The sequence below is a fragment of the Cryptomeria japonica genome, chromosome 7, assembly GCF_030272615.1.
Source record: "Cryptomeria japonica chromosome 7, Sugi_1.0, whole genome shotgun sequence".
Taxonomy (NCBI): Eukaryota; Viridiplantae; Streptophyta; class Pinopsida; order Cupressales; family Cupressaceae; genus Cryptomeria; species Cryptomeria japonica.
In genome coordinates, this window is record NC_081411.1 from 738045716 (window position 1) to 738189894 (window position 144179).

At 35.7% G+C, this 144179-nt stretch overlaps 4 protein-coding genes across 6 annotated transcripts in view; all 4 read right to left on the reverse strand.

Moving 5' to 3' along the window:
* Window positions 1-58748: 58748 nt before the first annotated feature.
* Window positions 58749-81494, reverse strand: LOC131071916 (uncharacterized protein C2F7.02c-like). Its single transcript, XM_059208950.1, has 2 exons — window positions 80834-81494; window positions 58749-58939 (listed from the first exon to the last, which is right to left on the reverse strand). The coding sequence occupies exons 1-2, from the start codon at window positions 81492-81494 to the stop codon at window positions 58749-58751; spliced, it is 852 nt and encodes a 283-aa protein (XP_059064933.1).
* A 21880-nt stretch (window positions 81495-103374) lies between these two features.
* Window positions 103375-103878, reverse strand: LOC131071915 (uncharacterized mitochondrial protein AtMg00310-like). The gene has a single exon (XM_058007885.1). The coding sequence runs from the start codon at window positions 103876-103878 to the stop codon at window positions 103375-103377; it is 504 nt and encodes a 167-aa protein (XP_057863868.1).
* Window positions 103879-105126: 1248 nt separating this feature from the next.
* LOC131071914 (uncharacterized) lies at window positions 105127-106377 on the reverse strand. The gene has a single exon (XM_058007884.2). The coding sequence runs from the start codon at window positions 106375-106377 to the stop codon at window positions 105127-105129; it is 1251 nt and encodes a 416-aa protein (XP_057863867.2).
* A 35966-nt stretch (window positions 106378-142343) lies between these two features.
* Window positions 142344-144179, reverse strand: part of LOC131071936 (uncharacterized) — a 2106-nt gene continuing 270 nt past the window's right edge. The window contains exons 1-5 of one of the 3 annotated variants that reach the window (XM_058007914.2): window positions 144034-144179; window positions 143890-143932; window positions 143623-143805; window positions 143416-143535; window positions 142344-143309 (exon numbers count right to left, since the gene is read on the reverse strand). The exon at window positions 144034-144179 is cut by the window's right edge and continues 270 nt beyond it. In XM_058007914.2, coding sequence (XP_057863897.1) covers window positions 142363-143309; window positions 143416-143535; window positions 143623-143805; window positions 143890-143932; window positions 144034-144039 — 1299 coding nt within the window. In that variant the 5' untranslated portion in view covers window positions 144040-144179 and the 3' untranslated portion in view covers window positions 142344-142362. Of the gene's footprint in view, window positions 143325-143415; window positions 143536-143622; window positions 143806-143889; window positions 143933-144033 lie in introns of all 3 variants that reach the window. The other 2 variants (XM_058007915.1, XM_058007912.1) reach the window with 2 other exon arrangements.

Sequence of the window (144179 nt, forward strand, 5' to 3'; positions counted from 1 at the left end):
TGGGGATTCTCACATGTGACCCCGTTCTTGAGTCTTGTACTTCATCTCCTCATATTGATATCACATCACCTATTGTACCTGATGATACAGATAGTGCGACAGTTTTGCCTACATGTGATTCAGTGCAGCAGGATATACATTGTCTTCCAGCTTCAGATTCATGGGATGATTACATGACAGATATTGCAGGTTTGTTTGTGGAATCCTACATTGCAGATTTGGGAGACATCATTGATGACATACATCTTCTCTTTGATGAAGATGATCCTTCTTCGATTGTTGCGAGGGCACACTCTGACCCTCTTGTTCATTCTCTACATGATCATTCTTTCGAGGTTGACATGATTGTGGATACTTATGTACAGCAGTTGGAGGAGGTCTCTTTATTCTTTGAGGAGACACATGAGTCTTTGGATATTGTTCTACATCCATCTCCACTAGATGTTGGAGTTCCTTTTTCAGCAGTATGGCACAGTTTACCATCTTTGGAAGGGGTATCTTTCAGCATTGACATGGGGACACTTGAGCAGTTTTCAGAGATTCCTTTCATCATGAGTTTTCTTCATACATCTTCCCTTCATGATTGGGGAGACTTCATGGATACACCTTTGGTTTTGTTTCTTCCTAAGGGGAGGAATGTTGTTCGACGTTCGTGGAGCAGTTTCTTCATACATCGAGCTTCTATCATTGGTGCAGATTCTTCATTGAGGGATGATCACAGTTTGACTTCTCTTCTTCTCTCATATGGGGGGGAATATTTCCTCACATGGGGTTTTGTTCCTCACATACTTCTTTGAGAGTTTCTTGTATAGCTTTCATCTCTCTTTTTGGGGGAGGGTTTTTTCCCATTGGGTTTTTCTCTCTTTCCCCACTTTGTGAGAGATTTCATTGCATTGGTTTGCATGCATTTGCATTTGTGCATGGGTACCTAACATGGCCTCGTAGCCGAGACCCATCTTGCATTGCTTAGTTGCATTGTAGACTTAAGTGCATTCCCCTAAGTTGCACTTAAGGGGGGGTGTTGGTGTAAATAATTATTCATCATGGATATTATTACACTTACTTAAGTTTACTTAGGATAATGCATTTCATAGTAGTTTGGATATGAGACACTTGGGTGTTTGTGCCACATTGGGATAGTGTGTGTAGGAGAAATTTCACCTCTTATGGTGTTGATCTTGTTATTACACTATCATATCCACTTATTGTGGAGTGATAATTCCACCTTCGGTGGGTGATCCACCTCATGTGGAATATTATATTATTTCTTCTACCTACCCACACCTATTTCCTACCTACCCTTGTTTCTTATTGAGCCACATGTCAAGTTTGTGTGCTCATACATATCCCTAGCCTTGCCTATATAAGCAGGCTCATCTACATTGTATGTAACTATTAAACAATTATTGATCATTTTCTATTGATGAGAATACAGTTTATTCTTATCCCATATTATGTCTCTTTCATGTACATTTCAATGACTTCTTGATCTTGGCAAAATCCAACATTTAGAATTGCTTCATGATGTGCATAACTCAGTCGGTCTGTCATATTTTGTTGAATCCCAGTTAACCTTATGATTTCATCATTCTTATCAGATATTAAGACTTCAAGTTGTTATTTCTCTCTTTGTAGATCTCTTGCTTTATCCTCTATTGTCCTCAGTGCATCTAGGTTTTCAGTCATCTGTGTACTGAAATGTTCATTTTCTCTTTTCATTGCTTTTAGTTGATCAACCAATGCTTTGTTCTTTTCTTTCAACACTCCAATCATTTCTTTAGTTTCTTCAGATATACTGTTCTCAGATGTTGTCTCAATTTGTTCCACTAACTCTTGAGAATCCTGCAAGTCATCAAATAATCTTCATCTTACTTTCAGAGATTTTTGCATTTGCCTTTGCATGTCTGCAATCACTTGATTTGCATGATCTAGCTCTTCTTGCAGATACACAATCCTCTGAGATTGTTTATATCCTTCCATTGATAAGATCTTTCTCTTTAGGTAGTTAAACTCTTTTCCAAGATAGAAGCTCTGATACCAATTGTTAGGCCCAATATGGAAAGCTAATGTACTGAGAGGGGAGGGGTGAATCAATACTTCAAAACCTTTCTTTAATAATAACCTTACTGTTATGCATAAACAAAATAGTGTAGTAACATAAAATAGAGTTAAAACAAACAGATAACAATCATACATGGTTCACTCCATAACACATATATTTTGGTCACGCAGAAACTCTTGGTTAGAGAGAAAAACTGTGGTGGGGATGGCACCCGCAACTTCACTACTGCAATAATAAAGAATGCTCGGTTAGAGCTACATTTAGCTATTTCTGATAGCTTACCCTGTTAGGAGTAACAAGATCTGTTAGATCTACCTTGCTAAAGTATTTTACAACATTTATTCTGAATGTTGCACCTGGTTAGAGGCTTTACAATTTATAGACTTGGTTAGAGTCTTTTACCCTGTTAGAGGTTTCTCTTTCAACTTCACAATATTACAATAAAATCATTACAAACATCTGCAACTTTACATCTGAAATGTTATAGCAGATTCTATGTGCTTAGAATAAGATTACCTTTCTTATAGCATTCCTCGGTAACTCATATAGTAACTCGGGAAACCCTTCTATTTACTCTATTCTTCGACTGTTCTCTGAAAATCTTCTTGGTGACCTCTGTGTCTCTGTAACAGTCTTCCTTCATACATATATTCACACACCTTGCTCTTAATTCATGATGTATAAATAGATCTCTTAAAATGGTGATCTAATTCATTGCTTCGATCTTACAAACAAGATTCCTCAAATGAATAACTAAACAAAATATTTCATTGGTTGGATTGACCTTGCAATCATACACAATCTTCTAGTGCAATTTCCAATGTAATAACGGTTAGATGTGCCTCGATCTTGTAACTTGTTTTCATATGCATGTCCAGGTTCAATGTATCTGGTAACACGTTTCACTCGGTGAATATCAACTCGGTGTGTTAACTTTACTGCTCGGTAGCCATAAGAAGATACTCGGTAGACAGCTCGGTGAATATTGCATTCTATGACTGCTTTCTTCTGTAACCAACTAGACTGTGCATACCGACATCTCTATTTATACTGACTGCATGATTCGGTAGTGCTAACCGACTAGAATATAAAGTATGACTTTGAATACAAAAACTAATGGCAACTTGATAAGTAGTAACACCCTGGTCCCTGTCTGGGATTACCAGTGGCGACATGGGATCAGGCGATTGAATGTAGGAATAGATAAAATAAATATTTTGATTAGATGATGATGATGATGATCGATTACTGATGATAGAATGTTTCACTTTTGCAGACACTACCGTACATCCATGAGCATACTGTCGGGCTCACCTTCTGAAGCCTTTAGGAGTAGATCCCAAGGTTGACACCGAGGGAGAGGGAGTTGCTACATATGGTGGGCTTCTAGTGTGTGATGACTATGTCAGCCATCAAATTCCATTCTACGATGCTTATGGCATTAATGGAGAGGTCGAATGCAGACATATCAACATTCCTGTTGCCCGTGGGGGGATGACAGTCACCCTCAATGATGTATACTACATCTTGCGCCTTCCCATCAGGGGGGAGACTATGAGATATCAATTCGATTGCACTAAGGAGGATTATAGGAGAGAGCAAGTATATGTTGTGGGGAGAGTGATGCTTAGTGAGATGAGGAACCGTATCATGGTCAATTGGCTCCTAAACTTGATCGACAAGGTTCCATTACTAAGGTGACTCATGATAGCTACCATCGCATTGTCCGTGTGCCCTAATGGGTGCGACACACACATGCACGGAGGCCTCATGTACACTATCCGAATGATGGAGAGACGTAGGGGAGTATACTCTTGGGATTGAAGCATGCTTGCACATCTCTATCACAACCTTAGGGAGTATGTATTTGGACAAGGATGCAGCCAGATGACATGCACACTACTACAGGTGTGGATTTTTTAGTACATTAGATGTACTAGGCCCGTTGGAGTCCCTATAGACTTAGTCCCAGAGCAGCCAAGGGTATTTGCTTATCCACTTATCCGTGATTGGCGATTTGGCGATCTTCTGCATTGGAGATTGAGCTTAGACAGATTGACAGTAGGCAAAGTCATATGGAGACCCTACCTTAGGATGTACATGTGGGCAAGGATACACATGTAGTTGTCCTGCATGCAGAGGAACCATCTACTACAGGGATGATACAACCACATAGTCATCCCCTTCTACTTTGACCAAGTTCAGCAGTAGTTTGGGTTTGAGCAATGTGTTCCTACTGATGTACCTATTTACATCCATCATTTTCACATGATGTCAAGGTCCAGAGCCATTCCTAGGCCCACTAGTGATGAGATCAACATCACGGATTCAAACGGATCAAATCAAGATGTTACGATAGACTACAGAGATGATGTGGGCTCACACCGATGGTTCATGGTGGGGGAGGACATATCCTGGAGCCATATTCTCATCAAACTTCTCTAGAGGGAACCTCAGACTCAATACATCCGAGGAGGACAGAGTTGATCGGGCTGATGATGCAGGACAATAGGAGGTAGGTGGAGATGGAGATGATCCTGATACTAGACAAGGAGATCAAGATGGAGATGATGAGAAGGAGGACGAGGATGAGGAGGAGGAGGATGAGGAGGAGGATGAATCAGATGCAATTCCTCATCACTCTAGGGATGACACCATAGCACTAGATCCACCGAGCATCCCATCGTAGGCAGAGAAGGACCCTATAAGGGGTTCTGATTCTATTCCCCATTGACCCATGCCCATTATATAGAGATAGTACAAGAGCAACGAGCCTAGTAGGTCCCAGTCTCAAGCGGTCTCTGTCCACATTCCCTACTGGCGAGAGGGGGATCTAGGTAAGGCTTTTAATTTATGTATCTTATTAGTTTAGATTTGATTATATAAAATGTTATTGATGAAAATCACTCCCCTTTTCCTATAGCTACTGTCTAGGAGTGGTGCTCTCTCATTCAGAACGCAGTGACAAACCTCATCATGACCGCACACATTCCCAGTTCCTCGCAGATAGCGCATAGATCACAGAGGAGTGTAGGATGCCATGAGGATCTATTCACCCCTCTTTGGATAGCGATGGAGGTCTTGCAAGAGAGATTTTAGCGGACATAGTGTGGTCTAGCAGCGTCGACAAAGGCAACCACATATCGCAGGAGCTCCTCGCAGACTCACTCGTGATTCGTATCGTGATATACACCCATGGGCCCACCTCCACGACCAAATCAGGAGGGGACATCTAGCCACCATCCTCCAACTACTAGTCCCAGGGATAGGAGATGATCTTACTATGTCATGAGATAATTTTTTGTTGATGTATATGTTATGACACTCGTGGATATATATTTATTTATTCCCATGTTATATCTCAAACATTTTATTTTAATACTTAAATAATGTATGCCTTTCTTTAGATCAAAAGTAGCACATTTGGTGATGAACATGTATGTCTAATTTAATTTCCATGTGATTGATTTTTCAATGTTTCATGATTAAATAGATACATGTGTGATTTAATTAAATAACTAAGTATTTAATTAAATGCTACTTTGATGATGTAGAAGAGAAATGTTTTAAACTTAAGAACTATATAACTAATGTGATTTAATTAACTCCAATTAAACACAACATGATATAATCCTACTTAACACATAAGAAATTGTATAACATGCTAGCACATATAAAATATAAATCTATTACAATTTACATAGAGGAAATGCAATATCATTTAATACCACATACTTTAATGAAGATATGCTAACACATTACCCAATTTAGAAGAAAGAAAAGGTACAAAGAGAGAGAAGATAAACTAGAAAGAGATAAAGAAGGAGAGAAAGAATGAAAAAGAGGCTAGGCATAGTATCAACGAAGGTCCATAGCATTTATAGGTTCCTTGAGAGGTGTACCTTCCACATCTGCTATTCTATAGGCACCTGATCCATAGACCTCGAAAATGATGTATGGTCCAAGCCAATTAGGACTAGATTTTCCTTTCTCCTCGAGTAAAGCATTCATGTTACACTGATTCTCATAAAGCACTAGATCACTTACCGAGAAGGAACGTTGAATAAATTTATCATTGTAGCTCCTTTGCAAAATTTTATGATATGCTTGAATATGCTTGAGAGCGTTTATACGTTGTTCATCAAGAATTTCAAGTTGTTGAAGTCTTTGTTCTCTATAAGAATCATCATCCATTATACCCCTAAGAGAAACTCTCAAAGAAGAAATTTCTAACTCCAAAGGCATAATGACATCAACACCTTAAACAAGATTATAAGGAGTAAAACCCGTTGCAACACGTAAACTTGTTCGATAGGCCCAAAGAGCGTAGGTTAATATAGTATGCCAATCCTTACCATTCTTGTTCACAGTCTTTCAAAGAATTTGTTCAATTATCCTATTCGAAGACTCAACTTGACCATTTGATTGAGGGTAATAAGGTGTAGAAAATTTATGTTGAATATGATATTTATCGAGAAACTTCTTCACATCCTTATTTTTTAATGACGTTCCATTATCCAAAACTAAGGAGGAAGATATTCCAAATCGGGAAATAATGTTTTAAAAAATGAAGTGACAAATTACTTCAACGGTAGTGGATCGAAGAGGAACAACTTTCACCCACTTTGTAAAGTAATTGGTTGTAGTTATGATGAAGTTATGTCCTTGAGACGAAGGAGGAGATATTTTACCAACAAGATCCAAACCCCATGTAGAAAAGGGCCAAGATGATACTTGAGATCAAAGTTCTTGGGCAGGGGTATGGATCAAATTGCTATGTTGCTGACACTGATGACATTTATTAACAAATGCAAAGGAATAATTTTCCATGGTCTGCCAATAATATCCCATTCAAAGCAACCTTTGAACTAAGGATCTACCCCCTACAAGAACTTGAATGTGCTTCCTCAAGGGCAATAGGGATTTCGGCTTTGTTGAGACAACGGAGGAGAAGACCATTATAACCCCTCTTATAAAGAACATTAGAAAGGATAATGTATCTAGCGGACAACTTGCGAACCCTAGCCCTATTATTCTTGTTTGAAGAGTCGGGAAATTTATTATACTCAAATATCTCATGATATGCGAGTACCACTCGTCATAATCTATAATGCAACAATATTCCACATCACTAGGATTTTCAGCAATAGTCATGGTAGTGAGGTTGTGAATAGTGAATTTAAGATCTACCAGGGGATCCTCTAAAGATATAAGAGAGGTTACACATTCCATTTCATCAGCATGTCGATTATTTTTCTAAGGAACGGGCTCCATGGTATAAGAATCAATTTTTTGTAACAAGGATATAGCTAAATCTCTATATTATGATAACTTGTCTTTCTTAGCTTGATAAACTCCTGTCACTTGTCTTATGATTAGTTGATGATATCTATAGATATGTAAATGTTTTATATTTAATGCTAAGGTTGTTTTAATTCCAGCTATAAGAGCCTCATATTCAACAATATTGTTGGTACACAAGAAACTGAGATGATATGATAAAGGGATAGGCTTCTTTTTAGGAGAAATTAAAACCACCCCTACCCCCAATCCTGTACGACATCTAGAGCCATAAAAGTACAATTCCCAAGTCTCATCAATCTCAATAGAGAAAATGTATTCATCAAGAAAGAACTTCCTATTAGGTAGGGAGAAGGGTGAAGGAGCCTCAACTAAGTGGCCAGTCAACGCTTGACGCTTTATTGCCTTTTGTGAGACAAAATTAAGGTCAAACTTGGTCAAAATCATAACCCACTTAGCTAAGCATCCAGAGAGGTCAGTTTTTGAGAAAAGATTCTTGAGGGGATCAAATTTAATAATAACATGGACTTCAGCATTCAAAAAGTAATGCCTTAACTTTTGGGTTGCAAAGACCAAGGCAAGGCACTGCCTTTCTATCACAGAATATCGGACTTCATAATCGAGTAGAGTGTGACTTATATAATAAACCAGAAATTCTCTACCATCCTTATCACGCTGTGCCAACAAGGCTACAAGAGCATGTAGGGAAGAAACTGTGTATAACAAGAAAGGCTTAGCAGGATCAGCAGGTTGAAGAATGGGAGGATTGGCCAAATAGGCTTTTAGGTCTTCAAATGCTTGATGACAATCCTCATTCCATTGGAAAATGGTATTCTTTTTAATCAATTGAGTAAAAGGAAAGGTACAATCTGCAAATTGAGAAACAACCCTACGAATAGCTTGGATCTTTCCTTGCAAACTTTTTAGTTGGGAGACATTCTTAGGAGGTGGCATGTTAACAATAGCATCTATTTTCTTCGTATCCACCTCAATGCCATGATGTGAAACTATGAACCCTAACAGTTTCCCACTATCCACACCAAACACACACTTTTGGGGATTCAAGTGCATGTTATAATTACAAATTCTCTCAAATATTTGATGGAGGATGGTAACATGATCTACACGAATAATGGATTTAGCTAAGATATCATCAACGTAATATTTTAAAGTCTTATGCATATAGTCATGGAAGATGAGAGTCATAGCACGTTGATAGGTTTCGCCTGCATTTTTTAATCCAAAAGGCATCATAAACCAACAAAACATGCCCCAAGGGATGGTAAAAGCAGTTTTGTATTGACCTTGAGGATTAATGAAGATTTGATTATATCTTGAGAAAACATCCATGAAGGATAAGAGGGCATGACCTGCTACAAAATCCACTATCATATCGATATTCAGGAGAGGAAAATCATCTTTTAAAGAGGCCTTGTTTGGATCACAGAAGTACGTACACATCCTAATCTTATTTTCAGACTTAGCCACAACCACAATGTTTGAAATCCATGGAGAATAATTGATAGGATGGATGAACCCAACATCCAATAATTTTTCAATCTCATCTTTAACAAGTAATGCCACTTTAGGGTGAATCTTTTGAATCTTTTGCTTCACAGGTTTAGCATAAGGAATTAGGAAAATGTTATGAGTGACAATATTATTATCTATGCCATGCATATCAGATTATATCCAAGCAAAGATTTTAGGAAATTCAAGAAATAACTCAGAATATCATTTTTTCTCTTTTTCGTCAAGGCATTTCCATGTCTTAATGATTTTATCTTCAACATAAGGATCTATCCTGATATCAATAGTGTAACTTATTAGGATATTTCTTTATTGAGGAGTGTCTTTTAACTGAGAAAACTCTTTAACTATCTCATCATTATTTCTTTATTTCCCAAAGTAAGCTTTCATATTTAGACAATAGGGAAAGCCACGATTATGGTAATAACAAGGAAGGTTGTTATAAGCTTCTAAGAATCTGGCTAAGGAATCATAGTTAGGAAAAACATCAAAAGATAGGACACTAGAAGAGTCAAAGTCAATATACTCTAGATATTTTAGTGAAAGAGAAGCATAAATCACATTAACACTAATAAATGATCTCTTAGAGGTTTTAGTACAATTAAAAGGATCATAACCAAGCCCAAATGTCATATCGCGGAAGTTGTTTTCCAAAGGAACCTTGATCCCCTATTCTTGAGCACCACATGCATTACCATTATATCCACATCTAGCTAGGATGTGAAAACCAACACTATAAAGATTAGCCATTTATGTGGAAGAAGGAGGATTTTCATAAAGTGAAGGGTCAAAGTCCTCCGGGTCAAAAATGGGAGATGAAGTCTGGGAAGCCGCCACAATGTTATTACTCAATGGCCCAGACAAAGAAAATTGCACCTTAGGCTCACTAGGGGGAATTTTGTATTCCCCTATGAAAGTAGGATTGAAATCGAGGGATCCCCAATCATCTTTTGCAAGAACCTTCTTAGGAGAAAAGGTGTTCTTAGTAGTAGAATCAGGCTGAGAAGATTCTCTCTCAAGAATCTTAGGTTCACTTGAGGAAGTATTGGGAATCGATTCATATGTAGGAGATACGTTTGATGAAGTGGTCACATTAGTAGGAGCAGAAGCTTTAGAGGAATTATCTAAGACAATTGGGGAAGATCCAATTGAAGAGGATTTAGAACTTGATGTTTGTAGACAAGCCTGAAGACTTGTGTCACCTAGCAAGGTATATGTTTTATTATTGTAAATGAATATAATTTGCCTATGCAATGTAGAGGGGACAACTTGCATGCTATGAATCCCAGGTCGCCCTACCAACAAGTTATACGTCAACTCTCCAGGCATGACATGGATAGGTGTGGGTAAAGTAACAAGACCTATCTTAATAGGCAAGGTAATGATACCTAATAAATATTTAGCAACATTGTCAAAGCCTCAGATAGTAAGAGAATTGGGCTTAATAAGAGATGTATCAACATTGATCCTATGCAAGAAGCTAATGATACAAACATTAAGGCCAGAACCATTGTCCACCAGTGTTCACTTTATTGCACTATCATTTATGATAACCACAATAATCAAAGGATCATATTGTTGTTGAATTTCACTAGAGGGTAGCTCATCTTGTGTAAATACAATCTGATCCTTAGTTGTTGTGATAGATTTAATCAAGCAAGTCATATTATTAGATGTCACTGCAGGTGGGACATTCAATTTCTTTCAATGCATTTTGTAGCATTCCATGATGAGTTGAATAAGTCTGAATAAAATCCCAGAGGGATATCTTGGCAGGAGTAGCTTTAAGTTGTTCAACTAGGTCATAATCCTTACCAAGAGTTTGTGAAATGCGAGGCACTTGAGGAAGAATGGGTTGAGGATCATGAAGAGAAGTAGGAATAACTAGAGGAGAATTAGGTTGCCTATTGTTTCTAATATTATAGGTATGTGCAACCGCATTATAACTCTCCTTAGTTAGTATTTTAGCATATCTATAAGGACTCTTAGTGGGGTTCCTTCCTTGAACCGTAATGATGGGTTTGTTTGGAGTACTAAAGGAATCATGACTATATCCACCTTGAACCATGAAAAGAGATTGATTAGGAAGAGGTGAAGTTGGAGAAGAACAAGCACCTTGGACTACAAAAAGAGGTTTTCTATGTTCACTCACATTGATCATATTGATTAACCTTTTAGATGCATTATTCTTGTTTTAAGGTTTAGGCAAAATCATAAAGTCATCAAGGGCATCCTCCAATAAAACATGGTCATAGTGATTGAAAGGCTTATCTTTGGACTCAAAAGGAGACATAACATCATAAAGGGAATTGTGAAGGTCAACCATGTCATTAGATTTAGTGAAAGAGTTGATAGGAATGTACCCATGAGAGGAATCATTCAACTTATTTTTCTCATCACCACGAAATGGCATAATAACAAGGTTGATTAGTTTATGGAAAATTGAGGGTTTAGAAGGCTTAGGGTTCAAAACCTTGTCGAGAGCTTCATCCAATTCATCCTTACTAAATTCATAATCAACAAAATTGCATACATCATCAAAAGCATGAGCATCTTGCAAATAAAAATCTGACATTTTGAAATGAGAATTGAAATGAAATCTAAACACACAATGCAAGAAAATAAAGGGAAATCACTTTTTTTGTTTTTTTTCACTTTTTTTTTGGAATTTTATGTTTATAAAACAAAATGAAAAGATACCAAATCTAGATATAACAATGCAATGTAATGAAAATGCAATTGGATTCACGTCGGGTTCACCAAATATGTGTAGGGTAAAAAGTGAGACTGAGTATGGAAACCCCAATCCCACTCTCATACACACTCACAAAATATAAAAGAGCCTAGGGAGGTGACACACTTTGGGCTACTTCTTGTGTGGAAGAGAGAGTCGATGATCACCTCTTAGGTTTTCTATTCCTTTGTTGTAAATGAGAGAGATGCATGATTCAAAAATGCAATCTAACCTAAAATGCAAGTAAGCAAACAAACCCTAATTTGGAAATGTAGATCAAAGGACAAATGATATACTGTTGAAAAGTGTAGATTAGGAGGAAAAATTAGAGGTGCACCTGTGTCTAAGCATAAATGTCCGGGACCAGGGTGTCATGCCACTGTCCTGATTCTGCAATTCTGGAGCTGGAACTGAAAAATAGGTTCCGGAGCCTGCAAGACACTGCTTTGCCAAATCTCATTGACAAAGGGTAGGACCAAGGTGTCATGCCCCTATCATAGGTAGGACTAGGGCACCACGCTCTTGTCCTTGGGGTTTCTAATGAAATTTTCTCTCAAAAACTATCTCTGTGCGCTCCTTCGGTCTTGAAACTTCTGGCGACACTCGGATCCGAACTTGCATCCGAAGCTGCAAAATAGGGTTTTGGGTGGCTATATGAGGTTTTGCCTTAGTCAAACCCCTATGTTGGTTATTTCCACCTCCATGGATAGCCAATAATGCACTAAAAATATGTGTGCAAGAACCTTGTGTGTGTGCAAGATCCTAAAATGAAAGCAAACAACCTAGAGCAACCCTAAAGAGTAAACCCTAATTGCTTACAATTGACAAAGTAAATTCTCTAAATCCATGATGAAGCATGAATATGAATTAAAATTAATCTCATATAAAGACATGAAAACAACATGAAAACAACATGAAACCATACCCAACCCCAAGAGAGAGGTACAAGTCAATCTTCAGTCGATGATCTCCTATTGTTCTCCTACATCTTCAAAAGCCCCCAATTGATGAAATGATAATTGATGAATGTTTTATGGATGAATGTTGAATGATGTTGAAGACTTCAAAGATCCACTCTTTCACTACAAAGAAGGCTCTTTCTGCTCCAAAAAATTGCTCTTAGATCCTTAGAAGAAGACCCCTTCAAATGAAGAAAGAGAGATCTTAAATATGAAACCCTATATCTTAATTTCATGTTTAGGCCAACCTAGAATTTGAATTTCCTACCAATATTTTGGGGTTAAGTATTATTATATCATAGGATTATGCTCCCAAAATTTCAGAAAAAAGTCGAGGACCATGTGCATTCCTGCCACGATCTGACCAACTTTTCACTAAATTTTTAGGGTTGTTATATATGATGATATTAGAGTGCATCCCAAAGTTACAACTGATTTCAAGATGTTTTGATATGCGAAATTGGTCCTTAAAGGTTGAAATAAGACATAATTAGGGTTTATGATTAAATCATTTATTGAAAGAATAAGATGAAAAGGGGTACTCTTAGGGTAAAGGGCCCAACTTTATAACACGTAACGTGATGAAACATGACTTTAAATTTAATTTAATTAATTAATTAAATGATTAAAGGGAAATTAGAGATGCAAGATGCAAGAAACACTAAGGCGGGTGCTAATCTAAGTGTGAAATTGTACCACCCAAGCAAAGGTGTACAATTTATGACACTACAGGAACCTACCCAAAATGAGATAATACTCTGCAGTTGTATGTGTATATATAATGACCCAAAAGGCTACAACCCTTAGGGAAGGTTCACTACCTTACAATAACATTCAGACTACATTCTCGTCAAGATGAACTGAAAGAATAGCATCTCCTAATGTCTGATGACAGTTCTGGTTAAGCTCATTTATCTATCCTACAATAATCTATGCTCAATACACCATATCAAAAGAAGAATTTACTTATTCGCCCATACACCACTCTCTGATAATGCAGACACAACCACGACACCAAAATTACATGAATATGACACCTATTTATACAAATCATCAACCTTGACTACAAGGTCGACCAAACCCTCAACATCTACTTACAAAATTACATCACTGTTACTACTTATCAAATTGCCATTAGTTTCATATCCAAAGTCATACTATATATTCTAGTCGGTTAGTATTACCGAATCATGCAGCCGGTACACACAGAGAAGTCGGTATGAACAGTCTAGTCGGTTACAGAAGAAAGCAGTCACAGAACGCAATATTCACCGAGTTGTTTACTGAGTAATGTTTCATGGCTATTGAGCAGTAAAGTTAACTCACCAAGTTGATATTCACTGAGTGAAACATTTTACTAGATACATTGAACCTGGTCATGCACATGAAAACGTGTTACAAGATCGAGGCACATCTAACCGTTTTACATTGGAAATTACACTAGGAGATTGTGTATGATTACAAGGTCAATCTGACCAATGAAATATTTTGTTTAGTTATTAATTCGAAGAATCTTTTTTTAAGATCGAAGCAATGAATTAGATCACTGCTGTAAGAGATCTATTTATACAACATGATTTTAGGGTTAAAAAAAGAGACAGATGTGAGATATGTGTGTGTATGCATGAAGGAAGACTGTTACAGAGACACAGAGAGGTCATTGAGAAGGTTATCAGTGAACAGTCGAAGAACAGAGTAAACAAAAGGGTTTACCGAGTTACAATATGGGTTACTGAGGTATGCTACTGTAGCGTCATAAATTGTACGCACTTGCTAGGGTGGTACAATTTCACACCTAGTTTAGCACCCACCTTGGCGCATTTTTCATTTTGCATTGCATTTCCCCTTTAGTACTTAATTAATCAAATTAATTAAGTCTAAGGTTCTATTTCATCATCATCTACATCATAAAGTTGGGCACTTTCACTAAAGTGTGCCCCTTTCATTTTATTCTTCCAATACATCATTTAATCTAAAACCCTAATTAGGTCCTATTTTGAACTTGGGGGCTTGATTTCGAGGGTCAAAACATCTCGAAATCACTTGTAACTTCGGGATTCTCTCTAAAATCATCATATCTGATGGCCCTTAAAATTTGGTGAAAAGTTGTCGAGACCATGGCGCCTAGAGTGCACATGGTCCCGGACATTTTTCCCAAAATTTTAGGAGCGCGATCCAATCATAAAATAAAGCTTAACCCCAAGAAATTGGCAGGAGATTCAATCTCTAGATCGGCCAAAAGTTGAAATTAAGACCTAGGGTTTCATATATAAGAGCTCTCTTTCTTCATTTGAAAGGATCAGAATTTTGGTTTAAGGGACCTTCTATGCAGCGAAAGGGCAGATCTTTGAAGACTTCAACAACATTCAACATCCATCCATCAAGCATTCATCAATTTCATTCATCCAATTAGGGCTTTGAAGGCATTGAAGAGCAATAAGGGATCACCGACTGAAGATTGGCTTGTACCCCTCCCTTGGGGTTGGGTATGATTTCATGTGGTTTTCATGTCTTTGCATAAGCTTCATTATATTATTTGTATTCATGCTTTAGATCACTTTGCATCTTGATTTAGAGCATTTACATTATCATTTGCAAGCAATTAGGGTTTACTTTCTAGGTTGCTCTAGTTTGCTTACTTGCATTTTAGGATCTTGCACACACACTACTTCTACAATACAACTTGGCTATTCGTGGAGGTGGAAATCACCAAAGCGGGGGTTTGACTAAGGCAAAACCCTATATAGCCGCCCACCATACCTTTTCAGATATAAGTGCAGGTTTCGGGATTCGGACGACGTCGCAAGTTGCAGATCCGACGGAAGCAGACGGAGACTGAACTTCACACCAAATTCCAGCCCAGAAAGCTAGGACAGGGGTGTGGGGTGCCCTGGTCCCTGGGACAGGGGCGCTGGGAGCCCTGGTCCCTGGGACAGGGGCGCTGGGCGCCCTGGTCCTTCTGTCAGACAACAAGTTTCAGCATTTCCGACAGCTTTTCAGGTTGCAAAACAGCAGTTTCAGGAGCAGTTTCAGGAGCAGAATTAGGACAGTGGCACCCGCGCCCCCATCCTGAACATTTTCACTCAGATTTTAACCCTGGGTACACATCTGCATTCTTATCTTGTCCTTGTGTTTACAGCTTTCCATTGTTTAACTTCAATTCTGCAATTGTGTTATTAGTTCATACTTGCACTATGAGGTTAGGAATTGAACTTGCATCATTTTATCTTTCAATTACAACAAAGGAATAGAAACCCTAATAGGTAGCCCATGGCTCTCTCTTTCACAAAAAGAAGTAGCCAATTGTGTGATACCTCTAGGCTCTTTCATATTCCACAATGTGTGTCAAAAGGTAGGATTAGGACATGTTAGCCTAGTCTCGCTTTTTCCCCTACACAGCTACAAGCTAGGTAATCTTATTCTGAGCACATAGAATCTACTATAGCATTTCAAATGTAAAGTTGCAGATATTTGTAATGATTTTATTGTAAAATTGTGAAGTTGTAAGAGAAACCTTTAACAGGGTAAAAGACTCTAACCAAGTCTATAAATTGTAAATCCTCTAACCAGGTGCAACATTTATATAGTGTTGTAAAATCCTTTAGTAAGGTGGATCTAACAGATCTTGATACTCCTAACAGGGTAAGCTATCAGAAATAGCTAGATGTAGCTCTAACCGAGCAATCTTTATTATTGCAGTAGTGAAGTTGTGGGTGCCATCCCCACCGCAGTTTTTCTCTCTAACCAAGAGTTTCTGCATAACCAGAATATATGTGTTATGGAGTGAATCATGTATGATTGTTATCTGTTTGTTTTAACTTTGTTTTATGTTACTGCACTATTCTGTTTATGCATAACAGTAAGGTTATTATTGAAGAAAAGTTTTGGAGTACTGATTCACCCCTCCCCTCTCAGTACATTAGCTTTCCATATTGGGCCTAACAATCACAAGTTACACAAATCAAACACCAGACCAATACAATGCCACATACAACATAGCATGGACCCAAATCAAATCCTTGAACACGCAACACCAACATAAATCCCACCAAGATCAACCACAACATGCTAAACCACCAAAAATACCGTATAAAATGAATAACATCACCGAACCCAAAAGATCTTCAATACCATGAACAAAGATGAATGCGGACCACCAAAACAAATGGGACATGATTAGGAAACACCAACAAGCACATTAGAACCATCTGCAATAGCTGCACCAACACCACTTAATCAAATCTCCATCGATCAACACACTAATACTCAAGAACACTTAACAGAAGAAACTTGGAGAAGAAAAATAAATTGTAGAGTACCAAATAACGAACCATCTAAATTGAAGATATACACGAACATCCCAAAAACTCTCCCAAATTTGCAACCAAAGATATGATCATATCGGAGCACAACGGATCAAATACAAAACTTCTGGATCACTAAAACCAATAAAGAATAAAGTATCTCTAGTTGATTCAAAATCCCAAATAGATAAACCAATCAGATCAACTTTATGTAATCACTAGAGCACCAAAGCACAAGAATATGTTGACATCAATAACAACAACATATCCTAGCAAAAACAATATCCAACAATTTCCCATATTGATACTTTCCTCTCTATCTCTCTTATCTCTCACCTCTCTCCCTCCCTCTGTATCTTGCCCTTCCTTATTACCCTCACACATATCTCCCTCCCCTACTCCCTCTTATACTCTCTCTTTCTCTATCCCCTCTCTCCATTGTCTATATCATCACCTCTCCCTCCTACCCTCTCTCTCCCTCTCTCCCCTTTCTAGGTTTCTCCCTCCTTCGCTATCCACCTCTATACCTCTCCATCCATATATCATTTGGAACCTCTCTCTCTCTCTCTCTCTCTCTCTCTCTCTCTCTCTCTCTCTTTTTTCCATATAGGTATCTAACCTCTCTCTCACCCTGTGGATATATCACCTCTCAATCTATCCCCTCTTTAGTTCTCTCCCTCCCTCTCCACCTCTCCCTCTATCCATCACATCTTACCCTTCTCCCTTTATGAATTTTCTCCTTCACTTATCTCTCCCCTCACCTCTTATCTCTTATAAACTCTAGACCTATTACTCTCCCTCCCTTCTCTCTCTCCCCTCTCCATGTCTCTCCTATACTCTCTCTGTCTCTCTCACCTTCCCTCTTTATCTCCATATCTATCCTTCCCTCCCTCTATCTTTGTTCTCCTCTTACTGTTTCTCTGCACTCTCTATCCATTCTCGTGATCACTACCTATCCCTCGCAACCTCTCTCTCTCTCTCTCTCTCTCTCTCTCTCTCTCTCTCTCTCTCTCTCTCTCTCTCTCTCTCTCTCTCTCCATCTTTACCTCTCTACCTCTCCCTCTTTTTCTCATTACCCACCTCTCTATCCCCTTCTATCTCCCTCACTTCCATCTCTCCACCCTAGGCCTCTCAACTCTCTCTTTCTTGGCTCTAGATCTCTCACCTCTATATATCTCTCCTCTCTACTTCCTTACCCCTATTTCTCTCTTTGTGAACTTATCTCTCTTATTTTCATCTCTCCCTCACCTCTCTACCTCTTCGCTCTCCAGGTCTCTTGGTCACTCCCTACCCATCGCTCCCTCTCTCCTTAGCTCTATATTTCTCTTTATTCTTCCCTCTCTCCTCTTCTCTCTCCCTCCCCTTTCTAGTTCATCACATGTGTTTGAATTATACATGTAATCAATTATGTTTTTTTTGGTACTTCTTTATAATATTATTACAGTCAAAGGATCCCACTCTAAAGGAGAAACATTTTTTTATGATGTGATGTAGAGAAAATAACTTTAATTAGATTTCAAATGTACACATTTCATATACTGGTCCAACAATGACCACAACAGGTTCATCCTAATACACCCTAGACACTAGTGAGCACACGTGCTTCAAGTTGAATACAACACACCCAAAAATAGACTATTATAACTCCATCTCAATATATTTTAATGGTTTACAAACATCCACTTCACAAAACAACACAATAACACCTTTCCCACTTGGATGCTCCTTCATTTCCTAAGCCAGGCATGTCCTTTCAGGCCTAATATAAGTGCAGACCAACAAATTGATTCAACCTTTAAAACAATAGGCTAGTAAGGCCTTCTACAACATTCCAATAACCAATCACAACAATACTATTATTAATTTAACCAAAACCACCAATATTTGCGTTCAAACCATCATGTAACTAGGTTCTTGACTATGATATCAACAATTTTAGACCTTTTGTGAAGGATAAATTTTACAAATCAGAGAATTAGGAACTCCCCCTTTGAGGGGTTTACGATGACATGAAAAAAAACCTTTCCTGAAATTTTTAGCAGTTTTTCACTGTACTAATCAAGGGAAATGAATTTTTATATCAAACTGGAAACCTTAGCTTCTGAACAAGGCTGCTAGGAAGATTGGCTAATTAGACCAATCAAACAACCTTTTCTTTATGACTAGTAAGAAAAAAAAACATCTGAATTAAAGTCATCTTTCCACCCATAAAAGTTTCAAACCCATATTGTACTGTACAAGACCATACTAGTTGAATTATAGACTATTTTACACAGAAAATGCAAGTTAGAACATGTAAAAATGAGTCTTCTTTCATTCTATCTTTTTCCAACCCCTGTGCTTGAGGTTACATCAAATATTTATCATATTAAAACCATCCTATAACTTCCCAACCAACCGAAACCTCTTATTTTAACACTAATGATACTTTGACAAGTTGTTTGCATTTTGACAATTTTGCAATTGTGCAACTTTTGCAATTATTGTAATTTCTAACTGTAGTCACCTAAACACTTTAAGAATGGTCCTAAATGACCCCAAATGTCTTAAATGACCTTATTGACCCAAAACAAACCAAAAAAAGACACAAATCAATGTTTTGCAATATGACTCAAAATGACTCTCAGGATGCCCCTGCACCATGATGACTTGTAAAGGCTAGTTGTCTTGCTCGATTCTTTAAATATTGAGTCTATTAAATATACTTTAATCTATGAAAATTATCTCAGTCGAGAATAGATCTATGAAGTCAAGAAGGTAGAATATCCAAGTTTAACTTAAAGGGGAAACCGTTAACTTGCATACCTATGTCACTTAACTATCATATGTGTTTAGTAACAATCTAATTAAATAATTTTCTTAATTAAGAAAATGTAAACTTATTATGATGAAAATGGATAACAACAATATTGAATGACTAAATGAATTCAACCACAAAACCCTAGCCTAACAACAACAAAGATCCACCATAACATATGAAGATTACCTAAGATAATGCAAATCAAATGAAATCACAAAGATTATACCATCGCATGTCCAATAGGGTTTGGATCTCCATTCTTCCTATCTCCATTGACCTTGCTTGATATATTTGCTCTCAGATTTTATGTGTGCACACGAGCTCAACAAAGAACGAAAATGTGGTTGCAAGTAGGCTTGATCGCATATGAAAGTTCGAATACTAGGATGCTTGATTAGGATTAATAATGAAGGAAGCATCTCCTTATATAGAAGACACTATAAGAAATGGAGGGATAAGATTGAGAGGTGTAAAAGATAAATGGTCAACTATGATTAGAGGGTAGGTAAAAGAAATAATAAAATAATAATAGGGCAGGTAGTGTAGGAATTAAGAGATGAATGACATGTGTCATAGGTAGACAAAGGCTAATGAATTAATTAAATAAATAATTTATTTAATTAATAGAAGAAGTGGGATCAATTAAATAAATAAAAGTATTTATTTAATTTAGAAAAAGATAATTTAAATAAACAAATGTATTTATTTAAATGAGGAATAAGGCTAGAAGAGGATAAATGAATTAATTAAATAAATAAAGATTTATTTAATTAATAGAAAAATTAGGCTAAAGATAATTAAATAAATAGAGATATTTATTTAATTAGACTGGACAATTTTAGGTGTCTACATTTTACCCCTCTTTGAGACAATGCAGCTTGTCGCGTTGTTTCAAAGAAGATAAGATGAATTGATTCAAAGTTGCCCCAAGATGGGAATGATATGCCCCCTCGAGAGATTGGATGAAAATGTTTGAAAAGATCACATACAATCTCTCGATAAGAAATAAAGGGTAGAATGGACTGACTGGATAGGATAGAGTGACAAAGTCATGGGATAATGAAGATTGACATGGGAGACTAGGGCTAGGGCTAGGGCTAGGGCTAGGGCTAGGTCTAGGGCTAGGGCTAGGGCTAGGGAAGTCTATAGGATAGACCAAGAGGGGAAAACATCCTCATTGCCATCCACACATCCAAGAGATGAGAGTGTAGAGAGAGAATAGAGAAGCAACAGTCAGCAACGATGGCAGTGGTGCATAGATTCGATTGCGTTCACTGATTTCAGAGGCCAACAGATGCAGGAGAGTCGATAAGTACCGAAAAACCTCCTTGTACTTTGTTGCATTAATGTTGTCATTAATGCATGTTAGGTAACGCATTTAATGATTTTTAGAATCTGTCAAGAGGGGTAAAAAAATGCTAAGGTGCATCTGTGCTGATGCCAGGCGCGTCTAGGTAGGCTAGGCGCGTCTATGAATGCAATAACATCTATGTCAAATGCGAGCACGTCTGTGCAAAGCAGAGGCACGTCTATGTATGTCAGGCATGTCTATGCAGAGTAGAAGTGTATGTGCAATATGTAAGCGCGTTTATGTCATAAAGGTGTGTTTATGTCTTCTAGGCCAAATCGACAGTTCTGTGATGAACATACGTTGTCGATTGGACAAGTTGCTGAGAGGATACACTCAAGCATGTCCTCTAAGGAAGACTAGGATAGCAGATAGGACTAGGATTGACAATTTTGTGATAGAACATACGTTGCCAATTAGGAAACTACTCAAGAGGATACACTCAAGTAGAGGCCCTAAGATAAGATAGATCGAGACACTTTGTGATGAACAGGGAATGCCGAAACATAGTACTTTGTGATGAATAGGGAATACTAAAAAGAGCAGCACTTTGTGATAAACAGGGAGTGCAAAAAAATGAGCAGCACTTTGTGATGAACATGGAGTGCAAACACGTAGTACTTTTTGATGAACAAAGAGTACCACTAGGATAAAAAGCAACACTTTGTGATGAACATGGAGTGCAAACACGTAGTACTTTGTGATGAACAGGGAGTACCACTAGGATAAAAAGCAACACTTTGTGATGAACATGGAGTGCCACTAGGATAAAAAGCAACACTTTGTGATGAACATGGAGTGTTACTAGGATAGAATGCCATAAGCACTAAGATAAAAAGGAACATTTTGTGATGAACAAGGAATGCCACTATGATTGACACAATTGATTTGTTGGACTACAGGAGGATCTACCTATGACGGAGTCATGGGAGAGATTCTCATCGACTCAGAGTTTGCGAGCAAAGTTGACAGTTGAGGAGAGAGTAGTGGTTCAAGCTATGGGCCTGCGACATATTCTATATGTGCCTGAGTTTCAGGCAAACATGGGGTTGCTGACTGCATTGGCTGAGAGATGGCATTCAAAGACTTGCAATTTTCATTTGCTGATGGGTGAGATGATAATCACCTTAAAGGATGTTTACATGATTCTGAGGATACCGATCTATGGGGAGTTAGTACCCTACAATCGAGATGGAGACAGGGATGCACTGAGATGAGTGTTCAAGGATCCGGGATTGGAGATGAGGGCTGGACACGTGGCTTGGGATACCATGACATGGACATGATTAGCACTACCAACAGTACCGGCATGAGTGATCAGTGGGTTCCTCTATCCAGATAGGGCGACATGAGGATTGGTTGTGGGTTGGGGGAGTACACTGGAGACATTGGTGACAGAGCACACCTGATTTACATGGGGACCATGTCTACTGGCACATTTGTACTATGAGCTACATCAGTTTGTATACCATGGATTGGTAGGATTGGGTTGTGGAGTTACACTATTGCAAGTATGGGCATATGAGCATCTGCCAATGTCATAGCCAATTCATTTAAGAGGTAGGGCCATGGGCGCAGTTTTGTACATCTGTATGACATGATTACATTTTAGTCGTGGATTGGGAGATTAGAGTACTGGCGCAGGGTCATTGATGAGATTGACACTGTAGTATGGAGGTCCTATCGAGAGTGTGAGGAGTGGGAGGATGACGTAGTGGAGCTGCTATATACATTTCAGAGCAGGTATATGTTTGGGCGGACACCATATGTTCTTGAGAGATAGTTGGTGGATAGGGTGGGCAAGCAGTTCGACAGGATACAACGGATGCCATGGGGTTCCAAGATGTATGCTTGGACAGTGAGAGATCAGGTGCACTTCAGGCCATTGTTGTATGATTAGGTAGTGACGCAGCTGGTAGAGATGATTCCCTTGCCTTGGTATATGTGGCTAGAAATAGAGGATGCAGGGATGGATGCAGTATATACTGCGTATTGGGCAGAACATCCATTTCCATGGCTGACAGATCTAGGAGAGCCGATAGATGGAGATGGCAGAGGTGATGGGGATGATGATGGAGATGGCGCACGTAGAGGCTAACAGATGAGGTAGGGTATAGTAGGAGAGAGGAGAGTGGCTCCGAGGAGGGAGGGTGGAGAGGAGAGGCAGGCTTGACAGGTTCACATGGTGAGGGGAAGAGGCAGATTGCCTTTACAGGTGTCAGCAACACAAGGTCCCAGATAGGTACAGGGTCAGGGATAGGGATAGGGACAGGGACAAGGACAGGGATAAGGGCAGCCACAAGAGCAGCCACACGTACATGGACAGGGTGAGGGGGGAGAGGAGGAGGATGAGTTGCTAGAGTTGAGGGAGATCTGCAAGGGACAGGCAGATGAGATCCAAGATCTCGAGTGGGAGAGGGATAGGCTCAGGAGACAACTGAGGGATACTAATCGAGAGAGGGATTGGTCTATCTAGCGTTATACAAAGGTTGAGACAACACCGAGGGCAGGGAGATAGGCAACAAAGGACCCAGGAGCTGGATATGCCTATGTTCTATGGGCTGGGGAGGTGATAGGTTACTATAGAGACCTATAATATGGAGCAGTGCCACCAGAGCAGCGGGCTAGGAGCTTCCATAGACCATTACAGATAGCGACGACCACTGGAGGGAGGGACAGGAGATAGGCATCAAGCGGTGGGGTCATGGGTCCTCCACCACCACTAGATAGAGGGGACAGGAGAGATGATCCTGGGGCGGGTCCTTCCAAGGCTCAGACTCTGTCGAGCCCAGGCGGCTCCAAGGGAGGGAGTTCATCATAGCATTAGAGGGCTCCCTATATATCAGTTTTGTACCATTTTGTATGATGACACCTTTGGGTGATTGTAGCCATATGATTTTGACATCATTGTATCATGACATTTATGATTATATATATATATATATGAGATGACAGATGAATATGATAATACAAATAACTATTTACATGATAAAAATGTAAGATTGCTAACATGTGCAAGATGTGATGCAATTGTGATATCTATATGTATGTATGAAATGCTTATATGTGGTAATGCAGGTGCAACTACATGAAATGCAAATATTTTTGGCGTATCATTATACTTAATCGTGTGATAACAAACTACACGGACTCAAGAAGGATGATGGAGGTCAATCATGAAAGGGGGATGAAAGATAGAAGATATGAAAGTGAAAGAGCTTCTTGCGCGTTATCATCATTGAGATTTATTATGGCAAGTAGGTTATGACAATCGAGGTATATGTTCGACCCAGCAATTCATTGTACCTGTTTGCATGGAGATCAGATAGTCACAAACAAGGAATGCCCCAATTCACACTAGAATCATAGTGTCCTCATATCCTTGGACAAGTCATAGCATTACTAAGAGACAATCTACAGACAACAAAGAAAATAGGTGACGATACCCCATCCTTGCCTTTCTAGTCAAAGACATCCTGGAGATAAAATCTCTAGTCAGAGACATCCCAGAAAAGCTAAAAGACATGTCACCAAAAGATAAAATCAAAAGAAAACCAAGACTCGACACCAACATCCACTATAGTCCTCAAGTTTAGTGTCTCTTGTCACTTGTATAAGTCTATTTGATTGTGGTCACAATGTTTACTTTCACAAAAGGATAGATAGCACTAAACCATAATGTTGTCTGAGTCTGTTGAAAGATTTGATTTGTTGAAGCCCATTGTTGCTTGTGTTTCATCTAAAACTGACTGAATCCATGCAACTGATACTTTATTGCAGAGAAGATGAAACTTTATTGTGGACTGGTGATGCAGATGCTTCTTTATTGCGGATTGTGCGCAGATAGACTGAAGAAAACTAGAAGAAATTGTACTCCTCAGAACATGTTATGCTCTCAGTTCCACACCCATCACTAGACGTAGGATTTTCCTTAGCCACAGATAGGAGTTGATTTATTGTGGATGGAAAGGGGTCAAAAGGAATGTTTATTATGAATGGCGAACCAATCTTAGGTAGATCAATAACCAACCATGATGGGGATGGGTATGTTCATTATGAATGGCGAACCAATCTTAGGTAGATCAATAACCAATCATGATGGGGATGGGTATGTTTATTATGGATGAAGTGGTTGTGAGTGTGTGCAAAGTGAACGATGAAATGGAATCTTGGAGGGAGGAGCAATGTCTCTACGCACGAAGTCGGTGACCTGGTTTTCACCATGGTACTTGCCCAGGGCACCACCGAAGTGGTTTTCACTATTGGACGAAATATTTTTCTTTACTTTTTTTTTTATTTTTCAATTTTTTTGTTTCATAAGGCGCCTATTTGCCAGGTTTTCACCAAGTAACAATTTTTTATTTTTTATGGTTTTTTTGTATTTTGATTTATTTTTTTTGAACTAGGATACTCTAAAGAGCTATGTGTAAAACTTGCGAAGGTGCATGCTGTTGATAGGATCTTCCAAAGGTTCACCATCTGGAGTTGAAACTTGATATGCACCAGATTCATAGGCTGTTGTAATGATGTAAGGACCAAGCCAATTTGGTTCGAATTTGCCCTTCTTCTCCCTGTCTTGCTGATTTTTAGGATTTTCTTTGAGAACTAAGTCACCTTCCTCAAATGTGCGAGGCTTGATTTTATGATTGTAACTATGACTCATTCGTTGTTGATAAGCCTTGAGATGATTAAAAGCAATTTGTCTTCGTTCATCCAATAGTTCAAGTTCCTATAAGCGAGAGACCCTATAGTCTTCATCACTAATAATGTTTTGCAAAGAGACTCGTAAAGAGGGTAAATCGACCTCAATAGGAAAGATAGCTTCATTGTCGTAGACAAGTGAATAAGGTGTAGCCCCTATAGGTGTGCGGACGCTTGTGCGGTAAGCCCAAAGTGCGGGATTAAGTTGGATATGCCAATTGCGGCGAGTGTCATCGATTGTAATTTTTAGGATTTTAAGAATTGTTTTATTAGATGCCTCAGCTTGACTGTTGCCTTGGGGGTAATAAGGTGTGGAGAAACAATGGGTAATATGGTAATATGGAAGTGATCATAAAGTTCACAAATATCCTAATTTTAGAAGGGACGCCCGTTATCGATGATGATGGAGACAGGAATACTGTATCAACAAATGATGTAATTGAGAATGAATGTAGCAATCTGTTTTCCAATGACTTGTGTAAGAGGCACGACTTCGATCCATTTTGTGAAATACTCTATGGCAGTGATGATGAGTTTGTGGCTATTGCAGGAAGGAGGGTGAATCTTTCCTATGAGATCGAGACCCCATTGACAAAAGGGCCAAGGAGTCGCAATTGGTTGAAGTTCTTGTGTTGGCGCATGAATGAGGTCTCTATGAAGTTGACACTTCTTACATTTCTTGACAAATTGATATGAGTCTTTTTCCATATTGGGCCAGTAATATCCAGTCCTGATGAGCTTCTTAGCTAAGGTAGGTCCACTAGAATGTGGACCACATATCCCTTCATGAACTTCGCGTAACGCAATCTGAGCTTCATCCCTTTCTAAACATCTAAGAAGAGTGCCATCTAGACCTCGACGGTATAGGATGTCGGCTAAAATGACGTATCAAGAAGATTGGCGAATGAAAGTGCGACGTTGGTTGTTGGATAAGTCAGGAGGAAGGGTATTATTGCGAAGGTATGTGAAAATGGAACCATATAACTGGGAATCAGGACCAACAACACATATCATCTCAGTAGTAGTGATCTCATATGAGGGAACCAGAAGGTTATCCACCAAGAACTCATAGTGGGTTTCATTCTGTGGTAGATTGATTAGTGAAGCAATAGTAGCCATAGCATACGCGACTTGATTCTTCTCTCTTGGTATCTGCTCAAAGTCTAACTTCGTGAAATTTTGTTTCGGGTCATCCACCATTCTTTTGTAAGGCATTAATTTTTCATCCTTAGTATGGTAGTCATTAGTTGCTTGGCAAATTACAAGTTGAGAATCCCCAAAAACGTGAAGTTCCTGGATCTTCCACTGAACTGCAATCCGTAATCCAGTTGTTAATGCCTCGTATTCTGCTATGTTATTAGTGCAAGGAAATGATAATCGATATGATTTTGGTATGGAATCCCCTTGAGGTGTGATGAAGAGGATGCTAGCTCCTGCACCATGCTGTGTGTATGAGTCGTCAAAGTATAGCTGCCAAGGCTTTGCTTGTGATACTATCAAGATGGATTCATCTGGAAATTAAGAAGTTAGAGGAGGATCATCTATCATGGGAGCATCTGCTAATTGGTCTACGATAGCTTGTCCTTTAATGCTTTTATGTCCACATATTCAATGTCGAATTCACTCAAGAGCATCACCCATTTGGCTAGTTGACCAGTAAGCATTGCTTTATTGAGAAGGTATTTCAATGGATCGATCCTTGTGACCAACTTAGTTTGATGAGTTAGCATGTAGTGTCATAATTTCTGTGAAGCAAAGACTACAGTGAGACATGCACACTCAATTGGTATGTAGTTTAGCTCATATCCCACCAAAGTGTGACTGATGTAGTAGATTGCCTTTCCTTTGCCCTCAGCATCTTGTTGTGCTAAGAGTGCCCCCAGTGTTGTTGAAGTAGTGGATATGTATAGTAATAGGGGTTGATCCGGAACCGTTGGCATCAAGACTGGTAGATTCAGAAGATAATCTTTAAGTATCTGGAAAGCCCGTTGACAGTTATCATCCCATTTGAATTTGATGTTTTTGTGTAGCAAATGCTAAAAAGGATGACATTTATCTACAAGTTGTGCTATGAATCTTCGTATGGACTGGAGTCTCCCTTGCAAAGATCAAATTTGACTGATATTTCTTGGTGGTTGCATCTCTAGGATGGCTTTGACTTTTGCTGGATCGGCTTCAATTCCTCTTTTTGAGACAATGAATCCTAGGAGCTTCCTAGAGGTTAGTCCAAAGACACATTTCTTGGGGTTTAATCTTACTTTATATTTTTCCAACCGATCAAAAATGACTGAAAGTATGTCCAAATGTGTATTTTTGTCTATTGATTTTCTCAAGAGGTCATCAACATAATCTTCCATAGTAACATGGATGAGATCATGAAAGATAGTAGTCATGGCTCTTTGATATGTAGTGTCTACATTCTTGAGCCTGAAGGGCATGACATTCTAGCAGAAAGTTCCCCAATAACAAGTAAATGTTGTTTTGTGTTGATCCTCAGATGCAATTTTTATTTGATTATAGCCAGAGAATCCATCCATCAAAGATAACATCGCATGACCTACTGTGAGATCTATGATCAGGTCAATATTTGGCAATGGAAAATCATCCTTAGGACAAGCTTTGTTGATGTCTCTGAAATCTATGCATATTCTGATGCTACGATCTGGTTTGCTGATAGGCACTAAGTTGGAGATCCATTCAGGATAGTCAATTGGACGTATGAATCCGACATCCAATAATTTTTCAAGCTCCGCTTTGACTAATAATGCCACTTGTGGATGCATCTTTCTTAATTTTTGTTTCACTGGTTTTGCCCCTGGTTTGACTGTCAAATGATGCATTACTAAATCCGAATCTAGTCTAGGCATATCAACGTATGACCATGCAAAGTTGATTTGTCGCTCTGTGAAGAAACTTATGAACTTTGATCTTTTTGTCTCTGTCAGAGAATGTGCTAGGAATATGTTATGTGGAATTTCTTTTGTACCAATGTTTGTTTTGATGGTCTCCTCTACCAACATAGATGATTTTTCTTCATATGATGCTGAGAGAATGTCGAGCCTTCCATCTTCGGGTGTCTCAAAGAGGTTTTCGCCCTCAGATACATCCTTTCCTTTTACTTTTTTGGGGTCAAATAGTGTCAAAACGTGGTTTTCACCATAAGACCCTTGATTTGTTTTTATTTTTATGTTTTTGCAACTGGAAGGCGTTAGGTCCCGGAGACAACTGAGAGGGGGGTGGGGGGTGGGGGGTGAATCAATTGTCCAACAATTTCATGCCTAAAACAACTTAACCAACTTAAATGCTTAATACCAGTAAACCAGTCTTTTATGCCGGTAGACAGTTTTATCAGTTAATTGCAGTACTGGTAAAGATTAATGCATGAAATAGAAAGACAATAACATCCACAACACATAACACCAATATTTGTACGGGAAACCCTGTAAGGGGAAAAACCACGGTGGGAAACTTTACCCACAATCAGATGATACTACTGTAGATAGTATGTGTATACAAATGGGGCCTGCACATGCAGAAAGGCCAAGTGCCTAGAGCTTACTGCTCAAACACAAATAGGAGTCACACTAACTACAATTGGATGGTTAAATCCAATAAGGATGTACTGCTTAAATTAGCATCTTTCTATGCTGGATTCAGTACCGGTGTAGTTTTGATTGTCTTCACAAAAACCCTCCTTCAACCTTCAAATGATGTCTGCGTGTATAGCTCTTCTTATTCTCGCATATACCTTCACGCAATTCTTTTTCGCATTCCACATCCGATCTTACAAATAAAATCTTACATATATACCATAACCTAAGACCAATTTTAGTAGGTCGGCTCTAAAAGATATTACAATAAAATCAATTTACAAATAAAACAATGTCTGATGCAATAATTGATTCAACATGTCGGCTTGATACATTTACAACAATAATAAGACATCTCCATAGCGTGTCGTGCTCATCTGGAAAAGATAAACCTGCCGGTGTATAACCTGGACCTATTTGCCGGTAACAACAGATATGCAAATACGAATATGCCAATGAACAAATCTCCAAGACAAAGTGTCCAAACGATGTCTTCGACATAACCAGGTGCTTTCCATGCCATTCCAAGTGCTGGTGAACATTATATCCTGTCAGTGTACCAGATACCGGTGACGGTGCATAAGTCACTTGCTTGCCGGTGAATGTTGCTGATTCTCCAAAGTTCCAGAGTTGATAAGTGTTAGTAGGTGTTGACATCAATGACAAAACCATACCAAGATACCAACAATCTCCCCCTTTGGCATTGATGGCAACACAAGATTGAAAAGCCATCAAAGTGCCAAAACAGAAATGCCAAATACCAAAAACCAACAATCTCCCAAAAGAGATCATAACCAGAAATCAAAATTCAGATATAAACAATCTCTTCCCAAAGTAACAATCTCTCCCCCTCAGAGTGATATGTGTTTTCCTTATGTTTTTCCATACTAATCTCTCCCCCTTTGACATCAAATGCCAAATCAATATAAAGACCATTTTTTAGATACAAAATACCAACCAATTCACTATACCAACTACTCCCCCTGAGAAGTGGCTTTCTCATCAAAGCCAGAGTAAAATATTTTTCTGTTGATTATGTCGATTGATGATTATCATCAATTGTCTAAGTCTCTACTGGTGGGGGTATGACCCCAAGCTGGTCTCTGAGATATTCAAAATTTTCTTTAGGTAGAGGTTTAGTGAAAATATCTACAATCTGCTCTTTAGTATTTACATAAACTAGTTTAATTTCTTTTGCTTCAACATTTTCCCTTAGAAAATTCAGTTTGATAGAAACATGTTTGGTTTTAGAATGTAATATCGGATTCTTAGATATATCAATTGTTGCAGTGTTATCACAATAGATAGTAATAGGTTCCTTGCATTTTACCTTTATATCCTTCAACATTTGCTTAAACCATAGTACCTATGTACAGTTGGTTGCTGGTGCAACATATTCTGATTCTGGTGTTGATAAAGATGTACAACTTTGTTTCTTACTCTACCAGGAAATTAGTCTGCTTCCAAGAAAAAATGCTCCACCGGTGGTGCTTTTTCTATGATCCACATCTCTTGCCCAATTTGCATCTATGTATGCACATAATTCAAAGTTTTCATCTCTAGGATACCATAATCCAAGATTTGTAATGCCTTGTAAGTACCGGAAAATCCTTTTTACTGCTGAATCATGATTTTCTCTAGGATTACTCTAAAATCTTGAAACAATACATACTGCATTTATGATACCAAGTCTTGGTTGTGTCAAATATAGTAAACCTCCTATCATAGATTTGTACCTATTTGGATTAACAGGTGTAGATTCATCCCTTAGTGATAATTTATCATTTGTAGTCATAGGTGTGCTTACCAGTTTAGAGTTTTCCATCCCAAATTTCTTTAATAACTCCTTCAAGTACTTGGATTGACTCAAGAATATACCTTTATTAGTCTATGAAATCTGCAATCCTAAAAAGAATTTTATTTCTCCAATCATAGATATTTCAAATTCTTGTTGCATTTCAATAGAAAAGTCTTTACATAATCCATCTTCTCCTCCAAAGATTATATCAGCAACAAAAACTTCTATAACCAAGATGTCATCATTAGTCACTTTGTAATATAAGTTGTTGTCAGCATTACCTTTAGAAAATCCAATCTTCAAAAGATACTTATCCAATCTTGCATACCAAGCTCTTGGAGCTTGTTTCAACCCATACAAAGCTTTCCTTAACCTGCAAACCATATCTTCATTATTTGTCAAAGAAAATCCATCAGGTTGTTCAATGTAAACTTCTTCTTCAAGATCTCCATTCAGAAATGCACATTTAATATCCATTTGATATACTTTGTAGTTCTTGTGTGCTGCAAAAGCCAAGAATAATCTGACTACCTCAATTCTAGCTACTGGTGCAAAGGTTTCATTATAATCAATTCCTTCTTTCTGAGAATATCCCTTACACACTAGTCTTGCTTTATTTCTAATTACTTTACCATCTTCATTAAGTTTGTTTCTAAATACCCATTTTGTTCCAATCACATTTTTGTCTTTAGGCCGGGGAACTAATATCCAAGTGTTGTTTTTCTCAATTTGTTCTAGTTCTTCTTCCATGGCTTTAATCCAGTGTTTATCTTCACATGCCTCATTAATTGATTATGGTTCAATTTGAGAAATAAGACACACCTCTTCATTTGTCAGTCTTCCTCTTGTCATAACTCCTTTATACTTGTTTCCAATTATCTGATCTTCAGAGTGATTCAGTCTTACATATCGAGGTGTCTTTGTTTGCTGCTGATCCTCAGTTACAGTGGAATTTTCAGATGCTACCAATGTAACTGGATCTTCATTCTGTACTGGTGGATTCGATGTAGATTAATTTGTCATAATTTATGTTGCCAGTTCAGAATCTATATACCTTGAAGTTCCTCTGAATTATTCATCAATCTTTACATTTGTACTCTCAATAATTTTTTGCAATCTTTTGTTAAAACATCTATATGCCTTGCTCTAAGATGAATAACCATGAAATATTCATTCATCACTTCTAAGATCAAATTTTCCAGTATACTCATCTCTTCTAATATAGCATTTGCTTCCAAATATTCTGAAATATTTAAGAGTAGGAGCAATACCAAACCATAGTTCATGAGGGGTCTTACCGGTTTCTCCTTTGATGTGAACTTTGTTGAATGTATAGACCATTGTGCTTACTGTCTCTCTCCAATACACATGTGGTAGATTTGCTTCTGATAACATACTTCTAGCTGCATCCAAAATAGTTGTGTTTTTCCTCTCTACAACTCCATTCTGCTGTGGTGTTCAGGGTGCTAATAGTTGTCTTTTGATTCCATTCACTTCACATAATGCATTACATTCCTTAGATGTAAATTCTCCTCCTTGATCTGATCTCAGACATTTGATTTTCTTACCGATTTAATTCTCTACCATTGCTTTGAACAGTTTGAACTTCCCAATTGCTTCTGATTTTTCTCTGAGAAAATTAACCCAACACATTCTAGAGTAGTCATCAATTATTAGCATGAAGTATCTATCACCTTGTAAACTTTAAGTTCTAACTGGACCATATAAATCGGTATGAATTAAGTCAAGAGCATTATTTAATTTTTCTGGAATACTTTTAAAAGTAGCTCTAACTTGTTTTCCAAATTGACATTCCTTACATACTGTATTGTGAGGTTTCACAATCTTAGGTAAATCTCTAACTGCCTTTGTAGCACTGATTTTTACTATGCAATCAAAATTTACATGACATAGTCTCTTATGCCATAGCCAACTTTCATCTATGTGTGCAATCAAGCATCATGTCTTTTCACTATTATTCAAATGAAAGATATTACCTCTAGTTTGATTACCGGTTGCAATTTCCAAACCAGTTCTATTCATGATTTTGCATTTTCCATTCTTGAATTGTATCTGAAATCCTTTCTCAACTAATTGACCAACACTCAAAAGATTATTCTTTAAACCTTCAACATAGTAAATATTGTCAGTATTATGCTTGCCATCAAGAGATATTGTACCTTTGCCTTTGATCAAACAAGCTTTATCATCTCCAAATCTCACTAAGTCTTCATTATATTCCCGAAAGTTCAATAATTTACTTTTATCACCAGTCATATGATGTGAGCATCCTGAATCAATGATCCATTCATCCTTAACTTCAATTTTAGCTGCCAAGGCCTGTTCTACCGGTTGAATAGTAGGTGCCGGTTGATCTTCTGTTATAGCAACAAAAACCCATCCATTGTCTGCCAGATCTTCATCCGAATCATCAGTCACTCCTTCATCAGGAAGATAACAAGATTTATCTTTATTCTTCTTAAATTTGTATCTCTGATATTCAGGGTTAGACTTGTATGTCCTCCTAGCTTCTTCTCTTAGTCTAGCATGTCTATCAGGGCATCTAGAAGCCATATGACCAATCTTATTATAGTTGAAACATTTAAAGGGTGCTTTGCCTTCATACTTACTTCTAACTGGACCTTTAGGCATTTTCCTTGCAAATAGTGCTTCAAGTCCTTCATTTTCTCTCCTGTGTTCCTCAAGTTCTCTTCCATAAAAGGCTTTCCAATCAGACTTGTCAAATGATGGTGTAGATGATGTTGATGCTTTAAAAGTTAAATATGTCTTTATAGTAGCAACAAGACCAAATTCCTCAGTTTCAAAAGCTGAAAGTTTTCCAATCAATGTATCCCTAGTTACTGATGTATTAGGCATTGTTCTTAACTCATTTATAGCAGTAACTTTCATTTTGTATGCCAGTGGCAATCCTCTTAAAACTTTTGAAACAATTTCATCTTCACTTAAGGTTCCTCCACAACATTTAATACCCAAAATAATTTCATTAACTCTTTCCATAAAAGCAGAAATCCTTTCATCTTCTTCCATTTTCATTTTTTCATACCTGACCCGGAAGCTTTCAAGTTTTGCAATTTTGACTGTGGAATCTCCTTGATTCAGTGTTTCCAAATGATCCCAAATAGATTTAGCAGTTGATCTATCTGATAATCCCATGATTTTTTGATCTGATAATGCGCTCAAAAGTGCTTCTCTTGCTTTGCAATCATTTTCCTCATCTTTAGCCAAGTTAGGTGGATTAGGTTGATTCTGAGTAGAAGCAGTATAGCCATTCTTTGTAACATCCCAGATGTCCTTTCCAATGCAATTCAGATGTGTCTCCATTCTAATCTTCCATATGCCATAGTTGGTTCCATCAAGTTTAGGACTATCCTTCATGAAATAGTTAGTAGACATTGGATCTCCTCAAGCTGTTAAACTTCTGCAAAAAGAGGACTAAGCACTTATACCAATTGTTAGGTCCCAGAGACAACTGAGAGGGGGGGTGGTGAATCAGTTGTCCAACAATTTCATACCTAAAACAACTTAACCAACTTAAATGCTTAATACCGGTAAACCAGTCTTTTATGCCGGTAGACAGTTTTATCAATTAATTGCAGTACCGGTAAAGATTAATGCATGAAATAGAAAGACAATAACATCCACAACACATAACACCAATATTTGTACGTGGAAACCCTGTTAGGGGAAAAACCACGGTGGGAAACCTTACCCACAATCAGATGATACTACTGTAGATAGTATGTGTATACAAATGGGGTATGCACATGCAGAAAGGCCAAGTGCCTAGAGCTCACTGCTCAAACACAAATAGGAGTCACACTGACTACAATTGGATGGTTAAATCCAATAAGGATGTACTTCTCAAATTAGCATATTTCTATGTTGGATTCAGTACCGGTGTAGTTCTAATTGTCTTCACAAAAGCCCTCCTCCGACCTTCAAATGATGTCTGCATGTATAGCTCTACTTATTCTTGCATATACCTTCACACAATTCTTTTTCGCATTCCACATCTGATCTTACAAATAAGATCTCACATTTATATCATAACCTAAGACCAATTTTAGTAGGTCGGCTCTAAAAGATATTACAATAAAATTAATTTAGAAATAAAACAATGTCCAATGCAATAACCGATTCAACATGTCGTCTTGATGCATTTACAACAATAATAAGACATCTCCATAGCGTGTCGTGCTCATCTGGAAAAGATAAACCTACCGGTGTATAACCTGGACCTATTTGTCGGTAACAACAAATATGAATATGCCAATGAACAAATCTCCAAGACAAAGTGTCCAAACGATGTCTTCGACATAAACAGGTGTTTTCCATGCGATTCCAAGTGCCGGTGAACATTATATCCTACCGGTGTACCAGATACTAGTGACGATGCATAAGTCACCTGCTTGCCAGTGAATGTTGCTAATTCTCCAAAGTGCCAAAGTTGATAAGTGTTAGTAGGTGTTGACAGCAATGACAAAACCATACCAAAATACCAACAGAAGGCCCAACACCCTCACCAAAATATGCCACGCTGTTGAGTTCTATAGTGTATCATGCCTTATGGTCCCTAGGGGGAAGCTCATCTCGTATGCCAAGATAGTCAATAAAGGCTTCATCATTTTGGAATGTGTCGAACTGTACAGGTCCTTCATGGTCCCAGTCAATAAGTTCATGGTGGACAAGGGGAAGACCTTCAATATTTTCAAAGTCAACAGGACTAAGGGTGAAGATGCAGTTATATTCAGGTATGTCAAGTTAGTTGTCGAGGTCATCGTTGGCACTCTCCTCATTTGTCTCGATCGTGAACAAATCCAAATTGTCATCACTAGTAGCGCATTCTGGGATGGGTGTCCTCATTCTTTGTGATTTCGACCTAGAACCTAGAGGAAAGGACTGTGTGGGATCCTCAATGGTTGTTTCTTGACCAATTTTGAATTTTTTATAAAATTCCTCTTCTTTTGTGGGTTCACCCGGTTCTCTGAATGTCTCGGTGAGTTTATAGTCACTAAAATATTTGTCCGAACCCCATTCCAATTCATTGGATTCAGTGGAGTAATGGTTCTCTTATTGATTTTTGGAAGCTTTGATTTGTAATGCTTCTTTTGTCTTTTGTGTATTTACCTTGGAAGACATGAAACCAAGTCCTTTCGCTCGCTCCTTTTTAAATGTCAATTCTGGTTGCAAAGGTTGAATGATACCTTCCTTTCTTAAGACAAGAGGACTTTTACCATCATACCCAAATTTTTGTAGGATCTTGAATCCTTTGCCATATTTTCCACATGGTATGCTAATGTGATCTTGCGTACCATTTTCAGGGTCTTTGTAAAGCATTTTGTATAAGTCTTCTTCTTCCATTTCACCCCATCTTTGGAAGATATTAGGATCCCATTTGAGTGTAATGATAGATACCCGTTTAGAAGGATGTGGTCATCCATATTCTTTTGGTGAACTCATAACTTGTTGTAAGCACATGGTTTGATTCAAAGTGTATTCACCCATGCCTTTGTCCTAATATTTCCCTTTAAGCTTACCCTGTTTTGATGTTGAAGGTTTTAATGATTCAGGATCAATCTATGCAAAAGAGGGGACAACTTCTCTATTACTTAGAATGATCATCTCAGTTTTTGGTCTCAAGTTATTGCAATATATAAATGGATTAGGATCACCATTAACTGTTATTTCAACTCTATTGTGAGGAAACTTAATGCATTGGTGGTATGTAGATTGGACTGCCGTCATCTCATGAATCCAAGGACGTCCTAGCAATATATTGTATGTGAGATCTAGGTCAAGAACTTGACAAACCACATCCTTTTTAACTGGTCCAACTCTGAGAGGCAAGGTGACTGTGCCTTTGGATGAACGCTCTTCATCATCATATGCCTTGATGGTAATTTTGTTTGTAGAATTCACAACTTTATCCGAATATCCCAATTGTTTAATAGTGCTCAATGTACAAATGTTTAGACCTGCTCCTCCATCTACCAGGACTCATTTTATTCAATTTTTGTGTAGGAAGGCTTCAATGTGTAATGGCGCACTATGTGGTTGACTCATAGAGGTGTCGTCAGCTTCTGTAAATGTAAGGGAGTGTGGAACGGAAAGGTATCCCACCATGGCTTGAAACTGGTCCATGTTCAGATCAGTAGGAATAGAAGTGTCTCTCAAGATTTTATCAAGAATGGCTTTATGTGCGGGGGATACGCGTAAGAGCTCGAGGATGGAGGTAAGCGCGGGTGTCTTCCCTAACTATTCTACAAGGTTATACTCAGGCTTAGTTGACGAGGAAGCGGTGTTTTTAACTAGAGCACCTTGCAAAGTGAATTTACCTCGATGAGTTGTAACATTACATTCAGAGGTAGGTTCGGAAGAAGATCCAATACCTTTTAGGACAATCTTGGGTCTTTGGGTATAATTCTCAAGCGTTTTGTTCTTGATGATAATGGTAGAGACATAATTGTCCATCGAAATGTGATTGATAGTTGAATCATAGTTATAGGATGCTCTGGTATAGTTGGTTTGGTCATCTGTGGCTTTAGCTTTTCCCTTGTCATGTTTTGGGAATGGGTCTTTAAACATTTCATGTTCTTGATTGGATGAGTGTCCCTCGATCTCAATGTCACCTCTATCAATGAGATCTTGTATGATGTTCTTCAGTCGATGATAATTTCCTGTCTTATGACCTTTTCTCTTATGAAATTCACAATATTCATCATCATTCCACCAATTTGGTTTAACCTTTGGCTCATATGGAGGTAAATCTAGAATTGTTATTATTTTGTTTGCCACTAGCTTCTTGAAAACTGATTCTAGTGGTTCTCCCAATGGGGTGTACTTCCTTCGTGACTTTGAAGTTGTTTGAGTATTCACTTGATTGTTTGTAGAGCTTGATCCAGAAAAAATGATTTTAGGTCGTACTGTATTGGCATCAACAACACCATCATTGACTGTGTTCTTGTTTTTATTCCAAAATCCTGGCTTATCTTTTCCTTTAAAGTCCTCTTTGTTTTCCTTGAATATTTTGGCGATGCCTTTCTCAATTAGGACCTTCTCTGTTGCTAAGTCTTTTTCAATGATGTCCTTGAAGGTGGACAAACAAGATTTTCTTAGGTCATAACCAATGTCTTTGTTGACATTCTAGGTGAACATCTCTACCATTTGTTTTTGTGGAATTTCACAAGAGCATCTGCTGGCTAGATTTCTCCATCTTTGTAAAAATGATGAAAAAGATTCTGCATCTTTTGCTTGGTGTTGCACAAAGTAGTGATTGATATGTTTGTCTCTATGTTGTATGAGAAATGTTGGATAAATGCCTCTACTAAGTCACCCCATGACTTAATTCCTGGTGGGAGTTGGGAGAACCATTCCATAGCTTGATCACCTAAGCTTCGTGGGAATAATCTCATCAAATATGTCTCTTTTGCTGCTACCTCAATGCAAGCTATGAAAAATTGTCGTATATGTGCCTTAGGATCCCCTTTTCCTCTGTACTTATCGAACTTAGGTGTCACGAAATGTGTAGGAAAATGAGGCATTGGAATGCTTTTGTCAAATGGATAGGGACATATGTCTCTCATTGTGTAAGTTGGCTTCAGTGCATTTATATCCTCCATTTTCTTTTGTAAGTCCTTGAGTTGTTGTTCCAAATTGTTCTTAGGTGGAGACCGACTTCTTGGACCATACCCCATGCTTGAGGCGCCAGGTGGAGGAGGAGAATGTTGCATATATGGATGATATTGATCATACACATGTTCATATGGAGGAGGTCTATAATGATGTTGCGTATATGGACCACTTGGTATAGAGTCATGGTGAGGAATGGAATATCTGCTTTGTCCATGTATACCATACTCTACAGGCATGTCATGAGTTTGTTCTAATGTGTTGCCCCCAAATTTGACGTGGGGTTTCCTTGTGTCCAAATTTTGATCATGCCTTTGGATATCCAATTGCTGTGGTGGTAGGCCCTTATCATTGGCATGTGATTGAGTATATTTTTCTACATAAGACCTCCATAATGGTTTGCGAAGGTGAGTATCATATGCTTGACCATGTGTATGTGGGACCTCAGGTTTTTGAAATAAAGATGATGGTGATTCAGGCACCATATGTGGTCCTCTATTGCCTCCACTACTAGGCCTCCTTTGATCCATGTTGGGGTGAGGTTGTTGTAATGGTTGATTTTCCATTATTTGAGACATGTCAAAATCATGAGGGATCTTGGCTCCACTTTGTGCCATCACTTGTAAGAAATATTATCTATCTCTCCTCATTATTTCCTCAACCAATCAATTAAAACGGGGATCCATAATGGAGTCTTCCACTTCTATTGAATGAACTGAAATATTGTCCATATTGTCATTGTGTGTATCATTGTTGTTTGTGTTGTCCATGTTCTCAACATTTGGAATGTTTCTATAGGCATCAATGTTAGGTAATGTAGTATTCTTCGAATTGAAAAAGATATCATTGTCATACTCATAGGAACTCATGTTTGTAGACTCTTGAGCATCTTTAGCTTCTCTCCTAGATTTTTGGGAATGGGTTTCAACCATGAACTAGGTATTGACCAAGATGTGTGAGACTAGATGAAGATGGAAAGAGTATGGAAGACCAAGAGTTAGATGGAATGTAAATGAATCTGAGGCGTACATGCAATGTCCAAAGTGTAAGACCAAGTATGTATGTAGTAGAGTATGTATGACTTCCAAAGAGATGATAGTTTCTCTTGATGAGGTAAGTTGACCTTGACTCTAAGTAAGACCAAATGAGACCCAAAGGTGATAGACCTTGATGAGGGACCACTTAGCAAAATGTTGTTGTATGTAGTGTGTTGACAAAGTATGAAGAGGACAAGCAAGTGACATTTTGACTCAAGTTTAGACAAATGTGAATGTAATGAGAGATGTAAAGCAATGATGGACTTTGTGAGACCCAAAGACAGGTTGAATGATAGATGAAAATCTAGAGAGATAGCTTAGAAATCTCAATAATTCTGAAACTAATTTTGCTTGTTTGTTGGACTGTAAAAGTTTTTCAATTCTGAACACAGACGTGCCTATATACTTCGCATACGCGATTTAATGATAGAGACGTGGTTCTGTCAAACACAGATGTGTTTATGAGATTTTGTAAATGAATGTTGCTCAAGAGAACACAGACATGTTTCTGCCCTTCACATACGTGTTTATATGACACAGGCATGATTTTGACAAACACAGTGCATTTCTACAAGTTTTCCATTTCGTAAAGTTGTTTTGTTGTGACCCAATCTGAATTTTTTACTATTTTTCATGACAATAAGACACAATTTTGATGAAGAATACATGTTTGCAAGTGTTTAGACTCAAAATGACTCAAAGAAAAGTATGTTGTTTGATGTAAAAAAAATGTTTTGATGTTTGGTCTTAAATGTTTGATTTGTTCAAAATAAGACAAGCACAATTCTAATGGTTGGCCAGGATAATAGTTGTTGATCCCACATGAGGCTACGCTATTCAGAGCGGATACTTAGATTCTTGACCCCACTAGCTCCACCCTCGGCACTTAATTCTCCGGGGCATCCAAGCATCAGTCCCCATGAAAACTCTGCATGGCGAATTTTGTATCTCTACTAAGAATCGTATGTGTGTGGGCCGCTCTAGAGGTCCAACCTTCTGCCCCAGCAACTAGAAGGATTTTGGCTTCTAAAACATAAAGGTGCTAGTAAGGGTATCCGCTCATGTGGCCATACATGCAGCACTTTTAGCTCTGTAAATACAGAAGGCTCCCAGTCGGTAGGGGTTATGCCCTACAAATGATCAAATAAATTTGATCAAACGGGTTTATGGGGAGACATAGTGTCAGTATGAACTAATCAGCACACATTATCCATAGTTTTCACCATGAATACAGTTGTTTATAGTGGTTCAGAAGAGGATGGCTTTTCCTCACTACCACTTGGGTCATTCTCTCCTCACTAGTAGTCCTAATGAGCACACGGGGAGATAGGCCCTCTAGAGATTAAACAAAAAGAGCCTACTGCTCAAGTCACAAAAAAAACACTAGTTCAATTTTAGTGCACCAATTGAAGTGTTTGCTAGTCTATGAAAACAAGGCACACAATAAAAATCCAAAGAAAATCCTTGCCAAGGTCCTGCAACAAAGATTTGTTAGTAATCTGGATTGTTTAAAATGATCACCCCTTCCTGCAAATGCATAAGTTAGGTAAATTTTAGATCCAAAAGACTTTGTGAAATAGGGGCCTTCGACAAAATGATTTTTCTTTTAAGACAAGATGCACCAATTTCGTTAGCTAGATCAGAATATGTAGCTCAATATAAACCAGATCTGAAATCTGAGTGACGAAAAGCGGAATCAAAAGAAATCGAAATAAAAAAGCCGAAACACAAACACGGTTAACACTAACACAAACACTACAGAAATACGCAAACGCGCCTAGATTTGACACAGACGCATCTTCTGGACACAAACGCGACTAGGGAACACAAACGTGTCTTAATGCTTCACAAACGCAATTAGGGAACATAGACATGACACTGTAATCTGCAAAAAAAAAAGTAAAAATAATGTCGAAGATGCAGACGCGATCCCAAATATTACAGACGTGGCAGAAAATAAAAAACGTGATCCCAAAATGCGCAAACACAAAAATGTTGAAATGTTGTCAGAAATGTCAAATTTGCAACTTTAAAAACACAAAATTTGCAACAAAAGATGTTAAATGCAAAAGGGACAAGAGTCCCACCGGGCGTGCCAAATTTTTTATGATGAAAATGGATAACAACAATATTGAAAGACTAAATGAATTCAACCACAAAACCCTAGCCTGACAACAATAAAGATCCACCATAACATATGAAGATTACCTAAGACAATGCAAATCAAATGAAATCACAAAGATTATACCATCACATGTCCAATAGGGTTTGGATCTCCGTTCTTCCTATCTCCATTGATCTTGCTTGATATATTTGCTCTCAGATTTTATGTGTGCACAAGAGCTCAACAAAGGACGGAAATGCGGTTGCAAGTAGGCTTGATCGCATATGAAAGTTCGAATGCTAGGATGCTTGATTAGGATTAATAATGAAGGAAGCATCTCCTTATATAGAAGACACTATAAGAAATGGAGGGATAAGATTGAGAGGTGTAAAAGATAAATGCTCGGCTATGATTAGAGGGTAGGTAAAATAAATAATAAAATAATAATAGGGTAGGTAGTGTAGGAATTAAGAGATGAATGACATGTGTCATAGGTAGGAAAAGGATAATCTAGATAAATAAATGTATTTATTTAAATGAGGAATAAGGCTAGAAGAGGATAAATGAACTAATTAAATAAATAAAGATTTATTTAATTAATAGAAGAATTAGGCTAAAGATAATTAAATAAATAAAGATATTTATTTAATTAGATTGGACAATTTTAGGTGTCTACATAAACAATTATTTTAATAGAAAAATTTTAAGTTATTTGTTCTTTTACTTAGATCGCTAAAAGTGTCTTATTTAAACTACATTCCAAATCTATATAGAACTCAAGTAGGAAATGGTCACACAAAAAAGGAAAAGTGATTTTATGGTACTTGAGTTTAATATGTAAATATGTAGAACTAAAATATGTGCCAATTGCTAAGACATTAAAATTTATTACAAGTTAAAATCTAAATGTATAATATTGATAAGGAATAAAAGTAAATACAAAAATAAAACCCCAAAAAAAATGTTGGAACTTGGAGCAATGAATTATAACAAGCAACTAAAGAGCTCCTTTCATGAAAATTGACATGATTTTGACTATTAGAACACAAGAAAACCCTTAAGGATGTTAGTGCAATTACACTCAAGTCTTTTATAATAAAGAAATTACAACAATAGAGAAGGATCGATTGATTTGTAGATGGAGCAAAAGAGATTCGCATACTTAAGATTATATAAGTCAAATTTTAAAACATCCAAAAGATTTTCCCAAAGATGAAAATAAAAATGTATATTTTTTCTTGAGAGCTAGTGGTAGAAAAAGAGAGATGGGGGAAGAATAGTGTGTGTGTGAGCAAGGGAGAAGAGAGCCCAAAGTGACAAATATTTTAACCTTTTTAAAATGGCTCAAAGAGGGCATTTTATGAATAGAATATTAGGTATTAATAAAAGAAGTTGTGAAGTAGATATTTGGGCATTTGAAATGGGAATAACACATGTTTAAGACTTTTTGTTAGTTTAAGGATGCTAGCATGAGCATAATGATGTTACTATAATCACTCCTGCATCCAAAATGCAAATAAGGAAATAATAGATCATAAAAATGAATTTGAAGTTAGGCTAATGTTGATTCTTGTCAATTTGGTGAGGGAAGGGGCTTAAGCAATTGCTTAAATGCGATTTAAGTTATGTTATATAAGTGAAAACTAAAACAAGCACAAATTATAACATACAAATTTAGGGTATTCAATTTATGGCTTTACACTTCGTTTCTATGTTATTGTCTCATTTGTAATCCCCTTAGGGGCATCTTACTTTACTTGTATTGCGGGGGCATCATTTTATTTGGCATATCTATCCCCTTTTCATAATCACTTTAACTCTTCTTATTATTCCTACTATAGCTCTACATATGATTATTGAGAATTCTCGTATGCATTATGCACTTGCTCATTTCTTGAGGAAACACCTCTTATGACTAGGGGCATCTCCATATATATTTTCCCATATTCTATCTACTCTACTACCTATTTAGATACACAAAATTTTCTTTTCTCCATTATGTTTCTTTACCTTCAATTGATTAGCTTCTCTCCTTGTTGCTAATTAATTTAAGGGGAGAATGCTATATACATTATAAATAATTACTACATTTGTATTATTTAGCTTAGATTAGTCTCTTTTTACCGTTCAGGTAGCTACCACATACAACTAAGCATATTACTTACATTGACACGTTTTATTTAAAGCTACCATCGTCTCATTAGATGATGACTTTATAACCATTACTATTTACCATTTTTACATTTTGACCTAACCTTGATTATTTTTTATATTTTGACCTAACCTTGATTATTTATTCTATAAAAATGACATCATCTCTCCCTCCCTCCATTACAAAGTTCGGAATCATATTAAATTGTTTTTCTAAATATGATTGTACATTTAAAAAAGTGAAGAGAACTATAGAGAACCAATATTTTTTATTTTTGAAATGATTTATTTGTACTTCCCATTTATATGAAACAGAAATTCAAGATTCTAAATTTATTTAAAATTAGAATTTCACCAACTAGCTACATTCTTATTATTATTTGTGGGAAAACGAGTTATACTTATCCAACTTGTGGATTACACCTAACCGTATAAGTGCAACCCTTGGACAAGGTCTTGACATTACGTGCGTATATATTTTATAATCAAAATCAGAAACGTCGCTGTTACAAGTGGTTGTCAAATTCACTAATTATATGGGTCTTAACGTAGACTTAAATATAATAGCTTGGAATGAATGGAAAATGCTAATCCATTTCTTTCTAGATGCTCAACGTTCCTTTTTTATCCATTCTCCTGAGGTGCCTCTTCCCTCAATTCCAACCATATAAGTCAAGCTCCTTCCTTCCTGGTTCTTTCCTTTTTTCTTCTAAGAACGTTCCTTCTGCCTCCAACATTTCTCGGTAGTTTCCTTCTCTGTATTTGGGTGATCCCTATAAATCAAGAGGAATTTTTAAAAGTATGCAGACAACTCTTTTTAGCTATTCTGCTTAAACTGCTACCCAATATAGAGAAATATGAACGAAGATGGGGCAATTCTGAGGCAAAGTAGCAGTAGTAGACGTGCGCGTGATGAACATCTTGTAACAATGAGGCTAAGCAGCGTTAGATCTCATTCCAGTGAAACTGAAATAGGTGAGCTGGAAGGAAATTATACTCAATTTTGCAGCGAAGTTAATGATTTCCTAATTTAGATAATATTTAGTTGATTTTTTACATGTTCCTATATTTGTAGATCATTTGCATTCAGCTACATTCTCTGTTCAGACTCCGGAGGCAAATGATCATTACGTCCAATACATCCGGGGATTCACTGATTTGGCTGCCGCATTTAATTGGGGTGTCGTAGTGCTTACCCTTGGAAGTTATGGATTGGTGCTGTCTGACCCTGTATTTTGGGTGTGCTGGAGTATCCTTGTCACAGAGGCTGTCATTTTTTACTCCGTACGACCTTACTGGAACTGGATTGAAAATTCCACACGAACAACAGATGAATCGCAGGATACTAAAAAGCCCCATCGACCCTCTGATTATGGAAAAGCGGGAGCAGTCTTTCTCAAGGTAGGCATGAGCATTGCCCTCATTACATTGGTTTTATATAGCCAGGATATTGCACAAAGGCAAACCAAAATAATCTTGGTTGTTTCACTCTCAATTATTTTATTCGAAGGGTTTATGCCCATTTTAATAGCAAAAGAGGAGATGAGGAGTTTGATGAGGAACCCATCGGCCAAGCGTAAGGAGATGATGCGCAGTATTACAGAGGGTCATAATTGGAGAGCTTCAAATTTCTTAACTCCGTCTGTTGTAAATGCAATGATTTGTGTGACAGCAGCAACTGTCCTGGGAGGAAACTTGGGCAGTCTAATGCCCGAGAAAGCCTACTGGATTTTCACTTCTATATTTGTTGTAGATCTCATGGCAGAGGCTATTCATAGATTTGATTGTGGAAGACGCTCTCTGTTTGATATCCCAGAAGATTTTTCAAATATACACTATGTGGCTATCATATTGCGACTGGTTGTTGAAGGGTGTTTGTGTTACTGGATGACGAAAGAGATCTGTCAAGACTCAAGATTCATATTTTCCTTCAAATGTGGACATTAATGCCTGTGACGGGCAGTGCCAAGAGAGAAGCAAGCAACTGCTGATCACGATGGTAGCTCTGGGAGGCCTCCAAGCGGCAGGGACTTTCACCATTCCTTTATGTTCTTGCGTTCTCGGTCCTCATTTTCTTCCCTCCATTCTTTTGTCTGCTATTGTCTTCATTGGTTATCTGTTCATGTGCGGATTGAAGTGGTTATGTTACAAGATTTTAGGTTAGACATTTTTGAAGCAACGAAACTGAACCATATGTTGGGTAAAATAGGAGGTAATAATTAAGAAAGAGGTTAGAATCATGTTTGTATTGGCATAGTGTATTGATTCAAATCTGTTATTATTATTGTTGGTCCATCAATATTCAAATTCCATTTGAGTATTTGTATTGTGGCGATGGGTGTTGAGAGTCTAAGCCTCAATATTCAAACTTCATTAGAGTACTTGTATTGTGGGGATGGGTTTTGACACTCTAAGCCCCACTTTTTAATGATATAATAATTATTTATAAGGATAAAAAAAACTATTTTTTTAAATTTTATTTATAATATGGAAACGTGGGTATATGTTAAGTTAATTATGGATCCAATGAAAGTTTGGGTAATTATTTTCTATCTTTTCAAATTTAAATGAATGAAAATAGAAATTTATATTTCTATTATAAAACTACTTTTATAAAAATATTGATATGACATGTACATAACTAATTTACATTTCATTTATCATGGACATGATAGTTGACCAACTAGCATATACATTTCACCATATTACAAATTAAATTGTTCCATTTTTCATCCCTAGTTGACCAAGTTCCCATTCCACCATTCCCACCTACTCCCTCTTCTAAATTTATTGTGCAATATTTAAAAAATCGTACTCAAGCTCACCATAAATAATTGTTTTACAATATAACACCAATAAAACCTTTAAATACCTTGCTAGAACAACATGCAATATTTAGCAACAATGTATCTATGCAATACCCTTAGTATTGAATACCTGTATCTAACACGGGTTCTAGCTAGGAACTTGCATGTAGAAATCCTATGGCTTCTCAGATAACAACCATGGATAACCAATTGGCTAGGAAAGGTTCATCAAGAAACAACACATCAACAAATCTTGTGCTGCCATTTGGATTCTCTTTTCCAGTTTGGTTTGAATGATAAGAATGTTAGATTGTAAGGGGTGATTTTTTTTTAGGGAGTCATCTATAATTCTTATGTTGATACAACATGATAGATTGCATGTCGATTTTATTTTTGTCAATGTTTTGAAGACGATTTGTTTATATAGAAAGAACCAAGTTTGCATGTAGAATATTTTTATGTTATGTAAACAACTGAAATGATGTTTACACTATTAATATATTCATCTTTGTCGTTTCCCTATCATGGAGTGCACCTAAATTTTTTTTAGGGCTGATGTTGTAGTGTAAATATTACTTGAGCAAAAAATTTAACACAATTGACCTTGAATCCCCACAATTGATCCTCTATCTACAAAATCACTCTAGAAAATTCCAACTTCATGTTCCTATAATCAAATATTTGCATGGATGCCTAGACCTTAAAATTAGAAGACTAGTTGTGTTTACAAACACCTTTGAGGAGCATGGAAAGAGATGATCATGTTCTTCTTTTTCTAACCCTTATAAAGATCAATTAAATGATTTATGAACAATGATTGCAAACAACTCGGAACCACACAATATGCATATATGTATCACTAAGCACATATAGATGTTGAAGTGTTATTGAATGCTCAATTAAGCTCCTTAACCAAAGATAGAAATAAAAAATGAGAGCTCTTCATTCTAACTCTTGATCCTAGATGCTTAAAATGAATTTGGTGTTAATATTTTATGCACCATCTTAAAATAAGGTTTAATATTGCATACTTTAGTTTGGTTGATAAATACTATTTGGAAGGGGGTAACATAGGCCCAGTTTGATTTTTAAATTTTAAAAAAGAGGCACTAATTTTGTGTTACATTGATTCTACATCATGAAAATGATTCAGGTAGGTAAATAGATAAAATGATGATTATAAATAGTTTATGGGGATGTGTGGATGGTAGAATCAAGTGGTATTCTATATAGGAATAGATATTAAGTACACATGATCATTTATATTTTGGTTCTTAAATGGATGATTCACTATTATGTATGTGGTAGTTGTTGGTCTAGTTGTAGGATGACGTGAGGTTTTCAAGTAACAATTTTGAGATGTGGAAGTTGAAGATGGAGGATTTATTTTTTATTAGGATAAAATAGGTTTTGAAGGGGGGCCAAAACCTTTACAATCAGAGAGTTTCCATCGAAAAATGGACCAGTCTACCTAGGAGTAAACAACAAGTTTTAGAAAGGACCTGAAACCTTCTGGACTTACGAGCATCCAGAACCCAAAACAAAATGATTGCACAAAGAAAAAACAGAACACTAGAGCAGTCACAGCCAACCAAACACTAGCCAAACATCAAGAGGAAAAAATTACAAAACAGGATGGCACAAGCAAAGGGTCTAAGTTAGAAACCAATAGACCACAATAACACACAACGCAGGTTTATCAGGTACCCTCAGCCAACATGAAAGGTTTTCCCAGGCTCCTATAAGCTATAACAAAGTCTTCAAACCCAAAACAACCATAAATCCGAAGCCTAACCAAAACCAACCACTGGACAAATTGGGCCCTTGAAAATTGCTAGCATACAGCCTGTCCCCAAGAGAAACAGAAAAAGAAGGCTTTTTCCAGACTCCCTCAACCTTAAGGGTGGGTTTTACAAGGTTCCCTCAACCTGCAGCAATGGGTTTTTGAAAGGCTCCCATAACCATGGTCTTAAGAGTGAACAGAGCAGAGCACGAAATTCCCTCCAAAATCACCACCTCAATAGATGATAAAGGAGAAAAACCAAATAAAAGACCACCATGTGTTCCTATACAACCCAGAAACAGGGCACCATCAATCACCCACCAACACCTCACAGCCTCCACCACAACACCCAACTCCACCTCAATAAGAGAAAGGTTATATCCAACACCAACCATATCCACCTCAAAAGAAGATAGAGCCACCTCTATAAGGAAAACTAAAGAAAACCACAACTACACAGAAAGGGCCAACCAAAAGATAATGCTTGAATAAACACAGTTGGACCAGAGATGGCAACCCTTCAACAAATCTTCAGAAAAGTCCAAAGGGCAAAAAAGGCTCTATCTAAGACCACAAATAGCCTTCAAAAGAAAGGACCTGATATTACCATCAACAGAGCCTCCATAAGAATTAAACACCTCCTCATGGCACCCCATGATATTAGTAATAAAGCTCTGACCTAGCGGGAGGAAAATAGAAACATTTGCATTTGTCAAAATAGAGTGACAAATAGAGTAAAATGATGAAGGTGAGGGGAATTGGAAGCAACCAGTCCACACCCACCATCAGGACCTTAATAAAGGACCCCAAATAAACCACCAATGCACCATAGAAGTACAGATCAACAACAAACAAAGAATCACCAACACCATCTTCAGTGAAGTCGGTCTCATTATCCCCATACCAAACGCCAAGACCCAGAATGACACCCGCACAAAAAACCCGCACAACCTCTCCCATCAAACACGAGAGCACAAGAAGATAGGACACGCGAAGAGGATGACCACAACCTAGATCTAGGGAAAGGACCACAAAGGGGAACTGAAAAGTCTCCAACAAAGTCCCTGTCTGTAAAATCCCAAGCAACACTACAACCTACACTCCCTCCACGCTCTGTTTTGTCCACAAAGGTTTGAAAGAAAAGAAAACCCCAAGCCATCGCTCCCCTCAACCAAATGCACCATTCACCCATACCCTGACAGGAGAAACCGAGCCCATTCTCATGACCGTCATTAGCTTCTTCTTCCCTGCCTTTGGTCTCCCCTCAAACCCTTGCCTTCATTCCCGCCTTCCTCATTTTAGGTTTTAAGATGGAGGAATTGTTAATAGATCAAGATCTATGAGATTTCTTGATGAAATTTTTTGAAGGACCACAAATGCTCCTTTTGATTCTCAATATGATTTTATAGGCTAGAAATCCAAGGGTCTAGTCAAATTGCTCATGATAGACTCTATTTTAATTCATGTCTATATGGCTCCATTGGTATCAACTAGTGTCAAAATAGATATAGAGGCTCATAAATGCAAGATTTTTCTTTGTTCTTTTCTCGATTCATGGGATTCTATTATTATGGCTATTTGGAGTAGTTCTATTAACTTAAAGATTGAATATTTTGTGTATTATTTTCTTTAATAAGAGATGAGAAGGAAGGTATCCATAACTATCAAGGAGGACCTAAATGCTTATGGAATACCTAAGGAAGAAATAAATAAGAATGAGAAGCAAGATAGATCCAAGTCCAAGGGGATATCTAAATCCCTTAGAAAGTCCAAAGTTACTTCCCAAAACTATAGTAATCTTGACACTTCCATAACAAGTCCAAAGAAGAAAGGAAGAAGAAAAAGCTGAAATTTAAATTTTATTTATATTTTGATACTTGGAAGATATGATGTGCACATTGCATATTTAGCTTCTTGTGTGTGTAACGATGCATGGTTAATTGAATTAATTGCATATTTTCATATGGCCTAGATAATAGAGATTGGGTTTTTTAATATGAAGAATTTGATGGATGTAAGGTGTGTGTGGGTGATAATTATCATTGAAATATTGTTGACCAGTATTTAGTTATACTAAGGTTTCTTGATGGTAAAATATAAGTAATTTAATACAGTCAAGATTGGGGATATGCCCAATCAAGTAGCTACTCAATAAAAACGTTATTATTAAAACACCAACCACTAAAACAATTCAATAGATTACTCAAACACTTGCAAATTTACCTATTGATCATAAACTATTATGATTTACAAGAAATGGATTCAAATCTACATATACATAAGTGAATTTCTTTCTCTATTGTCTTCAAATATCTCTCTTCTATATAAAACTAATCTCTCAAATTCTCTATTATTTCCCTATTCACTAAAGCTACCATATAATTAGCGTACTTTGCCACACACTCCTATTCCATTGCATTCTTGACTTGCAAACCCAATTCTTTCAACTTCTTCTATTTTGATTTGCATCTCTATTTTGTTTGGCACACTCAAATTAGGCACACAATCTTCCTCTTTAGTTCACTCCTTACTCGTATTTACCAATTCTTAGTGCCTCTTCTCTACTCTTTCCAATCCTAATCTGCTATTACATTCACCTTTCTACTCTGGACACACTCACTAAAATATTCCATCTTTTCATGTGCCTCACTTTCTTCTCCTCTAATCAATCAACATGGTCTTATATACTCCCTAATCTCTACACTATATTTTTTTTTACTTCTCTTATAGACACATCTTCTCTTCTCTACACATTTATTCTCTCTTGCAACGCTTTCTTACCTTAACTTTCTTGTCAAACTATGTCTTTCCCTCTATTATCATAAATTCATCATTTGATTACCTTTAACATTATTTCATATTCAAATTGAAAGAAAATATTTCACTCCCTATGCATATTTCTCTTCTCATACACTTATCTTCATTCCTCACACTATCATCTTTCCAACTCCACCCCTAGCTTGGTGACACCTCCCTTTTTCAACTTAAGTTTGTAGAAAGTTTTAAATCTACTATAGGCTTCTATTCACCCCAAGCTATACTTCCTCTAAAATATGTCACTAACCATTCTTAAGGCTTCAAAATTTCTCATCATTTTCTACAACCTCCTCAACATTATTTTGTTCTCATATTTTTCAATTTTTGGACTTTTTGTTGTTGTTGATTCTCTATTACACATCCTTCAATCTATCTCTTGACAATGTAGCACTTGGTATTCACAAACCCATGATCTCCTTCTAACTCAGTACCCTTTTGTTTGGTCTCATTCACTTGCCTTAAATCTAATCGCATTTCCTTATCTATTACCAAAATTGTCGTGCATTAGCTTCCTCTCATTGTGTCCACAATCTCTCCTCATCCTCTATCATTGTGTGCACATTCCTGTATTTATTAGTGTAGCATTATAAATTGTACACCTTTATTAGTGTATCCAATTTTACACTCTCCTAGAACTCATTTTAGTGCTTCCCATTCCTCTATGCATTATAGGACCTTTATTGTGTTAATTAATATTTAATTCAATATTATGAGTCTTATTCCACTTTATTACATCATCACACTATTATTTGATCCCTTAAATCTAGTTGTGCCCTTTATCTTTTATTATCTTGATTTATCCTTATCTTACCCCAATTTTATGACATTTATCTTTTATTATCTTTTATTATGATTATCCTACCCCATTTTTGAGTTCCAAAACATATTTTGCATATCTATACAGTATGTTTTGATCAACCGAGCTGAAATAAGCATTATAACCCCCAATATCTTGCATTCCTAAAAAAATTGGAAAATGTTATCGGGACTAGGTCACCCCACACCTTCTGGTCCTGTGCTTTTTGCTTTGAATTTGGGCAGGATAATTGGGCAGTCCTACCCTATTTAAATATAGATTTGTTTGAAAATACATTAAATCTAAGTTACCCTAAAGGTGATTTTAATTATCAAATTCTTATATAAGGCATCCTCCTCAATTTATTTTCAACATCTCATCTTATGCTAACATTATTATCCAATTTAAGAGTTATTATTTCTCAAGAATATATCTGATTCTAGGGTAGCAAGTTCCATCAAGGCATTTTCAATTATATTTTGGTTATATTTCATGATGGATTTTATGTAAATCCATTATATTAAGTAAATGCAATGAATTTAAAAATATACAATAATTTCCTTTAAATGAAAGATATTTGAAATCCAAAATAACTAAACAAGAAACAAAGAACTGTATACATGCAATTTAGAACAAGAAAGAAAGAATTTTGAGCACCTAGTAGATGGTCTAGCTAAAGTGGCAAGCGGTGTAGTGTGTGCACGATCTTCCTCTCTCAAAAATCACCTCTTGGGTTCGTTCTAACCCTATCCTCTTCACTGTGGCTATAGATGAAAATTACAATTTATTTATCATTTTGAGCTTATATTGTTTTTAAAAACTAGATAGTTAAAGGGGGTTTTCTCAAATAGGGTGTTCGAGAGATCCCCTTAAAATATCAAAAAATGTGGCAGTTAAAGGGCATTTGCTGAAAGATCTTGTCGAAGGAACCTTCATTTGAATAGGAAGGTTCGAGCAAAGGCTCCCTATTCTGTATGAAGGGTATAATGTTTTTTCATTCAAACACCTTTTTCGAACAAAGATGGTTGTAATTTTATTTTTTTGCAACTTGATTTTTGTTTGTGGGTGAAGTTGCAACCCACTATTGTGGGATCACCCCACACTATTGGAAGTACCCCATCATTTGGAATATCCTCAGATGTGATGGTCGTACCCCATTTTTTTTAACCCATCAGTAGATAAGACTATTATTTAATAAACTTGCTAGTTCTTGGAAGAACAATAATGTATGTGTTTAGAATCTTTTTCAAGGTTACAAAGGAACTTATTACTTTGGCTATGGGGCTAAGTGTGGAAGGGATAAATCTACATAATAATATTAAAAATTGGGATCATCAACACATGAATACAAGTGAGAACCAAAGGTATTGAGATTTCAAAATGGCTTCAAATGTGAGGACCTATAAAATCATAACAATAGATGACCGAAGTGTTGATCAAATACTTAACCCTTGAAAGTAGGTATAAAATCACATACTCTTATAATTTCCCTATATTGAATCACATAAGACATAACAAGAAAATCAGTTTCCCTTTCTTTTTGTTTGATTCACTAGAGGATTCTATTTTAAATAGGTTTTTAGGTCATTCTCAACTACTTCTACACTAGGGCCTCATATTATACTCCTATCAATACAAATAAGAAAAATTCCCTGCCCCTTTGTTCATCCATAAGGTTGTCAACGCTAGTTCAATCTAAAGAGAAGAAGAAATTTGGCTCGCTATCTTCCCTTATTCCTAAGGATGATGTTGTGGCATCTTACCCATGTTGAAGACACCACAAGACTGGGAAGGGTTGTGAATTACTCCAAACCTTAATAACACTTAAATAATGATCTTAAAACTTTAAACCACAAGCACATTATCTTAGTAGAAAAAATCATGAAATCAACAACAAACACATGAACACTAGATTGACTTGGAAAACCCAATCAATGAGAAATTGCACTGAGAATATAACTCACAATATAAATATGATACATGACAATATTGCCTCTATAACCCTCTTCTCCAAAGAGGACTTGCAAAACTTAGGCACACAACCTTTGGGCAAGATACAAATGACTTGCAAGACAGAAACACACTACTTCAAGGAAATATACAAAAAGCCAAAAAGAGACCACACTGAGAATATCACCATTAAAGTTCTTCACTATGATTTTCTTTTAAACAAAACTATGATTTGAAAAATTATGCAACCTAGATAAAAAAATTTAGAATTATCAATTAGGGCTTTTGTGAAATTTAATTTAACTTTTTTAAAATTAATTGGAAAGTGAACTTGTAAATGAAAATTTGAATATGAAATTTGAAAAAAAAAAAAGATCTAAAATAATTAACCCAGATTTTAGCAACACACAAGCTCAATTTTAAATTTTAAATTTAATTGGAAATTGAACTTGTAAATGAAATTTGAAAACACCCAGATATAATATAATTAATTCAAATTTTAGCAACCTACAAGCTCAATTTTAAATTTTAAATTTAATTGGAAGTTGAACTTGTAAATGAAAAATTTGAATTTGAAACTTGAAAACACCCAGATCTAAAATAATTAATTCAAATTTTAGCAACCTAAAAGCTCAATTTTAAATTTTAAAAAAATGGTTTTTTGTGAAATTAACCTCTAAATTTAATTACAAATTAAACTTGTAAATAAAAATTTGAATTTGAGCTTCCCTCCATTCTTTCCTACCGATGCCCACGTTGAATGGAGTTGTAATTGTCACTTTTAATTAATAAAATTTCCCTGGCTTCGGCCTTTTACCGATCAAAAAAAAAATTGAATTTGAAATTTGAAAACACTGAGATCTAAAATAATTAATCCAATTTTTAGCAACCCACAAGCTCAATTTTAAATTTAAAAATTAGGGTATTTTGTGAAATTAACCTCTAAATTTTTTTAATTTAATTGAAAATTGAACTTGCAAATGAAATTTTAATTTTGAAATTTGAAAACACTTAGATCTGAAATAATTAATCCAAATTTTAGCAACCCATAAGCTCAATTTTAAATTTTAAAATTAAGGTTTTTTTTTGTGAGATTAACCTCTAAATTTTTAAATTTAATTGGAAATTGAACTTGTAAATGGAAATTTGAATTTGTAACACCTAAAGAATTCAGATCCGAGAACATAAATAAGAAATTATGGTGTAAGATGTCAGGGTCACCAAAATGTAAAGTTGTTATTTGGAACTAGAGTGTCACCAAGTATGATAAGGCCACCAATTAACCAATACATTAAAAGGAGGATGAACCCTTAATAGATCCAACCTCAATTCTATTAAGAAGAAGGTTGAATGTTGATTGAGGTCTTATTTCCCCTTTTGTTTGAGTTGAATTGTGTTTGAATTAGGTTTTGAATTGCAAGTAATAAATCTATAACAACAATGAGAAATCAAAATGAAATGATGAAAATAGAGTGCTGCAAAATTCAAATAGAGTTGTAAGCTAAGATCTAAGCAAGAGAAGAGGATCAGATCCCGTACCCAAAAGTTCAGGAAAAATTGTTGGGACTAGGGCGATGGGCACCTTGGTCCTCCCCCAGCGCGTTGGTCCTGAGGTGTCTCCAAAACTTCTGCAAAAGGAAGTTCACTTTGTCTCAATCTCCTCTGCCCTTTCCCACCTGCATGACTCTCGAATCTGTCACCTACACACAAAAAGAAGGGAAATTGTGTTGTGGATAGGGGTTTGCCTTAGGTCAAACCTCGGGTTTGGAATCAACCCTAATTGAAATTGAAATTAAAATTGAATTGAAAGGTATGGAGAATCTTGCTTTTTGAGGGCAAGAGATTGAAATGCTTGAATGTAGATGATTATACCTTCAATAGGTGATGCAATGCTCTTAGGATAAGGCCTTCATGTGTTGATGCAATAACATGATAAATCACGCAAAATTTATCATGAAATTATAATTAAAATATAAGTTGAAGATGCCTTGATGTAGTTTGTTTCTCCTTGAATCGGATTTGCTCTCAAATTGATGATAACGCTTGCATATGATATGATTGCTATATGTGTGTTGAAAAATTAATTGAGATAGATGCCTTGTATAGGGATTTCATGAATAAAATCACCATAAGGCCAACTTGGAATTGATATGTTTTCACACAATATTGGACTTAAACATTATAATGCCACCAAAACATGATCCTGAAATTTGGGGACAAAAACTTGGAAGCAAAGTGTCGCGCTCTAGTCTGGTCAACTTTTTTCTATTTTTTTAGGGATGCAAGGTATCATGATTATAGAGTCAATCCTAGTTCACAGCAACAATTCAAGGTATTTAGATATGCAAAATCAGGCCTTGAAGGTCTAAATAGGACCCTATCAGGACTTAATTAATTAATTCATTAAAAGGATAAAATAAAAAGGCACCAAAATAAGGGTTAAGGGCCCAATTTTATGATATGTGAAGTGATAAGAGAGAAATTTAGATTTCATTAAATTAATAATTAAATTCTTAAAGGAATTTTTAGAATACAAAATGCAAGACACTAAGGTGGGTGCTAACCTAAATGTGAAATTGGAAAATCCTAATTAAGTGTGTACAATTTATGACGCTACAGTATCAACAATATGAGAAAGGACACACAACAAATCCACACCTATCTTATCATTTTTCACCATTCTTCTCAATCCCTCAATCAAGGGTATTGCCTCACTGTCTAAGTATTATTGACCCATCCATTGTTGAAGATTCTCAAGATCATTATTAATCTTTTGTAATTGGTCAATGGTAACCCTAGTTAATGATTCATCCACATCATGATAAGTATGAGGGGAATGGGAATAAGTGATGTCATTTGTTTGATTAGAGGAAGCACCAACATCCACATGGAACAAGTTCCAACTAAGGCTCCATATCCTTAGTGTTTAAACCTTGGGAAGTCTTAAGTCTACAACTTCTTCTGACTGGAATATTGTATGTGGGACTAAGGGTAACAAAACTCATGCACAAAGGAAGGAAAATTGGATGCAAAGATTGAAAATGTATGATTAAACAATGCAATTCTTTGTTAAAATGATTGATTAACCAATCAATTAAACAATATAAATTATGACATCGGATATTAGATGCATCTCAATCTAAACATAACATGTCATAATAATTAGATCTGAAAAACAAAAACAAAAAATTATGCAACCCACAAGTCAATTTTAGAATAATAAATTAGGGTTTTTGTGAAATTAACCACTAAATTTATGCAATTAAATTATAAATGTGATTTATGAGTGCAAAAATTAATGTTAAAATGCAAAAAAATAGATCTGAGACAATAAATCAAAAGCAAGCATGAAAGAAATCGGGTTCACCAAAATGTAATGATGGGAAAATTAGGGTTTCACAAGTTATTCTTTGTATTAGGAAATAACCTAACTTTCACCTCCAAAATATTAAAATAGGGATAAATACAATAGATCAAACCTCAATTCTATTAGGAAGAGGGTTGAATGTGTTAGAGTAATTGGGTCTTTACATGATTAATTAAACAATATTTGTTTAATTCTTTAAGTTCCCTATTATCTCTTTTTACACTTAAGCTAACATTAGGTGCATAATAATTAATTCTTTTATTAATTATTATGTGCAAGCCTAGGGTTATCCCTTTTAGGGTTTCTTGACCTTTATAAGGTTAATTTTATTTTCTTTGTATTATTATCTCATTACACTTTTGGTGAATATAGAGCTCTCCTCTTTTGAGCTATTTTCCTGTGTTTTTGTTCTTCAAATTATTTTGCTTCATTGCTTCTCCTTGTAACAGATTGTTTTAGCTTGCAGAAGATCTTTAGGCTCTTGTGTTGTTGTGTTTCTCAACTCTCACATGGTATCAGAGCTTCATATCGGCAGCTATATGTTCTTATTTTTGAGAATTTTGCTTTGGAAGCAAATCTGGGGTTTCAGGAAGTTTTGTTTTGTACTTAGGGATAGGCCTAATTTTCTGAGCACTTTGGGCATAAATAGACCTCACCATCGTGCTCAGAAGGCCTAAAAACCCCTATAGTCACATAAAACTTGCCTAGTTTTGACTCCTGAGAATCTGGGGGTGATTTTTTCTCCAACACCAGGTCGTACGGCTCTGGCATGCAAATCAAGAAAAAAATTGAAAAAAAAAATTTGCCTTTTTACGGCATGTAGGCCGGATTTTTTATTTTTTAAAAAAATCTTCAAAAAAAATTAAAAAACATCAAAAAAGGCATCGAAAAAGCAAAGCTTTTTTAAAAAAGAAAATTGGGTTTTGGGATTGCGCAGGGTATCAGCACTGACAGTCCAGCCGTCATACAACAACCAGCCCTGCCTGTCCGGCCCACTTACAGGCTCCCGCCGGTCCTCTGGTCACCGTCGCCGGCGTAGCCTGCCACCGCCGCCGCTTGGAAATCACCACCTCCGCCCAGAACACTCCGCCACCGCCTGGCCCAGCCACCGCCGCCATCCTGCCACCTCCTCTTGGCTCCACCACCGGACCACCACCCTCTAGCCCTTTTGAGGGGGGCTTCGTTTGTTGGTCATATCTTGGGCATCCGGAGTCATTTTTTGGAAAATGTATAGGCGTCGGAAAGTTGATTCTGAGCCAAACCTCATGGTGTTGAAATGTTTTTCTGAATCTACTGTTTGACTATACTTTTTTCCAGTCAAAGTTGGGGCTCTTTTCTGAACCTCCGAGGCTGTAGAATATGCAAACGGACTCTGTTTTTCAAAAACGAATAGGCTTTGGAAATCTCTCAGCATGCTCTATTTAGATTTGTGATCTTTTTTCTTAGAATTTTCATCAAGTACATGAGATATCAGTTTGAATTTTTTTTGCTTATGCACTACTTCCTTCTCATCAGTATGTACTAGGGTTTGGGTTTATCTATTGTGGGGGTGTGTTTTTTTCTCGCTTTCTATCATTTATATCAAAAATCAAGAACACTAAAACTCTCAAAACAAACAAACCCTTCTGCATCTTCTGTCTATTCTGAAAGATCACATAATAAATAAAAAAAACAAGCAGGTGCAGGTGCAGAGTTTTGTTCTCATGGCAGATCCTTCAGTTGAGTTGTTGACTTCACACAACTATCACACCTAGAATTCCCACATCATGAGGCTTCTCCCGGCATGAGGGTTGTGGTCTTGTTTGGATTAGGTTCAGCCTGTATTGCAACGTCCTTATGAGCTTCTTCAGCACATGAACAAGATGGATGAGGCCATGGGTTTGCTCTCTTTGCATGTCTCTAACAGTCTTCTATTTCACCTAGATGAGTTGCTCACTCCTCGGGATATGTGGTTAAAGTTTGATTCTCTCTTCGAGAGAGTTAATGAGATTTAGACATTATAGATTGAGGCAGAGTTGGTTTCTTTGTCACTTGATTCCTTTCCCACCATTGAGGATTTTTTGAACAAGTTCAAGACTACAAGATCTATTTTTCAGAGATGTGGCAAGATCAAGACAGACCGAGAGTGCATTCACTTGATTCTTTCAAAGCTTCGGGGTCACTTTCAGTTTTTTGCCTCTGCTTTCTACTCCACCATGGATGGCTTGGGTGCTCATTTCAACATGCCTACCTTTGATGTCTTTTGTGAGCGTTTGTCTCATGAGCAGTCTCATCTTTCTCAGCTGGATAAGCTCCCAGGCTCCAAGAACAAAGAATTGGTTGCTCAGTCCTCTAAGGAGAAGGAGAAGCAAAAGCAGAAACCGAAGCCCAAGAATAATTATGTCGGCAGTGAGTCTTCCTCCAAGCCACCTCCTAAGTCTGATTCTAAACCTCCATTTCCTCCTAAACAAGGGAAATCTTTGGAGTCTGGTAAGTCTTCCTCCAAGACTAAGAAGAAATCAGGAGACACCTGCAGTTTTTGTGGCAAGGAAGGACATCTCATTTCCAGGTGTTGGAAACGTTTAGAGGCTTTAGAGGAAGCCATGCAGCAGCAGCATATCTCCTCACCTTAGGCATCTTCTCCTTCCACAAGGAAAGGTCATTCTCTCACTGCTCGAGCTTCAACCTATGGGTCCACACGATACTAGATTCTGGCGCTTCTCACCATATGACACACATTCAACAGTTGGTTACTTCTCTTGCCTCTTGTGGTATTTCACAGATTGCAGTGCGTGACTCATTTCAGCTTTCACTCTTGGGTTCAGGTTCTGTCTCTTTGGATGGGGGTACTCTGCAGGATGTTATGGTTGTCCCTGACATCTCGATGAACCTCTCGCTAAGTACCGCGCTGATGTGCTCGCCAGTCAGGAGATCTTATGGCTACGATAGTTGATGACTGAGTTTGGTTTTCCTCCTAATAGTCCCACTGTTCTTTGGTGTGACAATCAGAGTGCTATTCATATTTCTCGCAACCTGGTAGAGCATTAGCAGACAAAGCACATTGAGCTTCACATGCATTTCATCTGCCAGTTGATTCAGGATGGTTTTCTCATTCTGGAGTACATTCCCACTTCCGAGCAAGTTGCAGACATCTTCACGAAACCTTTTGCATCGTCGTGCTATCTTCAGTTGCACTCTATGCTTGGGGTGAAGGAAGTTGTCCTTGGGGGGTCTTTATGAGGCCTTCCTTCTTCTTCTTCTTCTTTCAGTGTGTTCTTTTATCTCTTTTTGGAGAGGAGTTTTTTCCCACTGGGTTTTCTCCTTTGTCTCCGTTTCATACAGATTTCATTGTAGTTGGGTACCTAATCAGGCCTTGTTGTCGAGACCCATCTTTCCTGCTTTCAGTAGTTGTTCTAGGTTTTAGCTTCTCCCTAAGTCTAGCTTAAAGGGGGTGTTAGAGTAATTGGGTCTTTACTTGATTAATTAAATAATATTTGTTTAATTCTTTAAGTTCCCTATTATCTCTTTTTACAATTAAGCTAACATTAGGCGCATAATAATTAATTATTTTATTAATTATTATGTGCAAGCCTAGGGTTTTCCCTTTTAGGGTTTCTTGACCTATTAAAGGTTAATTTTCTTTTCTTTGTATGATTATCTCATTACACTTTTGATGAATATAGAGCTCTCCTCTTTTGAGCATATTTTCCTGTGTTTTTGTTCTTCAGATTATTTTGCTTCATTGCTTCTCCTTGTAATAGATTGTTTTAGCTTGTAGAAGATCTTTGGGCTCCTGTGGTGTTGTGTTTCTCAACTCTCACAGAATGTTGATTGCAATCCTTATTCTCCTTTTGTTTGAGTTGAAAATGTAATTGGAATTGTAAAGTTTGTATTTAGGGAAAGTATTTAAGAATTTGAAGTAAATTGACAAAAATAGACTGCTACAGATATCCAACTGAGTCACAAATAGTGATTTGGAAAAAAGAATGGATTTAGAATCTATACTCAAAAGTTTGGCCTGGTTTTTTAGGACTAGGTAGTAGAGATTCGCCTTAGTCCTCAAATTTTGCTTCATCGAAAGCTAAGCCTATTTATCATCTTCAACTCTGTCAAAATCTCTGAGTGTACAGCTCTTGAGGTGATTCCTTGGACACAGAAAAAGAGGAGAAAGTGTTGTGGATAGGGGTTTGTCAGGGGTCAAACCCCGATTTATGAATAAACCCTAAAATTAAAATAGTAATTGAAATGTAAATTGTAGCAAGATGCTTTCCTTTTGAGGGAAAGGTCAAATCTAAAATAAAATGCTTGTAATTGAAATGTATACCTTGATGAAGCTTGTTTTGATCCTCATGCAAGGGTTTTAAGATGTCTTGTATAATATCTTCATAAAAGGTTGATCATGGATGCCATCTTGAATGCTTAATCTTGACTTCACTTTTTCTCCAATGCTTGATGAATGCCTGATTACTTTCTCACTTGAATTGAATTTTCTAGAGTGTAATTGAGATCATAGAGTTCATTAGATTAGGTTTTGAAATGAGAGGGGTGGACCTCCTTTTATACTTTATCGCTTGAAAATTAATTGAATTTTTGGAGTAGGCTGACATGGGATCAAATTTACCGTTCTCATGAGGTGACAATTCTGAGGACCAAATTTGGGTCTTGATTAGGAGGACAAGGCACTAGGCACCTTGGTCCTAAGCTAGGACCAGGGCACCCAATTCCTTAATCCTAAGAATCGAGACTCGAGTTTGGGGATAAGGCAGGGAAGGTGATGAATCTGCAAGTTTTTAGGTGGTGTGAATGGAATCAAAATATTTATCGGGCATCAAAAGACGAAGCAATAAGGTGAGGACGAAATTGTATGAGGATACAATTTAGGATGCTACAAATACAAATACTATTGTTGTCACATCTTTAGATTTTGAGCATGGATATCTTTAATTTCTCATCCAAGATTAATTTTTATTAATTTTTTAAATGTGATTGCTTTTTACCCTCATTTTACACCCCATTCCATGCACATACACATCCTTTATACATAAAAATCATTAAATAAATACCAAGATCTTTCTTTTTCCTCCAAACTCCATCCCACAGCCACCTAACCAATTCAATCCTACCCAAAAATCTTCTCATCCAATACTAACCAAAAATCTATTGAATCAAAACCATATATATACCACTTTGTAATGCATTTTGGGGATCCTAAAATTCAATGAAATGTTGTTATGATTAGCAACCAAATTCCAATATTCTTCAATAATAAATCTTTTGGTCATAGATTCCTTTCAAATATTAGGTATCTTGTTTAGGTAAATGTATCTTTTATTAATTATTTGTTTGATAAAGTAGGAGAGGGCCCAAACCCTTAACAGAATAGGGGGAATTCACAAGTAGTGAGACCACCAACACCAAAAAAGAGGAACCTCTTTTTTAAAATTGACTAGAACACCCAAGCAGAGGACCAAAAAAGAGAAGAACCTTTTTTTGAAAGAGAGGCATTTGACCAAAGCCTCAATCCGATGGGAACAAGAGTCCCAACCCTATAAAGCTTCACATAATCAAAACATAGGAGTTATGGAAGCAAGCCCACACCATAAACCAGATAAAAACCCTTACGTTAAAAACAAACCATACGAGGAGACAAAAAACAAACAATGGGTTTTGAAAGGCTTCCCATAACATTTCTCTTGAAGGACCACCTTGGACAAAGACATTCTCATCCAAGGAAGGAGACTACAAAGATCTTAAAAATCAACTGGTTTTAGAAGGCACAAAAGCCTTGTGAGGAAAATAACCAACTAACATCAATAGTTGAAACAAACCAAAAGGAAATTAACCAATTATCATCACTAGATGAACTAAAACTAAGGGAAAATAACCAATTAACAATAGTAGCAAAAACAACATGATCCACCTCCATAGGACTTGTAGGACCATAATCTACTTGGGAAACCACTTCAATAGGATCACAAGAAAGATTCATACCACCTAAAAATGCAATAGCAACCACCACAATAGGATCAACAACATAAAGGGGCATAACATAACCCACCAAATGATCCACGTCAATAAGACCAAAGGAGAGAGAAGCAACAAAGGCCAAGGGGGCATGCACAGAGCCCCATGAAAACAAGACCCTCAAAGGGAAACTAGAAGTCACTATAGAAGTAGGAACAAAGGTCGCATAGCCCTTTCTGTTTAATTGTCCATAGGGTAATCAACCCGCAACATGCAACCCAAGCCAACCTAACAATGCCAGTGAAAAACTAACTTCAAAAGGAAAGTGGTCCATTGCAAGAAAATGAACATCCTCAAAGCCCCACAAACACCCTCCACCCCCAGAAAGTACATGGGTCAAAAACCTAGGCCCTAGAAGGGAAGGGCAAGAAACCACAAGGTCCAAAAGATGGGTAAAGTAATGGCTATTATTGGCCCTTGCAACACATGTAGACCATAAGGGAAGCCAAAAAAGGGCCTTCCACCCATCTGAGCACCTTAGAGAGCTTGAACAAAAATAATGGATCACAAACCACCACACACCATTCAATAGAAATTTGCCTTTTTCGAACAAAATAGCCAAGGGGAACAAGACCCAGATCCTAGGTTCCCACCAAAATACAGCCAAAATAGTATACACCCACTCCAAACACAATAAGGGTCTAGAAAATCCATGAGATAGGAGGACCCCAAAAAAGACAAATCTGCAATTCACGATGAGCCCAACAAAAAATACCCCACAATGGCAACTGTTCTATACATAGTTGAAGCATCGAGCCAGAGAAGCCCCTACACCTGCAGAAGGAACCACCATGTTAACCCAAACATCCAAAATAGGGAATTTGTTGATAAACATGAACTTCCATTGTGGAAGGAAGCCAAAAAAGAATGTCCCCACAAGCATAGGCAACCCAAAGGAAAAATGGGTCAAATAAATAAGGAGGGACACTCAAGTAACATCGACCAAGAATAAACTACCAAAATATTCTTAAAAAGCCCCACAAAACAGGGCAAGAATGGGTATCCAAAGACTGATACCTTGATCCTCGTTTTCACCATCTCCCTCATTCCCATTCTCTACAACTTCTCCTCCACCTGAAACCCTAATGCCACTCACACTACTCTTCCCACTTTCCATCTAGGATTTTGATATCAAATCTTTTGTTCATTCTTAACATATTTCATTAAATCTTAAAATTAAGTGTGGGTGAACTAGAGTAATAGGGTTTTGATCTACATTTTGTTGATTTATTCCAGTATACACTTGATCTATAAGAGTAAGAAAGATGTTAAGGATTTTTATATTATTTGCGAGATATTTTCGTATCTTGTATGTTTCATCTACGGTTTACTATGCTCAAAGATTACTTATATGAAATGATCCTAGATGTAATATAATTTGTTATGTATCTACCTTTTTTTCATGGGTAGGGGCACTAATAGAATTGTCACCATTATTAAATCTAATAAAGAATAATAATATTTCTATATTATCTAAGGTCCATAAATAATAGAAAAAATATTCAAGAATTTTTAAGAATTGTGATCAAATTTGAATCATCTACATGTTCAAGATTACAATGTACAATGGTAGATTTGTAATCTAATGTGCATAGTCTTATCCTATGAAAAATATATTGCCATAATGTAGCTTCATAAAACTATGATACATACATGTATCTATTATTACTATGTTGAACTTCAAATGTTGTATGGCATGATATGAATAGATATAAGGGTAAATGCATAAAGTTGGGTCCCAATCCAGCGGAAGTCCACGGGTTGGGAAAAGAGCCCGCTAGAAACAAATCGGGCACCCGTTTTGCTTCGGGTGCCTGAGCCATTCAAAAACAGGTACCCATTTCTGGAATGTTTTTTTTTTTTTTTTAAACCATTTTCCATCATTTTCACTATTTCAAAAATGGGTAGACGTTTCAGAGGAGCACAGGTACCTGTTTTTTTCATCCCAGCTGACCCCCAGACCATTTTTAACCTCCTTCCAGGTACGTAGTTTTATTTTTTATATTCTGTTTTATTTATTTTTATTATTTTTCATAAAAAAATGTTAATTTATTGTTATTATTTTTCATTAAAAAAATGTTAATTTATTGTTATTTTTTAATTTTAGTGTTTTAAAGTTTGAAAAATGTTTTTTATTTTATTTTATTTCATGTTTAAAATATTTTTTAGTTTTTAAATATTGCAAAAAAAATGAATAGTAAAAATCATAGGAAAAAAACAAAAAACAAAAACGTAAATGAACAATAAACATTAGACACAAAAAATAGACAATAAACCTTGAACAGAAAAATGAACACTAAACCCTAGATAGAAAAAAACCGAACAATAAACCCTAGAAAATAAACGAACAACAAACCCTAAAAAATTAACAAACAATAAAACCTAGATGAAAATCAACAATAAACCCCCCTTCTCTCTCACACACACACGTACACGTTACCATCTTTGTCATTACGCTCTCTCTCTCTCTCTCTCTCTCTCTCTCTCTCTCTCTCTCTCTCTCTCTCTCTCTCTCTCTCTCTCTCACACACACACACATTACCCCCCTCTCTCTCTTTCACATGTTACCCTCTCTCTATCATTACCTACTCTCTATCTCTCAAATTATCTATTCTCTCTCTAACTTGTTGTATCTCAAATTACCTACTCTCTCTCTCTCTCTCTCTCTCTCTCTCTCTCTCTCTCTCTCTCTCTCTCTCTCTCTCTCTCTCTCTCTCTCTCTCTCTCTCTCTCTCTCTCTCTCTCTCTCTCTCTCTCTCTCTCTCTCTATTTTAATCATGCGTAAAATTTTGAATGATTAAATTTGTATTTCTAAATGTTGTATTTAATTATAGGATTCTTTTGTAAAAGTTAGATGTTTAATTTATGTTTAAATTGAACTTTAAAATGATAATGAATATGAATGTGTTTTTTTGTGTGTGTGAAAAATAGGGCTCTTAAATTTGATAATACTCTAACTATCACTATTAATCCTCACTACTTCCTAACTTAGCCAAATCTCTAAAGATATACTATATATTTACAAACATGATAACATGTCCTTTTTCTTATTTTTTCTCTTTGCTTTATCCTGTTATCTTCCTCTAATAACCAATGCCTCCTTTTTATAGTAAATACCCCCCTAATAAGAGAGATAACATGAGAATAAAAAACTCCCCATAAAGAAGTAGGTCATGTGCTAATGATGAAAGATTGAAGAAAAAACATGATCCATTACTTGCAAACAACATTTTTTTTCCTTTAGGAAGAAATAAATACATTGGTGATTGGAAATGTCATTATAATAGGTTGGGTAAATACAAAATTCAAATCTAAATAGACTTGTGTCTCTAAAAACTTCGTAAATATTCACATGTTGGAACAAAATGATGATAAAGAATCTTGTGAGGATCGAAGTAGAATGAGCGCCAAAGATAATATGATGGGTTGCCAATGATGGCATAGCTACCATGAAAGAGGATATCAATATCCTCAAAATAATATTTAACATATGTAATTCTAAACTCCTCAAACAAGGATAATATATTCAAAAGATATGAATCCCAAGTGGTCATGTTTAGAAGGTGATTAATGCCATACTAGACTAAATAAATTGGATTTATGGAATTGGTGATAATAATCTAAAATAATAAAAAACATTTAAGATGGATATTAGGTCTTGATAGGATGAGTACTTGAAGAATCGAACAAGCCTCTAAATTGTCAAAACATGCAAGACCTATGATATAAAAAATTTCCTCTTAAGTATCACCATCGAAGGGTATGTGATCTTCATCTACAAAGGGAATGAAACAATCTACAATATGATCCTCTAGGAATGGAGAGATGTGAGGGTCTCCATGGATCTCCTAAAGTCTATTCCAAAGTGTGTGGGGGAAATCAATATCCAATGCAATACACATAGAATCATGATCTTGATACTAGATCAAATCACTCCTACATGGTCAATGATGTTACACCAAGATTATATAATTTCTAGTGTTTCTAGTTTAGGTATGAGTCCATCAATAAAAGGAAAATGATTACACCACCGAAAACTTATCAAGATATCATTTTACAAAATAATCATAGTTATCCCTTTCTAATTTTACCATAAAAGGATGAATAGATAAACCTATGATACCTCCTCAAATAAAAACTTAAAAGATCAATAAAATCAATACATATCAAACATATCAAACAAATTCATCTCATGTAAGATGGTAATTTTCAAGTGCCAAGATGTCCAAGTAAATGACTAGAATGTGAAATCACAAAAAATAAAATATAAGATATGAGGGAATATTCTAGAAAATAATTGTGTGATCTATGAAGATTTATGAACCACCTTTTCAATGCCACATGAAGCATGAAAAAATATGCTCTCTATCAAAAGTTACGAGGCTTTAAATTTACATAGCTTGATTTAAGTTAAGAGGACAATAAATCACACTACTAGAAGATTTAATAAAAATAAGAATCAAATATAGATCAATATTGGAATCACATTTTGTGGGTTGCGACTTTGAACAAGAAAATACCAATATAAAATTGAATATAAAAAAAAGAGTTTTTTTTTGTTTTAACTCCTCCAAGAGTAGAGAACCTACTATTTATTCAAGCTTCAACTTAGTGTAGTACTACTAGTTGCGATCACTAAATCATCCCATGATTCTAGCAAAGAACACAACGAAGTAGTACATGTATTGACAAGTTCATAGATATAACTTATGACTTTAATGAATTTAGTTAAAACCAAAAGAGAGTAGTTGAATCGAATCCTATAAAGTTGAAAATATAAAGTGGTAGCCTAATTGACGATAATGGTTAAATATTGCAAGGGTATAAATTGTAATTCCATGGAAGTTACCTTCTTTGAAAAGATGAACTACACAATGCTACCATTAAACTATGATAAGAAGCCTCTCATGACAAGATGGTCAACTATTATGGGTCCCAAAGTACAACTATCATAGGTATTGTAATCATCCATCTCTCTATAACAAACATACAAATGCACCATGATGGCCCAAAATGCCAACTAAAAAAAAATCTTAATCGAGAATGAGCCCTTAGTGGAGTCTAGAGGAGATGATTATTCATTATCTAAAGCAGTGGAGTCATTTTATTCATTATCTAAATCAGTGGAGTCATTTTATTCATTATCTATTCTCTCTCTCTCTCATGATTATTTTATGATTTTGATGGAACTTATACTAATGCATCTTTAGATGTTAAAAAGTATTGTTTGAGTTGCATGGGAATTATGATGTTTTATTTTATAGAATATTTCTTATACTTTGATTTAAGTGGATAATATTTTTTAAACGATGCTTATTATTAAAATAGACCCACCTATTAATAATATTATAGATCTATGTGAGTTTCCTTTTTTTATATTTAAGTTGGTAAATTGTATTTAATTCTAAGTTCTTTTGGAAGGTGAAATGTAAATTAAATAGTAATTGTAAATTTTCATGTTTGTATATATATGCAGATTATTTTCACATAATTGATGAGTTTGAGATAGATGAGCTATTAGGTCTAGCACCACCTCCACCTCCACTTCCACCTCCACCCGATCAGTTGAGGCAGACCATTAGGATGAATATTGATTCTTTGATTAGAGATATCCATACCATTAGACATGAGCCTCATCCACCTCCACAGTTGTTACGCCTTGCAGATAGTATCCAAGGGATTGTATAGTCTGTACAAGCTTTAGATAGCAATCTGGATAGCTATCGTAGTTGGCAGGAAGGATTGTGTGCATTTTACGCTGATGGCCTAACATACAAACAAGTCAATGAATTAAAAATTAAAAAAATGGATTTGAAACAATATTTTGTGAACCCTAAGATGGGTGAAGAGATAGATCCGAAGAAGCCACGGATCTCAATTCGATGGTGTAGGCACCCAGGCATAGCTAGACACTTTTGGGAGCGGTGGTGGTGGATGGTCCACCACACTCCAGTCATGAGGCCCCGATGTATTTTTTGAAGAAATTATGGGCCGAATTTGAATTAGGTAAAAAGCCCAATTACTTTGATATTAGATCATTTCAGGGGGTCGGGAGAGGCATGCCCCAGAATAGGTTGGGAGCCAAATTGAGCGACAGGGTTAGAAACCGTGTGCATGATGATCCATTGGTTCCTCTTCCATCACCAATTGTTCCAGCACCTACCCATCATCGAGTAGTGGATTCTGCTCTTGGCTCATTGAGTGCCTTGTCAGGCAATTTGGTACAGCAATTGTGCGAGGTGAGGGTTGCCCCAAGCTTAGCACATGTTTGCACAAGCTACGGGGATGTATGTAGGGTCCACAGAGTGAGGCTGCCCCTGGAGGAGATGGTGATTTTGATGATGCTAATGCTGCCCATGGTGGTTATGATGATGCTGAGGAGGTTGCACATGCTGATCTCGTCTCTTCATATGTTGATCTCCTATGGGCAGACGATGATCAGCCTACAGAGGTACAAATTTATTTATATAATTTATAGTGCAATATTAAATTCCTTATATATACACATATGAACCATAACATGAGTCAATTTTTTATGAATAGAGGATGGATCATACCATATCATTGAGGAACCAACATCATGTTACCTTGATACCTAGAGATGTTGGTGCCCCATTTATGGTATGCACTTTCATCTAGATACATTGTATTTATATGTACATTTAAAATAAACAATAAAAATTTTAATGTAATGATGTGTATGATATGTTTTTTCAATTTTGTAGGGTGCTTTGTGTAGCACTGAGGTGGGTAGTTCTTCACATGACCCATGGACCGCTGAGGCTCAGCCTCATATACCACTAGTATGTTTTTCATTCATTAATTTGAAGTGTTTATATGCTTACTAATTTATGTACAACTTTGATTCATGTTCGTTATTTTTTGCAATTGTAGGCTTCTGGATTGTTTGATGGTGCATCACATGTACACCTTAGCCCATCAGTTACTTTGTCTGCATCACATGTACGCTTTTCTGCGATAAACTTGTAGTCTATATATATACTTTATAATTTATGTATATATACAAGTTTGATTCATGCTTTATATATGTTGTTCAGGTCGATACCACTACCAGTATTGGTATGGCTATGGGATTGAGCCAGATGCAACCGTCGACATTGTCATTTGCGATGATGATTAGAAAAATAATTTCTAATTTTTTTATACTATGTACATGGCTTTTATAGGGATTATCAAAATTGATGTACAATGTTTTTTTTTGTAGGACTTGACTACTACCACTTTTCTTGTTCATGATAGTGGACCTCCACGTACCAGTGAGGGCATTGTAGAGCACGGTCCTATGGTAATTTATTTTAAATTTTGAGTATTTAATTACTTTATAAGTGAATTATGCAAGTAACTTCTTCTCATGTTAAATCTTCTTCTCATGTAAAATCTTTTAATAATGTACACGAGGGTGGAGACACTGATACTACACACACACAAGATGGTGCATCTCAGGACCACGTGCAACAGGATGATTCATCTCAGCCACCTTCATGTGGAGTGAAGAGGACTGCAAATGAGATGCACGTGAGTTCTTAGATTATATATTTTAGATCATGTCATGTTATTGTATTATGGACTTTTTATGATGACACTTGTTATGTTATCCTGGGACTTGTTATTATGTGATTATATATAGGACTTGTTGTTATGTGATTATATATAGGACTTTTTATTATGTCATTTCATTGCTATTATGATATCAGGTCGTGTTATGTGATTTGGCACACTCTAGTGATTATATATGTGATGTTGTTTTGTTATTATGTTATTTGGACTTGTTTTAATGTCATTTCCTTATTATTATTTTTTCAAGACTTGTTATTATGTCATCGGGAATTATTATGTGATTATATATAGGACTCTTTATTATGTCATTTCATTGCTATTGTGATATCAGGTCTTGTTATGTGAGTTCGCGCCCTCTAGTGATTATATATATGTGATGTTGTTTTGTGATTTGGTGCCCTCTAGTGATTATATATGATCTATTTATGACTTTATATTTTAACATTGTGATTGATCATCTTATAGTGCAACAGTTTATAATTCAATAAAATAATTATCCCAATTTATAATAACATCCTATTCTTAAAATAATAATAAAATCAAGAACTTACAATTAATCTATGAAGAGATTACGATAAAATAAATATATCATAAAAAATTAGAATGATTGTAACACAATTACAATGTGCACAAAATAACATTAAGAAGAAGATAACTAATACAATGTTTTTTATGAAACCAAAATTGTATCAAATGTAGACAAATACAATGTTAAAGGGACAAAGAAAAACAATTATCATGATTAAATATAAAAGAGTTCACACAAGTAACACAAACTTACATGCATATAAATTTGATTCAACCTAATGTACCATCTGCATCCTCTCTCTTTTGCAATGCGTCTATGATTGCCTCATGCTCTTCTACTGAAAGTGTCCACAATACCTTATTAGTAGGTCTACCTTTGTATCTTTCTAATTTGATGTTTGCCGCCACCACCAAATAAGAATAGTGTATAATCTTCTTTTCTGATTGGTAGTCTTCATAAGCTGGTAAGCCATTCCTTCTTGTTAAGTATTTGTGTAGCCATGTGCCAACTACCACAATAGACCCAACTGGATACTGAAAACTATCATCATCTACTTGATCACATATCAAATTTTTCTTAGGTTCTACACATCTAGCTAGCCAATACTCAACCTGCTCATCATTATCCTCGGGTGCAACAACAGCATACACATGTCCTAGAAAACAAATTTAAGTACATGTAGAAATAAAACTTGTGAGAATTTATAATTCAAATACAATCATAAATTATATGACAATACATAAAAATATATAATTTAAAGCTATAAACAAGAAATTGAATTAAATTATCAGGTTGTATGAGGTCTGAAACACGATAATAATCTTCTGATGCAAATGCATGATCTGGGTCTTCATTTCTTCTAACATCTTGATATTGTGTCTCACTAGGTGTTAAGGATTTGTGTTGCCATTCTTTGATCCATTCCATATTCTCGCATTCTTCCCATTCACGTGCAACACAAAATTGACAAAAACATGCAAGCTCTCTAGTCCATATAGTCCAAGTGTTAGAATTAGAACTCTTAAATGAATGCCATCTAGCTGACCCATTGATTGTATCACAATCATATCTTGGAAGGATATTCTCCTCTTTAACTAGCCAGAAGAAACGTCTAATTGTAGAGTTCTGACTTGATCCTGTGGATAAAGTTGCACTACACCAATTCACAATTGCACTTGCATTTTTAAATTTAGCCTTTTCCTCGAATTTGAGTTGCTCCTTGCAAAGGGCTCTCTTAACACATGCACCGACACCGTCATGTTCTCCTTTCCCGTGTCTAGCCCCAAAAAACTCCACATGTGTTCGATATTAGTTTTCTTATGAATCCTACTCAACCAATAAAACATTCTAGCATTCTTGAATTTCCCTGTGCAATTATTAAACCATATTAGATGTTGTGTCATATGAATTTCTCTCTCCCTCAAATTCTGAAAAAAAAGGTCTCAAAGCAATACTGGACAAACTCAGATGAGTGTAATTTATTATCACTCATATATAAATGGTACTCTCTCAAAATTTTGTGATCCTCTTTTGTACTATCTGGTGCATGCCTATAGACAATATGGACAAAAATTGATACTTGCACTGAATTGTAGTATTGTGATTGGACCTCATCTTGTGGTGCAATCGTGTAGTTCTCTGCAAAGTCAACAACCAAAAGTATACTACCAACAGGAAATGTATCCTTACATATTCGAAACTGACCATCGAGCCATCTAGCATTTTGAGTGTGTTTAACATATTTAGGTGCGATGTTACTCTTAAATTCATTCATAAATGCATGAACACTAACTTTTTCAGTGATTAGATCGCATCGTCTTCCAACCTTTCCATCCTTCAGTGGATACTCAACAGTTTTAAATCTTTTAACATCAACTAATTGTTGTCCAAAATCATTTGAAATATTTTCATGCAAACATTCATCCAACAATGCAATATTGCCACATATATCATATACATCGGAAACACATGCATTGAAAAGAAAATTTTGCTCATTTAGTGGGTTGCAAAACAAATTTAATATAAACTCCTTTATAGTTTTAGGTGGTATATTTATACCACATTCTTGGAACATTCCATTACTATGCATGGTAACACGTATATATCGAAATACATCATAATGGTAGCGAAATTGAACATGAGTTTTGCAACAACATGTGACTCTTTCCTTGTTAATTCAAACATACCAAGGTTTACACTTTTCAAAAGACCTTTGACAAATGCTAATAGTCAACACCTTATCATCCAAAAAAAAATTGTACAATTCAGTTTGAGTCATGTCCAATAGGCGTTTTGGATGTGGATCACAAATTTTTGACCAAACTCTTAATTTAAGAACATCTCTAACATTAGGTGATACTCTCGTATTATCGTGCCAAAATTTTTCGATCAAATTTTTGACTTCACCAGTAAGTTTCATATCAGACCTTGGTAGTCTACCACTAAAAGTCCACAATTTGTTTGTCGGATCACTTTCAAAATTAACTCTTCTTTTTACAGCTCTTGACAAAGTTTTACGATGAATATTAAGATATCCACTTATGTTACTCATCATTCTTTTATTAGAAGTTGTTTGGCTTACTAAAGTTGTTGATATTGCCCGTTGTGCCGCATATTTATCTTTAGAATGACTTTTCTTTCCGATTGTATCAAAGGTGCTAGAAATAGTCGATACAACTTGTTTTAAAGAATCGTCCTTCTTCTTGGGTTTGACATAAAAGCCTAACTTCTTCATCACTTTTCGCATTTTAGTCATTTTAATTAGTTGTACCATTAATTCACATTGAAACCCAAATTTCTTATTATTAAAAAAATGTCTAAACAATCTATTTGCATGTGTCCTAATCTATCTCCATGAAACCAAGCCAGGATGGTTGTCTAGTACATCACTTTTAATTTCAAAATTTTCATTCATTTGATTATCATTCAAACATGTTTCATTTTCAATTGGTGTTTCCATGTCTACATACACATTATTGGTTTTAGTTGCAGGTGGATTTTCAATTTCATTTGGAGTTTCAAATTCGGTTTCAATTTCAGTTTCAAGTTGAGATCTAGTATCATTTGGGGTTTCAATTTGGATTTCAATTTCTGTTTCAACTTGAGTTCTAATTTCATTTGGGGTTTGATTTTCAATTGGCGTTTGATTTAATAAGTAACCTGCTTCTACTAAATCACCAATTTCTTCATGAGAAAAAACATAGGGTTGTGAAGACATACATGTATCCAATAATGGATTAGAAGTTGCACCTGAATTAAATGGTTCTATTGTGTTTCCTTTGTCAGCATTTATGGTCTCATTGATGTTCTCCTCTTCTGAAATGATTGTGGAACTTGAAGCTCCTTGTCTCATTCTTGATCTTCTCTCTCGTTGACGTATTGCCTCCTTCTCCCTATTTGTTGCAATCTCCTTAGTTGTCAGAACCTTCCTTTGCCTCTTCCTGTGTTGATTTGATCCCATGGCTACACCAAATTTTGAATTCAAATCGATCTCCTTACCAAATCGACAATAAGACAAAAAAAGAGAATGATTAATCAAAACATTCTCTTTGTAGATCGTACCTATCAGGCAATGATTGAAAAATCATTCAATCATTGGGATTTGTGCTTGTGGGCCAGATTCTAGCCCAACGGATCTTTTTCAGAAATGGGCGCCCATTATTTAATGAAACGGGTGCCCGATTTTAAAAACAAGCTCCTGTTTCGCTTTCAATGGTACAAAGAGAAACGGGCGACCGTTTTTTGAATTTAAAAAACGGGCGCCCATTTGTTAAAAATAGGGGCGGGAAACAACCCTTAGCATTGTTTTTTGCTTCGGGATAGGCTTGGTCCCACCAAGCCTATGCTTGGACCTCCAAAAAAATGACTAAGGTAAAACGACATCAGATTTCTACCTTGGCCTAATTTTTTGAGGGCCTTTCTAATTGAATTTTTTGACGAAATGAAAACCCATTAGATTTTTCCACGTCCTGATTTTAGAAATTTAAATTTCATAGTGATAAGATTATTTTTACTATTTTTGTATTATTTATTAATCAAAAGTGGAACCTAAACCTAAAATACCAAGGTTCACTAAAACTATAATAACTTTTTTGTTTTTAGGATTTTAGAAAAATAAATTATACGACATCGATCTACATACAATTCTTTTGAATATTAAAAAAAAATTGAAAAATATGAAATTTTCATCAAATTATGGTGGTCATACACCCGATGTTTTGAAAATATACTTTATTGTCAGTTAAAAACTAATAAAAATATATATATTCAATAAAAAAAAAAGCAAAAATATTCTCATCAATATTTGGTGTCTTAGGTATCATTTCTCAGAAGGATTTGCAAAAATTCATTTATTTGCATCAAAAAAGGGTGGTTGTACACATGTGTGGTATGGTCCTGAAACAGGCATTTTGAAATACTGGTTTTTAAACATGCCTACTAAAAAGGGATTTCTAGCATGTGGGTATTAAAATAAATTACATATTTGAAAAGTAGACTCTGAGCACTACATTTTCTATTACTGAAGTTTTTTGAGATCTAAGTGCATCAAATTTTGACATCAATCAACAGAAAATTTGAAAAACAGAGAAAACACTTCCACTTTTTGCCCAAAAGTGGGACTCAACTTCTTGCAGCCACCCATAAATTGATATTAGATTAATTTAATTTTATGAATGAAAGAGAAAATATATATCAACATAATTTTAATCATTTTCGTAGAAAATCATATGTACCTAATCCTTAAGGGATGAAAATATACCAAAGTACTTAAATATAGTACCAAGTGAAAGAATATGACCGTCTTCAGATGGAGGAAGAGAATAGAACGACACAAAATATCCTAAAAAGATGAACATGTTGATGATAGTTGGATTTATGTAGTAATGAAGTACATAAGATACCTATCAATTATGTGTCAATTATCTATCTCATATAACATTTTCTATGTAACTATGCGACATATTTTTAGCTAATTAACGAATGAAATTGTCACAATATCACCCTAAAACTATGTAATGAGATCATAAGAACGAAATATTAGTTATAATATAAGAAATTTTGCATTAATTATAGTGATAGATCATTCATGAATTCAACATTTATATGTAACAATAGTATAGAATTTAAAATATAAATTGTTTAGTCTCATGCATGTGATTTTTGCTTGTTAATGGTGTTCCATGGTTAAGTATATTACAATGTATTTTTTAAAGATATAGTTGTAAGAAATTTCATAGTAGTTATATGTTACTATTTGAAAAAATTTAAATATTTTTTATCCTTTAAATTTGATTATTTTTAGTTTTTTTTAAGAGTGTACAATTCTCCCATATTTGATTGATTTTTTTATTATTATTTTAAAAGAAAGCTACCTCAATTTAAACAATTTAACTCTCTAAAATAGGTAAACACCATATTATTATAAAATAAAAATTTATTCCTTAATCACCCTATTAGTTAATGGTATAATTTTTATTTTCACCTATTACAATAACTTGGTTTAAAATGTATATATTGACAGAAAAAATAGATACTAAAGTATCAAACAATTTATATATTAAATAAATTGCAAAAACAATGCTACAAGGATAAAATAATACCATTCCCTCTAAATTTGATTTCTAACATGAAAAAAATACCTCATATATTATGCTTCTTTATAATGGATTCACCACGTATTCCATATAAATTTCAAGTGGTCATTTCTTAAAGTATATACTCTAAATAGTATGTAAAACCTTAAGTGTCCCAATGGTGAAGGCATATGTACTCCATAATGAATATAATATATTGACATAAAAAGGGGAATCTTTGATTGTACACCTCAAATTAATATAAGCTAAAGAGAATGGATACTAGTTCTTTGGAATTTTTACATAAATAGTCTTTTATACACCAAATTGATCTCTCTCTTTGTAATGAACATAAAACTAGCTTTAGTTTTTACCTTTTACCAATATGAACTCTATGATTTCTTGAGTATTTATAATCATCAATCAGTTGGAGTGTTTCATGGTGAATTTCAAATGTTTAGATATAATGACATTAAAATGAGAATTTTTTTTGTTTTATTTCAAGTATTCATCTCTCTAATTTAGAGGGGGAATGTTATCTAGTTGTGTGAAATATTGCACAAGAAAACCATAAAAAATGGTTCCATAAGGTCACACTTAAGTTCATGGAAAAAAACCTCTCATGAGGAACATGGAACTCTAAACACTAGTCATATATGTTTTTACTACTTGTATGTGGATTCATTCATGAAGTTACCAATAGATTTATATATAAGATGTTGGAATAATATGATCCTAAGAGGTAATGTTATTTTTAACTATATATTGATTTGAAGGTAAGGAAGAATGTATCACCTCACTTTATACGTTTTACTTAAAAATAAAGTTTAAATCCTTGATTTACTCCAATATGGTAATGTGAGGATTTGAGGAAAAAAAATGCTTGAGTCCTCTTCATACCTTATGCACAACTCGACTATAATTAAAATCTAATATGTTTATAATCCAAACATCCACCAACTAGTATATGAACTAAGACCTATATGCTTCTACACGAGTGACTTTACCTATGTAGGCTATAGCCTAATATGCCCAAAATAAAATGGGTTTAGGATCTATTTTAGATAATATTGTCTTGTTACTTGAATGTCGTATTAACTCTACTTTGGATTCATTAATATTTGATTTCAAATTATGTAGTACTTATGTATAATCTATAATACCTTAAATATTTTGTAAAAAATTAATATATGAATTTATTTTATTGTAGATGAAATGATTAATTGATTATAATAATAATTGTTAATAAAATTTATTTATCACGTGGCTTCGAAATTATATTGTCCCCCTCATTATATTGGTGGAATGGGGCTTATTTTAGTCTATTGGTAATTAATTTTTCTATGTTAAACGAAACCTTAGAGCACTAGAATAGAACAATGCCTAGAAATTCTCATTTGCTATTTATATTTCATTAGAAGTTCCTAATGAATGACCAAGTTGAAAAGGTCTTGGACTCTATACTCTCCTCACCATGAGGGAAGTTTTCAAGTTGAAAAGGTCTTAGACTCTATACTCTCCTCACCATGAGAGAAGTTTTCAAAATACAAGAAACTTTTGTTAACAAGAAAAATTGAAAGGTTTGAAATTTTATCAAGCCATAACTTCTTTGGATTGATAATGACTTTCCCAATGGCCTCTCTATTAACTAATAATCTATTTAGTGGTCTCTAGTTCTAACTATTCAAGATCATGCTCTTGTGAGAGCCTATTGATTTTTCTCTCAAATTATTCAATCGACAAATTGGACCTCTTCCTAATCTCCTTGTCAAAGCCACAAAGAATTTTCCATCCAAACCTAAAGCCAATTTGAAATTGTAGTTATCTAATCATAGAATGTTTAAACTATTATTGATCTAATTCCTTCCTATGTGATTTAAAAAATAAAGGTTAGGTCCTTCACATAGTTGATTTAGAAGAGTAGATTAGGAATGAGTGGAAGGAGAAGCTGGGTGCACAAAGAAGAACAAAAACGGAGGAGGGGCCGCATAAACAAATGGTGGAAGTGTGAACGTAGGGTAGAGGATAATGCACACAAGTAATTAAGAAATCCCTTTCATTTAAGCCGCTGAAAATAATATAGGGGCGTGGCAAAAATTGCAAGTGAAAGGCGTTTACGAAATGAAAAGAGGAACTGCCGCTAAGTTTTGAAGTGGATTAAAAAAACATTTAAAAGATTTGGCATATAAATTAAATACAAAGAGGAATAGCACAAGGAAGAAATGTATCGTGCAAGGAAGAAAGAAAACAAAGATGGTGTTTAAGGAGGTAGATTAAAAACAGTTTGTTGCAGACATAAAAGTAATGAGGGAAATTGATGTGTAATGAGAGTAAACATGGGGAATGTGTAGGAAGAAGAACATAACCAGGGGAACTTAAAGGTAAAGCTATAAAATTACAGATTGTATTTTGGTAATACCATATTTCAGATTTCAGTTTTTAAAACAGAGTTAGAGAAAATTGTAAAGTGCTGCAAATCTCATGAGGTTTGTTTGTACTAATTTGTATATTAAATTTATGGTTTTTTCTAATGTGGTTTGCAAATTTGTATCTAATATCATAAATTTATTTATGTTTATTTATAACTAATTTTTGTATATTTTCATCTTTTATTTAAACTTGGTTCTACTTAAAATTAGAAAGCATTCATTACCAATCTTTTTCTTTTGTACATTTTCATCTTTTATTTAAACTTGATTCTACTTAAATTTAGAAAGCATCCATTTTTATTACCATTCATTTTTTTGTTAATATATCATTAACCATTCTTTTAATTAATAATATCAAATTTCCACAATCCATAACTTGTAATCTCACACTTTCTGAATTAAACTGTGTAGTAGTTTTTTAAATAAAAATACTACTACACAAAATATAAGATTACATTCTTTTAATTATTAAAAACTAATATACAACATTGTGATTCAAAATTTATATTAATAATGTACTTAAAATTTTCATATATATCCATATACCATTTTCAAGTAAATTATCTATAAATCTTTAGTGTGAAGAGATCATTAAATTGACAACCTTTAATTTCAACTCGAGTAAAGGCGAGAATATCCATCGTTTACATAGAGGACAGAATATGGCTATAAATATAAAAACCACTTAGCCCTAAACGATACAAAAGTTTTCCCTTTCATTACCGCTACTTTTGAGGGTCTGCCATATAGACAGAGATAGACAGATAAATAATGAACAATGCAGTGAACTCAGCGGTTTTCCACTTTTGAGTAATTCCAGAAACATTACAAATAAACTGGTATAACCCGGTATATCCCTCTGAGATTCTATTCTGCCATTTATCACATTACAAATATATTCTGCCCCGTATATCCCTTTCTGCTATTTATTTTTAACCTGTAACTATTAATCTTTACAATCTAGATAGTCAAAACGGTCTACTTGCACCAAAATCTTTTCCAATAGAAATGGATGGGCTAGGGTTAATATTCCCAAAACCATACCCTAATTCTAGTGGAATATCCCTAAACTGTAATTAGCTTGTAAAATCTAGGGTTTTTCTTTTTCTTGTCACTCGTGAGGATTTCTTACCAGGGCAAAAGCTGTTTTTTTGACCCTTGCTATAGAGGCTCCCTCCATTCTGAGCTGTAATAGGATACCGCACGGCAACTCGATTTTCTGCAGGAGGAGCATTACATAATTTCAGACATATTAAATTAGGTCTCACATCTTTCTGAACAGCAAGGTGTCTTAAAAAGGGGATTAGATTTTCCAGCTCGCGGTCTTGATGATTACCAGTAAATCTTCGAATAAGAATGGCATTGCTTGGATGAAAAAAGAAAGACTCCACCTTATTATCAATTATGATCACTCTACTGAGATCGCGTCCGAACAAAGAAAGGTCCTTCACAAAAGCGCCTCCTTCCATTGGAGTACAATGTTCCCTGTAAAGTCGATGAGAAATGCAGGCGCTCATCTTCAGACTATCCAAAAGCGGATCTGCACGAGCTTTATTACTCGCAGTAAACACCACAATTTCGAACAATCGTTCCATTTCGGCCAGGAACATTTCAACACCGGGCCTTTTTACGAGTTTGTAAGAATAAATCAGTGGACCTCCCACACGCTGCAATTCCAGAAGAGTATGATCCATGTCCAACACCAAAGTAGGTTTATTGGCTGCATCTTTACACAGCTTAGGTAGCAAAAAGGGCACAACAGGTACCGGTGCTGAAGAAGATGAAGCCTCCATCACTCCTGGTAATACAAAAATCTCTACGCTATTATAAAAATTTCTTAGCTATTTTCAGCTCTAGAAATTTTTAGATTTAACTTCCTCTGCTACTTCCCTTTAAATAGAGCTCAATGGAGTAGACCGGACTAGAGAGCAATCTCCTCTTGCATGGACAAGAGTGGAGTTAAGTACAGTATACAAGAATAAATTTATTTAAATGCTTTTTTCCTTTTTATTGACCTTACTAAAATATAGCTTTTCTTGGACTTTTATATATAGAAAGTTTAATATTAATATAAAAGAAGTTAATAAATATAGAATTTTATAAATATTTATTCTATTAATATAAAGTGTGTCTTTTTATTTACAATAATTATATTTAAATGTTTTCTTTAATTAGTTTTAATTAATATATTTATCTGCCAATTTTTATATATAGAATTTTTTTTTATTTTTATAGTTTTTTTATAAATAAAGAAAATGATAATTATTTTTTTTATGAATATAAAATATATTTATATTTATAAAATTCATTGTTTTTTAATTTGTTATATCATTTAAAGAAATTTTATTTTTTCAAAATTTAAATGATCTTAATTAATATAGCTATCTTACAAATTTTATTTGTATAAAAAGCTTATTATTAATATAAATTTGTGTAACAAATAAATAAATTGATAGATAATCTTTTTATTGACATACATTATGTTTACAAAATTTATTGTTTTTGAGTTTGTTATATATCATTTCCAATAAATTTATTAAAGAACATTTTGTTGCCTTCCAATTTTTAAATGTATAAGAAGTTTATTATTTATATAAATTTTGTATAATAAATAAAGAATTTGATAAATATTTTTAATTAACACAAGTATGCTTATAAAATTCATTCCTTTTGAGTTTACTATATCATTTAAGGCATTAAGAATTGTTGTAAAAAATGGTATTACTATTATTTGATTTTGTAATAGTAAAAATGGTATATATCCTAACATAATTATTTTTTTATTAATGATCAGTATAAATATTGCATTTTTTTGTATAAATGTAAATTGCACAAGTTTTGATTGATCTCAATTTTACATTACTCAAAAAGTTAGATTTAACTTGCCATTTCACAATCTAAAATTAAATCTAATTTCATTTTGTAGCACAAAGTCAACCAACATTTTTTATTTTTTATTTTTGAATGAATTTGAATGTAAGGTTTTATATAGAAGAATAAGCCTTATCTATGATTCACTAAGAAAATTACCTTGCAAAAGATCCAAATATGGCATCTATAATTAACATAAACATGACATCTCAGTAACAAATGACTAAGTATATTAAATGATTGAGCAATTTTTCAAAGTCATTAAGTTAGTCCACCTAGTCATTTGACCAAGGGAGAATCACTCTACTTAAAATTCTCCTCAGGGGTGTTTATAAACATTATCAGCCTCTTTTTTGTAAGTTCAAAAATCAAGGAAAAATCTATCAAAATCATAGAATCTCATAGATTAATTCCATTTATAGGAGATTGATTTTGAGGTGTAGCTTTTATTTTATAAATTTGGTTGCATAAAATTAACCTAAATTAGTGAACATATAATTTTTCATTACAAAAGTGATCATCTAGCATATCTCAATTTTTTGACACTCTTGAAAAAAAAATCCAGTATTTATCATAGTGAAACCAAAATCAAATATATAGCTAATCATAGTTATTTGATTTGTTTAAATTTAGATGTATTCATCACATTCATTTATCAATACCAATATTAACTTTATGTCTTAAATTATATGTATTTATCATTATTAACTAATTAATCTAAACTTAAAGATATTGGAGGGTGTGTATCAAAGTTGGGGGAAAAGAGGGGGGAAAGGGGGGTGACCGCTTTTTCTGAACTTATACATATAAATGAAAATGTTTATACTCAAAATTTAAAGATATTATTAAAATAAAAATTTTAGTACTTTTAGTACCATTTTTATACTACTCAGCAATTTTAAATAGTTAATATATTTTTATCACTAGAATACAACATATTGTTACAGAAACAAGTCTAGCGTTCTAAAAAATGGGACATAATGGCTCTCCCGCCTCTCTTCATTTGAACACTGTCATCGGTGCCTCTAGTTTGACAATGGTTTCTACTTCTACAATGTTATCTGTTGTGGATGTCTGGGGCGTTCCCTCGTCTTCGGACTCCCCCCCCCCCCTCTCCTCCTCATGTGGGGACTTCTGCTCCTTTGATTCACGGTCTGTTCGATGATGCTACTGCTATTGGGTCTGATGCTCCTCAGGTGGTTGTTGTTGAGGCTCCCCATGTTCCCCATGGGGTTTTGCCTAGTGCAACACCCATGCCCCCCAATTCTCTAGTTGTGGGTATTGTTGTTTTCAGCTCTCTGGCCTTTGGGGATGCGGCTTTGCCGCCTACTGTTGATATTGTTGGTTCTTTGCCCAAACCTTTTGGCAAGCATAGTTTTGCTCGTGTGGCCAGATCTTTCGCCCAACCCTCAAAGGGGTCCATCCTCTTCCCTGTGCTAAATCCTTCCCTGTGGTGGTTTATGGACAGGATGTCATGGACAACATTGGGTTCTACCAATGTTGTGCTCTTGTGTGCAAATTCTCTAGGCTCTATCCTTCTCTATCAGACCTTCATCACTGGGTAAGTGACTCTTGGTAGCCTTTGGTTTCTCACAATATTGAGCTTTCCCCCTGTGGCAAAGGTTTTTGTGTCGCTTCCTTCACTTCTTCCACTGGTCAGGATTTGGTTTTGTGCATGTTGTGGGCTTGGGGAGTGCACTCCCTCTATGTTAATCCTTGGACAACTTCTTGTAACCCTCTCATTGAACCACTTAATGTGCGTCTGGTTTGGGTCAAGCTCATCAATCTCCCTCTTCATTTTTGGGAGCACTCTTGTTATGAGGCTATCGGTAACTCTATTGGTCATTTCCTGAAAGTCGATGAAGTTGCATTCTCAATGGATCGCACTACCTTTTCCCACATTCGGGTGGAAATTGGCATTTCCTCTCCTCTCCCAAGAGATGTGGTTCTTATGATGGGGGATAGGCCATGGACACAACTGTTGGATTTTGAGGGCCTCCCCTTTTGCTACAGGAGATGCTTCTCTACCAGTCATCTCTCTTTAGATTGCTCTATTTCATGCCACAAAGGTGTTTCTACCTGGTGGAAGAATGCTACTACTGATCACTTGACAGTGAATGCTTTGGACTCTGCATCTGTTGGCTCCTCTCATGAGGATGATGTTGATGGTGTGCCCCTCACGACTACTGATGCTCCTACTACTCCTTTTGTGGCCTCATCTCCTAAGGTCCCCTCTTCTTCTTCTCATGTTCTATAGCCATGATCCCCTATTGTTGGATCTACTCATGTTGTTTTTGTTTTATAACAGCTTGATGTTTCTCTACAGTAGCCTCATTTTCTGTTGACACCTTTGTTTGTAACCCTGCGGGATCCCTTTCGATTGATCTCTCTTTTGATGGACCTAATGATAGCATCGCTTGGACTATGGTTGCTTGCAGGTAGAAGGGGAAGTCTTCTCCCCTGCCCTAACCCGCCCCCCCCCACTGGGGTTTGGGTGGCTCTCCCCCCTCTTGAGTGGGGTCTTTTTTGTCCTCTGATTGGATAGGATTCCTTGCCTGTCTAACTGTGTTTGTTTCTAATTGCCTTTGGGTTGTTTTTCTTTTTGCCAACATCATCTCTCTTAATGTTGCTTGTTTTTTGTTGATAGTTTTTTACTATGTTAAGGGTCAATGCCCTAGTTATTGTTTCTTTACTAATCAAAAACATTTTGTTACACATGTACCCTATTTTTTGTTGTGTTAATTTCATTTGGTAGAAAGATCTAGGTAAGAGTTAGTACTATAATTTACATATTTTTATACTTTTTTATTCTTTTTCTATAATTTTTTTAATTAAAAACTATATCATTGAGTGTGTTATTTAGAAAACTTCTTAAAAATATTTTTTAAAATTTATAAAGAGTGAAGAAAAAAAATTTAATTTGATATTTTATTTTTTTATTTTTTTTTATTTTGATACATGGACTAATAAATATAAAGAAAAAAAATACAATTATATTTCAAGAATTTGAATAAATTAGTAAAATAAACTAAAAAAATATGTGATTAGAAAGCTATGAAACATGTCAATATTTTGATGGTACTTTATCAAATTTTATTATAAATGAATAATTATGATGATGTAAAATAAGTAAAACACTTATAAAACATTACCATGTTATGTTAACCACCTGAAATTAAGATAAATTAAAAGAATAGAGAAACCCACAAGTTATCCCACATTGCATATTGCACATGATTTTATCTCCTATGAAATTCTTGACATTTTTTTTGTTTTACGTGAGAACAAATGATCGATTTACATTACAAAGTTATAATTGTCCAAACATTATAATTATATATTTATAGAGAGAGAGAGAGAGAGTAATCATGACACAAGAAGTAGTGAAAATATTTGCAAGCTACGCATTGGTTTCTTTCCAAGATAGAAGCAATGAGAAAATAGAAAATCCAAGATTGAAGCAACAAGATAAGATTTTAACTGCATAAGATATGTCTAGATGAGCGTCTTCTCCATTGGTGTTAGTGAAGCTTTGTAGTCTTGTTGAGAAAGAAATATTTTTTAGGTGTTTTCCACACTTCAAGAAAGTAATGAAGTAATCCAAGATCAAACATCTCAAAATGGATCTTCGTATATTCTCTCACATCTTGTATTAGTGATTTATTATTCCTCGTAATGAGAAAATCATCAACATATAATACAATGAACATTACCTTGTCAAAATTCCTAATGTATGGATTTAGAATAGAATTAGATATTTGGAATCCTATTTGAACATAGTACTTATCATTTTTTAGTACCAAGCTCATGGGGCTTGTTTTAAACCATGTAGTTGATATTTTCTCCTAAAATGTGTCTCTCGGACCATGAGAGTATCAAGTAGAGGAAGAGGGTGATATCATAAACACCTTCCATACATGGTACCTCTCCTAGAGAAAAAGTATTGATGGACATTGATTTATCATCTCCCAATTTTGGTCTTGCTAATGAGGGCACATTGGTGCAATTATGAGCACTTCTTCCAAAGATCTCCTTCCTAAGGATGAATCTTTGAAGATTGATATTCATCTTCCTCCTAAAATGTACCTCCCCCATGAGGACCATTTGGTGCAAATGGATGATATAGTCACTGCCTTTCCTAGTGATACCACACCCTCTTATCATTTCAATGAATTTCCCACAAGAGATGAAGCATTAATGAGTTATGTTGCTCCTTCTCCTAAAGATTGTCTTACCCATAAAGATACCTTGGAGCAAAGGATCAAATCATTACCAATTTTCTTGATGCTCTCCCTTCTCAAGATCTATCCTTGGAGAACAAAAAACTAATGGATTCACACCTTATAGAAAATAGAAAATCTTAGGGAAAAAATACTCAGAGAATAAATTAGTACTTACAAAGAAAATTACTAATGTGAATCAAATATTAAAAATTAGTAATGATAAATCATTTTATATGTTAAATATTAAAATGTTACACTAATTTTTTACAAATGCATCTTATTAAATGTAGCTAATCTTAGACGAGGTTTTATGCTCTTTGATGACTTGATATTTGTTCAATATTCCCCCCGTCTAGGTGACATGAACTATTTTTAGGAAGTTGTGACAGTTGCTCAATATGTGGTTAAATCAGAACTAATCGAGTCAATACCATTTTATTTTTTTAGTTATAAGAGGCCTAAGCCCAAAAAACCTCCTAATATTCTTCAATTCAATCCAATCCTCTTTGTGTGTGTGGCTTTGATCATGTTCCTAGAGAGTCACTTGGTATAGTCATATTACCTATTAAAACTAGTACCTGTGACTTTACCTACTCCTATTCATGTCATGCCCAACCGTCTTAATTATAACCTTCTTCTAGGTAGATCGTGGATTCATGCTATGAAATTAGTTCTTTCTACCCTTCATCATACAATCAAATTCATATATAACAATGAACTTTACACATTAAAGGCTAATCCTAATCCTTATAATTTCACTCATGATGAAGTGGGATATATTCTCCCCTTTAGTACTATGTTTCCTTCAACAACACCATCTCCTATCAATGATGCTTCTCTAGAAAGGAATTGGGGTACACTAGACTTTACACCCTCCTTCAATGGCTATAAGATCCCTCAATCTAAGAATAAAGCCTTGAAGGAGCCTTTTATGTCGTTTATCCACGCTTCTTCTAAACCAATTCCCACCTTTCCTTCAAACACATGTCTTGATAATGATGGGGGCTCTTTATATTTTGATACTAAGAATGAACCCTCTCCTCTAGACATTTCAACATTTACACATAGATAAAATGGACATGGTTTCGGATGTGTACAACAAAGTCTTGAAAGTTATGAGAAATCACACTTTTCAAATGAAAAGATAGGTTTCCAACCTCTTCCTTTGCCAATCCCCCCTCCATTGTCTAGTGAATCCACATCTTCTAATTTCCAAATTGCATCACAACAAAGACATAAGTTACTTCAACCTAGTACCTAGGGACCAGGGTACCCAGAGCTCTAATCCTCCTCAGGACCATGGCACCCAACACCCTGGTCCTCCTAGTTTGAATCCAAATTTTAAGGTTCTCCTCTAGATTGTTTCAAAGTCCAAATTTCCAGGTTGCAACTTCGAAGACCATAAGAAATACATAAAAGTAATAGGTGATGATGGATGGTATATTTTTCATAAACATTTCAAATAACATTCTTGAGTTCCTATTATGTTTCTCCTCACCCTATGGCAGTAGTAATTAACTTAATTGGGAGTTCTTTATCATGAGAGGTGATTCTCTTTCAATTACAATCATCTTTGGCTAGCAACATAACTCATTCTTACCTCTATGCTTTTAGGGCAAGAATATTTTCATACTTCTCTCTAGTTAAGGTTTTACTATTGCATTTTTGTGGTTGCATTATTCATAATTTGATTCCTTTCTTGCATGGAATTTTATGTCTCCTATGATTAATCTCTCCTTAGGGTAGATTTTTATCCTTCATCTAATTCTCTCTTTCTCTTTGAAGATTATCTCTTCTTTAGAGTTGCATTTTACATATCTTGATGTCTTTCTTGTATTGAATATTCATTCATGTGAGTACATTGTGTATTTTCTTATGTATAATCTCTCCTTAGATGTTGTGCAATTCTTCTCATTGTCCCTATACTTGGGGGACATTGATCTTTCTTATCCTTTCTAAGGATCCACTTTTCCAGTGTTGAGTGGTGTTTGCTTATGATTTGATGTCATTCCTTGTGTGAAGTCGTTGTTTTCTCAAGAATTATGTCTTATGCAAGATATTTGTATCCTTGACTACAACCTCTTTTACACTTGGTGATGTATAGCTATTATAAACAAAACCTTCACTTTGAGTCAAATGTGTGTCATCCTTCATCAATAATCCCTTTCACCTAGCAATGGGAGGAAGTTAAGCATTCTTGTTCTCCTAGATTCTGTGTTTGTTCAAGAAACTCCTCTTGGAGGTAGATGTCTTTGATCAAAGATCTCTTCTCCTCCAAGGATCCTATTTAAGCTTGTTGCAGGATATCTCTTTTTCAACTACCTTATCCTTGCTTGTAAGAGTAAATTGTCTCTTTAGCTAGGATTTATGAACATTGTTGCCTAAAGGATATCTCCTTGGTGTTGAAGGTGGGTATTCTTGTTTCTAGGTTCCTTAAAACATCAGCATAGGGCTATGTTGACATCTTAAGGGGATGAATACATGTCACCCTCTTTTTACTATATTGTACTATATTTTTGCAATGTCTTAAACGGGGTGTTCATTCTCAAAACCAGAGAAAAGAAACTCTTACATGGGATGCTTCAAGCCAGAAACCAGATGTAGCATTTATATATGTCTTACACGAGGTTGCACATTCTCAAAACTAGAGAAAACAAACTCTTACATAAGATGTTCTCGATACCAGACACCACTTGCACACACAATATGATGAGTGGGACAATAAAAATACAACTAGACTATTCCTACTCTCCTCCCCAACATGGATCACCTAGAAAAACACAACTAGAATGTTTATCCATGCTCCTCTCTTTTCTTCTTTCATGAGTTCATAGTTGTGCTATTTGTAGTTCATAGATGATGTGTGCTATTTCTCTTTTTATGTGATCCCTTGTGTTCTTGTGATGGAATTTTCAAGAATGCTATTAGTAGTTGAGACATTTTGATTATCAAGGTCTCTTCAACTAGTTGACTTGAGGTTTTGTTTTTAGTGCTAACCCTTTATGTTATGTGTCCTTGCATGAGATTGTGTGAGTTAAGATCCTAAGATTGGGGCTTGGTTCCTTGAAATCAATGATGTCTTATCTCCTTGTGATTGTGCTCCTAATTGCTCCTCTCTCTCATCTTTCTACTTTACCAAGAGTATGATCGTAAGCTCATTCTCTGCTAAATTGGTGACTAAATGTAGCATTGTAAATTATACATGATCTTTATTAGTGTGTCCAATTTCACATGTGCTCCTAGCACCTATTTTAGTATTTCCCTTTCCTTTATGAATTATAGGACCCTTATTGTAGCTAATTAATATTTAATTCAATATTATGAGTCTAATTCCATTTTATTACATCATCACACTCTTATTTGTGCCCTTGATTCTAAGTATGCACCCTTTATCATTTTATCTTGATTTATCCTTAATCATACCTTAATTTCAACTCTCAAATCATATTTTACATATCTACACATCTTGGTTTGAGCCACCGTGTTGGACTTTGCATTAGAATCATGATAGCTCACATCCCTAGGACCATGGTGCCCATCACCATGGTCCTACAGTTTTTTCCTCAAATTTTGAGAGGATAATTGGGTGGTCTTATCTTATTAAAATCTATCTCTATGTGAAAATATATCATTTCTAAGTTGTCCTAAAGGTTATTTCAATTACGAAATCCCTATATAAGGCATCCTTCTCAACTCATTTTCATCTAAGTACTCTATCCAATCCTAAGACTCTAAGAAATCAATTCATAAAGCACCCTTGCATCCGTGAAGCATTAATCAAGCATTTTTCAGATATCTTCAAGGTTGCATATTCATCCTTCAACCATTGTGGAGCAGAATGACATCAATCCTATGCAAGAATATGTGTGTCATTGGGGTTTTGAGTTTGTCATGCCATTTCATACAATATATATGCTTACATCCAAAGAGAAAAGCATCGTCATCAACAATTGCATATCTGAGGTATCTTTCCTTAAGTAATTATTTCAATATTTGTATTATTTCATTTAAGGTTGATTCCAAATCAAGGTTTGACTTAGGCAAACCCCTATTCTAAACATATTTCCCCTTTTCTTTGTGTGCAGGAATAGGTGTGGAGTTGTGTTTTTCAAGATTGACATAATTAACAGAGACAAACAAGTTCCCCTTTGGACAGTGAAAATTTTGGAGGATCATAGCAACTAGTGCCATGGTCCCGACAATTTAGGTCAAATTTCAGGGAAAAAATCTAAATCATTTCTTCTACTTAGATCCAGGTTTGTGGCTTCATATGATGATTGTAGCTTGTTGTTTATACCAGATCTCTTCAATAATAACCTATTTATCCTAATTTCAGCATTTTCACAATTCAACTTAGAAAGGGGGAATCAAAACCCTAACCAGGTGAATCTAATCAGACTTCTCAACCCTTCCTTAATGGGATTGAGGCTAGATCTATTGGATTCTCCCCTCTTTCAATTTAAAGGTTAATTTGGTTCATTAGTTGTCTTAACCTAATAGGTGAAACCCTAGTTCCAAATTACCTCTCTCTCTCTCTCTCTCTCTCTCTCTCTCTCTCTCTCTCTCTCTCTCTCTCTCTCTCTCTCTCTCTCTCTCTCTCTCTCTCTCTCTCTCTCTCTCTCTCTCTCTCTCTCTCTCTCTCTCTCTCTCTCTATATATATATATATATATATATATATATATATAGAGAGAGAGAGAGAGTATGTCTTTGCTTCTTCATGACTCTTCAAGCACCTGCATGCTTTGCGATACTTTCTTATTTTTCCTTTTATTGGTTTGTAATTAATTGTCAAGTGACTTCAAGTCATGGAATGAATTTATAAATTATTCATATGATAAAGAGGTAGTAGAAAAATCATGCTTGGATGACTTACCAATCTTGATAAACAATGATCCTTGTATGTTCCATCATTAACCTCTTAGACTTGTAATTTCAACATTCTCATTCATTAGTAGGGCTACAAGTTACCTTCTCCTTAAGGTATTTCATGGTGTTCTTGTTCGCTAAGCAATTTCAATGTGGATATCTTCCTAATATCTTGCCCAATTTTGTGTTCTCCTTGTGACTATTTGCTCAATTTCACTTCATTATAGAAGAAACCCTCTTTAGAGTTTGTTTACATCTTTTTTTTATTATGTTCTTTCATGTCATAAAATTTTACAATATTCTCATTGTAAAGATTTCATTTCTACCATTTTCTTATGATAAATTGGGCAACGTGTCATTGCATTGGTATAAATATAATTTTATTGCAACTAAAAAGTTGAATGGTGGAATGTATTGTGCTCAAAGGAGTTGTTTTCAACATGTGAATAGAGCTCAAGCTCCTCTTTGTTTATTTTATGGGGCAATTACCACTACAACTTAAAGAAGTTATAGAATGTATTATGCTCAAAAAATTCATTTCCATAATGTGGAATAGAGGTCAAGCTCATCTTTATTTATTTCTTCCTCTAATCCCTCTACCCTACTACAAAGAACTGGTGTCTCTAATTGTGGAATATAAAGTAAGATGAAGAATCAATTTATGTCCTTAGATTCAATTATATGTTATGTGGCACTTGGTAAACACTTCAATTATATGTTATGTGGTACTTGATAAACACTTCTCACTCTGCTAGGAAAAAAACCACCCCTACAAGTGAACCCAAGAAAAACTCAAACCTCTATGCATAAAAGAAAAAAAAATGCTTATTAATGATTTAATTTTGAATGATGACTGACTAAGAACCCCTATCTAATAGTTTTAAATAGCCCATAGGCAGCATAAAAGAAAAGGCAGTAAAACAAGGGTGTTGACCCTATACAAACTCCAGTCGTATAAGTCATTAACAATAGGTCAAAATACCTCTATTAACAAAACAGAGGGCAAACAAGCCATCAATAGCACATTAGTAGAAAGTTAGGATCCCAACTCAAGAGTGGAAAGAATCACCCACAACTTGACTCGATAAATTTTGGGGGGAGGGAAAATTACCTTTTTGCTTATGAAAAACAACAGTTTAGCCAATACTACCATTAGGAACATCATTACAAGTGGGATCTATTAGATTTGTGTGAATGGTGTCATTGATGTCAAACCCGATAATTTGATTAGCACCAGATGTGGAATATTGTGTATTAGTGTAAGATAGGTATGTATGTGATGTTGAAAAATGGTGGAAGATAGGCATGTATGTGACATGAAGCAGTAAGGTGAGTATGAGCTACTGGAGTTATTTCCAAAAAATCCTCTTCTATGAAATATTGTGTTTTTCTTATCATGGTTTGTATCTAGTTACGGTATTAGTTGTATCTGTTGTATTGTTATCCGAATGGTTATTTGCATTATGATTTATGGTTTTATGTTTCAAAATTTGTGGCATTTGTATCTTTAGGTTGGAAGTCGGTGTGCTTGGAATTTATGCTTATGGGCCCATTTATGGGCCCATATCTATGGGTCCAGTAGACTCTTTTTTTGTTATGGTAATTGAGACATATGTTTATGTAAATAAAGCATGTGAAGGAAGTGTGCAGAAGATTAGTTAAGGTCGATATGGTTATCCTATTTTTGGTCGAGGCATGTTTTAGATAACATGTTAATTCAAGAAAAGTATTATTGTGTAAATAATTTGTGCTTGGCCAACATATTATTGGTGTTAGGTCCCGAGGACAACTTAGAGGGGGGCGTGAATCAGTTGTCTTAAAATATTAAACCAAAAACCACTTAAACAAATTATTGTTTAATATTGGTGAAACAGTCTGTGATACCGGTGAAATAAATTAACTGATAAATGTAATACCGGTAAAGAATAATGCATGAAACCAAAAGACAAAATCATCCACAACACATAACACCAATATTTGTATGTGGAAACCCTGTAAGGGGAAAAACCACAGTGGGAAACCTTACCCACAATCAGATGATACTACTGCAGATAGTAAGTGTACATAAATGGGGTCTACACATGCAGAAAGGCCAACCACCTAGAGCTCACTGCTCAAACACAAATGGGAGTCACACTGACTACAATTGGATGGTTAAATCCAATAAGAATGTACTGCTTAAAGTAGCATCTTCATATGCCGGATTCAATACCGATGTAATGCTGATATGCTTTCACAAAACCCTAGCTTTACCTTCAAATGATGTCTTCGTGTATAGCTCTGCTTAATCTCGCATATACCTTCACACACAACCTTCTTCGCATTCCACATTCGATCTTACATTTAAGATCTTACATTTATACCATAACCTAAGACCAATTATAGTAGGTTGGCTCTACAAGATATTACAATACAATCATTTTACAACTAATACAATACCCGATGCAATAACCGATTGAACATGTCGGCTTAATGCATTTACAATATTAATTAATTATCTCCATAGCGTGTCATGTTGATCTGGAAGAGTTAAACCTGTCGGTGTAACCCTAGATAACCCTAGACCTATTTGCCGTAAAAGCAAATATGCAAGTATGAATATACCAATGATTAATTCTTCAAAACAAAATGTCCCCATTATGTCTTCGATATTAACAAGTGTCTTCCATGTCATTCCAAGTGTCGGTGAACCATATACGAGTAACTGTGCAATAGTTACTTGACTGTCGGTGAATGCTGCTAGATCTCCAAAGTGCCAGAGTTTATAAGTGTTTAGTAGGTGTTGACATCAATGACAAAACCATACCAAAATACCAACAATTAGATTATGTGATTACCGGTATATATATAGCAAATATGTATGTGTGTCGTATGAAAAGTGGAATGTGTGTATGACAGATAGCAGAGTATGAAGTGTGGGAGTGACAGAGTTATAGATAGGAGAGAAGTTGCAGAATGAGAGCAATATACAGTGTGAGTAGTGGAATATGATATATGAGTGAAGGTGTGCAAAGAAGAGTCAGAGTGCAGATAGTGTTATAGTAATCCCTTTCTAAATATACTACAAGCAGTTAGATAAGCAAAGTGGAGTCACACTGATGCAATAATCCCTTACCAGATCTGTTGTAGGCAGTTATGGATAGGTTGGAGAGATCCTTTACCAAATCAGCTATAAGTTTATGTGATTTCTTATCTGAGCTTATCTTGGAACTGACTCCTTGCATTTGGAGATGCAATTTTCCTCAATTCATTAATTTATATTGCAATGAGTATTTTGAGTGTCAGACGCTTTTTAATCTGGTAGTGATCCATCCAGAAGTGAGCCACCCTTTTTGTAAACATCATATAACTAGTTATATTATCTTGAGAGTTAACCCTCTTCGTGGTTTTTCCCATTTGGGTTTTCCACATATAAAATCCAGTGCTCAATTTGTGGTTGTGTTGTTTTCTTATTATGTATTTGTTGATTCATATTGATAAAATTAATATATAAGGCTATAAATTCAGTAAAAGTTTTATAAGTGTGGAAATATTGATTCACGCCCCCCCCCCCCCCCTCTCAGTATTTTGGTCCATTCAATCATTCAATAGGATCAAGGGGGGATATCCCCTTAGAGTGTCTGTCAACAGCTGGAGCAGGTTGTGGAGTAGGTTGTTGTTGCATAACAAGAGCAGACGGTCGCTGCAAAACATGAGCAATAAGAGTAAAAACCTCAGGGCTAGAGGAGGCCACACCAGCAATAGGATCTAGGGGCAAGGAAGGCCACAACAATAGTAAGAGGTACAACCTCATCCTAAGAGGATTCATCATTACCATGTGAAGAGTCATCAAAATTGAAAGTACCAATAGTTAGATGATCAACTTTCGCATCTTTCCACTAAGTATTAGTAGATTTATTGCGCGAGAGAGAAAAAATTGTAGCTAAGTGACCAATTGAGGAGTATCTATGACAATGAAAGGGGAGGCCCTCATAATCCAGTGATTTGAGTCAATGGCCTATCCCCAACCATAAGAACCACATCCCAAGAGAGGCATAGAGATGTGAATATTGATTAGAATGCGAGCAAAAGTAGAATGAACCATGAAGGATGTGGTATCATCCACCTTCAAGAAGAATCCAATAAATTTTCCAATAGCCTCATAACAAGAAGTTCCCAAAAATGAAGAGGGAGATTGGGAAGATGAACCAACACTAGATGCACATTGAGTGATTCAATAAAAGGGTTAAAAGAATTTGTCATGGTTTGACCGAGAGAGAGTTAACTCCCCAAGCCCACATCTTGCTCAGCACCAAGTCATGATCATCAGATGAAGCAATAAAAAAACCCTCTATAGAAGGATAAGGCTCGATAACTAGAAACCAAAGGCTTCCAAGAATCACTCACCCAACGATATAGATCTAGGAGGGAAGGCCAAAACCTTGCAAATCTGCACACCAATCCACAGCATTGGTAGAAGCCAACATTTTCTATCACATCTTGGCCACAAACCACAACAAGGGAGGTCTTGGCACAAGGAAGAAGACAAGATTTCCCCTTGGGAGGAAGAGTAGCAACAGATTTGGAAACAAAAACAAAGCTTTGCCCACTAGTAGTAGAAAAAGGCCCGAGAGGGGGGGGGCACACCTGCAAAAGCCCTAGTCAAACTACCATCAATATCAAACCCACCCACAACTAGGGGGAAAAAGAAGGCGCACCAGCATGAGGGGAGAGAGAAACCACACTAGCACCCACATGCGCAGGAGAGGGGACACACACACCATCAACAAAGTAAGGTAAGGGAGGCACAAGGAGCTTTGTGACCTGAGAAAACCCAAACTCCATTAGGTCATGAGGAACCCTTATTGAAGATCCCACCTACGTAGCAAGAACATGAGCAGAGGCAATAGTAGGTAGATCATGCAAACTAGGGGGAGCAGGCTCGACAGAGGCACAAGGAAACATGGGCACAATAGAGCCAAGTGGGAGAGAGATTTCAAATTGTAGGAGGTACCCTTATCTAATAGTTATTCAAATATAGTTTTTTGATTCTAAGACATTATCTCAAATTAGTATGCTAATAAATATTTTTTAAGATATTTTATAAAATTCTTAGCTTCTTTATTGATCCAATGCTACTTTTCAATTTGTAAGGCGTTATATATAAATTAAAATTGATGTAACCATTGCACCTACATTACAATCTTGGTGTAAAATTGTCAATTTGTTAACCAAAACAAAAACACCACTAAAATCATAAAGCACGATTTATAGAGAGAAATAATAAGTTGAAGACGAATCATCAACCTAAAGTTGCAATTATATTTGAAAATTGTCTACACTAAAAGGTCTATTCTATACATAAGATATTGTAAATTAAATTAATATCTTTTATGCACATAAAAGTTGTTCTCTCTAACATGTTAATTAATATATTTTTTATTAGTACAACCCTTGCACCTCATTTCAATATAAGTACTAATTAATGCTATCAGATTTCCACAATCCATATTATAATTCTTTTAGAGCTTTTGGATTAGATTGTGTACCAAAAAAAAAATTATCATCAACGTTTTGAATCACACTCTGTGATTCATCATCAGGATGAGAAAGAGTTCAAAGAGATGAAAAATGACCAGTTGAAGATCTAGATTGAATATAAAGAGATGAGAGAGGGAAGGGATAGAAAGACTACATGCAGACCAAGTAAAATAATAAATAATAATAATAATAATAATAACAATTGCCAACCCAACTCCTAAAAAGAGAAGAAACAAATGAATATAAATAAATGAATTAAAGAACTAAAAACATGGTCATAAATAAATGAATTAAATATGTAAATGAATATAAATAAATAAATGAATTAAATATGTAAATGCATATGTGTGTGTGAGAGTGAATATATATAAATATGTGTGTGCATATATATATATATATATATATATATATATATATATATATATATATATATATATATATATATGTGCATATATATATATGTGCATATGTGTATGAATATATATATGTGTGTGTGTGTGTGTGTGTGTGTGTGTGTGTGTGTGTGTGTGCATATGTGTATGAATATACGTGTGTGTGTGTGTGTGTTCGCGTGTGTGTGTATATATATATAAACACGCACGCACACACATATTATTATTATTATTATTCTTTTCCTTGGTCCGTGTGTGCTCTTTCTATCCCTTCCCTCTCTCATCTTTGAACTCTTTCTCATCCTAATGATGAATCATGGAGTGTGATTCGAAACATTGATGATAAAAAATAATTGGCACACAATCTAATCTAGAAGCTCTAAAAGAATTATAAGTACTAATTATTAGAACATTTTATCCCTAGAATGCACAAGGAAGAAGTGTCACGTAGTGGTGAGTACTTGCCTTTACTATTGTAATATTTGCAAGTATTGTAATAAAATTATTTGTTAAGAATTTATAGATCTATATGAAGAAACTATTATAAAATATAATATAATATAAATATTATTTTGAAAATATACAGAACTTTAAATCATAATGTTAGATTAATGAAAGTGTGTATATAATTATAATTATTATAAAATGTGAAATAATTAAAATAAATTATACATTGTATATACAATTAATTAGGAATTATGATTTTGTTGCATTTTTTTTGTAGCTTTTGGTCTGTCTATTTTGTATTGAACATAGTAAAATAGTAAAATAATAATTTTATAAAAAATGGTTAAATATGAAAATAATAATATTTTATAAGTATAATTATTTTAGATGTAGTAAAATAATGATAATATAAGCAATAGTTTAATATGAAAGTTATAAAACTTTTTCTAAATACTGTGTGAGAAATGAAGACAATATAATTATAAAGTGTGATGGTGGTTTAAAATAATTGTTTAATAAGTTTTGCAATTATTAGTTAAGTACAAAATAGAGAATACATTTTACAAAATTGAATTTATACTTAAATAACATAGTAAAATTGAAATTGGTAGCTTGTGAATTGATATAATTAGTATAATTTGGTGTGTAAGGTTTTGTCCAACCTATAAATCTAGTTTTTGCTTTGGCTTATGAAGTTTTTCAATTTTGTTCAGCAATTAATGCATTATAATACCCAAGAACAAATCACTTTTGTCTGTAGATCAGTTTAATCTATTTATTTGATATTTATAAAAAAGATACTAGTTACAAGTATATTTTTGCATTGCTTTTGACTATTGAAATCGCTTGATGCAAAGAATTGTAAATAAAATTTGAAGGCAAAGTGGCCTTTATATTAAACATTTGAAAAAACAAATACAGATTATATTGTGATAAGCATTAGGACAAAAACTATTATAATTATTGTCATTATTAGTTTATATGACTAATCACTTATTATTAGTTCATACCCATGGAGGAATACTTATGCATCCATGATGGTCTTAAATAAATTAAGTAGTTATTTGAAATTTTTTATTTTTTTCAAAAATTGACATGCACAATTTTTAACAAAAAAATATTTAAAAACATGATATATTTCTCATTTGATTGGTCTACACTAATTTCAGTTGACATAAAATTTAATTTTTATCAAAAAAAAATACAAAATTTCTCTATAACTATTACTATGACATCACTATACTTATAATTTATTTATGATATGATGTGTGGGCCCACTTATTTATTTATTTTTAAAAGCAAGGTATACAATATTTCGTATGGCCATAGCATCTGGTATCTCCATCTCGTACTCCTACAGTCCTACTAGATGCATTTAATGCATGCTGAACACACTTTATTAATGCAGGAGAAGGCCGACTGCTAAAGTGTTTTATTAAAGGTTATTCTAAATTAAAAAAATTTAAATAAATTGTTTAAAAACATGGGTGTTGTTTAGGTCATGTATTAATGAGTCATATTATTTTATATTTAAATATTTTGTAGGGAAAATTTAAGCATGATTTATTAAAGAATTTTTTTAGGTATATAATATTAATATAAATTTTACTAATATATTGTAAATTTAATAGATTTATTTTTAATTTTTTTTTTTTTTATGTATTTTGAAAAAATAAATCAATTTTGAATAATTTATGTATTCATAAATCTATTTTTAACACTTAAAAATAAATTAAACATTATAACTACTTTTAATAATTGATTTATTTAAAGTAATTATTAATATAGAATATTCAACATTACAAATTTATAATAGTAACTCTTGTGATTTATTTTTAAACATTATACCTACTTTTAATAATTGATTTATTAAGTCTTGGCCACCAAGGTTCAAACCCCTACTAGGCCATTGTGTTCGCAGGCCTTAAGAGACAATGAATTTAAGAGACGGTGTTTTTCTTTCAATTGACGAGAAATTTACTCTATTATTTTGTAATATTTATTTGTTCATCTTTATTTTCCCTATGCAAATATCCAAATATCCATTGGCAGGGACTTGTTAATTGGAGGAAATGTACATGTGGAAGATTTCAATGATTTATATTATTAGTACTTGTCGTTAGGCTAGTATTATTGCAATCAGTTGCACCCAATTTTCATTAACTTGTGATTATTCAATTGCTTTTCTACCAATCATATTTATGAATTTTTTCATTCGATTCTCTTTTTAAAAAATTAAATAATTAAGATGTAAGATTTTTAAGTTTTCAAATTACAAAAATTGTTTTTCTTGAATCTAATTGGTTCAAATGATTTGCATCTTATTACTAGATTTCCAGATCCACTTTCTACATGAATTTTTTTAGGCAAATTTTTAGATCATTAAAATAATGTTTAGTATGTTTTAATTTTCTTTTTAAATTATTTAAATTTTTTATCTAAATCTTTAAATCTTTTAAAGCTTTATTTTAGTTATCCTCATAAAATTTGATAATATAAATATATATCTATTGGTAAATATATTAATATATATTTTCTATATAGTATATAATTAAATTAAATAATAGATAAAAGATGTAAATAATTTTAATATTATAAATATTATTAATATATTTAATTCTATATATATATATATATATATATATATATACAATAATATAATTAAAATTATTATATTAGGATTAAATACATTGTTGATATTAAAAGAAAATCAAAATTAAACATGTTAATTATATATAATCAATGAATAATAAAACTATATATAATAATATTTTATTTTTGATCGGTAATAATAGTTTTTATTTCATTATAAAATATAGATATTACATCAACAAAATCAGGCTTTCAAGTATTCCTTTAGCCCTCTTCTAAAACAAATAAACCTACAAATGCCTAATTCTCCAGGCATTGGTGCTTAGACCACCATCACAAAAACACAAAAAAACCTCCAGACCTTCTCCTTCAACACAAAGGATAATATATAGACATTTTTTGTTTAACCTTATCTAATATTTTTAGGCCCATATTGGGCTTACAAACCAAAAAAGGACCGAGCACTAATATCCGAACATTTCCCCAAGTCGCGGCTGCTTCCTTTTTGCCCTCATATGGAAAATCGGCAGGTTTTTATTGTTGTTGTCAATTGCCTTGAAAAACCCTACGCTTCCTCAATCCACTATGCCTGCCTTTGGGACGTTCCTTCTGCCACGCTTTCACCAGTTCGTTTTCTTCCTTCTCATGATGCCTGATCAGCCTCTTTAAGTTCTCCCACACTCCCGCCCTTTCCAAAACATAAGCTTCTTTGTCGACTTTCCCAATCCATCGAACAAAGGAGACCAGACCGAACTCATATGCATCCTTTTCATCTTCAAAGCCTTCTGAATAATCAAACCCAACACCCAGCACAGCCCATTCCAAAATAGAATCTATTCCTTCCAGCATTGTGTCCTCAAAAATCGATGTAACCACCCACTTCACCGTGTCATTATCATCTCCAACTTCAAGATCCTATGCAATCACCATTGAGATGATGTCTAAATTTACTTTCCAATGGGACACGTTCTCCATAAAATATGGTCCAACCACCTTCAGAGAAATGTTGACCATTTCCTCTTCCTTGAAGCGAAGGAGCCCTGACATTTTGTCTCAGCTCACTGCCCCTTTAAAGCCCTTTTGTTGTTTTCTAGTTGTAACTGTAAAGTTCACCTCCATTTTTGCAGGTTCTACTCTATCTTTCCTCTCTTACTCCACTCAGTCCTCTCTGCCACTTGTTTTCTACTCTTGGCTTCACTAAATGATCTGCATTATTTGGCTTTATAGTCCTACTCCTTCTCTAATTGTGTTCTGAGCACGCCAACCCTCTGTATTTAAACTTCGCATGATTGCCCCTTAAAAGATCTTACACTTGGTTTAAAATCTACTTGATCACTTCATTTAATTATGACTTGACATTCGTGTCGTGTATTCAGGAATCATTACTAGTTGCTCTCTCATTTGACCGCTTTTTTAAGACTCCCTCGCACTGTTATGATTACAACTGCATAACTTCCCCCGTGTGAGCTTTCACTTCATCCTTCCTAATAATGTGTTTCACTTGTTCTATGGGTCATCCACCTGACTTCGCCCCACAATGTCAATCTCCCAATCATCACCCTGTTGCCTCGCCCAGAGATGTTAGGCCCTAAATATCATCCATTTTAAGAACCCCTTCAAACCCAAAATACAAGGCCCATTTGGATAAATTGTTCGCAGTTTGATTTCCAACCCTTCTAATGTGGCTAATTTTAGTTTTCAAAAAAAATTAGTTCTGCTAAAATTACAGTTAAAAAACCTTGTAGATGCCATGCACTTATCTCTCCATTCATGATGGCTTGAATGATGATTAGTGAGTCTCCTTCTAAATGGAGGTTTCTAACCCCTTCTTTTTTTGCTACCATCGCTGCTTGGGCTTTAGCCTCATTGTTGGTGCTCTTCCTTAGCCTTTTAGCTCCATATTTTAAAAGATCTCTATTGTCATCCCATAAGGCAAATCCTGCCCCCGCTAACTGGCCATTTTGTTGCGCTGCTCCATCAAAATTTACCTTAAACCATCCCTTATGTGGAGGTTTCCATTGAACCTTCTCTGACATGTTCCTTTTCCCCTTCTTCACTAATCCGGATCCATGTCTGATTTTTATGCCTGGCCATGCCTTTTGTATATTTTTGTCCATTAACGTGAATGAGGTGGATAATGTGGAAGAAAGTGAAGTTGTGAACCAACCACCTCTTCTATAGCTCTATTAATTCTTGTTACCAACCTCCTCTCATCCTCCATTTTATCTTGAAAAATTCTTCTATTTTGTTCCTTCCATATCTCCCAAACAACTAGGGAAGGACTGATTTTCCACACACTAGAGAGGGTTGACTTTCTAGGTTGTCTTGGCCAACTCTCAAAAACCTCTTTTAGGGTATTTTGTAGCGGGCCCTACCAATTTAGATTCCTCTGGAGCTCAGACCAGCATTTCTGAACCATTTCGCATGTAAGAAGCAAGTGGTATGTGGATTCTTCCGCTCTATTGCACATGACACACTTTGATGGGCCCACAAAATCGAGTCTTTTCCTTCTTTCTCCTAACAAGATTCTGCCTTTCACAGCTAGCCAAGCAAAGGCACCTACTTTTGGAAGACATTCTTTACTCCAGAGGAGGGTCCAAGTTTTTTATGGTGTCTCCTCTCTTCCTTCCAAAAGCTGATAGCCCAGTTTGACTAAATACTTACCATCATTTGCCCCACACCAAATGTCCTCTTTATCTGTGAGTAAAATCTTCCTTTGATCCAGCACATTTTTCAGCCTCTGTTGTTCCTGAAGAGACAATCATGTAGTTGATAGATCTTTCCAAAGCCATTCTACACCTAATACTCCCTCTGAGCTATACATATAATCCCTTACTAACTGCACTAGCACTTCCTTTGTCTCTGTGAAGTCCTCCAAATCTTTCAAGGCAGGGTGACCTGCCCATGAATCCTCCCATAACTTGGCTTCTGCCCCGTTCCCAACCTGCCATGTTAAATGGTCTGTCACTACCTTGCGACATTCCAAGATGAAGTTCCAAATTGCTGATCCTTTGGAAGGGTTACGAATCGTGACGATTCTGTGGTCCTCTGCTGAGTCTAGATACTTAGTTCTCAGCACTTTTACCCACATCTGGTGTGGATTAGAGTAAATATTCCAGACTAATTTGGCTCCTAAAGCGTAGTTCATTTTTTGCCAGTCCCTCAATCCTACACCTCCTCTTACCTTTGCTTGACAAATTTTATCCCATGCCAATAATGGGATTTTCTCTTGCTCATTTGCGCCATTCCAAAAGAATTTCCTCATTTTTTGTTGGATTGAGTTGATGACCTTTTTTGGGATTTTTAGGCACATCATTGAGTAGATCGGGATGGCTGACACAATTGTCTTCAGCATTAAAATTATGTCTGCTGATGTTAACCATCTGCTTTTCCACCCCTCCATTTTATTAATGTTGTTATTGATTAATTTCTTCCATAGCTCTGTTCTGTTTGCTCCTCCAAAAAATGGGATTCCTAAATACTTGACAGGTAAAGACCCCACTTTCATTCCTAGAATTTTGCATATCTCCCTTTGCTTACATGGTTTGCAGTTGAAAAAGAAAATTCCCGACTTGTGCCAATTTACTTTTTGACCTGAAGCTCTTTCATAGATGTTTAGAGTTTCTTTCATTACTCTTCCTTCCCTAACCGAGGCATCACCTGCTAAAAATGTGTCATCTGCAAATTGCAAGTGTGTTATGGGATTTATACCTGCAGCAATTTGGACCCCTTTCCAAGTTCTTGATTCCCATCTCTTGGATATGATTCATCCGAGCACTTCTGCCATTATGATGAAGAGAAATGGTGAGAGAGGGTCTCCTTGTCGAATGCCTTTTGTGGATTCGAAAAAGCCCTGGGGGCTGCCATTGACAAGAACAGAGAATCTTGGGGTGTTAATGCAACTTCTGACCCAAGCTATCCAATCTTCTCTGAACCCAAACCTCTGAAGAACTTTTATTAGAAAGTCCATGTTTACCTCATCGTAAGCTTTCCTAATGTCAACCTTGATCATCATTTTCTCTACCCTTGTTGTCCGAATAGGGTGGACAGCTTCATGAGCCAGGATAATGCCTTCAAAAATTGATTTACCTGGAGTGAAACCACTTTGTTCATTTGAGATGACGAGATCCAAAATTGGTTTTAATCTATTTGCAATGACTTTTGAAATGATTTTATAAATGGAGTTGCAAAGCGAAATCGGACGAAAGTCATCAAAAGAGTTGGTTTCCGCCTTCTTTGGGATCAGCGCAATGAAAGTGTTGTTGAAATCTTTTAAAATGAAGCCTCCCTTCTGAGACTCCTCTACCACTCCCAGGATATCAACCGCCAAAAAGTCCCAAAACTTTTGAAAGAAAAGTGTTGGAAAGCCATCCGGGCCAAGCAATTTTTCTGCACCTAAACTAAAAACTGCCTTTTTAACCTCTTCCAATGAGATTTGCTCCATTAACCTTCTGTTGTGATTTTCCATAATACATGTGGGGATGACCTCTAAAATACCAAGGACATTTTCCTCCTAATTTTCCAATCTGTTTAAAATTTTAGAGAAATGCTCAATTGTTGTGTGGTTGATTTGATTTATGTCTGAGATTGTTATTCCCTCTTTGTTTTTTATAGAGGAGATCTTGTTATGAGCTCTTTTGACTTTGACTGATGTGTGAAAAAACTTTGTGTTCTTGTCACCATTCTTTAACCAGGTTTCTCTGGATTTTTGTCTCCAGTAAATCTCCTCTCTAGCTAAAACCTCCGAGTAATTTGAACTTAAAATTTTCTCCCGTCTGAAAGAATCCTCATCCATCCCTTTTGTTATTACATGCTCATGTAAGGATTTTAGGTCTTGTTCCAAATCTATCTTATCTTTAAAGATACTTCTAAAGGATTCTCTATTCCACTGCTTTAATTGTTCCTTAATAAATTGTAGTTTTTTAAAGAAAGTGAAAGCTTTATTACCTGGATTCACCGGCTTATGTTTCCACCATTGTTCTATAAGGTCTCTGATGTTACCGTCTTGAAGCCACATTGCCTCAAATCTAAAAGGACATCTCGTTGGAGCATTTTCATCTTGAATCCTTAGGCATATGGGATAATGGTCTAATCTCGTGATAGGATGGATCTCCGCTTCACTTGTCCATTGACTCTCTGCCCAATCTCCAGCAATAAAAAATCGATCTAATCTTTCAGCGATGTTTAGGAAGCCACTCCTTTTGTTGGTCCAAGTGAAATCCCCCATTTTGAAAGGAATTTCGATCAGTCCTGCTCTTGTAACAAAGGAGCTGAAATCTCTTTGACTCTGCCTATTCCAACCCACACCCCCCATTTTGTCTGAAGGTCTAAGAATGGCGTTGAAATCTCCTCCTAGAATATATATATTTTCCTTGTCATTGCTCACAATCTCAGAAATCTCACTCCAAACTTGATTTTTCGAATTTGTGTTGGTAGGCCCATAAATATTGAAAAGAAAGAACCTTGATTGAAGTTGCACTGATTTGATCTTCAACCATTGCCACCAACGTGTGGCCCTCAGAACCTCCACTTCCACTATTGAATCTTTCCAAAGAGCTGCAAGGCCTCCAGAGGCTCCTTGAGCTCCTACTAAGTTACATTTCCATGTTTGAAATTTCCTAGCGAACATACTCACATCCTCTTCTTTGATTTTTGTTTTTTGTATGAGAAAAATGTCAGGCCTCACTTGATCAACACACCGCTTGATCAAGTGAATCTTGTCAGAGGCATTGCAGCCCCTGACATTCCACGAAAGGGTCCTCATTACTCTCGGGAAAAGGCATAGCCTCTTCCCGATCTTAATTTGCTTTGACCTGTTGCATTGCCCACCAATTCCATTTTGAATTTATTTGATTTTGGCCCTCTTTTCTTTTTTTCCTCCACCTTAGCCTTATTTTGAAAGGATAGAGAGGTTTCTAGAGATCGCCTCCCTGACACTCCTATTGTTGTCAATCCTAATTCATCCTCCAATTCTTGGAATCCTGCAAATCCATAGTCATAATCTGATCCCGAAAAATTCCCATCGCTGTCCTTCGGTTTTTCAAAAGAACTGTTTAGATTTCTGATTGGAGAAATTTGTATATCTTTATATATTGTGTCCTCCCCTGGAGAAAAGGCTTGTTGCCTTGTCTTCTCTGAGCTGCCCGGGGATTGAAATTGCTCCAAGTTTGTGTCCGTAACCTAATTTGAGCGGATATTGCTACCCATCCCAATATTCACTTCAGTGGGGGGAGTTGTGGTCTTCTTGGCCCCCTCCTGTGTAGCCTTAAAGTTTGCCTTACATATTTGTGTAGATGATGTTTCTTCCACTCGTGGCAGTGCTCTGTTTTCCAGTGGATCTGTTTTGCTTCCCTCTTCAGCACAAGCCATTTCCCTCTTGTTACTTTCCCCAATTCCATCTCCTGACAAATTTCCTATTATCCCAGTGTTTAATGTTATGCAGCCTTCAATGTTTTCCTCTGGATCCTTGTTTTTAGTAAAAAGATCACCAGATTGAGCCTCTGTCATGAAAGTCTCATCAATGCTTCTCTTCTGATAGTGGGCTATGATCGGCTTGTTTCCCTTGACAGGGTCTCCACTATTTTCTACCTGAAAGTGAATATGCCAATCTTTTTCATTCCATAAATTTTCTCCATGATAACCATATGACAGTCTAATGATCTCCTTCTCTAGAAGTTGTTGCTCTCTCTCTTTGCCTTTTTTTTCTGTATTGCAAAAGCTCGGTGGGTGAATTTTGTTGGTGCATGTTGCACAGGATTCCATATCCTCCTTTAGCATTATTTTTTGCTTCCAAACCCCCATTCCTGTTTTGATTTCTAATGTATCAGGTAGGTTATGCACTGTCTGCCAGTTTATGCATAACCTTGTGATCATGTTGTAGTCGGCTGGGTCTACAAGTTCTTCCGACATTACAAAATCCCCCAAGTGGTTGCCAATTTGTTTAAGGGTTTCTGAATCCTTATATTCCTGAGGTAGTCCTGGCAATTTAATCCAAATCGAGGTTTTATCTATTGATGCTTCACTTGGATTAAATTTTGGAGACCAAGTTGAAATGTTTAAACCTTTTCCTTCAATAAAAAAAGGGTCGTTTTCTAGGATCTAGTCTCTATCCTGAGCTGTTGGGCAAACTACTAAATAATAGCCATTACCCAAAGTTTTTTAGCTCCATGCCTTCACCCCAGTTTTTATCACACCAGTTTCTGAACTTTGTGAAAGTTGGCCATATCCCACTCCATTTAACAAAAAGGCCTTTATCTGTTAGAAAGTTGAGAGAATCTTTCCATGCATCGTTTGAAAGCTCAACTGTCATAACTCTATTCAAAACGGCATTAGGGTTTACCTCTAAAGTTTTTGCCGCCTCTGAAGATATCTTTGGCTGCTAGAATTTCTCCTTCACCATATTGAAATCCACTTTAGGGCTTGTTCCTAAATCACGATACCCCCGAAAGAAACCTTTTGATTGCTTCCATGGTGATTTAGGCCCTTCCGCTCTCTTCCTCGTCCAAGGCTTGGCATTCCCCGGAGCCTGCCATGCCCAGGAGTGTTGTCTCTGTGTTGTGTGACTGCTCGCCTTCCAGCCGTGACTGTGGTTTCTCCCGAAGGGCCATCTCCTCCCTGCATCTGCTCTGTAGTTGAAACCCTCGTGACAACTGAAACCCTCGAGCATGTTTCGCTCCGCCATTCACCGTAGCTTTATATATAATAATATATTAGTAAGGTTAAATATATTAAATTATTAAAATATAAGAAAAATTGTATAAAGATTAATATATTAATTATAAATAATTTATTAATAATAACATTACCTAAAATATAATAATAATAAATTTATTATTAATAATTATATTAAAAAGTTTATTAAATAATTATTAATTGAAATTAAGATTATTATTATTAATTTTACAGTTATAATTTAAATAAATGATTATAACTTAATTTATAACTCTTAATTATATTATAGCTTTAATCTTAATTCTTATTTATTATTATAATTCTGAAATAATTATAATAATGATTAGGATTAAAATTAGGTTTATAATAAGAGTCCGTGTTAGGATAAGGGTTAAGGTTAGAGTTAAAAATAAGGTTCAAATTATTTCTAACTTAAGATTAAATTTAGGCTAGAGTTAAATTCAAAATTAGGGTTAAAATTTTTTAAAAATAGGATTAGAGTTGTATTTAATGTTAGATTTAGAGTTAGAATTAGGTTAAAATTTTGGGCTAGAGTACAAATTATCTCAAGGTTAATATTAAGGTTTGAATTAGTTATAGATATTATTGTAATTTTTTAATTATCTTATAATTGTGTGCACTTTCTATTATACTATCGCAAGAACATATTATCTCAAATTATTATCCAACCTACTTCTAAACAAAAAATTTATTATTGCAATACTAAAAAGGCAAGTACTAGCCACTATATGGCACTTATTAAAAAGGAGATCGATATGAGAGTGGTTCTCAAAATTTCGTAATACTATAATTTTTTGCACATGTTGTTCAAATTAATTTTATCATTGTTGTTGGTATTGAGTTGTGTAATACCCTAAAAATGGTCATCTAAACCATGGGCCCCTAATCTCGACAACATCACCAAGGTCCTAACCAAAGGCAATTAAATCAATCTTGAGCACGCAATTAATTCGTAAAATCATCAATATCACATGGCAAAATCAATCACTCAATATTAATTAAATATTTATTTAATTAATTGATCATTCCAAGTAAATCATTTTTAAACAATTATCCTATTTATTTTAATTGAATATCCTAGCATATTTAATTAAATAAATCAATTTGCCACAAATCTTCAAAAAAAAGAGGAATTAATTTAATTGAATAAATCAATTATGAGCACAAATCTTCAAAAATGGAAATAGATCAAAAAAGGAATTAATTGACCAAAAGAAAGAATTAAAAATTGAGAAAAGAAATCAATTGGAAACAATCTTGAAAAAAACAAATTAAAAATTGATAAATAATCTCAAAGAAAGCAATTAAAACCCAAAATTGAATGAAATAGAGAATAAACCAATTTTTTCTGATTTAATCTTAGTTCAACTTTCCTTTAAAACTGAGAAAAGCATCCAATTACATCAATTCACCTGGATTGTGCTTCTTCTTGGAAAATTTTGACCGCTCATCATCAGTTGATCTCAGCCGTTGGTTTCTTTCTGAATTTTCTATAAATTCAGGCTCTCATCTCTCATTCAGAGAGGCTGGAGAATATATCGTTATTATATTGTTTTTGCTCTAGGATTCTTTGACATATTGCATATTAATTATTTCACATTGATTAAATCATTTAGATTCATATTGCTTAAATCTTGTTAGATTAATATTGCATCCATCTAGCATTCATCATGCTCATATAGATTAAATACTACGTCTTGATGTTATCTAGTCACTGGTATTGCTAATAATCTGAGAGCAATCTTATACTCACATCTTTTAGAAGGAAATGGGTCGATTTGTTATGGTTTTAATATTCATGATTATATCTGTCTAACCATGCATGTAATGACTTGATTGAAGTGTTGTGTCTTGCAGATACAGATTCTAAATCCACTTTTCACACACACAAGTTGAACCTTGGGTTTCACCATCAACATGCTCAATCCATGTGCCCCCTTAGGATAAGGGCCAATTAGGATTATAATAGTATCGTAAATTGTATTTTACTATTTAAAACTTAATTACATTATTATGTTAAAAAATAATTTATATTATCTATTATTATTGAGAAAATGTTTAGAGAGGAAAAGATGAGTTTGATATTGAGTTATGATTTAACTTTGTTTAGTAGAATATGTTAGAATACTTTATGATAGACAAGTTAACATATTCATGTCATTATATTTCGCTTCTTTATTGTCATTGCAAAATGTCTTACCAAATCTTTTTATTTAATGTTTTTGTGTTGCATGTAATATGTTTGTCAACAAATCATTCAATTTCAAAAAAAAAGATTTCCATATGTAGGAGCACCTCTAACCCAAATCAAAGAATGGTCATGTTTGTTTCCTTTATTTTAGAATAAAGGTGACAAAGAAGAAATCATTTATATGTAGGATAGAATTGTCATTTTTATATAATAACTTTTTAATAGTACTAATTCTATGTATATAATAACAAGTACAGGTAACTTGGGTCTTTTTGAATAAATGAGTCAATATCAAGTTCATGTTCTTCACAATTTTTCTTTGTTTGTTGATTTTTATACAACTAGGTTAATGTTGATGATAATGGTGGCAAGACATGCTCTACAATTGAGAAGGTTAGGAAGAAAGTTGGAGGACCTAGTTTTTTATTAAAAAGCAGTGAGAATGAGGGCACTGACCCTTTACATAGCAAAACTATTAACGAGACCGCAATGCAAAAAACAGCAGTATAACAGCATTAACAGTAACAAAACTAATAGCAAAATGAGACCAAGTCTTTTAAAATAAAAACCAACAAGCAAAAACACAAAAAACAAACTACAGGGACGCATTTCTCACCCTAGTGGCATCAATGACACTATTCCATTCATTAAACGAGAACTTATACAAGTCCTTAGCCTCCTTCTTTTCCTCCTCCATGTCCGCAGTTTGTTCCCTCAGCAAAGAGAGGGTCAGCGTCGAGCTATGTAATATCTGCAAATGAAATTTGTTAAGGCACGCAATTTGGGCGTCCCAGGCCTCCACCTTGCTCTTGAGCCGATTGACATCATACATGATAGCCTGCAATTCAAGCACAAGGCTCAGGTTCTCAATCCTCTATGTGATGTCCAACACGTTCGTGCGCAGCATTTCCATTTGCTCCAGAGTAAGGACACCCTGGGGGTTCACAATAGTCTCGTCATCCATAGTCTTATCCATCGCCTTGGCTACATCTTCAGCAGGGGAACAATCAATATCATTTCCCAAGCCCATCCGAGGAATAGAGTTCATCGCATGTTCCGTCATCTTTAAGTCTGAGTCCAAGTCACCAAAGTCCAAGGCTTTAGTATCAGAATTTTTGTCACCTATGACACCCACAGTGCCCATGTTCATAGGGGCCCTATCCTTAACATCAATAGAGTCCTAGGCTTGCATCTCATAATTGCTCGTGCCAGCGGCACCAACAGTGCTCAAATCCATGGGGTCCCTAGTCATCTCCGCTTCAACAGCATCCTCATCGAGAGCTCCCATAGTGGTTTTAGGGTCCCCTCCCTCCTTGTCCTCAATGGGGTCTTCCTCTGAGTCAATAGTTTCAATCACAAGGGTCTTCTTTTTATGCAAGCTTTTGGAAGCCAATCTAGAGGATCTCCTTTTAACCTTAGAATCAGGGGAAGGGTTGTCATTCTCAGCATCCTCAGAAGACGAATTGTCTTCAAAGACAATACGTTTGCGTTTAACAAGGGTTTTGCCTTTACCCTTGGATAGGGAGTGGGAAACACTGGGAGAGGTGGATAGAATCAAGCTGGGAGAGATCGCAGATAAATAAAAAGTGGAGGCATAAGCAAGCAGAGACATGGAGAAGTTGGTCATAGCAAAGCCTTCATGCGAATATTAGAAAAATCTGGGGAAGGCCATAGAAAGGGCGGCAAGTTGTTGAGGAGTTGGCATAGGGGATTGAGAGAACGAGAGGTTCTGGGGGGGTGCAAAGGGCCTCATGAAATATTTACAACCTGTAAATGAGGCCCTGGTGAAGGAGGTAGGGCGCTTATCCCCATGCTTGGTATCCATGGTGTCTTTAACAGAGCTTTCAATGGAATGCAGTAAATAAAAGGGCAGACAAAGAAAATCGTTATTGCGAAAATGATTCAGATGGGGCAATTGATAGTAGTAAAATACCTTGTGTCTATCCTCGAGAGTGAATTACTTCATGAACAAAAGGTAGATCATATTCCATGAGTGTTTAAGCTCTTCCCGAGCAAACCTGCCTTGGAGTTTGACAGGTTCCTCACGATTGCGGAAGAAGCATTTCAGGCCTTTGTTGTTGGCAACATGACTTGTGCGCTTCCAGCGTCGTCCATCAAGGGCCAACTTCGTGGCCTGGGCAATAGTTTCCTTAGAGACATCGAAAGAAATGCTGCCCAATTGGAGGACCTAGTTGTCTTATCATTGCGAATATTTTTTTCTAATTCATCACTATTGCCCATTTCTTCACTATTTGAATCTATGTCACCGTATTCATTTTCTAATTTAGAATTTGTAGTATTTATTCTATTGTCTATTGAAAATTCTTCTTGTCTATGTAATTGTCTTTTGCATAAAAAGTCTTAGTGCTTTCAATATCAATTTGGGATGAACAATTCCAATTTGATATGGATTTTGGTATTCTAGTTTCCTTTTTAATGCAATAGCAATCACTATTGTATATCAAGGCAACTTTATTTTACAAGATGCTTTCTTTTGTTCACATGATGCAAAAAATAGGGGATATCGCAGCTGTGGCTCTTCCTGCCCACGAGGGCTTTTCAAAATCCGGTAACTATGGAGCTTCTCATTCCTCAGCCTCTGTCGTTCCTGGGGGGATTTGGGTGGCTTGGGTGGCAAGAGAACTTCTTCGGAGGATGATGGAGTTGTTTTGTCTCGCCCCAATCCTATTGGTTCGCAGAGTGTGTGGCCTTCTGGCAAGATGTCGAACGTGGTTGTGTCTACTAGGCAGGGTGAGGCCCGAAGATCACGACTTGGTAGACAACCGTATGGTGGATTCATTCTTGTTGCCAATACCATCTCTATTAATATAAAGTAAGATACAACAAATAAAATTGTTCATAATGCTTCTATTCTCTCCTTACATGGTGTGATTTGCCGATTTAGGGTTTTTTGGCCTTCCCTCCATTAGCCGCACACCTGGATTTCAGAACATTGGGAGCCTCTTATTTCTGGTAAAGTTCGTATCTTCCCCATGGCTATGGGGTTTTTTTTTGCTAAGTTTGATAATGCTCAGGACAGAAACAAAACATTATGTGACCATTTTTTTAGTTGGGAGGATAATTTTTTGTTAATGATTAAGCCTTGGCACTCTGATTTCAACCCTTCTACTGAAATGTTTAACAAGATTCTGATTTGGGTTTGGTTCCCTAATCTCCCCCTCCATTTATGGAATGATTCTCTTTTAGAGGAAATGGGTGAAGCCCTTGGAGATTTTTTGATGGTGGATGATGATTCCTATGATATTTTCTACTCCACCTTTTCCCACGTATTGGTTGATTTGGATGTTTCAAAAGGGTTGCTTGCTGAGATTTTACTTAAATCTTCTAAGGGTTCCTGGGTCCAATCTTTGGACTATGAAGGGATTCCCTTCAGATGTAGAAGATGTTTTAAAACTAGTCATGCGACTGCGCATTTTGGTTTTGAGAAAAAGGCTATGACGACCACTTGGTGGAAAAGCACTTCTCATCAGCATTATACGATTGAGAAGAAATCTGAACAACCTAGGAGTTTTTCTAAGGTGGTTGCTTTGGAATCTCAGGATCTTGGGGCATCCTCTCTAGATGTCACAAATGGTGGGGTTGTTGTTGTTGCAACCCCTAATGTAAAATTGAATGGGCCTCAGGATTCTAATTTTGGTGATAATGATTTGGCAATTAATTATGATGGTCTTTCTAACAAGGTCATGCCTTCGGGGAGGAATACAGATGATTTTTCTATGACTGTGGTTGCTGGCTTTCATTCATAGGAAAATGGGGCGTTGGTTTGGCATGACATGGCAATGCATGTGGAAGAGGGTTGGATAATTGTCAAGGGCAAGAAAGCTAAGTTCTCTAAGCCTTCTTTTGACATGACTCTTCGCTCCCACAACAGTAGCTCTAAATGTAAATCTTGATGGTTCTTATTCGGAGATTGGTCATAGGCTGGCTGCAAGGTGTTCTTTTTGCAGCCTTGTCTTAGGGTGGATGGTTGCAAGTGTTCTTTTTGCAGTTTTTTTTCTGTGGTTGTTTGTGCTTTCATGTTCCTTATGTTTGGACAACTTTCTGGTTGTGGGTTCCAGATCCTTTCAAAATTTAATTTTATTGGGTTTTGGGTCCCCTCAAAACCTATTTTTGCTTTAATCAAAAACAATAATCGCTATTGTCTCATGGAAGCCATGTTTATATTTATAGGCATATTAATAATGGAACTAGTTAATCTAATTTGAGATTTTTTACGTCCTCATTGTCTAATTTGTGCAGACATGGCGATATAAGTTTTTCTTCAAGTTTCGATATAGATGGCAAACTATGAATAGGTTTGTTTCATCTGATAAATTGTGGTGTAGAAAAGAGTGGCAGCTTACTAGCTTGTAACATTTGTTTACAATGTTTGCAAACATTTACCATGGACTTTACAATTCTTAGGCTAGAAAAGCTTTCGTTGTTTTCTTGTTCTTCTTTAGAAAGTGTTTTTAAGTTATGATGAAATTGAAGTCTTTGACACTTGTGTAGCATTCATGTTGAGGAGTATCTTGAATTGTTTCTAAATATGTTTCTTTTGGCCTCTTCTTTTTTAAATGTCAAACATTTGTTTCAATATTACGTAAAATAAGAATTCAATTGATTCAGTGATATTGCTTTCTTTTTAGTAATAATCTCTTTATCTATTGGATTATAATTTGGTATAGAAAATGGTACACTGTTTTTTCTTTGTTCTTTTTCTTTTAATAATTGGACTTTATATAATTTGAATGATTTGTTTGAAATAGTTGCAAAATATATGTTACTACTAGTGGCTCGTAGTGTATATGTGCGGTGTTTGTTTGAAATGCTATTATGTTAAATGTTTTGTTTATGCTTGCTTCATTTTTTTAAACTTGTTCAATCTATTTAGTTGTTAAAGACCATAAATCAATAGTGATCTTCAATAATAGTTGCTAACCATTGTAAACAAAAAAGCCCTCCTTCAATTTTGGTTTCTAAAGAAGGCATAGCCATGTTGATAATATAGTCTTGCCAATTTGTAACACATAGAATTGTTTGCAACATATTTTTTGTTAGATAAATATTTGTAATAAATTACATTTTTGTGATTACCTTTTCTTGCATTGCAAAAAGATTGTGCAATATATAATCTTAGAGATTGAATTTCAAATTCTCCATCTAAAAGGAAAAATGCATCAAAAAGACACCATAATTTGTTGTTGCAACTATATCTTATTTGACACCATGTTGAGTTGCAATGTGTTGCCAATAGCTCTCTATGTTGAAAAGAAATTTGAGATGTAATTTAATGTAGGAGTGCAAGATATGAAATGGTTTATACATACTAGTGGCTTATAATGACCATCAATAGAAATTCGTCATAAAATAAAATACTGTACGTATATTTTTTAATGTTTTTGTTCAAAAGTAAATACAATTTTCCCTAGTTATTGACCATATTGCATTGGTATGTTCGACCATTTTGACACCCATCATATATAAAATGTATCACCCCAAAGCCCTCATTCTATTTTAGGTAAAGCAGTTGATGCAAATAATCTCATTTTTGCTAAATATTTAGTGACATTATTTAAACCATGCATTTCATTTAAGATATCTAGATGTAATTCACGTACAAATGCTCACACTTTCATTTGTCAAAGCAATATCAATGGTAGGTGCAATTTGTTGATTTTTCCTATAACTATCAACATCAACAATATCAATCATTTTTTTATTGTCTAGTTAAGTTGATGTTAATTGTAATTGTTAAAAAATTTATTTTATTATAGTATATAATTGAAGAAAAGGAATGAAGAAATAAGAAATAAGTCTTACCTGATTTGCCACGAACAAGTATTCGTAGTACTTTATTAATAACACAAGTAGAATAATAAAATTAGTTTTATTCATATAAGATAGAATTTTTCTTTCAAAGATATTTGTTTTATTAATACAAAACTTTGATATAATAAGAATGGCATTTTTGTGCTCCACGAAGACCCATCCCTTGCCCCGGTACCCCCTTTCCCATACCTGAAACTTTTCAGGGAGTTGAGGTTCCATTGCCTAAGTCAACATCTTATACTACCAGTGACAAACTCAAGCTCCAATTTTGATAGAGACCTACCAATTGCATCTATTGATTGGGGACAACCATTTCTATGTTTTTGTCATTTTATATTGAAACTTGGAGCCTTTGGAAATTTTTATAATTCCTTTCTAAAATGTATGCACATTGACAACGAAAACATTTGAATTTTGTTAATTTGTTTGTCAATGCTCGTGTGAAATCTCAATTTAATTATAATGTTATGTATTAAGCTTCTACAATGTTTAAGATGAATGCTGTAACAATGTTATGATATGAATATTTGAAATTTCTCTATATTTTTTATAGTCGTCCCCTAAAAAATGACCCAAAAATATCCCGACATCGGAAACACGTTCCCTGCCATCCCCATCCCAAAAATTGGAGGAGTATAGTGACATTTAAATCATTAATAAGAAATTTATAATTCTTGGGAGAAAAAATTTAGTGAACCATGTTTCCCCACGAGACATGTTTAAGAAACACATTACATGTCATCGTTATAAACTAATTGAAATGACAAATAAGGTAGAAATAGCATCCTTGGCTCGACAGATGGAGTAGGAGTGGACAAAACTGGTAGAAGATTGAAGAACTCATAGAGTGTGGTGAGACTACTTTGTTTTATATTGGATTTGATTCTGAGAAGCAAACTGATATAGTGTGGTGTGGATTGCTATAGTTTGTTTGCAAGTGGTATAGTACAGTATTGACCTAGTACAAAAGTTTATTAGTGTGTGGAACCAAAAAAATCCAGCTCTGGACTTCAAAGTAGTAGGCATAAGAAAAAATGGTGCGGTTGCTTTGGAACTTGCATCAGTCAAATCCCTGAATGATATGTTTCAACTTCAATGCAACAATACATATCTCTTATGATCATCGTTTTCCACATTTAGACTAAGTTGTTTTTATTTTATTATAGCAAGTTACAAGAGCTATCCCTCTGTAAAAGGGTGAGCTATAGAAATACGTTACATCATTGATAGTATTGTTGCTCTGTTCTTAGTAGTTTTTTCCAGGTTCAAAATTTTGTAATGTAATGTTTTTTATTGAGATCACTATCACTTATAAAATGGAATGTAGACTATCAAATAGGTACTTAAAATATATCCCATGATATTTTCTATATGGTTGTTGGTCCTAAAATAATTAAGCATAGTTATTAGGGAACTTCACCCCTCAATGTCGCCCATATCTACTTGCTAAGCTAATCATGGTAAGTTTATGCACATGTGGACCAAGCATACTAGCAAGACAACCAAGACTCATTTTTTTTTAGAAGATAGGTGTTTGAGTCTGCATCAATAAAAAAATGGTAGATAAATTTGGGCATTACATAAGCCAAATGACTCCTTCACTAGCGATCCAAATAAAAATTGCTAGTTGACATGCAAAAGTAACAATTATCACAGGAAAATGATAAAGAAAACTCCCACTTATAATGTTTTGAAAGAGCAAAAGTTAACTCAAAAGTTGTCTAGCAGTGGAAATAATGAAGCAAGTCTAGAGGCAGGAGATACAAGTCAAACTTCATTGTGTGATAATTGAGGCCATTAGACAATCTACATAGAGGTTTGAAATTGATATTGTGCCCTTGTTCAAACAAGGGAACATTGAACTATGCCATGAAACGGGCAATTTAAGCATGCAAAGACTTCATGACTGGATTTTGTTTAAACATCTAACAACAATGGTGCTTTATTATAGCAAGTGAATTGAGAATTGGATGTTTGGGATCATTATCACTCATAAAATGGAATGTAGACCATCATATATAAAATTTTCTATATGGTTGTTGGTCCTATAAAAATTAAGCATAATTACTAGAGAACTCTAGTATAAGAATGTCCACATAGCTGAAATTTTTAGTGACAACATTTACATAGAATGTAGCTATACCCTTATTGGTTTACTCACATATCCTATTTTTAATGAAATTAATTCAGCACACTCAGCCATAGAAGATGGGTTCTGGATTTTAGTTAAAATGCCAACATGTTACTTTTGACAAGTAAATTATAAAACATAGGATGTCATAGAAATAAGAAGTATAACTAATAAAATTATACTGCCAATGCATACAACCAGTGGCTGATTTATTAAAATTTCCTAAATTATGATTTGGGTATAGCTAATTTTTTGATATAATTTAAGAAGCATAGTTTTTCAGATATTTGTAAAACTCGTAGAAAAAACCAGTGCACAAAATGAAAGTTACAGTCAATACTAAGCCATTACCAATGTAAATTATAGCTAACAATTTTGAGCTAGCAAGGCTCAGGTGGATTGTGGCAAGAACATGTACATACTAAAAGCTCCTACCTTTGGTATTAGCATTACCTTGAAATATATTCTAAATTTACTCAAAATATGGTAATACATTTTAGTTATCGAACATCATGCAGGTTTCTCTCCTGTTCCTCCTGATAGAGTTGAGTTGTAACTGAAACTTTTGATAAGTTTTTGTCTAACTAAAAACTAAAATAGTGGTATTAACAGTCATAACGTACCATGATTATTGCCATGAACAAATCTAATTCTATTCAATCGGATTTGTGAACAAACATATGGGTGGATGATCTCTACATAAACTTGGTGCTTGATTCTACGTGTATAGTGTAAAGCCTGCAGATTTAACTATGCTGATGACTATTTGAAAGTACTTCTGCATAGAATAAAAAATGAGGTATTTAAGAGAACTATTGAAGCAGCTGCAACAATATTTTTTTCATTTATGTTTCTGCTAATGAATCAGACTCAAAACAGGTCACTTGAAGAAGACCATGATTATTAATTTATTCACGAATGTTGGCATGTTCATGAAATTTTGACTTCTGTTTTTTAAAAGGGGGAAAATTTTCCAGAGTGAATAACTTGGAATCTCCACAATGGGATGAAGAGATGCTTACTAAGAAAGAAATTGCATACACTCATAAATGGATCGTTTTTCTCTTGAAGAATGTGTTGTTATATGGATCTTGTAAAAGTAAGGTATTGCTTGGTTACCTTATAGTATATTAGCAAAAATTCTCCTTGAGCAGTAGGTCATCAATCACACAGCGATCCATTCAAGAAGCCGAACGTATGTTGTCAAGAAATAGAGGAAAAAGGTAAGAGGGGGATAAGATTCAAAACAGAGAACGGCACAAGAAAAGCACCATAGAGGGAGAGTTGATTCCAGAAATTAAGCAAGGGCAAAACGATAGGAAAATGCCCTATTCTCTTGACATTCAGCCGAGATATTAACCAGATCTCAACATCTGGAGAAGTTCAGAAATGATGGACAAAGATCATATATAGATGAAAAATTAGTGGAGGTTTCAGTTAATGTATCATATCCAGAGCAATGCAAAAACAAAGATTTACTTGTATTCTAGCATGAGGTACACATTATTTATGACACAAAATAGGGGGTTGACGATAAACATGATAAGATTCAGAAGATAATTACTTGAAAGCATTTGAAAAGTATGGGGACTGCTGAGAAAGTTCATGCACATAGCGTGTATAATGTGTATGCACATATAATACTACACCACTCTTACAAGAATTCATCATAGATTAAAATTGGGAGCATGCCTAGGAGAGATGATTTTAATTTAGATCATCATCACTCTAATAGCTATACTTTATGATTACAACATGGTCCTGAAGAGGGGAAAAAGACGGAGAAGGGACAAAGGAGGTTAGAATGCAAAGAAATCAAACAAGACAAATGCAAATGCAAATACAAATAACCAAATTTATACCTTGTCTTTCACCTCTTCCTCGGATTGAGCTTGATGAAGTGGAAGATGCGCACCTTTGATGCTCCACTTGATTTGCTCCTTGCTTGATGTGGATGTGGATCGCTCTCATTTGCTCAACAAGATTGGGTTATTGATTGGATATGTATTTGAGTTTGAAATTATGATGGATTTGGATAGATTTGGATTAGAAGATTGAAGGATTATGAGGACATGATAAAGATATGATAGGAGAAGAGAAAATTAGCAGCATGAGAATGAGTGGATGATTTGTGAGGAGAAGAGTCTCCAATTTATAGATTGGAGGACGCCAAAATGAAGGGCCAAGATTGATTTAGTTATGGAGGGTTGAGATTGATTTGAAATGGTGGGCATGGATCAAGAATGCCTTGGGAGAATAAAAAGAAATATAAAGTTCCTTGGGGAAAGGGGGGAGGAATTAAAAATTCCAAAAATAAAGGATGCATGGAGGGATTCAAAGAAATTTGAATTTTTTTGAGAGGTTCAATGTTGATGTTGTTAGGATTCCCAAAGATACTGAGAGGGGGAGGTGAATCAGTATCTGATCGGTATATAATTTTCTTAACTTATAACATGAAAAGCATATTAAAATTGTGTATCAATAAACAAGAAATAATGCAACAAATAAGAACAACAACCACAACATGAAAAGCACACCATAACACAATATTTTTAACAAGGAAACCCGGTGTGGAAAAAACCTCGGTGGGATCTGTGACCCACAATATTCGCTTACTGGCCAATAAGAGAATATTACTGCTTACAATAGGGGCCTGCACATGCAAGAAGGCCAAGTGCCTAGAGCTCACTGATCAATTACAAAAGAAGTCACACTGACTTACAAAAATGGATTATACAAATCCGATGTCTTGTACTCCTTCAGATTAGCATCTACTATGCCAGATTCAGTATCGGTTTAAGCTTTGCTACATACATAAACCCTTATCCAATAATTCGCATATTAGGTTTGCTATCATCTTTCCATACTTCGCCTATTAAATGATCTCATACATATATGAATCATATTACAATCCGCCAAGTCAGCTTTACAAAAGATTTTACAATTAATTACAAAATATATTTATACAAAATTCCTGTTGGCCATGGTGCCGGTAATCTGCTTTTTGGTGCCGGTGTATTGTATGTCAATGTAGAGTCTGTCAGTGCTGGTGTCTGCCGGTATCACATGATTGTAAGGTTGCCATCAATGACAATACCTTCAATCACCTACAATTTCTCATTGGAGTGTGCATTTTCCAACAATCTCCCCCTTTGGCATTGAAGGCAACACTCATGAGAAAAATCAAAAAGTGTTCAAAATGATGTCCAAAAAGGAATCTGCCAAGATTGTCTTACCAAAATTGTGTGCCCAAAAATGTATGCTCCCCCTGAGCTGATGATGTCCTGTTCTGATCATTTTTCTCATCTCACTACTCCACCTTTGAAATCAATGACAAAGGTTGTCATTCGTTGTCAGTGGAGTGTGTTTCCTGCCTAGATTCTTGTAACTAGTGGGTTACAATCTGGAAAATATCTGCCAAAACCAAATTTAAACTGCCGCTAAATCTTTTGTTATCCTGTAATGCCTCTTGTGTTCTCTGAACTGTACCGGTGAGAATGTGCATTTGCTCTTCCGGTGTCTTAAGTCCGGGAACCAGAGCCTCAGAAATTTCTTTTCTCAAAGAAATGAGGTAATCTAGTTTAGGACCAAGTTTACATTTTAAGCTCTTTGCCTTATCCTTTATTCTCTCTTTATCCTCTTCTAACTTCTCTATTTTCTCTTCAAGATCTGCAATTTTCTTTTCTATCTCCAAAAATGAATCTGATGTGCCTATCAAATTGTCCACAATATTGTTAATCTCATCTTGTGCTTTTTTTATTTCCTTGTCTAGGTCTTCTATCAGAATATTTGTTTTACAAGTATCTCTATACAGTTTCTTGAAATCCAAAATTGTCTCTCCTAGTTCCGGTAATAAGGTGTCCATTTTCTCCTTTTTCTTCTTCACTATTTCCTCAAAGAATTTCTCTTTCTCCTTAATCATTCTCTCTTTAAATGTGTATTCATTGATTTTATCAACTGTCAAAATGTTGCCAGTGATGAATTTAGACAATGTGTCTAGTTGACCTAAAGAATCTTTGTTGTCACAATGATCAATCTAAGAATAGGAATTGTGTCATCAATAGCCTTATAGGCTTGTGCATTACACTCTGTGATTTTCTTTATTGAATCCAGTGGGACCTCAGTCACATTTGTAGGCCGGTATTCAGTCATTGAAGTACCAAATGTCTGCCCAACTGTTTTCACAATTTCCATGCTGCTGATTGTAGTAATAACCTTGCTTGTTTCAACCTCTGGTAGGTCAGTCTGTGTTTGCAATTCTATTAGCAAAGGTTTAGGCTTTTCAGTTTTTGCCGATGGCACTATCTCGGTCTGAACCTGTGTCTCAACCTGTTTCTGTTCTGGTTTCTCCATCTGTGTCTCAGAAGGTTTTTTTGAGCTCTCAACTGTCGGTTTCTCAGATGTAGTCTTTGTATGCACTTCTAGTTTCTCCGTTTGTACCTCTACACTGTCCATTGTCGGTTCTCCTGATGGTTTTTCAGTTTTATCTATTGGTTCTTCTAATGGTTTATCAGTGGTGTCCTCTGTCGGTTTCTCTATCTAAGTAGGTTTTTCTATGTTTATATTTACAGCATCATTGACTCTAATCTCAACATCTGCAATCAATGACTCAGTGGTCACATCTTTCTTCGTATCCTCAGTGGTCTCTTTATCTACCACAATGTTCACCTCTTGTGTGTCAATATTCATAGTATACAAAACTTCAAACTCGGGATTTGTATCCTCTAGAGGACTCTCCATACTCTCAGCAATGGGTTGAATGTCAACTGTTTCTATCAGTGGAGTATCAAAATGAGGTGGGGGTAAGTTGTCAGTTATCTTAAGGTTTGGAGGACCTCCTACCTTACCTTTCCCCTTATCCTTGTCTTTTTGATATACTCAAATAGTCTTAGGTCTTTTGAGTTCTTTCTGTTCTTCTTTTGCAACAAAGAATATGTCCCATCCATCTGTTGTTTCTTCTGAAATTTCATTCACTCTCCCTGCCATTAGTGCTACATGCCGATGACTGGTTGAGAATACAGTCCGGTTGGCCTCACTGATTAATTGATCAATTTCTTCTGGTGAGTTAGCTGGATGCACTGCAAGTAATTTTTCAATTTTTATTTTCTTATCCAACTCAACAATAGCTACCCTTCTAGCTTCAAGTCTTCTGTAAAGATCAGTGGGTATTTCATCAACAATTTCCATCAAAAATTTCTTGTAAATATCTAAGTGTAAAATTACACTATTTTCAATGCTTTCTTTGTCATCGGCGGAAAGTGTATCGTATAGTTTGCTAATGTTCTTCAACTTTCCATCCTCTGTTATTTCATTAAGGAGCTTATCTAATGGAGCAATGTCTTGTTTTACCTTTTTCTTCTTAGGAGTCGGCTTCTTTACTGGAGGTCTCACTGCCTGTTGCTTTTGTCTGGTTCTCCTGGGTGTCGGTGAGGGTTTTCTTTTCCTTTCTACCCTTTTGAATACTGCCGGTATATCACTCTCAGAGGAAGTTCCAACCGATGAAAGATGAGCTTTCGGTTGAAGTCCTTCCAACTCACTTTCCTTGATACCAGTTTGTTTCAAAACATCTTCCTTAATTGCCTTTGCCTGTCGGGTTCCTTTCCTTACTGTTTCTTCAACTTTCTTAACCCTTTTTCTTGACTGAATTCCACTTTCCATTGTTTCTGCATTCCCAAAGACTTTCTCAGTGGGTTCCTTCAGTGCTTCAAGTAGGGCTTTTGCATAAGTTTCTATGATAATGTGACATGAGTGGGGAATATAAAATTGTGTAATAATGATAAGTGGGATTAAGAGAGATTCTAGAAGAATTAATTAAGCTAAGTGGGGATTAGGAAAAGTGATTTGTAAGAATCACATGGCTAGGTTAATTAATTAGAATTAATTAACTGAGTGGGTTTAGAGGAAATAATTATTGAGGGACTTTAAAAGAATGGGGAAATAATTAATTTATTTGATAAATTAATTATTGGACAATACTGACAGGATTAATTAAATTGGATTTAATTAACACTGAGAAGAATAAAGATAACACAATTAAATCAATTAATTATGTTGACAAGCTTAAATTAATTAAATATTAATTTTAGGTGTCTACATTTTGTCACTCTTTAATATAGCGTCGTGAAATGATGTTATATCAAAGAAGAATAAAATATAATGGAAGAAAAGAATAAAATATAATGGAAGAAAAGGATAAGGACTAGTAGCATGATGCTCCAGTCATAAGATGAGGAAGAATGACGAGGAGGAAGGATGATGAGGAAGTTGTTGTATGCCCCCTTGAGAGGACATGCGGGTTCGAAGAACACGGGTGTGCTCTCGAAATGGATGAGAAGACAAGGTAATAAAAGGATGAAGATGATGAAAGAGGCAATGAGATAAAGAAATAATAAATGGATTGGATTTCTTGTGGAGCAAATATAGAGAGCAAACCTAGGTTTGATATTGTCATGAATAGTCTACACCACTGATTATAAGAACCAGGATGATATGAAGATCTGAGGCATGGACTAACACTCAAACAAACGGGAATTTCTTGCACACATTGGTACAAGAAAGACCCTCAAAGATGTCATGCCATGAAAACTATGCCCCGTTATACACCAGCCAAGACATACCAAGATATAGAATGATCAAGGTAGTCTTGAACAAGTATAGTCCTGGGACACAAGATGAAAATTAAAGCAAAAAGATCAAGCATGCAAACAACATGCACATGACCAACTGGCATCTCTTGCCAAGAGTAGGACATGGATTTGGATATATTGTCGGACTAGGGAAGGATGCATCCCGATGGGTAGGTGATGGATTTGGATGAACTGTCAGACATGGGAAGGATGCATCCCAATGGGCAGGTGATGGATTTGGATGAACTGCCAGACATGGGAAGGATTCATCCCAATGGGCATGGTGTGGATAGATTGATGGATGACAAAAGACAAGTTGGATGTGCGAGGTTTGCAGATGAGAGGTTGTTGTTTGGATTTGATTAGCACTGTATGGATGGGTGTTTGGATTAGGCACAAGTCAGTGTAAGCTCAAGTAGATGGGAAAAGCTCAGTTTGATGGATTGAGATAGGATGGAAAAAGGATAAATGATTAGATAGGATGAAACTGGGGGATGGACGATTGAGTAGGATATGATTGGATGATATAGGATTGGATTAAAAATATAGTTGGATAGGATGGGGTGGATTGGTGGATATAGGATAGATGGACTGGAACCAATTACAATGGAGAACCAAGGATTGGTAAGAGAATGGATGGATGGGGAGATAGCTTGGATAGGAGATAGATGGATTGAGTGGATGGATATGGATAGGAAATGGAGGAATAAAGGATGGAGGAGGGGATCCAAGAACTATGTTGCAAAGGAGGAAAATTCCCCATTAAGGGTAGTGAAATGAAGGATAAGAAAGATGGGTGATGGAAAGATAATGTGTAATCGATATGGATGGATAGAGGTTTAAGACTTGTGTTTTTCCAAAGCATGCATGCATATACATTATTTTGCCTCTAACATGATGAAGACCAAAGATAAGAATGGAGGGTTAAATTTGGAAAGGATGAGGGATATGAGATGGAGAGTATGGATAGGATAGTCAAGATCAAAGATAGGAAAGGAGAATGGACTTAGATAGGATGCAGATGGATGAGACGATTGCATGGATGAAGCTTGCCCCCAAGTTTAGAGTGCAAGAGGATGAGGGGATTACACATGATGCTTGTTTGCCAAGTTTTCATCATGGTACTTACCCAAGGCGCCACAACAAGTGGTTTCACCATTGGATGAAATGATTTTTCTTTACTTTTTTTTATTTTGATTTTTCTTTTTTTGATTTTTTGATTTTTTGGAATTTTTGGAATAGTTTTGATGGATAAGGATGAGGATGAGTGGATATGGAAGATAGTGGATGTGTGAAGGAGGAAGGGAGGACTCAAGCATCTAGCTCCATGGATGGTATTCCTTAGTATTTCTTTGAACTGGAGGTATGCTCATAGATGTTGGTAATAATAATCACGGATATGAAATGGATAGGGAATGGAAGATAAGGATTTGCAAAGGATTGGACTAACGGAATGGGATTGTGAAAAATGGATGGTGGTTAATGGGTAAGGTTTTGAAAAATCTATGGAAGATCAAGATTGGCACACACCTTGAAGGGTGGTTGAGTAGTGGAGGAGAGGGTTTTGAATTAGATGGAGGATAAAGTGTGGATTTTGGGACATGAAGACCCAAAATAGAAGAAGGGGATGATGGAGTTGGGATGGTGGATTTTGGGACATAAGGACCCAAAATGGATTTTGAAGATGGAGGATTGGAGGACTTGTGCATGGATGGAAATTTTGGATTAGCAAGTTTGGATGCCAATTTTGATTTTACTTTGAGATGCATTGCTTCTTTGAGTAGTTTGGGAATCCACATAGTTTAATTTTTTCTTTTGGGGCCTTTGTGGCCTTTTTTATTTGTCTTCTTTCGGATCATATTTTTCTTTTGAGCATGTTGTTTTGAGGGGACATTTTGATCCTTTGTTTTTGTGGAATTTGATCTTTATGCTTTTTAGATTGGGCATCCAAATTGCTTCCAATAGCAATGGGACGAGTGTATGAGGATGAATGACTTAAGGATTTTATGGATGGTGAGATGATGGAAGGAGAGTGTTGGGAGGCATTCAATGATGTGTGCCTTTGTTGATCTTGCTTAGGGATTATTTGAGGTGATGCAGTGGTGGATGGAGGGATGTAAGGACCCAAAATGGATGGAAGGAATGGAGGATTTAGCTTTGGAATATAGGGTTCCAAAATGGATGTGGATGACAGGGGATGACGGGATTTTGATATGCATGAAGGATTTTTGGATTTAGGAGGAATAGAGGATGTACCAACATCTTGAGCATTAGCTTGAGGACCCTTATTATTTCAAAAAGATGCAAGTCCATTTTGAGGGGGATGGGATGTGGAAAGAGGATTAGGCTCTTTAGATGGATTGGGATCGTGACATGGAGATGAAGGGATACTTTGATCTTGACTAGGGAGGGTATCATGAGATGGAAGAGGATCATGTGATGGAGGGAGAGGGTTGGATGGAGGAATCATATGATCATGAGAGGAAGTGGAGGGAATGATATCATTAGATGGAGTGGAAAGAGATTCATCATGAGATGGAGAGCATTCTATGCTAGCATGCTTTGGAACAAGCTTTTCAAATGTTTGGAGTTGTGGAGATTGTGTGATGGAGGAGGATACGGAAGCTTCGATGTGAGTAGATGGAGGAATGGGGGTATCATGAAGTGTAGGGGATTGGGATTTGTTTTGAGGTGTAGGTGGATGGAGGACTTGAGGAGATTTGGCAACTTTGTTTTGAGGTGGGGATTTTGTCTCCTTTGTTAGCATGTCTTGGATAAGATTATGGATGATGGACTTGGAGGATGTGGATAATATGGATTTTGGAGGATTGGGATTAGATGGATTGGTATAATGGATTGGGGGATTAGGATTAATGCTTGGAGGATTATGGAGTAAAGGATTTGGATGGGGAGTAGAGGTAACGAATGTGTTGTAAAAGGATGGGGATTGTGAAATGGATGGGAGGGGAGATGGAGGTATATATGTGGATGAGGGATAATGTGGAGATACAGATGGGGAATAAGATGGATTTCCCTTGTCAAATGTAGAGGAAGGATATGAGATATGATATAGACTGGGATTGGATATAGTGTGTTGAGATGAAATGGATGGGGATATGATAGATGGATGGGAGGTTATGGGATTGACTTGGTAGGCAGGTTGAGGTGGTTCGTGAACTCCCATGAGCATCTGCTCATACCAAGCTTTTAAATTCTGGGTAGCCAAGTTGAGAATGAGGGATTAGATTGGAATTGGATGAATATGTTTTGGAGGAGAAAGATGATGAAGATGATGTTAAATGAAGATGAGGATTGGGACTTGGCTTCGAATGATGATAGATTGGATTTGATTATATTGGGATTGGACTTGATTTGATTGGATTGGTCCTTGGATTAGGACTTGGTTGGATTGGATTGGATTGGATTGAGGACAGGATTGATTTGGATTAGGATGACACCTTAGCCTTTAGATTAGGACTTAGAAAGGAATTGATGATGGATTGAATTTTATTGGATTAAAGGATTGGATGATTGATTGATGATGGATTGATCGATTGATTGGAATTTTGGAGATTTGATTGGATTAGAAGAAGAATGACAAATGGATAGATAATAGGAAGGATAAAGGGGAAGGCTACCCAAAGTCGAATGAATGATTTGGATAGAAATTTTGGTTGAGGAAGGATGATTGTTCGAATGGATGAAAGTGGATTGGGGATTGGAGAATCGTTTGGATAGATTGAAATGAATTAGGGATTTGATGATGACAAGATGGAATTTGGAAAGAGGGAGGATTGATTGGTTGGAGGAATGATGGATTTGGCAAGAGATATCAAGCAATGAATGCACATTGACCACACAACACGCTATCATAGGAAATTGGATGAGAAGGAAAACCTTGGCTTGCTGACTCAAGGACACACCCAATAGCTAATCAGAATACGATCGCTAAGTTTCATGCAATGGATTCTCAATGCCGTATTAGCCGACTCCAAACACTAATGGGGGCACGAAATGGCAAGTCTCTTGGGGGAGTTACTATCTCCCTTGCACAAAGATTATCCACCTTTCAGAGGTGAACCGAGTGGCCTCTAATCCTAGAGCTCTTAGTACGGATTTCCATTCGAAGACTACTCCTTGTAGTCGCTCAAGCATGATTGAGGCCTATAGCCCTACAAAGTACCAAGCAATATGTAGTCACGCAAGTGTGATTGAGACCTAAAGGCCATACAAAATGCCCAATATAAGAGTGAACTCTCCAATAGCTCTGTCCTCCGAGATTTTCATCCCAAGAGTCCTATTTATTATAGTGAGTTAGAATGCTTGGGTTTTAGCCGTACTCACTTGGTTCGTTCCCCTCTCACCAATGCATGTGCAAGTTTGCCAAGAAAATCGGGAGGGCAGACCCGCTAAGGGTAAAAGGATGCAAGCAAACAAGAAAAGTTTCAAGAGTCTGGATTTCTAATTGTCTATGTAGACAAGAGCATACTCTCCTACCTCTACACTTTCCCCAAACACAATCAAACAAGAGTTCTTTTACCCCCTAATTAAATATAAGTGCCTAGAAAAAAGATTAAGAAAACACAATGTTTGGTTGGATTTCCTAAAGCAACCTGCAAAATATCAAATTAGTAGTTTTTATTATGTCTTGGACCACTCGGGTAGGACTTGTAAAACTCAAAAATCTTATTAATAGACAAAATTTTGCAGAAACAGCACTTGCATTGTTCTGCAGACACCCGCGCTGAAGTGCCTACGCATGCACTGAAACACCTGCATATGCGTTGGAGGGGGCAAAAGCCCCTCCCAAAAAAATAGAGAATGAGAAAATGCTTGGAAAGGACGAATTATACTTGCAGTCGAACGCGTTGCTCAGACGACGGTCGTGCTGAAGCGCGTGCACTTGCTCCAAAATAAAAAAGCAGGTTAGCAATTAGACAGAATTTTGAAAATTCAAATTTTGAAAACCAGCGGGAAACGTTCGAAGCACTCACGCTAAAGTGACGCATCTAGAAAATAAAAAAGGCTAGATAAAGAATTTAACTATTTTTTTGTGATTTTTTTTAGATTATTTCCTTTTTATGTGTTTAATTACTAATTATGGAATAAAACAGGATGTAGAAGAATAGAAGAGGGGAAAATGGATGAGATGATGTTGTAGGCGGACACGTTGTTCCCGCAGCGCTCGCTCTAATCTGCAAACTTGCAAAAGGGCAGGCTAAAATTTTGAAATTTGAATCTCCCGCGCTAAAGCATATGCGCACATGTCGAAGTAGGTAGCGCTCGCGCTGATCCCTGGTGCTCGCACTATTCTGACACCTATGACTACAAAACTTGCAAAAACTTCACAAAATCATCAAATTTAGGGATGTGGTCCCACCAGGTGTGCTAGAATGAAGAGAGGAAAAAGACGGAGAAGGCACAAAGGAGGTTAGAATGCAAAAAAATCAAAACAAGACAAATGCAAATGCAAATAACCAAATTTATAACTTGTCTTTCACCTCTTCCTCGGATTGAGCTTGATGAAATGGAAGATGCACCCCTTTGATGCTCCACTTGATTTGCTCCTTGCTTGATGTGGATGTGAATTGCTCTCATTTGCTCAACAAGATTGGGTTACTAATTAAATATGGATTTGAGTTTGGGATTATGATGGATTTAGATAGATTTGGATTAGAAGATTGAAGGATTATGAAGACATGATAAGGATATGATAGGAGAAGAGAAAATTAGCAGCATGAGAATGCTATAGAGGAAGTGGATGATTTGTGAGGAGAAGAGGCTCCAATTTATAAATTGGAGGAGGCCAAAATGAAGGACCAAGATTGATTTGGTTATGGAGGGTTGAGATTGATTTGAAATGGTGGGCATAGATCAAAAAAGCCTTGTGAGAATAAAAATGAATATAAAATTCCTTGGGGAAAGGGGAGAGGAATAAAAAAATTCAAAATAAAGGATGCATGGAGGAATTTAAAGAAATTCAAATTTCTTTGAGAGGTTTAATGTTGATGTGACATAAGTGGGGAATATAAAATTGTGAAATAATGATAAATGAGATTAAAAGAGATTCTAGTAGAATTAATTAGGCTAAGTGGGGATTAGGAAAAATGATTTGTAGGAATCACATGACTATGTTAATTAATTAGAATTAATTAATTGAGTGAGTTTAGAGGAAATAATTATTGAGACACTTTAGAAAAATAGGAAAATAATTAATTTATCAAAATAAATTAATTATTGGACAATAGTAACAGGATTAATTAAATTGGATTTAATTAACACTGAGAGGATAACACAATTAAATCAATTAATTATGTTGACAAGCTTAAATTAATTAAATATTAATTTTAGGTGTCTACGGGTCCATTAAAGGCCAATCAGATTTGTGAACAAGCGTTTGGATCGAAGATCTTTACCTTAGCTTGGTGCTTGATTCTACGTATATAATGTAAAGCTTGATAATCAATTTTACAGAGAAATTTCATTGATCAAATATAAAGAGGCTATATAGCTATTCTTTATTTTATGGCAATATTGACGCTTTATTTCTAATATACATCCATAGGATTATAAATAAGTCTCATTTACAGTAATAGATTTACTACTAATCCTTGATAAAGCATATTTACAGTAATAGATTTATCATGAGCTTCATTAAAATACCTTAGCTAAAGGCAGAATAAGGCTTGTGCAACAAGAAAAAACGTATGACCAGAGGACTAATAAAGAAAGAAATTGTAAATTGCACTAAAGAGTTCTCTAATAAAGAATAATAATAATTACAATGAGTAGTGAAAATGTGGGTCATTTTCTGGTCAAAGAAGTTCTAGAGATATATCAAAAAGTGCTGCTATAGATTCTGTAACTTATAACCGAAATTCAAAGAATGTACGATCTGCATTTTGCACTTTAGGAAGGATAGACAAACTCATCAAAACAGATAAATTTATTCTTTGTAGGTTAAAACTTAATATACAGAGCATACATTTATTCTGTGTCAAGACTTGAATAGAAAATGGATTGACGTACAGAACCCTGCCCCTTATCTTTTGCAAAATTATGAGAGATCAAAATTTGTAGGCAAAATCTCTGGAACTTCTACATAATAAATTGGCAAAGGAATGGGGAACGGCAGTTAGAATAGTAACAAGTTGACTTTCATAAACTAGAACTCCTGATTTATGCTTACACAAGTTGGAAGAACAGGCCATGGTACAACAAAATATAAAAAACATATAACCAGCACATGGTATTTATTATTACCCAAATAGTTTGTTCATGAATATGTTTGATGCAGAATCGATTTACAACTAATCCTTCGTAAAGAACATTTACAATAAAAGATTTGTCATGAGCTTCATCGAACTACCTTAAATAAATATAGAAAGGGCTTTTGCAATAAGAAAAAACATATGGCAGAGGGCTAATGAAGAAAGAAATTGAAAATTGCACTACAATAGTTATCTAATAGATGTTTGTATAATTTTAAAAGGGTTGTGCTGTAAGTGTATGTCCCCTTGTTGAAATAGGATTTATTAATAAATAATTAAAAAAAAAAAATTTAATTAATTTAATGAATGGTCAAAAGGCATGAAATGAAGAGTTGCGACTCCCTCAAACATGAGATAGAAAGGGAGAAGAGTTCATTTGAAAGGGTATATGGATGGAGTAAGAAACAAAGAATGGGGGTATGTAAATCAAGGAAGGATTAATGGAAGAAGAAAGGAATAGGAAAGAAATAAGTGACTCTTTCATAGAGCAGAAATAATGAAGGGTTGTACTCTTTCAAAGGGTAGTAATTGTGAAAGGTTGTGACTCTTTCAAAGGGCAGAAATGATGAACGGTTTTACTCTTTCAAAGGGTGGTAATAGTTAAATGTTGTGACTCTTGCAAAGGGCAAACGTGATGAAGAGGTGTAACTTCTCTCTCACATTGGAAGATTAAAAAGGTGAGAAGGTTTCATTTGAGGCAGCAATGGAGGGTGTTGATTCAAGTCTTATGAAAAGTGGTGACCCTTTCACCAGTGAAGTATAAAAGAGATCATTCCAATCATTCAAGGATCACTTATCAATCATCACTCATGAATCAACAAAAGCAATCACCAATTATCAAATCAAGCAAACAATCAATCAAAAAACCACTCAATCGAGTCTGAATTCATTCAATCCTCATTCACCAATTTATCAAACCAACATTCATTATATCATCACTCATCAATCATCTAATCAATAATCAATAATCATTCACCAATACCTCAAATCATACAATCAAAGGAATTCATTCATTCAATCAATCATTCAACAACAATCAATCGATCAAGTCTGATTCTGATTATAAAGGAAATACAGCAGTCTATAACATTTATAAAAGTGATTGGTATGCAGCATGACTGTATTTACTATTTATTTATTATGAATGTGTTAGGAAGCTATAATTTATTTATTTATTTAACTTGCCATTCTATCAAGAATTATAAGATTAGTAATTATCTGATTCCCCTCAAGCAATCATATCTGGAATCAATGTGAAACATCTGGTAGGGAGATGCAGCAGTACCGGCTCCCTCGTCACGTACCCCAGCCCAAGTTGGATTGCTTGTGGGCCAAGGGGCTGAATGACTCAAAGGCTCATTCCGTGCCCTTGGGCTTGGTTGAGAAGGGCAGTCTCCCAGTGCCCTATTATGCTTTCTCACTGCATTCCTAATATAGTTGGTTGATGGAAAGAAGCTATCCATGTGAATTTAGGATATTTTGTTTTTCAATAGGAATTATTTATGATCATAAAGTTTGATGTTTATTAATTACAATTCTCTCTAAGTTTAACTGCAATTATGGAATTTATTTATAGAATACTATTTGTAAATAAATTGTATTGTTGGAATTGTTATTTTGGACAAAAATAAGATATATCTCCCAAAGGGAAGGGGACGTTACAGTAAACCCTTGTAAGGGAGAGACAATCAGAGAAAGGCTTAGAGAGCTATAGTGCTTCAACCTAAAGAAAGTAAATTAACAACTATACAGATATACTTGTATGATGCAAATAGTAATTAGCAGTAGTTTCAGAACTGCAAAGCGTAATACAGAAAAAGTATATGTCAGCAAACCCCTTAAGGTTGGTCCAATGAATCAAATTTGACATTCTTGCTTTGATATGTTGCGTGATTGTGGAGAACTATGGCTGGTAAGATATTTTTAGTGGGTCCTTTTGAGGTTCATATAAATACCTAAATGAAAGAACTGTTTCCCAAGCGAATGATAGATTTGTTTTAAGTCTCCATGCTAATCTCATTGCTAGTGCAGTGTTGAATTCCTGTATATTTTTTATGTTTAATCTCCTACTTTGTTTGCCGATAGATATTTCCTGCCAGGCCAGTAAGGGTTCTTGTGACTCTCCTTACTTTCTTCGGATAGCAAGTTTTGTTTAACAATGAGGACCAACATATGGATAGGTATAACCTGAAGAACAGCCCTTAGAAGTTGGACCCTTTCAGCAAACAAAAGCCTTTTAATGTCACTGCTTACATTACTACTACTATTCTATAACAGATCTGATTAAATGAAAAATGTTTCATCATTTGAATCGTTTAAATTATATCCTATGTAATGTCCCCTTGTTGAAATAGGATTTATTAATAAATAATAATAATATATTAAAATATAAAAGAATAAAAAATATAATTTAATATAATTAAAATTTAGTTAAGTTTAATGAATGGTCAAAAGGCATGAAATGAAAAGTTGGAACTCCCTCAAACATGAGATATAAAAGGGAGAGAAGAGAACTTCAATTGGGGAAAAAAACAGAAAAAGAAAGAAAGGAGCAAAGGAATTAAGGAAGAATTAATGGGAAGAAGATAAGGAAGCAATGATGAAGATTTGTGACCCTTTTGAAGGGTGGTAATTGTGAAAGGTTGTGATCATTATGAAAAGGTGCGAATCTCACTCACATTGGAGGATATAAAGGGGAGAAGTTATCATTTGAAGAGGCATTAAAAAGGGGAGATCAATTTGGGAAATAATATATTATTCTCAAGGGATACAATGAAAAGTGGTGACTCAATTCTTATGAAAGGTGGTGACCCTTCGACCAATAAAGTATTAGAAGGAATTCATTCCAAGCATTGAAGGGGACTTATCAATCAATGGAGGAAATCAATACAATTATAATCAATTCCCTAAGAAAGAAAAGAATCTTCAGCAATCAAATACAGATCGAACCCTTCAACAATAGTGCTCATCCAAGAGAGTAACGTTCAGCTTTCAAAGAGGGAAACAACATCGAATTGAATATGTCCAAATTACCACAGCAAACTGAAAATACATAACCTGCAATAATTCTACAAGTATAGTGGGCAAGATTTAGTGTCCTCCCAAAAGGGTGAAGGAGCAATGCAAATATTTTTGATATGTTATTTGAAGATGCAAGGAGGATACATACACAAAGGAGATGTACAGTTCACATAACTGTATAGCAGCTGTAACTGCACCACCATGTAACTATACTACCGCTAACAATGTAATACAAACATTAACCATTACGCCAACATTCCCCCTCTTATTACATTTATCCTAGAAACATAAAATCCACCTTGCCCTAGAGATCCCCCTTAAGGCTTCTACAACAAAACTTGCTGATTACATAATGTGAATACATAATTTTTAGAAAATCTTCTCTTGAAGAAACAAATCTTGAATCAAGTGGGGCTCCATCAAGTGTAGCTTCAAGCTATGTTCTTAAGCTCCCAGTCTCGAACTCTCGAATCACAAAATCGGCAAAATCTCTATCATTGTCTAATGACCTTGAAAGGGTATAATTCTCAATCACATACTCTGAAGCTCACTCGACAACAATCCATATTGAGCTCAACACCAAATCTCAAACCTGTCTTCAAAATATAACCTTCACAAAACATGTATTCTTCAAATCTATCAGCATCAACAAAGAAGACAAAAAGAAACAAGAAAGACTAAAACCAAAAAAGCTTCTCATGCAAAAATCATCATCTCAAAGCGAAAAGCTAACTTGAGATGATGAAAATCCTCCATCCTCTGGTGCCACCAGCCTCCAAGATGACCCTATTAGTCCTTATCTATTTAATGACTCATGTGAGACTTTGGAGGCCTCATCAATCTGAAGAGTAAAAAGTTTTGTACCCAATGAAATCTTCTTCCAATCACGTAAATTTTCAATGCTCATGTTTAAAACATAATTAAACAAGTGTTCATCTTTAAGCCCACATAATAAGTATGAAATCCTTTCAAAACAACATAGGAAGACAGATTGAGGTGGTACATCTTCCCCAATGTTCCTACTTATAATCGAGTCTATAAATGGGAGAGAGAAATTCCTAATACTATGCTCTTTCTATAATCCAACAATAACCAACTGACTACACACTGGATTGTTACCAATAGAATTTATGTAAATGTAGGATACATCATATTCAATCTCCAAATATTTGACCTTAGTTAAGGATCCTTGTTCAGTTTCCAGGTTAACAATATTTCCCCCTTTAGTGGCAAGAAAAAAATGAGTAGCATTAGCTACAGCTACAACGATGGAATATCCAAATGGAATTCTCCATTCAGTCAATAATTTCCTTGATGCACTTACTAACTTCACAGAAATGGCTATTACCTGAACAACCTTGTCCTAAACAACATCAATGAAGTAGTAGTTTCCTTTTGCTTCCAATGTCACAATCTCATAGATGTACTCTTGATAGAAATGGTGGATGCCCTTCCCAATCCAAGATCTGGAATTTTGACCAAACCCTTCTCTTTATCCATGAGCAAATTGTGAGGCTTCATGTTTCATCCACTTGACATGTGAAATGATTCATATGCCTTGAAAATGTCTTCTTAACATCACCGGCCTCAACATCATTGCTTAGACTCAATATAACCGCATGAAGGTGAAATTGCTTGCCAAAGATTTAAAATAGATACAAAATTCACATAGAAATGCAGAGACTAATAACATTTGACCAATCTTTTCTTCATGTTCCACACAGCTACAATCCACGACCTGGAATGGTGAGTCAAAAAATTACGTAGCTGACCACAGCCATCCGTTGCAAAATTTCAAAGTCTGTCATCCCACACAGGCATGGAAATACTCTCTATCTCACCATATCAACACCTTTGTAAAAACTTCAAAGAGGCTCAATTAAATCGATTATTCAAATTGGATATCGAGATACAGTAGAGGACCGGTTATGATTGCACCTTTTGACAGTATTAAATTCTTTGAAATGAAAAACAAATACAGCTTCTATCAACAATATTCACACCTGTTCGCATGGCGTATCAAAATATTCCTCAACCAACAGCTTCAATTTAGGTGCTTTTTCATTGTGAAAAAAGATTTTGCTCTATCAATGTAGCAATGCAGAGGCTATCTCAACCTTGAGTGAAATATCTTCAGTTTTCTATTGTCATTCAACCCATGGTGGTTAATGACTTGCAAATAGATTAAGCGCCTTCCAAATCACATTACAGATCACATGCAAGCCACAGAAAACTTCACACCATCATTAACCAGCAAAACTCTTCACTTGTTATTCTCCCATTCACGAGTGGTTCTGATACCATATGAAGGAGCAATGCAAATGTTTTTGATACGTTATTTGAAGATGCGAGGAGGATATATACACAAAGGAGATGTACAGTTCACATAACTGTATAACTGTTATAACTACCACCACTGTGTAACTACATCACCGCTAACAATGTAATACAATCATTAACCATTACGCCAACAAAGGGGACATAACATATTAGTATGTTTTCTGTCTTCAAGGTATCTCCCTCTTTGCTAATTCATAGTAGTTACTATTAGCTGTTTCAACTTTCTTTCTCACATGTGGAGGGGGATGCGTTGATTTTGGTTTCTTGATGTTTATCACACAATTTACTAGTTTAGAGGAAATAATTGTTTTTACAATGGGCGAAACCAGCCTTTCTCATAATTTTTGTTTTCATATATTTTTCTATAAATTCTTTGCATTAACCAAGGTATGTTATGACTGTTAATACCACTATTTCAGTTTTTAGTTACACAGAAACTTATCATCAGTTGCAGTTACAACCTAACTCTGTCAGGAAAAACAGGAGAGAAACCTGCATGATGATGGATAACTAAAATATATCACCATATTTTGAGTAGTCAAAGCAGCCATTGTCTCTTCCTTACAATAGGAATAATAATCATATATGCTAATCGTATTGCATTGTTTTGCAGGCATATGAAAATTGGGAATGATTTTCAGGAAATAGGTTTATGATAAATGTTGAGCTGAAGGCCTTTATAGTGGTCATTCTTCAAAAGATTTTGGACACATACTCTGTTAAATGTTGAAAAGATTGATTTTGTAATGCAAGTTTGAACATATATTGTCCTGGAGTGTTACAAGTAACTGCATATGCTGTTGGTTGCTGGGTGTCATTCAATCTGTTGTTGTTAGGCAATTTAGATTGTTTTGTTATGGCATTTATATCTTGGTATCGATACAGAGATGAGTTTGAAATCCAGCGTCTTAATAAAGTCAATAGACAAGTCTGAAAACTGAGAGACAGTTGGGAGGAAACCGTTTTGTGGAGAAAACATTATATCCTTTTTGCCGTCTTTAAGTTTCTGTTATCATTGTTTCTTTTGCATAGGTTTATCACTTGCAGTCATTTGTCAAGTTGAACACTGACAGGACTATCAAAAATGAGAGTAACAGACAAAAAGTAACAAACATCAGAGTTTTGTTGAACATTGAATAGCATATGCTGTGCTTATTTGCATCAATCATGAGATTGTCGACCAAAAACATCGCTAAAACAAAGGTGATTGCTAAAACTGTAGTGACTGGAATTTGCCCTGGAATATTTTTTTAGCTGATCTAACTATCAATATTGACTCTTAAGTCCTAATTGAGGAAGTTGTTGTGATCACTCTGTTCTTGTTACCAGCCAAATGATGATCTCTTGCAGTTTTGTTAAAAAGAAAAAGATAAGGGTAATGGTGACGGTTTTCAAGAAAACTGCCATAGACAAACAACAAAACATTATTACAAAAGATTCCGATTCTGACAAAATTAACAAAACACATTGAAAACCAACAAAACAGAGATAAGAACATGTACATTTCAAAAGATCAACGACAGTTACCAGATTTTTGGTCGAACAGATCAATCAAACAAGAGAATCTACAAAATAAAGAATAAAACTTTTAAACTCAAAAATACTCAATAGAAACCCTTGGATCTTCACATAAACCTGCAAAATCTGCTATTGGGTACACCAAAGACAGATCTTAGCTATCATTCTGCAAAAACAAACCATTGACAAAAATACCAAAACAAAAAACCATTGAAAATTAAAAAACATAAGAAACCTAACCAAATATTGTACCACTCTGTAGCACCAAACGAGAGCCCCAAAAGTTTGCAGAACACAATGTTTTGACCATACTATTTAAAAACAAAATGTTTTGACCATACTCATGGAAGGATAATGGTGAAGTGTAGTGGATAATGCTGGAAAAAAACATTACATGTCTGAAGAAAACCCCCAAAAACGTAGCATCATTATCACTTGAGCAATTCTCTGCACCAAAAAAACTACCATTATTACAGCCGAATCCATGAAAACTCCCAAAAGGTACAAAAACAAGCCCAAAATTACTATAATAATTGTAAAACGAAAATCTTTAAAATTGCACAAAATTTGTTGAAATTCTGAAAAAAGAGCTCCTATAACACAAATTAACTTAAACCACTTAGATTGTAAATGATAATTTCTACATTATATTAAGTTAAAAAATATACATTTTAAATATAATAGTAAATTAGTAATTTTGTTTAAGAAAATTGTCGCAATGCAAAAATCTTCAGAGACTTCGCACACCTCCGGCTCGGGCATTGCAGCACATTTTGCTTTGGTGGATTCAGATGGTGAAGGTGTTGTCCATGCGTCTTCTTCCCATCTTTGGCATGGTAATGGAGTGAGAATGGGTTGCACGGGCTTCTTCCCCAAGAAGTTGAATCAGTCATGCCCTAGGATTAGCCGTCCACCTTCGGGTCCCTGTTCTGAGCACGTTTTCTCCTCTTCAGGGGTTATTTATAGCTGTAAGATTGCCTCTTCTTGCCCCCCATTTTCGATTTATGGCTCTTCTGTCATGGTGGCAAAAGCAAATGTGCAAGGCACTTCTCCTGCAAGTGCAACGTCGATTTTGGTTGCACAGGGCCCCTCCTTCAAGGAGGCCATTACTGCCAAGAGAAGGTGCAGATCTTTCGCATGGGATGCCTGACCTATGAAGTGCGGAAGGGTTTCTGAGGAGTCTAGGTCTTTCAAGATCTACCCCAAACCCTAATCAAAAGGGCCTCTTCTTTTCCCATGTTAGTTTTTTCTGAGGAGCTTAAGAAGGATGTCTACGACGAAGAGCAGTTTTATATTTCCAATGGATCGATTGGCCAGCTCAACCGCCTTTGACAAAAATTATCAGATCTGCACAACTGTATCACATTTGCGTGGCAACCTATGCTCAAAGGTGATGTAGGAATTTATCCTTGTGCACGAGGGTTTTTAATTGTTATTTTTTATTATAAACAAGATAGGGATGCCATCCTTCATGAAAGATAGTGTTCGGCCTGAATCTCCTTTTCCTCAAACCTTGGTATTCTAATTTCAACCCTATCACTGAATCTTTTTTGGTGAGACCTGTATCCGTTCGTTTCCCCAATCTCCCATTACAATTCTGGCTTAAGGACTGCTTCGAAGCAATTGGAGAATCTTTGGGAGACTTTTTGGCTGTTAACACAAACACTTCCAACTTCACCCATACAACTTTTGCCAGCATCCTAGTGGACATGGATGTCACGAGGGATCTCCCTGTTGATATCACATTCAAGATTGATGAACGCAGTTGGACTCAACCACTAGATTACAAAGGGTTACCCTTCAGATGTAGAAGATGCTTGAAATTGGACATACGGCCAACAGTTGTTCCAGAAATTTCAAAAAAACCTGAAAATCAATCTTGGTGGTCAAATGTTCTTCATCATTATTCAATTGAAGCTTCAAAGGTTAAAGGAGAAGAACTTGAATCTCCCCAAGCAAAGAGGGCTGTCCCCTCAAAGGAGGCTGAGCCATTGCCAGGAGGCAGGTCAACACTGCCTACAATGTCGTCTCCCCAGACAACTGTGGTTCTAAATCCTCCTCAAGTTGCTACACCTGCACTTGAATCTAATTTGCAGCTTGGGGACTAATTATGTTTAGCCTCGGTGATTGATTCTTCTCAAACTTCAGCGGCTGCAACATCTTCAGGTTCTAGTCTTAGTCCTAAGGGCGGTTTGGTATCTTCACTTTCAGAGGTACCTGTAGAATCTTCGGGCCAGCCATTTAATATTGGTCTTTGCCCCAGCAGCGATGACCTGACCAGGCAGGAAAAACAGGTGCTTTAGGAGAGAAGAACCCATTAGCTAGGTGGATCCAAACACACAGAGGTTAAGAGGAAGAAATCCTCTTCCGGAAAACATCAGATGTTGCTCAGATTGGCCATGAAAAGGGGAAATTGTGATCAGAATAGAAATCTCTCAAAGAAGGGGCTTTCTGAGAATACAGCAATTTAATATTGTTGTTTTCAGCATGTTCTATGGGTTATTGCGACAGCCTATTTTTGCATTGTCCTTCTGTTGCACCCTCCATGGCAAAGGCATGGATTGATATACTTATTTTTAATCAATATAAACCATCTCTTAAGTATTTAAAAAACTATATATATTTTAACTTCAAAAAAGCAAATTCATATATGCTTCTGAATTTAGCTGTGTAGAAGTTTTTGCATCAACATTTTGAATCACACTCTGATTTATTATTAGGATACAAGAGCTGAATCATGGAATGTGATTCGAAACGTTGATGCAAAAACTTCTACACAGCTCAATCCAGAAATATATATGAATTTAGCATGGACTGTGTAAATCTTATCTCTCTAATTTAATAAAGCAAATTTGTTTTGAAGAATTTAAAAAAATTATTTATCGCCAAATAAACATAACAAAATGCAATAGCATTGCTTAGTACTAAAAAGGACAAAGAGAGTGGTCGTTAAACAAAGAAAGGAATAAGAGAGATTTCCACAATCCATGAGTTATTAATCTTGCATGTTTCCGAATTAGATTGTGTGTGAGTATTTTACAGAAGTAAAAGATTTGAATGGTGAGGACATGGTCCTTAAACAAAGAAAGGAATCGTGAGGGCGTCATGAAGACCAAAAACACTTCTATCATAACATTTTATTGGGGACATCACGAGGACCAAGAAGACAAGAACATAAAGGAGCGATGAAAGTCCCCGTCGCTTGGAGGCCTCCCAGAGCTACCATGGTGATGAGCAGTTGCTTGCTTCTCTCTCGACATAGTCTGTTACAGACATCACTTGCCAAATGCGAAGAAAAATAAGCCTCTTGACATATCTCTTTAGTCATCCAGCAACACAAACACCCTTCAACAACCAGTCGCAAAATGACAGCAACATAGTGGTTTTTTGGCAAATTCTCTGCCATAACAGATGGAGAGTGCCTTCCACTACCAAATCTACGAATAACCTCTGCCAGGAGATCTACCAGAAATATAAAACCGAAACCCCAGAAGGCTTCCTTACGCATTAGTTGGCCCAAGTCTCCTCCGAGGACAATTGGTCCTGTCGTAAAAATTATTGCATGTATAGCAGACGGAGTAAAGAAAATTAAAGCTTTCCACTTTTGATCTTCTGTAATATTGTTCAATGGATTCCTCCATAAACTCAATTCCTCTCTTCCAACTAAAAGTGGCATAAATCCTTCGAATAAAATAATTGAAGCTGCAACAATCAAGAGTACTGTATTTTGTCTTTGTGTGATGTCCTCACTATGTAAAATAAGGATAATGAGGGCAATGCTCATCCCTACCTTGAGAATAATGGCTCCTGCTCCGCCATGATCAGAGAATCGATGAGGCTTTCTAGTGCCCTCTGATTCATCTGTTGTTCGTGTGGAATCTTCAATCCACTCCCAGTAAGGTTGTATGGAGTAATAAATCACAGCCTTTGTGACGAGGATACTCCAGCACAGCCAAAACAGAGGATTAGACAGCAACAATCCATAACTTCCAAGGATAAGCACTACGGCACCCCAGTTGAATGTAGAAGCCCAATGAGCAAATTGCTGAATGTATCGGACAGATGTTGAAGGCCCTGTGGGCAAATGGTCTACAAGTATGTACAGGCTAAAAATCAACCGAAAAACCATTAAATTTGAAAATTCATAACCTTAATTGAGAATGATTTCCTTCGAGCTCACCTTTTCCAGGGTCGCCTGAAAAAGCCCTTTCAGTTATAGCACGTGCCTCAATAAAATGCTCGTCAACAACCTGCTCATCACCCACTGGTCTACGGCTAGTTGGCCTCACTTCCACCAGATCTGTGTATAAAAATCAACCAAAATACCATCAAATTTGAAAATTCACAACCTTGTTGCCAAATTGAGAATGATTTCCTTCGAGCTCACCAATCCCAGGGTCACTTGACCTAAAGCTGTCTCCCCTTTCAGTTATAGCACGTGCCTCAATAATCTGCTCGTCACCAGCCTGCTCATCACCTACTGGTCTACGGCTAGTTGGCCTCACTCCCACCAGATCTGTGTTTAAAGATTTCTCCGCCATTCTAACCCCCTCTCCACCGTCGAGAGCCCCTGGAATACAAATTGTTTCATCCAGGTGAAGTTCCGGATTAATTTTACGATGTGTTCGAAAGAAATTAGGAAGAGGTTTTATACCTACGTCGACCACAGTGCCTAGCACCGCCCCTCCCACCATTTCCTGCAAATTGCAAAAATGGGATATCAGTTGTTTTCACATCAATAAAGAAAGAGAATATATATGTGCGTCGTTTCTCATTAAGTGCAGAAATCTAAACTTACAGCCATAATGATATTTTCGTTTTGATCTCAGCCTTGTTCTCTGCTCAGAAATTGGGGTTTGTAGAAGAGAAGACTCGAGACTTAGGGAAGTAAATTTAGGGCTGCAAGTACGAAATAAAAAGTGAATGAGCATCTTCCAAGCTCCC

Bases quoted from the DNA above. Each gene is read 5' to 3' on its own strand.
- LOC131071916 (XM_059208950.1), bottom strand. From the start codon at position 81,494: ATGGAGGCTTCATCTTCTTCAGCACCGGTACCTGTTGTGCCCTTTTTG. The intron at 58,940-80,833 runs GTAAGAAATCCT...CATATTCTACAG, and splicing joins AAAAAACAGCTTTTGCCCTG to CCTCGGAGGTTCAGAAAAGA.
- LOC131071915 (XM_058007885.1), bottom strand. From the start codon at position 103,878: ATGAGGAAATTCTTTTGGAATGGCGCAAATGAGCAAGAGAAAATCCCA.
- LOC131071914 (XM_058007884.2), bottom strand. From the start codon at position 106,377: ATGAGGACCCTTTCGTGGAATGTCAGGGGCTGCAATGCCTCTGACAAG.